General features: G+C 41.9%; 10 protein-coding genes across 10 annotated transcripts; 4 read left to right on the plus strand and 6 right to left on the minus strand.

Annotated features, from left to right (window-relative positions):
* Nucleotides 1-5,283: 5,283 nt before the first annotated feature.
* LOC117443172 (myosin light chain kinase, smooth muscle-like) lies at nucleotides 5,284-20,928 on the plus strand (the record flags this gene model as incomplete). The annotated part of the gene is made up of 8 exons (XM_034079123.1): nucleotides 5,284-5,521; nucleotides 5,692-5,815; nucleotides 6,210-6,362; nucleotides 6,534-6,657; nucleotides 6,754-6,844; nucleotides 10,296-10,424; nucleotides 11,969-12,081; nucleotides 18,603-20,928. Coding segments are annotated over 8 exons (1,107 nt in total), but the record flags the coding sequence as incomplete, so codon positions are not given.
* Nucleotides 20,929-30,609: 9,681 nt separating this feature from the next.
* On the minus strand, nucleotides 30,610-31,521 carry LOC117443161 (olfactory receptor 6N2-like). Its single transcript, XM_034079112.1, has one exon. The coding sequence runs from the start codon at nucleotides 31,519-31,521 to the stop codon at nucleotides 30,610-30,612; it is 912 nt and encodes a 303-aa protein (XP_033935003.1).
* Nucleotides 31,522-44,535: 13,014 nt separating this feature from the next.
* Nucleotides 44,536-45,447, minus strand: LOC117443162 (olfactory receptor 6N2-like). Its single transcript, XM_034079113.1, has one exon. It carries the CDS (start codon nucleotides 45,445-45,447, stop codon nucleotides 44,536-44,538), a length of 912 nt encoding a protein of 303 aa, XP_033935004.1.
* A 12,942-nt stretch (nucleotides 45,448-58,389) lies between these two features.
* On the plus strand, nucleotides 58,390-59,337 carry LOC117443163 (olfactory receptor 6N2-like). The gene has a single exon (XM_034079114.1). It carries the CDS (start codon nucleotides 58,390-58,392, stop codon nucleotides 59,335-59,337), a length of 948 nt encoding a protein of 315 aa, XP_033935005.1.
* Nucleotides 59,338-70,415: 11,078 nt separating this feature from the next.
* On the minus strand, nucleotides 70,416-71,366 carry LOC117443164 (olfactory receptor 2AG2-like). The gene has a single exon (XM_034079115.1). It carries the CDS (start codon nucleotides 71,364-71,366, stop codon nucleotides 70,416-70,418), a length of 951 nt encoding a protein of 316 aa, XP_033935006.1.
* Nucleotides 71,367-88,240: 16,874 nt separating this feature from the next.
* Nucleotides 88,241-89,188, minus strand: LOC117443165 (olfactory receptor 6N2-like). Its single transcript, XM_034079116.1, has one exon. It carries the CDS (start codon nucleotides 89,186-89,188, stop codon nucleotides 88,241-88,243), a length of 948 nt encoding a protein of 315 aa, XP_033935007.1.
* A 12,835-nt stretch (nucleotides 89,189-102,023) lies between these two features.
* Nucleotides 102,024-102,974, plus strand: LOC117443166 (olfactory receptor 6N2-like). Its single transcript, XM_034079117.1, has one exon. The coding sequence runs from the start codon at nucleotides 102,024-102,026 to the stop codon at nucleotides 102,972-102,974; it is 951 nt and encodes a 316-aa protein (XP_033935008.1).
* A 6,603-nt stretch (nucleotides 102,975-109,577) lies between these two features.
* LOC117443167 (olfactory receptor 6N2-like) lies at nucleotides 109,578-110,492 on the minus strand. The gene has a single exon (XM_034079118.1). It carries the CDS (start codon nucleotides 110,490-110,492, stop codon nucleotides 109,578-109,580), a length of 915 nt encoding a protein of 304 aa, XP_033935009.1.
* A 13,638-nt stretch (nucleotides 110,493-124,130) lies between these two features.
* On the plus strand, nucleotides 124,131-125,081 carry LOC117443169 (olfactory receptor 6N1-like). The gene has a single exon (XM_034079119.1). The coding sequence runs from the start codon at nucleotides 124,131-124,133 to the stop codon at nucleotides 125,079-125,081; it is 951 nt and encodes a 316-aa protein (XP_033935010.1).
* An 11,296-nt stretch (nucleotides 125,082-136,377) lies between these two features.
* Nucleotides 136,378-137,325, minus strand: LOC117443170 (olfactory receptor 6N2-like). The gene has a single exon (XM_034079120.1). It carries the CDS (start codon nucleotides 137,323-137,325, stop codon nucleotides 136,378-136,380), a length of 948 nt encoding a protein of 315 aa, XP_033935011.1.
* Between the last annotated feature and the right edge of the window lie 6,854 nt (nucleotides 137,326-144,179).

The raw sequence follows: 144,179 nt of genomic DNA on the forward strand, positions 1-144,179 counted from the left end.
CTGAGCTCCTCCAACAATGCAACATATATAATAAAATACAAATTAAAAAGTAGTGCAAAAAGTCTACAGATGTAGCACTCCACACAGATAGGACTCCACCCAACAGATTCCAACCAAAAACCCAGTGGATCCCAGTGGCTGGGGGCGTTGCCAAATGTCCCCATTTGTTCAATTACAGGATTTAACCATGAGATGGCGCTTCATTCAGAAATACACAAAGACAACTGGGTGTTGTAGAACTTAGTCTGTTTGCAATGTTGCAGCTCTGCAGTTGTGTTTGTATACTGTAGCATTTAATCACTTATTTGTTATAGCTACTATAACGAAAAAACATCAATATTTTAGATCAAATAAAGTATATCTAATCTTATTATCTTAATTGTAATTCAATAATATATAGTCTTTATATATTAAATAATCATAATAATAATGTAAATGTTTACACTTGTTTCTTTTTGATGCTCATACATGTACCTTTACAATAGTTTGCTTTAATTTGCAGTATATATTTTGTAATATTGTTGTGGTGTACACAGTACAGTAGATCGAAGTACATCAACACATACATTATCACGTATTATACAGTAATGTGTATTATTAAGTAATATCATAAATTAACCCCATTATAGCAGATGCCACATTGAATGGATGAACACATTTATGCATCAATAATTACAACGGAGTATTTCTAAATATAAGTTGTACAAATGATATGTATTTAATACTAATAACATAATTATTCATTTTACTTTCAGATGATAATACTTTTCACTTGGGCTATTGACAATTTTGAATGCAGGACATTTACTTCTAACATGTATTTTTACCTAGGTAAATAATCTGAATACTTCTTCCACCTCTGATTTTAACCTGTCACTGTTTTTAAAACTTTAATCAAATGTTTGATATTTCCAGAGACCCTTTCAGACCGGCAATGCTGCCCTGCATGTAAGAAATGTCCCATCCCCCTTGGGAGACTTCCTCCACACGTTCCGATGGGCAATTCGTTTTAAACAAAGAGTCCGCAACGTAGGCTACTACAGTATCTTTTGTTAACATAGGGGGGATGGTGGGCTTTGACACACCGTTTCAGGGATAGTGGATAGGAGAATTCAAAAGGATTTAGGAAAAGAGACTGCAGTGCTTTGAGAATCCGACTGCACTTTCACTATTGACGTATTTATGATGCGCCAGCGGACGTCATGAATGTGCGTCTGCTGCTGTGGGGAAACTACAGTTCTCTATACAGCGGACTACATGATGTAGGCTATAATAAACATTATGAAACATATCTCAATAAATGTGTGCAGAATATGATTATATCCGTGGGAATCAAAAATGATATGCTACAGTATAGTAATGCAAGAAACACTCCAGTCTTTTATTTAAACTTGTTTAAAACATATCTAAATAAATATGTGTGTCCATGAATGTAAGTATGCTGTCAGATAAAGCCACGGCATCCCAATTCCCGTATAGAGTGGCAAAGTCACGCCCATCTGCTTCCGGTCCATGGGACCTTATTTCGGAAAAATAATGTATTGAAGTCAATGGAGAGAGAAAACATATCTTTCGATCCCGTTTGAATTGTGCCACGAATTACACATATGATGTTTGTCAATCTTAACAAATCATTTTTAAAGTTTAATACTTTTTGCCTCATTCTGAAAGAAAGAAGTGAAATGTTCCAACGTGACGGCCGTCTTGGTGTGTGGTGCGAGACGGGAGATGTAGTTCATTGAGCGTTTCACAGTTTTACGACACATTTTAATTGCAAAATGATCTTTTAAATTGACAAACATCATATGTGTAATTCGTGGCACAATTCAAACGGGATCGAAAGATAATCTTTCTCTCTCCATTTACTTCAATACATCATGTCTGCGGGAGAGAGGAAGAGACAGGTCACTCGTAAATATGCAGACCTACAGTTAACTTAACTGCTGGAGAAGAAAGATCAGCGGGGGAGCTGTGGCTGACGGGCCATCAGGCGTGTAAAAACACACAGCTGATCCCCTGACACACACAACAATGAATCAATGTGTGATTGTTATAGCGGGCTACTAAACACTACTAATACAGTAAACTATTAACAATCGTATAATATTAGAGCCCGTTTGCCCGTGGGGAGATGACGAGGCTTCACTAAAAATAAACCTCTTTTTAGTGAATTACTGAGTTTAGGCACGTTAATAACGTTTTAATGAAGTTGACGACAGTATATTCATATTTGTCAGTGATTTCGTGTCAATTCGGCGACATAAACATAAATGATCGTGAAGATGATGATTAAATTAGGATTAAAAATCGGTAGTGAGAGCCGTGCTGCATTTCCTCCGGTCGGATGTGATATCAAAACAAACCGATTATTTTTGTAGTTGTAAACTCAAGTGGATGAAACCACATTTATTAGTGCTTTCATGTCAACTCGCGAACATATGATACATTACATGATCGTGAGGACGACAACTCGTTTGTTTGAGCCGGACTGCATTTCCTGATGAGAAAACAAACCGATGCTTTTTGTACGCCAACGTGGATTAAACATGATTTTGTAAAATAAAAGAATGGTGATGTTTTGTAAATGATTACATGTCTCTTATTTAGCACAGAATATGATCCTACCCGCGACATCAGATACCTGTAGACCCATCAGCTGTTGAGTGTGGCAGCTTTTTAATCACGGCGCCCCCTGGTGGATCCATGATCCATTGCAGCTGCTTTCATTATAACTACATTTATTTATCAAGGGGGCGTATCAAGTCCTGCGGGGGGTTTTCCTTTCAGCGAGGGCCCACCCCGTGCAGATCACGGACCCGCACGGGTAGGCGTCCGAAATGAGGGTTACCCTACATCTGTATACCCATGAATAAAACAACCATCCTTCAGGAGCAGCTGGTTAGAAACCTGGAAACAAGTTAATTTAGTTCTTCCGTCTGATTCACCAGCTCTTACTGTGATGTGCTTTCAGTGAATTATCTGCACTTTCCTTGTTGTTCGGAAAGTGCTTGTTGTTGAATACACAGACTCGACACAGATGCTGTGAGAAACCAATGAGAGTTTGGAACATTGAACAATGTGAATCTATTCTAGTCGACTCAGCGATGGAACTATGATCAGTGGAAATGTCCGTGGGAGCTTTAACAAAATAGTGCCGGTGAAAGAAACAGAATCTAAGGTTAAATATTGTCCAGTGAAATGCGATGAAATACTGTTTGATCCAGTGATAACTATTAAGATAATACATGAAATACATTCTGACATTCTTTGTGGAGCAACTGGTGTCGTGAGGTTTATGTCTGGAGGCTCCAGTTGATATGAAAGCTAGCAGCCGGTTAGCATCGAGATATTAACGAGTATGTTGCTTCTTAACATTATACTTTTAAAGCAGTCTTGAAGCAAAGAGATCCATGTGATCCCTGAAAACCTTAAGATAGCCGTCAAAGGGAAGGTGAAGAAATCTACCTTTCAGCTTTTGTCACTGTCACTGATAATAATGTTGTCTTCATCCATCTTGCTTTAGTGTGGGAATATAAAACCCCGCAGCAGACGAGACGTTTCTGTTTCTGAGAATGTCGGAACATAATGTAGGGCCGAGCGTGAGAGGAATGTGAGCAGCTGTTTCCCGTCTGCTAAATATAGATCTGCTCTGAACAAAAACAAGGCTCTATCTGCGTTTACTGTGAAAACATCATATTTGCTTTATTTGCAGACTAAATGGAAAGAACTGCTCACATTTAAACCGGTTGGAAGAAACATCATCTGCTAAATAAACAGGGAGAGCTCGCACAGGAAGTGGGTCGTTAACATTCAGTACATACATAACAATAATCTGAAGCTTCAGCACTGATTAAAGATCACATCGTTGAAAAAGGACATTTGACTTTAATATCTGTGAACAGCAGCTCATGTTTGATTTGGAGATGTTTCTTTTAGCCTCCAGCGAACGGCTATAAATGAGAAGTTTCCGTAAGACTCAGGAACATTATTATATATTTATATATATATATATTAGGGCTGTCAAACGATTAACATTTGTAATCAGATTAATCACCATTCGAACTATGTCCAAAATCTGCCATTTCCTGATGTATATTGTTGGGAATGGAAAGATAAATGAAAGCAGGCGGATATATCCATTTAACACAGTATCTATGTTTATTATAACATGTTTCTGCATGTCAAAATGAAAGACAACCCACTCACCTATCAATCATCAAACCGTGGGGTCTGAATTCATTACGTGTTGATTTCTATCAACGGGGAGTACTTCAGGAAAGTCGACAGAGGGGGGGGGGGGGGCTAGTGGAGTACTTCGTGACCACAGAGTGTGAACGTTGTGATCAGCTGTTTCAGCGCAGTTCTCCAGTGAGGGGGGGAGTCTCCCTCCGCAGCCGGGTGGCGTAGTTTTGGCTCAGTTCCGTTGTACAGACCGACGTTAACAGCAGCCTGTCTGTGCACACGGAGACCGACTCTGTCGTCCGGGGATCGAACCGCCTTCTGGAAAAGCTTCACAAGTACGTCGGTACGCAAATGCGCTTTGTGACACAAGTGACGGTACGCATTTCAGATTACGCACATCACCTGCGTACCAGTTATGTGCACCCCTGCACTACAGCAAGAGTATTCTCCGTCGGGACTTCCTGCAACAACACCACGCCGTTATCAAAGATGTTCTATTGAGAAGACGATCACTACGTGACAAAAGTTTTCAAAACCGTGGCTACTGAAATCAGTCTGACTAACTGCTGTCTGTGTTTTACTCCTCGAGTTGGCAGACTTTATTTTGCTTACTCTAACATCGTGTCTCATGGTGGGGCTCAGCCATTTCTTGGTATGGGTGCAGCTACCCCAGCCATACCCCAGCGCTGCCACTGGTGGCACGTATGGGGCGGGCCATTCTGCACATGCGTTAAATGCGTTAAATATTTTAACGCAATTAATTCAAAAAATTAATTACCGCCGTTAACGCGATAATTTTGACAGCACTAATATATATATATATATATATATATATATTGTTGCTTTTATTGCTTTTAAAGTGTCTTTTGTTTTTGTTCTTGACGAAAGAAAGTCAAATTCTGAGAAAAAGGTCAAATCCAGAAATTCTGAAAAAAGTACTTTTGTGGTTTTAAATAAATAAAACTGTATAACAGAACAAGTTGTTATCTGTGAACAGCAGCTCATGTTTGATGTGGAGATGTTTCCGTTCAGGATCCAGGGATCGGTTATAAATGAGAAGTTTCCGTAAGACTCAGGAACATTATTATATATTTCTAACAGCAGGAGTTGCTTCTGTTCAGGATCTCTGGCGGCGAGCTGTTTGAGCGGATCATCGATGAAGACTTTGAGCTGACGGAGAGAGAGGTGATTAAATACATGCTGCAGATCATCGACGGGGTGAACTTCATCCACAAGCAGGGCATCGTGCACCTGGACCTGAAGCCAGAGAACATCATGTGTGTGGGGAAGACCGGCAGCAAAATCAAGCTCATCGACTTCGGCCTCGCCAGGCGACTAGGTCAGTTTAATATCTAACAAATTATCTCATTCTGAGAAAAAAGTCAAGCTCTGAGGAAAAGTCGACTTTATGATGTTTGAAGTCAAATGCTAACGTTGGGCTATAAAGGAACTACAGCTTAAAGCTACCAGGTTTTTTAACCGTAACATGTTGGTTCTGTTCTCTGACAGAAAGCGCCGGGACTCTGAAGGTTCTGTTCGGGACTCCAGAGTTTGTGGCTCCTGAAGTGATCAACTATGAAGCCATCAGTTATCCCACCGACATGTGGAGTATAGGAGTCATCTGTTATATACTGTGAGTCAAGCTAACGAGCTACTGTGAGTCTGTTTAACCCAACAAAGCTTTCCTGTTGTTTTAATTTCACTCAGTTTTCTTTATTTCAAAGTCAGAAGGTAAAGTGTATTTGTGTTGATTTTGTTCCCTTCAACACTGTTATCTTTAGCTTAGCGTCACTTAGCTCAGTTTCATTTTATATCACGTTGGGTTATTTTCCCTCATTTAAATAACTAACATAACTTATCATTTGTCAAATGTGATGGTTCAACTGGTTATAACTTTAGCAATTCTACACTTTAGGTTAACTTTTATTTTAATTAATATCCCTCAGCTCTTCTGAAGTGAAATCATGTGTCTGTAGTTCTGAGGTGACGTTTTGGTTGTAATGAACGTCTCTGTGTTCGGGTCTCAGGCTAAGCGGTCTGTCTCCCTTTATGGGCGACAATGACAACGAGACTCTGTCCAACGTGACCTCGGCCTCCTGGGACTTTGAGGACGATGCCTTCGACGAAATCTCAGAAGACGCCAAAGACTTTATCACCAACCTGCTGAAGAAAGACATGAAGTAAGAAAACTCACAACGTGTTCGGACAGCAAGTAGAGCAAGGGCAGACATGACCTTTAAAACTGACTGTGTGTGTGTGTGTGTGTGTGTGTGTGTGTGTGTGTGTGTGTGTGTGTGTGTGTGTGTGTGTGTGTGTGTGTGTGTGTGTGTGTGTGTGTGTGTGTGTGTCAGGAAGCGCCTCACCTGTGCTCATTGCTACGATCACAAATGGCTGAAACAGGACACCAACACTATGACGGCCAAGAAACTCTCCAAAGAGAGGATGAAGAAGTACATCCTCAGGAGGAAATGGCAGGTAAACAACAACAACAACATGAGAACAATACAGAAAATATACAGCATGACGCAGCATATTTACGATAGGATGTAACGGTCTCTTCTTCTGTGGCAGAAAACGGGCCACGCCGTCCGGGCCATCGGGCGCCTCTCCTCCATGGCCATGATGGCCGGAGTCAGTGCCAAGAAGGGGTCGACCACCGAAGGTAGAGAGTTATTCTGACGTCTGTTGAGAGTGTGTTTTCTGCAGAGTGGGAAGTAGTGGAGTACAAATACTTCCTTCCTGTACTTAAGTACATGTTTCTGGTATCAGTACTTTACTCCACTACTTATTTTTCTGACGACTTTTCACTTTGACTTCTTACATGTTGAACTCAAATACCTGTACTTTCTACTTCTCTCATGTTGAACTCAAATACCTGTACTTTCTACTTCTCTCATGTTGAACCCAAATACCTGTACTTTCTACTTCTTACATGTTGAACTCAAATACCTGTACTTTCTACTTCTCTCATGTTGAACTCAAATACCTGTACTTTCTACTTCTCTCATGTTGAACTCAAATACCTGTACTTTCTACTTCTTACATGTTGAACTCAAATACCTGTACTTTCTACTTCTCACATGTTGAACACAAATACCTGTACTTTGTACTTCTCACATGTTGAACACAAATACCTGTACTTTCTACTTCTCTCATGTTGAACTCAAATACCTGTACTTTCTACTTCTCTCATGTTGAACCCAAATACCTGTACTTTCTACTTCTTACATGTTGAACACAAATACCTGTACTTTCTACTTCTTACATGTTGAACTCAAATACCTGTACTTTCTACTTCTTACATGTTGAACACAAATACCTGCACTTTCTACTTATTACATGTTGAACCCAAATACCTGTACTTTCTACTTCTCTCATGTTGAACTCAAATACCTGTACTTTCTACTTCTCTCATGTTGAGCCCAAATACCTGTACTTTCTACTTCTCTCATGTTGAACCAAAATACCTGTACTTTCTACTTCTTACATGTTGAACACAAATACCTGTACTTTCTACTTCTCTCATGTTGAACCCAAATACCTGTACTTTCTACTTCTTACATGTTGAACACAAATACCTGTACTTTCTACTTCTCTCATGTTGAACTCAAATACCTGTACTTTCTACTTCTTACATGTTGAACAGAAATACCTGTACTTTCTACTTCTCACATGTTGAACTCAAATACCTGTACTTTCTACTTCTCACATGTTGAACTCAAATACCTGTACTTTCTACTTCTCACATGTTGAACACAAATACCTGTACTTTCTACTTCTCTCATGTTAAACTCAAATACCTGTACTTTCTACTTCTCACATGTTGAACTCAAATACCTGTACTTTCTACTTATCTCATGTTAAACTCAAATACCTGTACTTTCTACTTCTCTCATGTTGAACACAAATACCTGTACTTTCTACTTCTTACATGTTGAACCCAAATACCTGTACTTTCTACTTCTTACATGTTGAACACAAATACCTGTACTTTCTACTTCTCACATGTTGAACCCAAATACCTGTACTTTCTACTTCTCTCATGTTGAACCAAAATACCTGTACTTTCTACTTCTTACATGTTGAACCCAAATACCTGTACTTTCTACTTCTCTCATGTTGAACCCAAATACCTGTACTTTCTACTTCTTACATGTTGAACACAAATACCTGTACTTTCTACTTCTCACATGTTGAACCCAAATACCTGTACTTTCTACTTCTCTCATGTTGAACTCAAATACCTGTACTTTCTACTTCTCACATGTTGAACTCAAATACCTGTACTTTCTACTTCTCTCATGTTAAACTCAAATACCTGTACTTTCTACTTCTTACATGTTGAACTCAAATACCTGTACTTTCTACTTCTCTCATGTTGAACACAAATACCTGTACTTTCTACTTCTTACATGTTGAACACAAATACCTATACTTTCTACTTCTCTCATGTTGAACCCAAATACCTGTACTTTCTACTTCTTACATGTTGAACCCAAATACCTGTACTTTCTACTTCTTACATGTTGAACACAAATACCTGTACTTTCTACTTCTCACATGTTGAACCCAAATACCTGTACTTTCTACTTCTTACATGTTGAACACAAATACCTATACTTTCTACTTCTCTCATGTTGAACCCAAATACCTGTACTTTCTACTTCTCTCATGTTGAACCCAAATACCTATACTTTCTACTTCTCACATGTTGAACCCAAATACCTGTACTTTCTATTTCTTACATGTTGAACACAAATACCTGTACTTTCTACTTCTCTCATGTTGAACACAAATACCTGTACTTTCTACTTCTCACATGTTGAACTCAAATACCTGTACTTTCTACTTCTCTCATGTTGAACACAAATACCTGTACTTTCTACTTCTCTCATGTTGAACCCAAATACCTGTACTTTCTACTTCTTACATGTTGAACCCAAATACCTGTACTTTCTACTTCTTACATGTTGAACCCAAATACCTGTACTTTCTACTTCTCTCATGTTGAACTCAAATACCTGTACTTTCTACTTCTCTCATGTTGAACCCAAATACCTGTACTTTCTACTTCTCTCATGTTGAACCCAAATACCTGTACTTTCTACTTCTCTCATGTTGAACACAAATACCTGTACTTTCTACTTCTCACATGTTGAACTCAAATACCTGTACTTTCTACTTCTCTCATGTTGAACACAAATACCTGTACTTTCTACTTCTTACAAGTTGAACACAAATACCTGTACTTTCTACTTCTTACATGTTGAACTCAAATACCTGTACTTTCTACTTCTCTCATGTTGAACTCAAATACCTGTACTTTCTACTTCTCTCATGTTGAACCCAAATACCTGTACTTTCTACTTCTTACATGTTGAACCCAAATACCTGTACTTTCTACTTCTCTCATGTTGAACCCAAATACCTGTACTTTCTACTTCTCTCATGTTGAACCCAAATACCTGTACTTTCTACTTCTCTCATGTTGAACCCAAATACCTGTACTTTCTACTTCTTACATGTTGAACTCAAATACCTGTACTTTCTACTTCTCTCATTTCCCAAACAGCTGGTTCCTTTAGTCTGAATGTGTGTTGGTGCGTGGTCATTATTCTTTAGAGTCATTGCGTGCCTATTGGTTGGAACACGATCCGTGTATCCATCACTTCCTGGTCTTCTCTAAAGAAGAGGGACCAATGGAAACGTTGTCATGTTGCCGTTGGTCACCATGGAAACATTCATTAGCTAACAATGACATTATTATTCTATTAATATAAAGGGAGGTCAGGTACTCTTTAAAACAGCTGCTAGTTATGGGTACTTTCTACTGAAGCACACTTCAAAGCCTCTTTACTTTCACTTGAGTAAAGAAGTTTAGTCAGTACTTCTACTTTTAGTATTTTTAAACACGAGTATCTGAACTTCTACCCGAGTAAAGGATGTGTGTACTTTTGCCATCTCTGGTTATCTGGTATTGTGACTGTGTGTGTGTGTGTGTGTGTGTGTGTGTGTGTGTGTGTGTGTGTGTGTGTGTGTGTGTGTGTGTGTGTGTGTGTGTGTGTGTGTGTGTGTGTGTGTGTGTGTGTGTGTGTGTGTGTGTGTGTTTTCAGACGATAACCAGTTCCTGGAGTGTTTGGAGAACGAGCAGAAGACGGAGTGTAAGCCGACCTTCAGCTCAGTCATTAAAGACGTTGAAGTGGTCGAAGGCAGCGCCGCTCGCTTCGACTGCAAGATCGAAGGTACGAGACAAACAGACCGATTGTTAGAATCATCTCCCTGGTCCCCGGCTCGAGCTTCAGCCTCAGGATCCATGTGATCCTCTCCAGAAGGGAAGGAGTCATCACATACAGAGACTAGTTCCTGAGCAGTGTCCTTCACATGCTGATATCCAAGAGAGGGAGTCACACAGTCACAAGATGGAGGGATAGAAAGCAGTATTCAATGTTTACTTCAGATTAGCTCCACGTCAGAAATGAGCATGCTTGATGTCTCTCTCCATAGAGGCTGAGTCATCATGTTCATCACATAGCTATCATCTGCCTCAAGCAGTCCTGATGCTCTTCTAGGTCATCACACATCCTGTCATGTTCACAGCTACAGATGATACCTTTGTTAGCATGCTACTCTCATGTTCACAGCTACAGTTGATACCTTTGTTAGCATGTTGCTCTCATGTTCACAGCTACAGTTGATACCTTTGTTAGCATGCTGCTCTCATGTTCACAGCTACAGTTGATACCTTTGTTAGCATGCTGCTCTCATGTTCACAGCTACAGCTGATACCTGTGTTAGCATGTTGCTCTCATGTTCACAGCTACAGCTGGGATACCTTTGTTAGCATGTTGCTCTCATGTTCACAGCTACAGTTGATATACCTTTGTTAGCATGCTGCTCTCAGGTTCACAGCTACAGCTGATACCTGTGTTAGCATGTTGCTCTCATGTTCACAGCTACAGCTGGGATACCTTTGTTAGCATGTTGCTCTCATGTTCACAGCTACAGTTGATATACCTTTGTTAGCATGCTGCTCTCATGTTCACAGCTACAGTTGATACCTTTGTTAGCATGTTGCTCTCAGGTTCACAGCTACAGTTGGGATACCTTTGTTAGCATGCTGCTCTCATGTTCACAGCTACAGTTGATATACCTTTGTTAGCATGCTGCTCTCATGTTCACAGCTACAGTTGATACCGTTGTTAGCATGTTGCTCTCAGGTTCACAGCTACAGTTGGGATACCTTTGTTAGCATGTTGCTCTCATGTTCACAGCTGCAGTTGATACCTTTGTTAGCATGTTGCTCTCAGGTTCACAGCTACAGCTGGGATACCTTTGTTAGCATGTTGCTCTCATGTTCACAGCTACAGTTGATACCTTTGTTAGCATGCTGCTCTCATGTTCACAGCTACAGTTGATACCTTTGTTAGCATGTTGCTCTCATGTTCACAGCTACAGTTGGGATACCTTTGTTAGCATGTTGCTCTCATGTTCACAGCTACAGTTGATACCTTTGTTAGCATGTTGCTCTCATGTTCACAGCTACAGTTGATACCTTTGTTAGCATGTTGCTCTCATGTTCACAGCTACAGCTGGGATACCTTTGTTAGCATGTTGCTCTCGTGTTCACAGCTGCAGTTGATACCTTTGTTAGCATGCTGCTCTCATGTTCACAGCTACAGTTGATACCTTTGTTAGCATGCTGCTCTCAGGTTGGACGTTCAGGATTTTCCCACACGGATTAGTAAAAAACTGAGGACATGCAATATAAAGCTAAATGTTTCTCCAGGTTACCCCGACCCAGAGGTGGTGTGGTACAAAGACGAGAAGCCCATCAAAGAGACCCGCCACTTCCAGATCGACTACGACGAAGAAGGGACCTGCAGCCTGGTCATTTCAGAGGTCAGAGGTCACATCATCAGACTTACAGGCTTCACTCACAATTTAAATTCAAACGTAGATAAATGTCTCTCAGTCAGTGCTACTCTCTTTTCTACAGGACTCACCTTTCTGAATATACTGCTTAAAAGTGCTGACAATGCATCTCATTGACTCCCATCTTAAGAACTTTCCATTTGAAATTAACAATAGACCGACACGTTTTTAATCAGCGTTCCTATTGCTGCAATACACCAGCCTAAGTCAGGACGTTGAATGTACTCTGAGCTTCAGAATCAGAGTTCCTTCATTACAGCGGGGACATTGTTACGTGAGTTAGCTAACTAATTAAATATAGGAGAGACAAGCACACATTAGTGATGGAATCAAAGACACATAAATAATGAGTAGCAGCTATTTCAAAGAAAACAAGTTACATATATTATTCGGTGTGGAGACGTTACATCCAGGGGTTACTCAGATGAGCACCAGGAGACAGCGTTTGGTCCTCACCCCACACGAAGCGTGGTCCTCCTCAGTGTCTCCTTCACTGTCCTCTATTCACACTGCTTGCATGCTAGATGATGAAGATGATGAAGATGCACCTCCCCGTCTCTTTTTAAGCCTCCGATTTGCTTTCTCCAAAACTTGTTGCCAAAACGGTGAAGTCCTTGCATTTCCTGAGGCCAAGTGGAATGATCACATGACTTGAAGTCATATCTGATTTCAGATGTGGGAAGTTACGAAGTACACTTCTTCAAGTACTCTACTTCAGTACAATTTTGAGATATTTGTACTTTACTTGACTTTGATGCTACTGTGTACTTCTACTGCACTACAGTTCAGAGGTACATGGTGTACTTCTACTCACTACAGTTCAGAGGTACATGGTGTACTTCTACTCCACTACAGTTCAGAGGTACATGGTGTACTTCTACTGCACTACAGTTCAGAGGTACATGGTGTACTTCTACTCACTACAGTTCAGAGGTACATGGTGTACTTCTACTCACTACAGTTCAGAGGTACATGATGTACTTCTACTGCACTACAGTTCAGAGGTACATGGTGTACTTGTACTCCACTACATGTATTTAATACCTTTAGTTACTTCACAGATGTGGATGAATGATGTGAAATCTAATCAAGTGTTAAATCAGACTTTAGTTCCACCTGGAGTAAATCCACCAGCTACCCTGCAGTCTACAAAGTACTTCAGACTAGCTGCACCTCCACCAGCTACCCTGCAGTCTACAAAGTACTTCAGACTAGCTGCACCTCTACCAGCTACCCTGCAGTCTACAAAGTACTTCAGACTAGCTGCACCTCCACCAGCTACCCTGCAGTCTACAAAGTACTTCAGACTAGCTGCACCTCCACCAGCTACCCTGCAGTCTACAAAGTACTTCAAACTAGCTGCACCTTCACCAGCTACCCTGCAGTCTACAAAGTACTTCAAACTAGCTGCACCTTCACCAGCTACCCTGCAGTCTACAAAGTACTTCAGACTAGCTGCACCTTCACCAGCTACCCTGCAGTCTACAAAGTACTTCAGACTAGCTGCACCTTCACCAGCTACCCTGCAGTCTACAAAGTACTTCAGACTAGCTGCACCTTCACCAGCTACCCTGCAGTCTACAAAGTACTTCAGACTAGCTGCACCTTCACCAGCTACCCTGCAGTCTACAAAGTACTTCAGACTAGCTGCACCTTCACCAGCTACCCTGCAGTCTACAAAGTACTTCAGACTAGCTGCACCTCCACCAGCTACCCTGCAGTCTACAAAGTACTTCAGACTAGCTGCACCTTCACCAGCTACCCTGCAGTCTACAAAGTACTTCAGACTAGCTGCACCTCCACCAGCTACCCTGCAGTCTACAAAGTACTTCAGACTAGCTGCACCTCCACCAGCTACCCTGCAGTCTACAAAGTACTTCAGACTAGCTGCACCTCCACCAGCTACCCTGCAGTCTACAAAGTACTTCAGACTAGCTGCACCTTCACCAGCTACCCTGCAGTCTACAAAGTACTTCAGACTAGCTGCACCTTCACCAGCTACCCTGCAGTCTACAAAGTACTTCAGACTAGCTGCACCTTCACCAGCTACCCTGCAGTCTACAAAGTACTTCAGACTAGCTGCTCCTCCACCAGCTACCCTGCAGTCTACAAAGTACTTCAGACTAGCTGCACCTCCACCAGCTACCCTGCAGTCTACAAAGTACTTCAGACTAGCTGCACCTTCACCAGCTACCCTGCAGTCTACAAAGTACTTCAGACTAGCTGCACCTTCACCAGCTACCCTGCAGTCTACAAAGTACTTCAGACTAGCTGCACCTTCACCAGCTACCCTGCAGTCTACAAAGTACTTCAGACTAGCTGCACCTTCACCAGCTCTGAGAACACTTTTATGATCAATCATTATAAAACATATCAGATATATTATTCTGAAATGGACCAATCTGCACAACGACTACTTTCACTGTCTGTCACTATATTTAGATGAGAATACTTTCTACTTTCACTTGAGGAACATTTTGAATGCAGGACTTTTACTGAAACAGAGTATTCCTACACTCTGGTACTTCTACTTTTACTCAAGTACAAGATCTGAGTACTTCTACTTTCACTCAAGAACAAGATCTGAGTGCTTCTACTTTTACTCAAGTACCAGATCTGAGTGCTTCTACTTTTACTCAAGAACAAGATCTGAGTGCTTCTACTTTCACTCAAGTACAAGATCTGAGTACTTCTACTTTTACTCAAGAACAAGATCTGAGTACTTCTACTTTCACTCAAGTACCAGATCTGAGTACTTCTACTTTTACTCAAGTACAAGATCTGAGTACTTCTACTTTCACTCAAGTACAAGATCTGAGTACTTCTACTTTTACTCAAGAACAAGATCTGAGTGCTTCTACTTTTACTCAAGTACCAGATCTGAGTACTTCTACTTTTACTCAAGTACAAGACCAGAGTACTTCTACTTTTACTCAAGTACCAGATCTGAGTACTTCTACTTTTACTCAAGTACAAGACCTGAGTACTTCTACTTTTACTCAAGTACAAGATCTGAGTACTTCTACTTTTACTCAAGTACAAGATCTGAGTAGTTCTACTTTTACTCAAGTACAAGACCAGAGTACTTCTACATTTACTCAAGTACAAGACCAGAGTATTTCTACTTTTACTCAAGAACAAGATCTGAGTACTTCTACTTTTACTCAAGTACAAGACCAGAGTACTTCTACTTTTACTCAAGAACAAGATCTGAGTACTTCTACTTTTACTCAAGAACAAGATCTGAGTACTTCTACTTTTACTCAAGAACAAGATCTGAGTACTTCTACTTTTACACAAGTACCAGATCTGAGTACTTCTACTTTTACACAAGTACCAGATCTGAGTACTTCTACTTTTACACAAGTACCAGATCTGAGTACTTCTACTTTTAGGCTCCGGCCACACGAGGACGAAAACGGCTAAACGCATAGGATTAACGCAATCGCAAACAAGCTTCCGTCCACATGCAATATTCACCGGATAGTGTCTGTCCGCACGAGACCGCTCCGTTTAGCTCCAACCGCTGGAGAAGCTGCAGTACATATGCAGGAGCCTGTAGGTGGCGCTGTAACTTCCTCCACAAAAGCAGCGAAGAAGCATGGTTGTCATGGTTGCCCTTCTGTTTATTCTCCGCGGTGGGGGCCGAGGGAACCGGGCAGCGTTTTTCGCCAGTCAGCGTGTTTTAAAGTTTAAATCTTCCGGTCAAAGGTCTTCTTTGTTATTTATTGAGCTTTAAAACAAATGAATAACGACTCTATATAATATAATGATAAAATACACAGAGCCTCTCTTCCCTCCCTCTCTTCGGACAGCGTCAGCGTCTGTCTCATGCAGCAGCTGATCCAGTAACGAGTGGCCCGGCCGACAGTAAGAATAAACATATTTATAACTAGTTTAGTTTGAGAGGTATTAAAATAGCTAAGGGCGATGATCTGACTTGAAGTGTGTGTTGCTGCAGCGGGAGGAGCTGCAGGGGAGCAGAGCTGCGTGTCTCCGTCCTGTCGGATTAGACTTCACTCGCGTTTAGGTCCATATCGAGAGAAAGATAAATAATCTGAATTCAGGGTGCAGTTTACTTTGACGGGGGTGAGCAGCAGAGGTGGGGAGAGGTGGGGCTATTGCCTCATCATTATCAGAAAATGATCGTATAGGGCGCACACACGGAGCCGTTTGACCCCCCAGAGAGTTGCGTATGCCGTTCTATCCACCTTGGGACCCGTTATCGTTTCCTCAGTCGTTTAGTGCCGTATTCGGTCGTCCTCGTGTGGCCGAACGGTCTATACGACACTAAACAGTAACGCAAACGACCGTTTTCGTCCTCGTGTGGCCGCAGCCAACAAGATCTGAGTACTTCTACTTTTACTCAAGTACAAGATCTGAGTACTTCTACTTTTACTCAAGAACAAGGTCTGAGTACTTCTACTTTCACTCAAGTACAAGATCTGAGTACTTCTACTTTTACTCAAGTACAAGATCTGAGTACTTCTACTTTTACTCAAGTACAAGATCTGAGTACTTCTACTTTTACTCAAGAACAAGATCTGAGTACTTCTACTTTTACTCAAGTACAAGATCTGAGTACTTCTACTTTTACTCAAGTACAAGATCTGAGTACTTCTACTTTTACTCAAGAACAAGGTCTGAGTACTTCTACTTTTACTCAAGTACAAGATCTGAGTACTTCTACTTTTACTCAAGTACAAGATCTGAGTACTTCTACTTTTACTCAAGAACAAGGTCTGAGTACTTCTACTTTTACTCAAGAACAAGGTCTGAGTACTTCTACTTTTACTCAAGAACAAGGTCTGAGTACTTCTACTTTTACTCAAGAACAAGGTCTGAGTACTTCTACTTTTACTCAAGTACAAGATCTGAGTACTTCTACTTTTACTCAAGTACAAGACCTGAGTACTTCTACTTTTACTCAAGAACAAGGTCTGAGTACTTCTACTTTTACTCAAGAACAAGGTCTGAGTACTTCTACTTTTACTCAAGAACAAGGTCTGAGTACTTCTACTTTTACCCAAGAACAAGGTCTGAGTACTTCTACTTTTACTCAAGAACAAGGTCTGAGTACTTCTACTTTTACTCAAGAACAAGGTCTGAGTACTTCTACTTTTACTCAAGAACAAGGTCTGAGTACTTCTACTTTTACTCAAGTACAAGACCTGAGTACTTCTACTTTTACTCAAGAACAAGGTCTGAGTACTTCTACTTTTACTCAAGAACAAGGTCTGAGTACTTCTACTTTTACTCAAGAACAAGGTCTGAGTACTTCTACTTTTACTCAAGAACAAGGTCTGAGTACTTCTACTTTTACTCAAGAACAAGGTCTGAGTACTTCTTCCACCTCTGTCTGTGTGTTTCACTTTGTTGTAAGTCAAACTGCAGCAGCTTGACCACAGAGCGTGCACGTGGTGATCAGCTGATGTTGCGCAGTGCTCCAGTGTGTGCGCGGGGCACAGAGCGTGCACGTGGTGATCAGCTGATGTTGCGCAGTGCTCCAGTGTGTGCGCGGGGCACAGAGCGTGCACGTGGTGATCAGCTGATGTTGCGCAGTGCTCCAGTGTGTGCGCGGGGCACAGAGCGTGCACGTGGTGATCAGCTGATGTTGCGCAGTGCTCCAGTGTGTGCGCGGGGCACAGAGCGTGCACGTGGTGATCAGCTGATGTTGCGCAGTGCAAAGGCGCCGCGCATGCTACCAGTATGTGCACCCTGGCTATAAAGTCTCGCAGGTTGTATCGCTTGTTCCTCCAGCTTTTGTCTGGAGCCGCAACTCATTCGATAGCTTGTGAAGCCGTATATATTGTTACAGACAAAAACTACAGTTTGTTCGGATGTATTATTTATTACATTATAAAACTGGTAACCTCTAATAATAAACAAAGAAAAGACACAGGCCTACTTTAAAGTAAATCACAGCACTTGGAAGAAAAGGAATATAATTCAAATGGGCCGACTTTGAAATAAATAAAACATATAGCTGCACCCTAAACAGAGTCAGGTTGTTCGCCGCAGGAGAAGGCGCTGGCCGAGCAGGATGTGACGCATATTTGAGTTGACCTAATTAAAACCGTTTTGTTTATGTATGTGTCACAGTATCAAAATACAAGATACGAAACATTATAGTCCTACAAATACTTGTATTTGATTTCCTTCTTAGTTTAGTGTAAGCTCAAGGGAGCAGCGCAGAGGCTTGGCGGCCCGCGGGCTGCAGACCCCTGCCCCAGCTGACAACCTGCACCTCATAGAAAGTGACGCTTTGTCAGAATCTACATCTGTTCCAGCAGAAAAGAGCCAGGCAGCTGCATGAGAGAATTTAGAGAGGAACTAGTTGGTGAGCCTAACATCTGAACAGAGCTGGTTATGTCAGGCAGGCTTTAGGCTCGACAAACCGCTGCCTCTGATCTGGGTTGAATAAACGATGAACCTGTCCTGAACGCCAGCGGGACTTAACGCTGATTTGTTCTGTTTTCAATCTGCAGGTGTCGGGAGACGACGACGCTAAATACACGGTGAAGGCCGTGAACAGTCTGGGGGAGGCGACATGTACCGCTGAGCTGCTGGTGGAGGTGATGGCTGGAGAGGAGGAGGAGGAGGAGGAGGAGGAGGAGGAATAGACTCCAACAGGAAGAGGTGCTGCTCCTCGTCAGCCTGTCAGACCTGAGCAGGAGAAACAAACCCACACATAACAGATTGTGATTGGAGGAGCAGGAGCATCAATGCCGCAACAAATGCAAAATCAAACCCAAAAACATGTATCGTAATGTAATCTTCTAAGCCCCGCCCACCTGGACACAGCCGCAAAGCTAACATCAGAACCATTACAACTTTAATGTTGAGTCATATTTCTAGCGAAGGGCCTCTGGCTCTCGAACATTAGTTGAAGAGAGTTCAGAAACAAACAGCTGCCGGCTCGTTTTCAGTCTCATTTGAGTATTTTCATTGTTAGCGTTCTTGAGGATAGCCTCGGATAAAAGGTTTAGTATTTTACAAACAGGAAGCAGTCTAAGTAACTTGCAACACGTAGAGGTTAAGCTAACTTAACCACATAGGGTTTCTGGGTAATGGAGTCCTCCAAATTAAAACAGTGTTGTGTCCTGTCCACTTTGAGCTGTGTAACATCCAAGTGCCTTACTTACAAAGCGCCTGGGATGAGAACCAGCACGTGATGAGAAGTCATCCCCCTTAGCATGTGAGAAGAGTGGTGTGTCTTCTCTTCTGTGTGAGCACTTTTCTTATCTTTGTATTTTTGACTTCGACATCACCTCTGCCTTAAACCTAGGTCGCCTTAGAGCCACTCCGGAGGACACTTAGAACCACCGTCCGGTGATTCTAACAGTTTCTACCACGCGTGTGTGACATCGAGGGACTGCATTGGTTAAACACGATGTCCTCAACTCCGAACATGTTGTATTCTGAACTTCACAACGTCCGCGATTAGTTTAGAAGCAGCAATAAAAACGCCTGGAGGAACGTTTTGAAAATCAACTGTGCGGAGGAACCACGTGTATTTCTAGAAACATCTTCTTACACTTTAAGTCTGTATGTTGAGCCCGTGTGCAGGGTGGGGGACCCTGCAGTCACCTGTTCAGACCCTTTCCACACACTTTAAGACCTCATCTCCACTTGGAGATTTAACCGGTTACCATGGCGACACACTTCACCTCACATTGACTATGTACACAGTATGGATCGTCCTTCCTCCTTATCTTCCAACCGTTTGGACGCAGACTTGCATTTCCCCATAACCATGTTGCTTAGCAACCGGCGTAAACGGACCTTCGTGCGCTATCGAGCAGAGAGCGTGCGACGCCCAACGGGATGCCATCAGTACACTCCACAGAACCACACTGCACGCCTACGCCGTGACTACATCAGGCAGACTGCAGAACACGACCTCTCCGGACCCTTCTGACAACAAGATACACCTTGGGGAATGCCCTTTAAGACCCGTTTACAAATCCAATATATTATTATTATTAATTATTGCATCTTGCTATCTATTTCTTATTTTGTAGTGTTGGAAAAAAGATCCAAATTAAAGAATAAATGTGTTGACGTTATTCAAATGAGTCCGACACAGATCTCTCCAGAATTTCATGCAAATCACAAAAGGAATATTATATTTATTAAACGTTAAAGGATCTCTTGATTTACTTTCTCACCAAGAAAATACCGTATATTTATGATTGACTAAATCCGTACCTTATGGATATTCTCCTTTTACAAATATCGTTTTCTTGAAGTACGGATTCTTCTCGATGATAGTTTCTGATTCGTCTCAACGTGATGCACGCGGTTAGACGTGGTAGAAAACGGGATGAGTAGAATCTGCGTCCGGAGTTCACACTCGCCGTGTTTCCGCTGATGTCGAAGTCGTACCTTTGATTATTTCTAGTTTGCCACATTCCAGCCGTTTGTTTGTGAAACATGTATTTAAAGGTTTCAGGGCTGACCCGCCAGGAGAGCTCACAGGTGTGTGTGTGTGTGTGTGTGTGTGTGTGTGTGTGTGTGTGTGTGTGTGTGTGTGTGTGTGTGTGATCCATCTAACGACCTGTTGTGTGTTTGCCAGTGTTTTTATTTTTAGACGTATTTAATGCACAGATTCATAATTCTATTATTATCGTTTGAGCGTCCGTCTTCTCGCAGCACTTCATTTGTCACCGTGGACTCACTCCCAGACCGGGTTGTTTCTGTATTAGATGTAGATTATACTTCCCTGTTATAAATATATATCAGATGACATGTATGAGAACACTACGACTGTAGTAGCTCACAGAAATCTAATAAATCTCTCACCAAACCAAAGTGCTGCTGTGGTGTGTTCATTACGGCCCCGTGTGATGCTGAAGGATCACCCTCTGTTTTACGGGTTACTAAAGTATATCCCATGACCACGAGGGTTTGTGTTCACATAAGCATAGGGTGTAGCCGTGGCCGGTATGGGTGACGAGTGTCGTTCCATAATGACGTATGAACATCATTTACAGCACTTTATGTTTTAATGTTACGGAGCGGCTCAAATCCCTCGTTCATCCGGTTAGAGAATCCTTTATTGACAGAATGGCGCCATGCATACGGATCTGATCTGAGACACATCATATAGACAGCGAAAGACCTTCCATGCATGAGGTACAGAAGTCCTTATTTAAGGTATCGTGTTGGGTTGGCACCTATCCTTTGTGTCTATTGATGATCATTATATTTACAGCTTGGCCGTTCAGAATATGTGCCGCACTCACTGGAGCCCCGACAGTGCATTATTCTGCCCTATGAACCCAAGCTGACTGGTTTTTATACTTTATTTTTCATTTGTAGACAATGCAGAGGAAAAAAACAAACAAGTAACATACATCATCAACATGTTCTCATGGGAAGATCTCCCTCACAACGGGTTCACAACCAATCTGTGTGCAACATACAGAAGCAGAGTTATGCACGAAGTATAGACTATTGTACCAAAAGGAGTAAAGCAGTATCAAATAAATATCTCTTCATGTGCAAACCCATTTGGACCAGTAGTTGTCACATTTTTCACTACAGAGTCTTAGAGAAAAAGCCTCCATGCGAAACAAGTCATTTACAATGTGTATCCATTCTCCCTTTGTTGGTGGAATTTCACAAGCCATTGTTTGCCTTTTTGCTGGCTGTCAGTAATATGTTAAGAAGATACTTGTCCCGAACACTAGATTCCACGGGTATATTAGCTAAATAAATCCCCTCAAAACGGTTTGGAATCTCAAAGCCAAGAATTGAATTTATTTCCGTTATTATAGATAGCCAATAGGGTTTGATCCCTGGACAGTTCCAGAATACGTGGAAATGATCAGCCATTATATTACTTCACTGCCTCCAGGGTCCAGATTCTGGTCTGTCATTCTGATGGTATTTTATTCTTAGAGTTAGAAAAAATCGAATGATATTCTTCCATGAGAATTCTCTCCAAAGGCCAGAGCTGGAGGCGGTGGATTGCATTTTACATATGTTAGACCAATCCTCTTCTGTAATAGTAATATTAGCTTCTACTTCCCATTTGGCTTTCGCACATAGGGTTGAGTGGTTCTTGGCAGATTGTAGACAGGAGTATATTCTAGAAACCCTTGTATGCGCCCACACAAATGTCAATCAGGTCAAATTCGGTGTTCCCTTTCATTCTAATATTCCTATCAAAGTGATGCCTGCGCTGTAAGTACCTGTAGAAATCCTGGGGCTCCTTCAGTGTGTTTTGATACAAAGTATTTTAAAAAGGACTAAATAAATAGCGCCAAAGCTTTGACGTTACTTCTTTACAGATGCACTCTTTAACCTTTCGCCACCTTCGTAGCAAAAATGTACACGCCCCAAAAAACTGCTATTTAATCAATCAATATTTTTTTCTACATGAATCACTGAAACAACTTCTAAGTACTCAGAACTACCAAACACTCCATCATTGTCAGAATGTTAACCCTTTAAACGCCGGTTTAATTATTTGAATTATTTCATTCCTCTGAAAAATGCCTCATTGACTTCCATTCAAACCACATTTGTTGATCTCACTGCCATTGCAGTATAATGTGCTGACCGTCTCATTTCGTACACCGCTCGGTTCGCTGGTCCTTCACTTTATTTTTAGTTTTATATACATTTATTTTGGACGAAAACTTAGCGTGAGGAAAGTGTGGCGTGAGATATGGGTTAATTGCGTGAGTGTTGGCAGCCCTGTCTAAATTACGCCATATAAACATTGATTTTAATTTCTTACCATGTTTACAGCAGCACAATGTAAGGAAGCAAACAGGTCAGTGTGTTGATGAGGTCACCTGAGAGCAGCTCGTTAACAGCTCTCATTAAGGCCGGAGCTCGTTAGTCCACAGAGTCCACGCTGCAGCTCATTAACCACAAACATCATTTCATCATCTGCAGGATGTTTTACCGCCCTGACCTCTGCCCTGCAGGCTTCTCACTTGATGTGAGTGACATCTCAGTACTTTTGTATCTACGTGTACTGTCTGGGAGCATGAGGGCCAATATGTAGTATGTTAAAATGCCCTCTACGGGATGGTGCATCATACCGGTCAAACTTAAGGCGAGACTTCCATTTTTTAACTTAAATGTATCAGCTAGACATTTCTCCAGTTAATTACTTACAATAAGGCAATTGGTTTTTGTATTATAAGTTTTCTGAAATAGTTTAATGTTTAAATATGCAAATTACTCATTATCTTATTAAATATGCACATATTTTAACACATTTCAGGAACACAAATCTGAACTTTGGATAAAGCCAGGTTCAAAATGCTAGTTTCATTTTGTAGTCATATTAGAATCTAAGGCTTTTACAGAAGGGATTTAGATATCTCTCTTTATCACTCCATACATCAGAAGATACTGTCAACAGCCCTAAAATATCCATTTTCACCATGTTTTTAGGTGTACAATGTTGTATAATTCAGGCTGTGAATGATATATGAACAAACCCTTCAGCAAAAACCTTCAGAATATTGATAGGAATATAACTGGAAGGTTTGGTGCATGTAAGTGCTACTGACGTGGACATTTCTCACTCATCCAGAATGTAGCGGCTCGTCTGCTCTTCAACCTTCCTACATGTTCCCACCCCACGCCGCTCCTCCGCTCCCTCCACTGGCTTCCGGTAACTGCTAGAATCCACTTCAAGACCCTGGTGCTTGGTACCATGCTGCGAATGGATCTGGCCCTTCCTACATCCAGGACATGGTTAAACCGTACACCCCAGCACGTGCACTCCGCTCTGCATCAGCCAGACGACTCGCTGCACCCTCGCTGCGAGGGGGACCCGAGTTCCCATCAGCAGAAACACGTGGGTTTGTATCCTTAGCTTTGTTCGTTATTCTCGCGTCCAGGAGAGAAGCTCAGGATAAATGAGACCAATGGAGTCTCTCGAATAAGGTTCAAATGGGTACTTTAATTGAAATGGCGCGGTAATGTTTCAAGCAGAGATATGGTGCCGAGAGAGGAAACCGCTGTGGCGCCTCGAGAGCGAAGGGTCGAGGAACACATCAACCGTTTAAATATCCTCCTTGTGTGCCGGTTTGCGCTGCTGGGGGTCCTCCGATCTTCAATGTTCGTTGTTGCGCATAAGACAGGACTCAGACATTGTCCGTTCAATATATAACTAAACACGCCTTTCCTCCTCATATTGTCTTTCATCACTTTTCATTTATTGTATTTTAAACGCTGTAATTCAATACTTTAAAATCACTGGAAATACTTTACGACAGGTATCATTTCCGGTAGTCCCGGATGTTGTCTCATGCTACCCACGTCTGTAAACAAAACGTATTAAAATAAACTGTACCTTCACTTAATATTCAGCAATAATAATATCTCGGCGTCTATAGTTGTAATGTTATAATCAGTAGGTTTCGGTGTGCAACACTCCGTGTCTTTTCGCTTCTAAATTCACCTCTATAGGGAAAGGAATATTAGCCACATGCTAAATGCTAACCGGAGATGAAGGATTTTCAGAATAAAAAGCTTGACAACAGACATTGTGCTTTTCACCTCTGGCTTTTTCAGTATAAAACAGCATTTAAACTGACGGTATGTTTAAACTAAATTATGCCATAAAACATTCTAACACTATCCGAAACACGTAGGTTTGCTGTCCTGGCTCCAAGATGGTGGAACGAGCTCCCTGACATCAGGACAGCAGAAAGCTCACACACCTTCCAGACTGAAACTCATCTCCTTCGACTCCACTTCGAGGATAGAACTGCTAACAAAGCACTTATATACTAACAAAGGACTGGCTCCTCTAAAGCCAGCTGAGTAGCACTTGAGATGCTTGGCTCTATGAAGCCTGATGTACTTTATGATTCTGTTTTCTTCAAGGTTGTGTCTTCCTGGTCGAACGCACTTATTGTGAGTCTCTCTGGATAAAAGCCTCAGCTAAATGTGATGAGATGTAATTTTGAGAAAACGACCTTTAAAGATTGCAGCGAGGCGCTAGCTAAACCCTGCTGTTCTCTGGATGACAGCTTGCGCCTCGACGCACTCCGTGAAGGCATTTCATGTTCGGGGTCATTTGTATAACCTTGCTTCGTGCAAGTGACAATTGTCGTCTTCTCTGTGAACGTTTTTATCGCTGTTCTTTTGCCATTTTGAGATTTAAATTTCCATGGGAAAGCTAAACGAGGAAGTGTTTTAGCACACCACGTGACGAATCTGAACGAATCACGTTGTCAGAAATTGACACCAGCCAATGAGGTTTCGTTGAAGTGTCAGGGGTGAGCGAAGCAGGACCCAAACGCAGATTTCTCAGAAAAAGCACCTTTATTTCAAGGCTATAAACAAACAGAACTCTTCCCCGTGAACAACGTCAAACAACAACAAGGAACTCACAAAGACTAACAGAAAACACAGAACCTAAATGCACACATGACTAATCAAACAACCAAGAGACAGGTGAGCAGGGTAATCAGGGCGGGAACACAGACAGAAAGCAACAGGCAACACTTTTCAAGATAAACAGGAAACCAAGACAGAACAAGACAGAACACAGACAGATCGTAACATTAAGACCCTTTGGTGACGCAAACAGACAAACTATAGTAAAATAAACACCTCAATGTGTATTTTGTACGTTTTCCTTCCAAAAGCCTGAAAGAAAACATGTTATGGAATCAAAATAGCACAACATCTCAAAAATGACCAGTGCATGAAAAACTATGTGTTTGCCGTGCCTTAAGCCCAAGACCCCCGAACCCGACCTCGGTGAAAGGCGAGATCTATCTATTGCAGAATTGAGTGAAAAAGACGGCCCGGACAGAACTTTTATGACAGGCCTTTTATGTCGGCTAATTGCATCTGAATTACATCAAATCATTTGGCGCAACTTCCAATTTGATTAAACCAAGAACACAACATAACTAACAAGTCAAAAAGGATAAATATATATATTTACATCATTTTAAGTTTCCTTCATTACAATCCTAAATATAAACGTATGTTATTTTCCATTTCTTTGAGTGAATGAGTAAATTATTTTGTTGACAGCAACAACAGAGAAAGAAACAACATCTTGCAGTGAGCAGATAACTTCAAGGGCCATTTTAACTGTGAGGCTTATCCACTGCAGCTTCATGCAAGGGCCGAAACTACAACATCTGCAAGCAAACAGCATCTGAGGGCTTCTTAAGATGTAATAAACTATGAATGTTTCATATCCATGTAACGGGAAGAAACTCAGCTAACTGATCTTTTTTTTTTTTTAAACCACAAAGCTAACGCTGAGCCTCTAGATTAGCCACGAGCGAAAACATGCTAACTACGGTTTGCACAGCAAACACGGTATAACCAGTGTTGGGAAAGTTCACTTTCTACATGAACTAGTTCAGTTCACAGTTCACACATTTTAAAATGAACTAGTTCAGTTCATAGTTCATAATTCAAAATGTTGAACTAAAGTTCATGGTTTCAAAAAATGAACTAATTTATAGTTCATAGTTCTTTTTTCAATAAGTTGCTGCGAGCTATTATTTGTCTCCTGTACGATGTTAATGGGCCATTTCAATTTTTACAATATCCTCAGAGGGCCGTACAAGTTATTGACCTCTGCTTAAAAAAACTAAAATCACAGCTCATTCATTTCATTCTGTGCAAAGAAAAAGCAACCTCTGAATCCAGATATCTCACCATGACTCGCGTATGCATGCACGTGCACGGTGTGGCGTGACCACCAACACAGAAAGATATGGACACAAGATGTGTGCAAATGTATTTAGTTTCCTATCCATGTGAACATGATTTAAGTGGGGGGGGGACCTAACCTCCTCTAGAGGGGTCCGGGGGGCATGCTCCCCCGGGAAGATTTTTTTTTAAATGTTGAAGTTGAAAGCATCAATCTGGTGCACTTTGAGAGCAACATTAGGAGATCTATGGACACATCGCTCAACACCCAAACACAACTGTAAGCAGATTTTCTTTTAATTTATGGATATTTGACAAATCACTCCCCTTTCAAACTGTATTCTTCTTTATTAATAACTGTCATATAGTATTTTATACCTGTTTACTTTATTCTCTTGTTTTTTTTATAACTATAATGATCATATAAAGATGTGCCTTTACCTCACTGGTTGTAGACAAAGCTTCTTATATTCGTTAGCATAGCTAGCTAACCAGATGCTAATGATAACAACACAGTTATTGACTGTATGACAGATGAGCAGATCGCCACTGGGCTTTCAACTAAAGACACAGACACGCAGAAACTGCGGCATGTGTATGGACTTATCGGTACTGCAATTTCTGAAGCGCTGGAGTGGCGTTCTGGTGCTCTCCGTCAGAACTGCACCCCTGTCAGTCGAGACATATACCACGTGATGACACGTTAGGCTCGTGTTGTGTTCAAGGGACCCTGACCTTGGCCAGGAAAAACAGACACTCGCTTGTTTAATTTTTTTGCGGTCTAGATTTCTTTCATTTTTTATTTTTTGCGTGTGTTTATAAATTACCTCGAGAGCCGTACCAAATTGTCTCGCGGGCCGTATACGGCCCGGAGGCCGGAGGTTCCCCACCCCTGCCGTAGAGTCTCACTCTGAGCGAGTGCTGCTGCAGCTGCTCTCGGCTTCGTCCATACTTCATTCAATGCTCGCCGGTTCCGCGGTTCCACATTGTTTCTTGTGAGGAGTCTGATATATTTAGTATATTTATATTTTAGTGCGACAGCCAGGGGTGACAGGCGCGTACGCGTCACAGGCAGCTTGCTGTTGCCAGATTGGGTGGTTTTCCGCATTATTTTGAAGCCTGTTTACGGTGTGTTTTAACTGGGTTTTCGGCTGAAAGGCATATGAAATCTGGCACACTTTTGAACGCCGTTATAATACAGTGCTGAGAATGAACCGCACTTTTGAACGCCGTTATACAGTGCTGAGAATGAACGCGTTCTCAATTACGTCATCTAGCGGAAATACAGTACGTTTCAGTTCACGTTCGCCCAAAAATATGAACGCGTTCATGAACGATCGTTCATTGAACGCGTTCAGGTACATCACTGGGTATAACACCCTTATTACTTATCGTAACGGCAATATCCAACATATCGATAGCATCGTGAGAAGACACAGAATCGATAAGTATATATACATCACTCCATGATAAGAAATTGCAAACTTATTAACAAAAACCGACATCCAAAACACGTGGCGGTAGTGTCGCAAAAACGGGAATATGTCTTACCACTGTTGTCTGATCAAAAGTGGTCTTCAATGGCATTACAACGATGAAAACGCTGCTGAAGTTATCCAATGTGTCTCTTTGAAATGATTTCTGATCATCATAAGCAACAAACCTACTTTCCGTTTTCAGATTTCAGAGCGTGAGACAGGTTTTTGATTTGGGGAAACTGCATGCGCAGAGCCCCCACTTTTTTTGGGTAACGTTGCTGTGTGTGTGGAAATGCCCCTTCAATTATATTGGCTCTAACGGTCAAAAAAGAGATGTCAATCATAAAAATCGACCAATGGATTCCAGAGAAACGGCAAACAAAAAAACCGTCCATTTCCACCCAAATGGCCCCAGAGGTGGAGTTTATTTTTGCTAAACCTCTCTAAAAGGTCAAATGTCTCTTGTTACAGGGTACTTATTATATGTTAAGCTATTAGTCTACTAACCCATCATCCAAGGGTAGTTTTCACTATAAGTAAAAATATATATTTGGACGCACACTATAATTTACCATGTTCAATCTGAATTGACTTTAAAGTAAAAAACATCTATATTGATTCTGACTTTTCTACATCCAACTCACAGGTTTCATCATTACTTTGAGAAAATATTATTAATGTTCCCCTTTTAGAAGATATGGTCCTTTGTTCTGGGAATGTCATTTTCGAGCCTGAGACCTGAAAAACAGGCTCAGGGCCTAACTGGTTAAAACTGGTTATTTTAACACAATTCTTACAAATAAAAAATTCTAACAACATTCTTTATCCATGCATAAACCATTGGTGCGTTCACACCGGACGCGATGGGAATGACGCGATAGTCAATCAGTGGTGAGGATCTCAGCCTGCCGTCACTGACGTTGAATCAAAAAACAAAACATCAGCCGTTAGCTGATTGCACTCACAGCTCCTCATGTCTGTTCAGAAACTGGACAAAAGTTAAAAAGAAACAAACCACAGACTGTCTGTGTCATGGAGAACACAGTCGCTGTTGTGTCTGTATCATGTTGTTATGAGTGTGGACGGAGCATATATTATACAACGTTAGTTTAGCCTGATCGATCCGATCTCCATTTAAAAGGTTGTTCGCCTGCCGTCTGTCTGCAGACTTGTCAACTTACTAACCGGTATCAGTATGTTGTGATCAACCTGATCTCACCAGAATGCGTGACACCACCACGACTTCTTAACACCACAATGCGTGGTGGAGTCACGAACTTTGTTACATGTGCGTGTCGGCACCACGCAAACAACCCCAATGTAAAGTGAATGAGGCTCCTTTGTCGTGGTGCACACACGCATTTCTACAACGTCCTGCAGTGAGCTTTTATTCTATAAAACGTTTTTTTAAATCTACTTTATAGCTTGTAGTAACTGTTTGAAATTAAAATCAATGTTGATATGGCGTAATTTGAATTAAATACACTATTTAATTTAAATCAGTTTTTTTTGAAAAACCTGAAGTTCACTAACTATTAACTTAATACTTTTATTCTGAAAATGCTTCACTTCCAGTTAGCATTAGCATGTGGCGTAATGCTGCATTTCCAAACCGTGAATCGAAGGTGAAATGACATGTGGTGTTGTACACTGAGCACACTGGGTTTAGCACTCATGTATTGCCGCTGAATAACGTTTATTAGGGAATGTTTAAATAACCACAGACACCAGAATGATGTAATTTAACAATAGAACAAGGCAGGAATTGCATTGGACCCCGACGACGCCGGCCACTAGGAGAAGACCTCAGATGACAACAGGAAGAGCAAGCCAAGGATTGACCTCTTCCTCCTGCTGACCTGGACTGACCGGGCGGATGAGGAGAGCGCCTCCACTCGCACATTTCATTTTGTACACCACCGCATCTTTTGTGTAATTAAATGCTGTTAACTTTTATAAGCTTCCCTTGACTCTTTTCAGTCTCTCCTGCCTTCAGGGTTCTAGAATTCACTAACATAACTCACAGGAGACTTCTTTTATTTTCGTCAGAATGTAAAAATTACATTAGTTGTGCAGGAGCTTAAGTTTCACTTTCGATGGCATTTTATAGCCCAGAGCAACACCTTCATCTCACATGTTGCCACTTGTTTGTACCATTTTCAGGCGATTTGTAATCTGTTCTAGAAAAACGATGCGTTTTTTGATATTTGTGGAGTTAGGTGGTCCGCGAGTGTTTTTTTTAGTGGTTAAGTGTCCTTGGTATGAAAAAGTTTGAGAAACACTGCTCTACATGGATGTTTGTGTGGTGCAATCAAACAGTGTTGGGATCAGCTGTCTCTGCGGCAGCTCAGCAGCCTCTTCAATAAGTGAACACCTCCTTTAACTTCAGTCCGTACACCACGGGGTTCAGTACAGTAGGTAGTAGCATCAGCATGGAGGTGATGAGGGTGGAGTCAGATTCTCTGTTGCTCTGCAGGCGGCGAAGCATCAGATCTAAGCAGATGTTGATGGAATAGTTAAAGAAGCCGAGCAGGTGAGGAAGACAGGTTTGTAGAGCTTTGCTGCTGAAGCTACGTGAGCGCCGCAGGCAGATGAAGAGGATCCTAGCGTAGGAGAAGAGAATGAAGGCGGCCGGGAAGACAATAACTGCTGTGATCAGCAGAATGTATATTCCACTCAGCTGTGCTGCAGCACCACCGCAGCTCAGGCTCACAAGGCTGTAGATGTCGCAGTAGGCCCTGTTGAGCTGCGCCCTGCAGAGCGGTAAGCGGCTAGCCAGCAGCGTTGTGACTCCCACTAGAATAACAGGCAGCATCCAGCAGAGAAGCAGCATCAGCACCACCTTGGCAGGAGTTACCAGCACAGCGTAGTGCATCGGGTGGCAGATGGACAGGTAGCGGTCAAAGGCCATGGCCGACAACACGAAGAAGCTAGCTCCACCAAGAGAGGAAAGTAAGAAACCCTGGCACTGACACATAGTCCGGGACACCTGCACCAAGCCGGCGCCGGACAGCAACAGATCAGACAGAAGTTTGGGATAAAACACGGTGCTGGCTGTGAGAGAGTTCAGCAGAAATGATGCCACGAAGGCAAACATGGGCCGGTGAAGAGCTCGCTGCGAACAGATGATATAAATCACCAGAGAGTCACTGAACAACACGAAGAGGTACAGCAACAAAAACACGAAGAATAAGAGCGAGCTGTGGCCAGACATCGAGGAGAAACCGACCAGCGTCAGGGACGAGGTCACGTTAAACCCTGCTGACGTCATGAGGAGACCCCACCAAACAACACGCTGTGACCTCAGGTCAACAACAACAACAACAGAGCTAACCAACCTGTTGACATCTAAATAAAGGATATAACATTAGTTTATATCACATTGACATATACAGTAGTAATAAGGAAACTGGAATATTTAGAACACACATTTATTTAACATTCATATTTAACACGTGTATTCATAGAATATGAATTCACAGTTAATTAATCAGATACTAAAATATCTGCTTTAACATTAATGTATAGGTCAATGATAAATATCTATCACGAATCAGAAACAGGCAAAAGCATCATCGCAATGAACACGAAAAATGAGAAACATGACATTAATATATGTGAAATTAGTCATAAACCAGCAGAACAATCATCACAAGGAACACGAAACATGAGGAGAAACGGACCTGAATCCACCTGTTAAAATATTAATACATACCATTATGCATCACCACAGTGAACCATTGAATGTACGTGAACACGAAACGTGAGAAACATCAACAAATGTGTTAATACATACACAGAACATTAATAGTTATAAGATTAATCATTAAAACAGAGAAACTGACCTGAGACCAGCTGGTGAAACATTAATGTAGATATGATGAAGCACGTACAGACAGAGACAGCATCTCAGTGAACATGAGGAGAAAATGACCTGAGACCAGCTGGTGAAACATTAATGTAGATATGATGAAGCACGTACAGACAGAGGCAGCATCTCAGTGAACAAGAGGAGAAACTGACCTGAGACCAGCTGGTGAAACATTAATGTAGATATGATGAAGCACGTACAGACAGAGACAGCATCTCAGTGAACATGAGGAGAAACTGACCTGAGACCAGCTGGTGAAACATTAATGTAGATATGATGAAGCACGTACAGACAGAGGCAGCATCTCAGTGAACAAGAGGAGAAACTGACCTGAGACCAGCTGGTGAAACATTAATGTAGATATGATGAAGCACGTACAGACAGAGGCAGCATCTCAGTGAACAAGAGGAGAAACTGACCTGAGTCCAGCTGGTGAAACATTAATGTAGATATGATGAAGCACGTACAGACAGAGGCAGCATCTCAGTGAACATGAGGAGAAACTGACCTGAGTCCAGCTGGTGAAACATTAATGTAGATATGATGAAGCACGTACAGACAGAGGCAGCATCTCAGTGAACAAGAGGAGAAACTGACCTGAGTCAGCTGGTGAAACATTAATGTAGATATGATGAGGCACGTACAGACAGAGACAGCATCTCAGTGAACAAGAGGAGAAGCTGACCTGAGACCAGCTGGTGAACATTAATGTAGATATGATGAAGCACGTACAGACAGAGGCAGCATCTCAGTGAACATGAGGAGAAACTGACCTGAGTCCAGCTGGTGAAACATTAATATAACATTAATGTAGATATGATGAAGCACGTACAGACAGAGGCAGCATCTCAGTGAACATGAGGAGAAACTGACCTGAGTCCAGCTGGTGAAACATTAATGTAGATATGATGAAGCACGTACAGACAGAGGCAGCATCTCAGTGAACATGAGGAGAAACTGACCTGAGTCCAGCTGGTGAAACATTAATGTAGATATGATGAAGCACGTACAGACAGAGGCAGCATCTCAGTGAACATGAGGAGAAACTGACCTGAGTCCAGCTGGTGAAACATTAATATAACATTAATGTAGATATGATGAAGCACGTACAGACAGAGGCAGCATCTCAGTGAACATGAGGAGAAACTGACCTGAGTCCAGCTGGTGAAACATTAATGTAGATATGATGAAGCACGTACAGACAGAGGCAGCATCTCATGAACATGAGGAGAAACTGACCTGAGTCCAGCTGGTGAAACATTAATATAACATTAATGTAGATATGATGAAGCACGTACGACAGAGGAGCATCTCAGTGAACAAGAGGAGAAGCTGACCTGAGACCAGCTGGTGAAACATTAATGTAGATATGATGAGGCACGTACAGACAGAGACAGCATCTCAGTGAACAAGAGGAGAAACTGACCTGAGACCAGCTGGTGAAACATTAATGTAGATATGATGAAGCACGTACAGACAGAGACAGCATCTCAGTGAACAAGAGGAGAAACTGACCTGAGACCAGCTGGTGAAACATTAATGTAGATATGATGAAGCACGTACAGACAGAGACAGCATCTCAGTGAACAAGAGGAGAAACTGACCTGAGTCCAGCTGGTGAAACATTAATGTAGATATGATGAGGCACGTACAGACAGAGACAGCATCTCAGTGAACAAGAGGAGAAACTGACCTGAGACCAGCTGGTGAAACATTAATGTAGATATGATGAAGCACGTACAGACAGAGACAGCATCTCAGTGAACAAGGAGAAACTGACCTGAGACCAGCTGGTGAAACATTAATGTAGATATGATGAAGCACGTACAGACAGAGGCAGCATCTCAGTGAACAAGAAGCTGTGAAGCTGCTTTTATCACCATCCTTCTTCCTCCGAATCCAATATATTATTATTATAATAATTGCAGCATCTTGCTATCTATTTCTATATTTTGTAGTGTTGGAAAAAAGATCCAAATTAAAGAATAAATGTGTTGACGTTATTCAATGAGTCCGACACAGATCTCTCCAGAATTTCATGCAAATCACAAAAGGAATAGTTATTTATTAAACGTTAAAGGATCTCTTGATTTACTTTCTCACCAAGAAAATACCGTATATTTATGATTGACTAAATCCGTACCTTATGGATATTCTCCTTTTACAAATATCGTTTTCTTGAAGTACGGATTCTTCTCGATGATAGTTTCTGATTCGTCTCAACGTGATGCACGCGGTTAGACGTGGTAGAAAACGGGATGAGTAGAATCTGCGTCCGGAGTTCACACTCGCCGTGTTTCCGCTGATGTCGAAGTCGTACCTTTGATTATTTCTAGTTTGCCACATTCCAGCCGTTTGTTTGTGAAACATGTATTTAAAGGTTTCAGGGCTGACCCGCCAGGAGAGCTCACAGGTGTGTGTGTGTGTGTGTGTGTGTGTGTGTGTGTGTGTGTGTGTGTGTGTGTGTGTGTGTGTGATCCATCTAACGACCTGTTGTGTGTTTGCCAGTGTTTTTATTTTTAGACGTATTTAATGCACAGATTCATAATTCTATTATTATCGTTTGAGCGTCCGTCTTCTCGCAGCACTTCATTTGTCACCGTGGACTCACTCCCAGACCGGGTTGTTTCTGTATTAGATGTAGATTATACTTCCCTGTTATAAATATATATCAGATGACATGTATGAGAACACTACGACTGTAGTAGCTCACAGAAATCTAATAAATCTCTCACCAAACCAAAGTGCTGCTGTGGTGTGTTCATTACGGCCCCGTGTGATGCTGAAGGATCACCCTCTGTTTTACGGGTTACTAAAGTATATCCCATGACCACGAGGGTTTGTGTTCACATAAGCATAGGGTGTAGCCGTGGCCGGTATGGGTGACGAGTGTCGTTCCATAATGACGTATGAACATCATTTACAGCACTTTATGTTTTAATGTTACGGAGCGGCTCAAATCCCTCGTTCATCCGGTTAGAGAATCCTTTATTGACAGAATGGCGCCATGCATACGGATCTGATCTGAGACACATCATATAGACAGCGAAAGACCTTCCATGCATGAGGTACAGAAGTCCTTATTTAAGGTATCGTGTTGGGTTGGCACCTATCCTTTGTGTCTATTGATGATCATTATATTTACAGCTTGGCCGTTCAGAATATGTGCCGCACTCACTGGAGCCCCGACAGTGCATTATTCTGCCCTATGAACCCAAGCTGACTGGTTTTTATACTTTATTTTTCATTTGTAGACAATGCAGAGGAAAAAACAAACAAGTAACATACATCATCAACATGTTCTCATGGGAAGATCTCCCTCACAACGGGTTCACAACCAATCTGTGTGCAACATACAGAAGCAGAGTTATGCACGAAGTATAGACTATTGTACCAAAAGGAGTAAAGCAGTATCAAATAAATATCTCTTCATGTGCAAACCCATTTGGACCAGTAGTTGTCACATTTTTCACTACAGAGTCTTAGAGAAAAAGCCTCCATGCGAAACAAGTCATTTACAATGTGTATCCATTCTCCCTTTGTTGGTGGAATTTCACAAGCCATTGTTTGCCTTTTTGCTGGCTGTCAGTAATATGTTAAGAAGATACTTGTCCCGAACACTAGATTCCACGGGTATATTAGCTAATAAATCCCCTCAAACGGTTTTGGAATCTCAAAGCCAAGAATTGAATTTATTTCCGTTATTATAGATAGCCAATAGGGTTTGATCCCTGGACAGTTCCAGAATACGTGGAAATGATCAGCCATTATATTACTACACTGCCTCCAGGGTCCAGATTCTGGTCTGTCATTCTGATGGTATTTTATTCTTAGAGTTAGAAAAAATCGAATGATATTCTTCCATGAGAATTCTCTCCAAAGGCCAGAGCTGGAGGCGGTGGATTGCATTTTACATATGTTAGACCAATCCTCTTCTGTAATAGTAATATTAGCTTCTACTTCCCATTTGGCTTTCGCACATAGGGTTGAGTGGTTCTTGGCAGATTGTAGACAGGAGTATATTCTAGAAACCCTTGTATGCGCCCACACAAATGTCAATCAGGTCAAATTCGGTGTTCCCTTTCATTCTAATATTCCTATCAAAGTGATGCCTGCGCTGTAAGTACCTGTAGAAATCCTGGGGCTCCTTCAGTGTGTTTTGATACAAAGTATTTTAAAAAGGACTAAATAAATAGCGCCAAAGCTTTGACGTTACTTCTTTACAGATGCACTCTTTAACCTTTCGCCACCTTCGTAGCAAAAATGTACACGCCCCAAAAAACTGCTATTTAATCAATCAATATTTTTTTCTACATGAATCACTGAAACAACTTCTAAGTACTCAGAACTACCAAACACTCCATCATTGTCAGAATGTTAACCCTTTAAACGCCGGTTTAATTATTTGAATTATTTCATTCCTCTGAAAAATGCCTCATTGACTTCCATTCAAACCACATTTGTTGATCTCACTGCCATTGCAGTATAATGTGCTGACCGTCTCATTTCGTACACCGCTCGGTTCGCTGGTCCTTCACTTTATTTTTAGTTTTATATACATTTATTTTGGACGAAAACTTAGCGTGAGGAAAGTGTGGCGTGAGATATGGGTTAATTGCGTGAGTGTTGGCAGCCCTGTCTAAATTACGCCATATAAACATTGATTTTAATTTCTTACCATGTTTACAGCAGCACAATGTAAGGAAGCAAACAGGTCAGTGTGTGATGAGGTCACCTGAGAGCAGCTCGTTAACAGCTCTCATTAAGGCCGGAGCTCGTTAGTCCACAGAGTCCACGCTGCAGCTCATTAACCACAAACATCATTTCATCATCTGCAGGATGTTTTACCGCCCTGACCTCTGCCCTGCAGGCTTCTCACTTGATGTGAGTGACATCTCAGTACTTTTGTATCTACGTGTACTGTCTGGGAGCATGAGGGCCAATATGTAGTATGTTAAAATGCCCTCTACGGGATGGTGCATCATACCGGTCAAACTTAAGGCGAGACTTCCATTTTTTAACTTAAATGTATCAGCTAGACATTTCTCCAGTTAATTACTTACAATAAGGCAATTGGTTTTTGTATTATAAGTTTTCTGAAATAGTTTAATGTTTAAATATGCAAATTACTCATTATCTTATTAAATATGCACATATTTTAACACATTTCAGGAACACAAATCTGAACTTTGGATAAAGCCAGGTTCAAAATGCTAGTTTCATTTTGTAGTCATATTAGAATCTAAGGCTTTTACAGAAGGGATTTTAGATATCTCTCTTTATCACTCCATACATCAGAAGATACTGTCAACAGCCCTAAAATATCCATTTTCACCATGTTTTTAGGTGTACAATGTTGTATAATTCAGGCTGTGAATGATATATGAACAAACCCTTCAGCAAAAACCTTCAGAATATTGATAGGAATATAACTGGAAGGTTTGGTGCATGTAAGTGCTACTGACGTGGACATTTCTCACTCATCCAGAATGTAGCGGCTCGTCTGCTCTTCAACCTTCCTACATGTTCCCACCCCACGCCGCTCCTCCGCTCCCTCCACTGGCTTCCGGTAACTGCTAGAATCCACTTCAAGACCCTGGTGCTTGGTACCATGCTGCGAATGGATCTGGCCCTTCCTACATCCAGGACATGGTTAAACCGTACACCCCAGCACGTGCACTCCGCTCTGCATCAGCCAGACGACTCGCTGCACCCTCGCTGCGAGGGGGACCCGAGTTCCCATCAGCAGAAACACGTGGGTTTGTATCCTTAGCTTTGTTCGTTATTCTCGCGTCCAGGAGAGAAGCTCAGGATAAATGAGACCAATGGAGTCTCTCGAATAAGGTTCAAATGGGTACTTTAATTGAAATGGCGCGGTAATGTTTCAAGCAGAGATATGGTGCCGAGAGAGGAAACCGCTGTGGCGCCTCGAGAGCGAAGGGTCGAGGAACACATCAACCGTTTAAATATCCTCCTTGTGTGCCGGTTTGCGCTGCTGGGGGTCCTCCGATCTTCAATGTTCGTTGTTGCGCATAAGACAGGACTCAGACATTGTCCGTTCAATATATAACTAAACACGCCTTTCCTCCTCATATTGTCTTTCATCACTTTTCATTTATTGTATTTTAAACGCTGTAATTCAATACTTTAAAATCACTGGAAATACTTTACGACAGGTATCATTTCCGGTAGTCCCGGATGTTGTCACATGCTACCCACGTCTGTAAACAAAACGTATTAAAATAAACTGTACCTTCACTTAATATTCAGCAATAATAATATCTCGGCGTCTATAGTTGTAATGTTATAATCAGTAGGTTTCGGTGTGCAACACTCCGTGTCTTTTCGCTTCTAAATTCACCTCTATAGGGAAAGGAATATTAGCCACATGCTAAATGCTAACCGGAGATGAAGGATTTTCAGAATAAAAGCTTGACAACAGACATTGTGCTTTTCACCTCTGGCTTTTCAGTATAAAACAGCATTTAAACTGACGGTATGTTTAAACTAAATTATGCCATAAAACATTCTAACACTATCCGAAACACGTAGGTTTGCTGTCCTGGCTCCAAGATGGTGGAACGAGCTCCCACTGACATCAGGACAGCAGAAAGCTCACACACCTTCCAGACTGAAGCTCATCTCCTTCGACTCCACTTCGAGGATAGAACTGCTAACAAAGCACTTATATACTAACAAAGGACTGGCTCCTCTAAAGCCAGCTGAGTAGCACTTGAGATGCTTGGCTCTATGAAGCCTGATGTACTTTATGATTCTGTTTTCTTCAAGGTTGTGTCTTCCTGGTCGAACGCACTTATTGTGAGTCTCTTTGGGTAAAAGCCTCAGCTAAATGTGATGAGATGTAATTTTGAGAAAACGACCTTTAAAGATTGCAGCGAGGCGCTAGCTAAACCCTGCTGTTCTCTGGATGACAGCTTGCGCCTCGACGCACTCCGTGAAGGCATTTCATGTTCGGGGTCATTTGTATAACCTTGCTTCGTGCAAGTGACAATTGTCGTCTTCTCTGTGAACGTTTTTATCGCTGTTCTTTTGCCATTTTGAGATTTAAATTTCCATGGGAAAGCTAAACGAGGAAGTGTTTTAGCACACCACGTGACGAATCTGAACGAATCACGTTGTCAGAAATTGACACCAGCCAATGAGGTTTCGTTGAAGTGTCAGGGGTGAGCGAAGCAGGACCCAAACGCAGATTTCTCAGAAAAAGCACCTTTATTTCAAGGCTATAAACAAACAGAACTCTTCCCCGTGAACAACGTCAAACAACAACAAGGAACTCACAAAGACTAACAGAAAACACAGAACCTAAATGCACACATGACTAATCAAACAACCAAGAGACAGGTGAGCAGGGTAATCAGGGCGGGAACACAGACAGAAAGCAACAGGCAACACTTTTCAAGATAAAACAGGAAACCAAAGACAGAACAAGACAGAACACAGACAGATCGTAACATTAAGACCCTTTGGTGACGCAAACAGACAAACTATAGTAAAATAAACACCTCAATGTGTATTTTGTACGTTTTCCTTCCAAAAGCCTGAAAGAAAACATGTTATGGAATCAAAATAGCACAACATCTCAAAAATGACCAGTGCATGAAAAACTATGTGTTTGCCGTGCCTTAAGCCCAAGACCCCCGAACCCGACCTCGGTGAAAGGCGAGATCTATCTATTGCAGAATTGAGTGAAAAAGACGGCCCGGACAGGCCTTTTATGACAGGCCTTTTATGTCGGCTAATTGCATCTGAATTACATCAAATCATTTGGCGCAACTTCCAATTTGATTAAACCAAGAACACAACATAACTAACAAGTCAAAAAGGATAAATATATATATTTACATCATTTTAAGTTTCCTTCATTACAATCCTAAATATAAACGTATGTTATTTTCCATTTCTTTGAGTGAATGAGTAAATTATTTTGTTGACAGCAACAACAGAGAAAGAAACAACATCTTGCAGTGAGCAGATAACTTCAAGGGCCATTTTAACTGTGAGGCTTATCCACTGCAGCTTCATGCAAGGGCCGAAACTACAACATCTGCAAGCAACAGCATCTGAGGGCTTCTTAAGATGTAATAAACTATGAATGTTTCATATCCATGTAACGGGAAGAAACTCAGCTAACTGATCTTTTTTTTTTTTTAAACCACAAAGCTAACGCTGAGCCTCTAGATTAGCCACGAGCGAAAACATGCTAACTACGGTTGCACAGCAAACACGGTATAACCAGTGTTGGGAAAGTTCACTTTCTACATGAACTAGTTCAGTTCACAGTTCACACATTTTAAAATGAACTAGTTCAGTTCATAGTTCATAATTCAAAATGTTGAACTAAAGTTCATGGTTTCAAAAATGAACTAATTTATAGTTCATAGTTCTTTTTTCAATAAGTTGCTGCGAGCTATTATTTGTCTCCTGTACGATGTTAATGGGCCATTTCAATTTTTACAATATCCTCAGAGGGCCGTACAAGTTATTGACCTCTGCTTAAAAAAACTAAAATCACAGCTCATTCATTTCATTCTGTGCAAAGAAAAAGCAGCCTCTGAATCCAGATATCTCACCATGACTCGCGTATGCATGCACGTGCACGGTGTGGCGTGACCACCAACACAGAAAGATATGGACACAAGATGTGTGCAAATGTATTTAGTTTCCTATCCATGTGAACATGCTTTAAGTGGGGGGGGGACCTAACCTCCTCTAGAGGGGTCCGGGGGGCATGCTCCCCCGGGAAGATTTTTTTTTAAATGTTGAAGTTGAAAGCATCAATCTGGTGCACTTTGAGAGCAACATTAGGAGATCTATGGACACATCGCTCAACACCCAAACACAACTGGAAGCAGATTTTCTTTTAATTTATGGATATTTGACAAATCACTCCCCTTTCAAACTGTATTCTTCTTTATTAATAACTGTCATATAGTATTTTATACCTGTTTACTTTATTCTCTTGTTTTTTTTATAACTATAATGATCATATAAAGATGTGCCTTTACCTCACTGGTTGTAGACAAAGCTTCTTATATTCGTTAGCATAGCTAGCTAACCAGATGCTAATGATAACAACACAGTTATTGACTGTATGACAGATGAGCAGATCGCCACTGGGCTTTCAACTAAAGACACAGACACGCAGAAACTGCGGCATGTGTATGGACTTATCGGTACTGCAATTTCTGAAGTGCTGGAGTGGCGTTCTGGTGCTCTCCGTCAGAACTGCACCCCTGTCAGTCGAGACATATACCACGTGATGACACGTTAGGCTCGTGTTGTGTTCAAGGACCCTGACCTTGGCCAGGAAAAACAGACACTCGCTTGTTTAATTTTTTTGCGGTCTAGATTTCTTTCATTTTTTATTTTTTGCGTGTGTTTATAAATTACCTCGAGAGCCGTACCAAATTGTCTCGCGGGCCGTATACGGCCCGGAGGCCGGAGGTTCCCCACCCCTGCCGTAGAGTCTCACTCTGAGCGAGTGCTGCTGCAGCTGCTCTCGGCTTCGTCCATACTTCATTCAATGCTCGCCGGTTCCGCGGTTCCACATTGTTTCTTGTGAGGAGTCTGATATATTTAGTATATTTATATTTTAGTGCGACAGCCAGGGGTGACAGGCGCGTACGCGTCACAGGCAGCTTGCTGTTGCCAGATTGGGTGGTTTTCCGCATTATTTTGAAGCCTGTTTACGGTGTGTTTTAACTGGGTTTTCGGCTGAAAGGCATATGAAATCTGGCACACTTTTGAACGCCGTTATAATACAGTGCTGAGAATGAACGCACTTTTGAACGCCGTTATACAGTGCTGAGAATGAACGCGTTCTCAATTACGTTCATCTAGCGGAAATACAGTACGTTCAGTTCACGTTCGCCCAAAATATGAACGCGTTCATGAACGATCGTTCATTGAACGCGTTCAGGTACATCACTGGGTATAACACCCTTATTACTTATCGTAACGGCATATCCAACATATCGATTAGCATCGTGAGAAGACACAGAATCGATAAGTATATATATCATCACTCCATGATAAGAAATTGCAAACTTATTAACAAAAACAGACATCAAAACACGTGGCGGTAGGTCGCAAAAACGGGAATATGTCTTACCACTGTTGTCTGATCAAAAGTGGTCTTCAATGGCATTACAACGATGAAAACGCTGCTGAAGTTAATCCAATGTGTCTCTTTGAAATGATTTCTGATCATCCATAAGCAACAAACCTACTTTTCCGTTTTCAGATTTCAGAGCGTGAGACAGGTTTTGATTTGGGGAAACTGCATGCGCAGAGCCCCCACTTTTTTTGGGTAACGTTGCTGTGTGTGTGGAAATGCCCCTTCAATTATATTGGCTCTAACGGTCAAAAAGAGATGTCAATCATAAAAATCGACCAATGGATTCCAGAGAAACGGCAAAAACGTCCATTTCCACCCAAATGGCCCCAGAGGTGGAGTTTATTTTGCTAAACCTCTCTAAAAAGGTCAAATGTCTCTTGTTACAGGGTACTTATTATATGTTAAGCTATTAGTCTACTAACCCATCATCCAAGGGTAGTTTTCACTATAAGTAAAAATATATATTTGGACGCACACTATAATTTACCATGTTCAATCTGAATTGACTTTAAAGTAAAAAACATCTATATTGATTCTGACTTTTCTACATCCAACTCACAGGTTTATCATTACTTTGAGAAAATATTATTAATGTTCCCCTTTTAGAAGATATGGTCCTTTGTTCTGGGAATGTCATTTTCGAGCCTGAGACCTGAAAAACAGGCTCAGGGCCTAACTGGTTAAAACTGGTTATTTTAACACAATTCTTACAAATAAAAAATTCTAACAACATTCTTTATCCATGCATAAACCATTGGTGCGTTCACACCGGACGCGATGGGAATGACGCGATAGTCAATCAGTGGTGAGGATCTCAGCCTGCCGTCACTGACGTTGAATCAAAAAACAAAACATCAGCCGTTAGCTGATTGCACTCACAGCTCCTCATGTCTGTTCAGAAACTGGACAAAAGTTAAACAAGAACAAACCACAGACTGTCTGTGTCATGGAGAACACAGTCGCTGTTGTGTCTGTATCATGTTGTTATGAGTGTGGACGGAGCATATATTATACAACGTTAGTTTAGCCTGATCGATCCGATCTCCATTTAAAAGGTTGTTCGCCTGCCGTCTGTCTGCAGACTTGTCAACTTACTAACCGGTATCAGTATGTTGTGATCAACCTGATCTCACCAGAATGCGTGACACCACCACGACTTCTTAACACCACAATGCGTGGTGGAGTCACGAACTTTGTTACATGTGCGTGTCGGCACCACGCAAACAACCCCAATGTAAAGTGAATGAGGCTCCTTTGTCGTGGTGCACACACGCATTTCTACAACGTCCTGCAGTGAGCTTTTATTCTATAAAACGTTTTTTTAAATCTACTTTATAGCTTGTAGTAACTGTTTGAAATTAAAATCAATGTTGATATGGCGTAATTTGAATTAAATACACTATTTAATTTAAATCAGTTTTATTTTGAAAAACCTGAAGTTCACTAACTATTAACTTAATACTTTTATTCTGAAAATGCTTCACTTCCAGTTAGCATTAGCATGTGGCGTAATGCTGCATTTCCAAACCGTGAATCGAAGGTGAAATGACATGTGGTGTTGTACACTGAGCACACTGGGTTTAGCACTCATGTATTGCCGCTGAATAACGTTTATTAGGGAATGTTTAAATAACCACAGACACCAGAATGATGTAATTTAACAATAGAACAAGGCAGGAATTGCATTGGACCCCGACGACGCCGGCCACTAGGAGAAGACCTCAGATGACAACAGGAAGAGCAAGCCAAGGATTGACCTCTTCCTCCTGCTGACCTGGACTGACCGGGCGGATGAGGAGAGCGCCTCCACTCGCACATTTCATTTTGTACACCACCGCATCTTTTGTGTAATTAAATGCTGTTAACTTTTATAAGCTTCCCTTGACTCTTTTCAGTCTCTCCTGCCTTCAGGGTTCTAGAATTCACTAACATAACTCACAGGAGACTTCTTTTATTTTTCGTCAGAATGTAAAAATTACATTAGTTGTGCAGGAGCTTAAGTTTCACTTTCGATGGCATTTTATAGCCCAGAGCAACACCTTCATCTCACATGTTGCCACTTGTTTGTACCATTTTCAGGCGATTTGTAATCTGTTCTAGAAAAACGATGCGTTTTTTGATATTTGTGGAGTTAGGTGGTCCGCGAGTGTTTTTTTTTAGTGGTTAAGTGTCCTTGGTATGAAAAAGTTTGAGAAACACTGCTCTACATGGATGTTTGTGTGGTGCAATCAAACAGTGTTGGGATCAGCTGTCTCTGCGGCAGCTCAGCAGCCTCTTCAATAAGTGAACACCTCCTTTAACTTCAGTCCGTACACCACGGGGTTCAGTACAGTAGGTAGTAGCATCAGCATGGAGGTGATGAGGGTGGAGTCAGATTCTCTGTTGCTCTGCAGGCGGCGAAGCATCAGATCTAAGCAGATGTTGATGGAATAGTTAAAGAAGCCGAGCAGGTGAGGAAGACAGGTTTGTAGAGCTTTGCTGCTGAAGCTACGTGAGCGCCGCAGGCAGATGAAGAGGATCCTAGCGTAGGAGAAGAGAATGAAGGCGGCCGGGAAGACAATAACTGCTGTGATCAGCAGAATGTATATTCCACTCAGCTGTGCTGCAGCACCACCGCAGCTCAGGCTCACAAGGCTGTAGATGTCGCAGTAGGCCCTGTTGAGCTGCGCCCTGCAGATCGGTAAGCGGCTAGCCAGCAGCGTTGTGACTCCCACTAGAATAACAGGCAGCATCCAGCAGAGAAGCAGCATCAGCACCACCTTGGCAGGAGTTACCAGCACAGCGTAGTGCATCGGGTGGCAGATGGACAGGTAGCGGTCAAAGGCCATGGCCGACAACACGAAGAAGCTAGCTCCACCAAGAGAGGAAAGTAAGAAACCCTGGCACAGACACATAGTCCGGGACACCTGCACCAAGCCGGCGCCGGACAGCAACAGATCAGACAGAAGTTTGGGATAAAACACGGTGCTGGCTGTGAGAGAGTTCAGCAGAAATGATGCCACGAAGGCAAACATGGGCCGGTGAAGAGCTCGCTGCGAACAGATGATATAAATCACCAGAGAGTCACTGAACAACACGAAGAGGTACAGCAACAAAAACACGAAGAATAAGAGCGAGCTGTGGCCAGACATCGAGGAGAAACCGACCAGCGTCAGGGACGAGGTCACGTTAAACCCTGCTGACGTCATGAGGAGACCCCACCAAACAACACGCTGTGACCTCAGGTCAACAACAACAACAACAGAGCTAACCAACCTGTTGACATCTAAATAAAGGATATAACATTAGTTTATATCACATTGACATATACAGTAGTAATAAGGAAACTGGAATATTTAGAACACACATTTATTTAACATTCATATTTAACACGTGTATTCATAGAATATGAATTCACAGTTAATTAATCAGATACTAAAATATCTGCTTTAACATTAATGTATAGGTCAATGATAAATATCTATCACGAATCAGAAACAGGCAAAAGCATCATCGCAAGGAACACGAAAAATGAGAAACATGACATTAATATATGTGAAATTAGTCATAAACCAGCAGAACAATCATCACAAGGAACACGAAACATGAGGAGAAACGGACCTGAATCCACCTGTTTAAATATTAATACATACCATTATGCATCACCACAGTGAACCATTGAATGTACGTGAACACGAAACGTGAGAAACATCAACAAATGTGTTAATACATACACAGAACATTAATAGTTATAAGATTAATCATTAAAACAGAGAAACTGACCTGAGACCAGCTGGTGAAACATTAATGTAGATATGATGAAGCACGTACAGACAGAGACAGCATCTCAGTGAACATGAGGAGAAACTGACCTGAGACCAGCTGGTGAAACATTAATGTAGATATGATGAAGCACGTACAGACAGAGGCAGCATCTCAGTGAACAAGAGGAGAAACTGACCTGAGACCAGCTGGTGAAACATTAATGTAGATATGATGAAGCACGTACAGACAGAGACAGCATCTCAGTGAACATGAGGAGAAACTGACCTGAGACCAGCTGGTGAAACATTAATGTAGATATGATGAAGCACGTACAGACAGAGGCAGCATCTCAGTGAACAAGAGGAGAAACTGACCTGAGACCAGCTGGTGAAACATTAATGTAGATATGATGAAGCACGTACAGACAGAGGCAGCATCTCAGTGAACAAGAGGAGAAACTGACCTGAGTCCAGCTGGTGAAACATTAATGTAGATATGATGAAGCACGTACAGACAGAGGCAGCATCTCAGTGAACATGAGGAGAAACTGACCTGAGTCCAGCTGGTGAAACATTAATGTAGATATGATGAAGCACGTACAGACAGAGGCAGCATCTCAGTGAACAAGAGGAGAAACTGACCTGAGTCCAGCTGGTGAAACATTAATGTAGATATGATGAGGCACGTACAGACAGAGACAGCATCTCAGTGAACAAGAGGAGAAACTGACCTGAGTCCAGCTGGTGAAACATTAATGTAGATATGATGAAGCACGTACAGACAGAGGCAGCATCTCAGTGAACATGAGGAGAAACTGACCTGAGTCCAGCTGGTGAAACATTAATATAACATTAATGTAGATATGATGAAGCACGTACAGACAGAGGCAGCATCTCAGTGAACATGAGGAGAAACTGACCTGAGTCCAGCTGGTGAAACATTAATGTAGATATGATGAAGCACGTACAGACAGAGGCAGCATCTCAGTGAACATGAGGAGAAACTGACCTGAGTCCAGCTGGTGAAACATTAATGTAGATATGATGAAGCACGTACAGACAGAGGCAGCATCTCAGTGAACATGAGGAGAAACTGACCTGAGTCCAGCTGGTGAAACATTAATATAACATTAATGTAGATATGATGAAGCACGTACAGACAGAGGCAGCATCTCAGTGAACATGAGGAGAAACTGACCTGAGTCCAGCTGGTGAAACATTAATGTAGATATGATGAAGCACGTACAGACAGAGGCAGCATCTCAGTGAACATGAGGAGAAACTGACCTGAGTCCAGCTGGTGAAACATTAATATAACATTAATGTAGATATGATGAAGCACGTACAGACAGAGGCAGCATCTCAGTGAACAAGAGGAGAAGCTGACCTGAGACCAGCTGGTGAAACATTAATGTAGATATGATGAGGCACGTACAGACAGAGACAGCATCTCAGTGAACAAGAGGAGAAACTGACCTGAGACCAGCTGGTGAAACATTAATGTAGATATGATGAAGCACGTACAGACAGAGACAGCATCTCAGTGAACAAGAGGAGAAACTGACCTGAGACCAGCTGGTGAAACATTAATGTAGATATGATGAAGCACGTACAGACAGAGACAGCATCTCAGTGAACAAGAGGAGAAACTGACCTGAGTCCAGCTGGTGAAACATTAATGTAGATATGATGAAGCACGTACAGACAGAGGACAGCATCTCAGGGAACAAGAGGAGAAACTGACCTGAGACCAGCTGGTGAAACATTAATGTAGATATGATGAAGCACGTACAGACAGAGACAGCATCTCAGTGAACAAGAGGAGAAACTGACCTGAGACCAGCTGGTGAAACATTAATGTAGATATGATGAAGCACGTACAGACAGAGGCAGCATCTCAGTGAACAAGAAGCTGTGAAGCTGCTTTTATCACCATCCTTCTTCCTCCGTGGAGATCATTGTATATTCATTAAAGGTCATCTGCCAATCACAAATATCTTGTTGTTTGGAATGGCAGGTTCTGAGAAGGCAATGTCAAGTTAATGTAAAACAGACATAAACATCTTCAAATAGTAAAAACTACTCATATGCTAAAACCTCTCGTTCTTAACACAGACTATATTCAGGGTCGATATGGGTTGAACTGAGATTCCCACACACACACTTTAAGATGTTCTGATACGCCCGACCGATACAAAGCACGGCTTTGAAGGAAAGGATGAAGTCACTAATCATGTAGTTGCTTTGAACTGTTCTTTGGTAAGTGTGCAGAGCAATGGTGATTTGAAGGTTGAATATTTGTGTATATATTAATGATTAATGTAAATTAATTCCAGTTAAATGTAACTATTAGGAAGACGGTTCTGTTTGTAATTCTTTCTGTTTTCATTGTGTTATTTGGTGGCATCAATGTGTGCATGTGATACAGGAGCAGTGTCTTTCGGGCCTCGTAGCCCTTAAGGTCAGAATAAAGAGATCCTCGACCACGCACCGCATAGAAAGGTTCAACCTGTCTGGGAATGGATGCAAAACATCTGTTGTCTCATTATCATCTATTTGCTGAGGTTTGGTTTTGAGTCCAAACGTGTTAAAGCAGGAACACGTGCAGCGCTGTGGGCCGCCGGTTAGCATCTGTTCCCTTCATGAGCACATCCAGTGTGACTGACATCCAATTAACATTCATGGCAGAGCACACATTTAATTAACCAGAAAAACCCAATCTTTCACTTATTCGGGATGGACATGATCCTCAGAGACGTTTAATTATATTTCAATCATCCGTCTTTCTTGGTCATTGTGCAATATTACTCATTATGAATAAAACACACCAGGACACAGCTCTTCGGGTCCCGCGGGGAAATACCCGTTGTGTCCTCGTTACGGCCTCTAATGTAATCTGACTGGCAGCTCAACGCCCTCTCTCAATCACTGTGCTGGACAAAGACGACAACTCCACTCATTTACTACAAAAAGCCAACGTTAGACAGCTAGAAATGCTTTTGATCAAAGCATATGCAGGACCCCAGTGAGCTCCAGAGTAGGTGCATAGTTTTAGGGAACCATATTAATGATAAAATAAATCACTTGAATACAAAAGTAATGATTATAAATCATTTTTAGTGAGAAGCAAGCTGCAGCACCTCACTTTCTAACCCAGGAAAAGTGCTTTAAACCTGGGGGAAAGTCTTCTGAATGTGGGGGAAAGTGTTTTAAAAATAGGAGGAGAGTCACTAACTGTTACCCAGAGAACAGGCTGCAGTGTGTCAAATATTAGGAACCATCCCATGGTTGGTGTGCCAATAAGGGGGAACTTTCCCTTACTAATGTTCCCTATCAAACGTTCAATAGCTAGCTTACATTAGCTTTCTAAAAACACGAACATTTTGGAGGACCGCCTCAGCCCAGCTGTATTCGAGGTGTTATTGAGGTGTTAATATGAGGAGATTATCCCGCTGAACTAAACGTATAAGAATCATAAACATTTGTTTAACCATCCCGTTGTCCCTCGGGTCAGGGGGACCCTCCGTGTAGCGTAGCTCTCCACGTCGCCCCTCCGCAGCCCTCGGGGTCCGAGCGACCCTCCTAATCCTGCTCTTCCTCGTTCTCCTCGTCCTCCTCCCCCATCATCCTTCGCCAACCGGTCCGCAGCCCTCTGGGTCCGAGCGACCCACCCCTTCGTCCTCAGCCTCCAGTCCCTTCTAACCCTCCGCCTCCCCGCCGCCCTCCGGGTCCGAGCGACCCTCCTCCCTCCTTCACCGCCACCAGCACCACCGCCGCATCCACCACCACCCCGTCTAGCCTGGCTCTCCGCAGCTTCCCTCCGCAGCCCCACAGGTCCGAGCGACCCTCCTCCCTCCTTCACCGCCACCAGCACCACCGCCGCATCCACCACCACCCCGTCTAGCCTGGCTCTCCGCAGCTTCCCTCCGCAGCCCCACGGGTCCGAGCGACCCCCGGGTCAGAGCGACCCTCCTCCCACCGCCACCCCGTCCCGTCTGGCCTAGCTCTCCCCGCAGCTTCCCTCCGCAGCCCCACGGGTCCGAGCGACCCTCCTCCCTCCTTCGCCGCCACCCCGTCCCGTCTAGCCTAGCTCTCCCCGCAGCTTCCCTCCCACGGGTCCGAGCGACCCTCCTCCCTCCTTCGCCGAGCAGCAGCAGCACCGCGGCCAACCCCGGGTCAGAGCGACCCTCCTCCCTCCTTCGCCGCCACCCCGTCCCATCTAGCCTAGAAGGGCAGGAACGTGGTTCTCTTGAGCACGCGGCACACGGGGCCCCCCGAGATCAGCGAGCGCGCCGACTACAACCGCAACGTGGAAAACCTGGACAAGGTGATCGGCGCCTGCAGCTGCAGGAGGATGACCGCGCGCTGGCCCCTGGTGGTCTTCCACAACATCCTGGACGTGTCCTGCTACAACGCCTTTGTCGTGTGGCGAGAGCTCAACCCCGGGTGGATGCCCGGGAAGCGCAACAAGAGGAGGGTGTTCCTGGAGCGGCTGGGCAAGCGCTGGTGGCTCCGTTCATCGAGAGGAGGAAGCGTCTCCCTCGCACCTCGGCCGCGGTCGTGAAAGCCGTCCGCGCGGAAGGAGCTCGCGAACGGGCCAGCTGTGGCGGCGGCGGAGAAGGTGGTAACGGTGACGCAGGCACGGACTCTGCGCGCACGGACTCCCCGCGCACGGACTCCCCGTTCTCCTCCTCCTCCGCGTCCCGGCCCCGTGCCCAGGCGAGCAAGAGGTGTCAGATCTGCCCGTCCAAAAAGGACCGTAAGACGCACGCGGTGTGCTGCGGAAGCGGCAGATACGTCTGCAAAAGCTGCGCGCTCGCCTACAGCCCCGCGGGTTGCCCCTCGCGCGGCGATCCGTGAGCGCGGTGCGGTTTCGCAGTTTGACCCGGTGAAAGGGAGGACACGGGGCGTGTAGGGGATCGGAGGACAACACGAGGGTTAATGCATTTTAACGTGAAACCGGAAGTCGTCATTGTTGTCGTCTCTCAATACAGCTTTTCAAAGTAAACTTTAACCGGAACTGTATTCAGAATAAAATAGTTTTAAAATTACTGTATGTTTAAAACTATATTACATCATTAAACATTGATTTTAATTTCTTACAGTAACACAGTCAGGAGACCTTTACAAACGGCCCGCCCCCTCGCACACAGACGGGAGAGAGATCTCTCTCATCTGGATTGGAAAGATCGAAAATACATCAGACGCATGTTGTAGTCTTTTTGCGTATTAGAAACGGAGTTGGCGAAAATAAAACTGCGATATAATGTTTATGTAGCAATAATACAGAAGACGTATATTTTTTAAATGTCTTCAGTACCATAACGTCGGAGCTTAACGGTACCACGTTCTTTCCTAATTCCGGCCCGGGGCCCGTTTGATACCGGGGCTCGGTACCCATCCCTACATGGGGAGAGGCGCAGCATATTGCTAAGGACTGAATGAGATGGAGAGTTCTCATTATTCACGGGCCAGAAATGTGCGGGCCGCTGGCTGTCGGTATACGTACTGTGTGTGTGTGTGTGTGTGTGTGTGTGTGTGTGTGTTGTGTGTGTGTGTGTGTGTGTGTGTGTGTGTGTGTGTTGCTAAATGTTTTGTGCGTGTGTGTTTATGTTGACAAGGAGGTTTAATAACTGTGTGCTACACAACACTTGCAGTCAGTTTCCTTTTCATCGCCGTTCGTAGTAGAGTTAGCAGGGTATTTTTATTTTAACTCTCGTCCCAACATTTTTTTTTATCCTCCCCGACCCTATTTTTTTTGGCTCCGGGACGACCTTAAGCTCGAGCCCTGTATAGATGTCCTTATTTCAAGCTGTTGGAGGTCTAGGTGCCGTTTTGCTTCTCTTGTGTTGGTTTGGCACTTATCCTTTTTGTGTCTATTGATGATCATTATATTTACAGCTTGGGCCCGTTTATGTGCCGCACTAACACTCACTGGAGCACCTCAAGTGGATTATTCTGCCCCTATGAACCCAAGCTGACCATTTCCTTCAGTGTGTTTTGATAAAAAGTATTTTAAAATGACAATAAATAGCACCAAAAAATAGCTTTGACGTTATTTTCTTTACATATTGACTCTTTAATTTGCTTTGATTATTGCTTTGTCTTGTTTGTGCAGGTTTAGCCTCTGGGTGATTACAGCAGCACAATGTAAGGAAGCAAACAGGTCAGTGTGTTGATGAGGTCACCTGAGAGCAGCTCGTTAACAGCTCTCATTAAGGCCGGAGCTCGTTAGTCCACAGAGTCCACGCTGCAGCTCATTAACCACAAACATCATTTCATCATCTGCAGGATGTTTTACCGCCCTGACCTCTGCCCTGCAGGCTTCTCACTTTATGTGAGTGACATCTCAGTACTTTTGTATGTACGTGTACTGTCTGGGAGCATGAGGGCCAATATGTAGTATGTTAAAATGCACTCTCAGTACTGGATGGTGCATCATACCGGTCAAACAGTTGAGAGTAAACGGCAGACACATCTCACCATCAACAGCATCTCGGCTACGACACTGAAGCTACGCAACAAAGTGTGATTGCGGATCCTCTCGTGAACCCTGCACCACACAAAGCTATACATGTGGGGTGGTTTCTATATTCAAATACTGTTAGAAATTAAAATCAATGTTTTATGGCATAATTTAGTTTAAACTAAAGAGTATTGCACACCAAAGCCGACTGACTTTAACACTACATCTATAGACATCGAGATATTACTATTGCTGAATATTAACCCTCCTGTTGTCTTCGGGTCAAAGCTGACCGATTTACTACTTCCATCAATCATAATTATTTTGTTTTACATTCGAGTGCATTAAGGCTTTATGATATCCTTCACAGTAGACGTTTGAACATATACAATTGCTGATCACCACTTTTCATTGCATTTTGGATGATTTAGTCAACTTTGTAACACCCATGGTGTTACCGCTCAAAAATGCCGCCATAAATTAAAGGAACGAGTAACCATCCGGATCAGATAAAACACCCACACACACACCCATACTCTAGACGTGTTCCCCCCCTCCTTATGTGCCCATCCCCCCATGTGAATCACACCTGGCACTCACAAACACACAGAACAATTTGACACATTTCCCGCTCTTATGTGCCCATCCCCCCATGTGAATCACACCTGGCACACGCAATACATGTTCAGTGTCTATTATTTGTATATTTACTGCAGTTTTTCATGTATACAAGTAGTCTGATACAATATGTACAGTTTGAAAGGGTGTTAAATGAAATTTGGTGATGATTAATGGTTTTTGTGCTAATGTAATAGTTAAAACAGGACCGGTCACATTTGACCGCGAACACCAAAGTAAGGGGAAACGAAGACAACAGGAGGGTTTTTAAATGAAGGTACAGTTATTTTAATACGTTTTGTTTACAGACGTGAGTTGGTATGACAACATCCGGAACTACCGTAAATGATAACTGCCGTAAAGTATTTCCAGTATTATTAAAGTAATGAATTACAGCCGTTAAAATGCAATAAATAAAAAGTTATGAAAGCGATAAGGAGGAGAAAAGGCGTGTGGATGTAAGCAATGAATGTAAAATGTCTAAATCCTCTGTTTAACGCGATCTCGGACATTGAAGACTAAGGCGGGGCCCCCTTCTTCAGCACGAGAGAGGATATAAGGCGGCGGGTGAGCACAACTCTGCCCTTCCTTCTTCGCAGCTGCCACCACCGAGACAACACCGGCATTTGTCTCTTCTTTACCTTCTGCTTGTCCCATGACCACGTTACTTAATTAAAGTACCCGTTTGAACCTTCTCAGAGACTCCACTTTATTTTAAGTTTCTCTCCTGGGAGCGAGAGGAGCGTCACAGTTTTCTTCAATACTCAGTGTTTCTGTTAGCCGGTATTTGACTGTAAAAATGGTAGAATATAAATCTCTCCGGTCATGTTGTACAGTAAAAATAATTGGCTGTAAGCACAATTGAAAGTGTATCAAAAATACTTTTAATAGACAAGTCAGCACCTACGCACCAGGTTTGTTAAAGAGCAACTTGCAGGTTTTGAGCCACCACTGCTACCTTTCTCTCCGATGGCCGTTATTTCTTCTAATCCTTGGCTGCTCCTGGTCTCGTAGACGCCTAGCAGTCTCAGAATTATATGGTTGTGGTCCGTCATATGCATTCAAATATACATTTCCAACCTCTTCCGTGTCAAAACTTCTATTGTGATCCATGTTTATTCATACGTTAGACCGTCCGCTCTCCCTGATGTGACGTCACACGCGGGAGGTCACGCGGGTGGTCTTTTTTTATGCGGAAGTAAAAATGTCGCCAGAAGTCACTGTGGAGTATATTTTTTGGAAAATCTAGTGTATCCATCATTTTCCTACACATTTATTATCACAGTAGGGCCTGGCTCATTTCGTGGCATCTGCAGGCAGTGGCAAGTACTTCCGGCATCTGCCACAGAGGCCACATCTTGCCGCTACTCAACGGGAGTTGCCACAAGATGGCAGAGTAAGAGAAGCTTTACTGTAGCTGCCACTCGCCTTCTGTGGCAAATGCTGCTATTTAAACCCGTATTTATCGTGTAAAATGTTGTTGGTTAGGCATGACTTTATCGAACTGATCTGTACACAGGACTGATGTGCGATCTCTAATTTTCAAAAAGATTATACATCATCATTTCTATTCAATTTTACTTGGAGCATGGTTTGCTACAATAAACAAACGTGCTATATTTATGATGAAATATTGGCGAGTGAGGGTTGCAACGCCCTTGGCAATTGTCGCTTCTTGAGGGTAGTTTCCACTGCTTGCTACGATAAACCAGGTGTATTATTACTAGTAAAGACAAATAATTAACAAATAAATATCTGTATGGTCACAGCAACGTGTACACTGGTGTTATTAGACTTGGCTACAGACTTAGGGCAGCTGTAACTGATTGCAGTTGCCACTGCTAGTGAGATGCTAAGGTTTACTTTATAAATTAGGCAAAGGACAGTTATATTTGCCCCATGCCTTCAGCAGCAGCAGGCCATTCACTTTGATTTTATCCCGTTATGAAATGTCATCATTTCGACAATAAAGAAATGCTACATAAACATTATCTTGCACTTTTATCGAACCATCTCCGTTTCTAACTTTCAATATATTTTTAAAGAGATCTCTCTCTCACTGCGTGCGGGGGCGGGGCCTCTCAGACATGCTGCTGCACTGTGCACACAGCTCTGCCGGTAATGAATATTACATTTTGTGAGGAAACTTTTCCACCAATAATTCCAATAAGTATTCCAAAATGTATTCACTTCAGGTTTACAAAAGTAACTGTAATCAGATTCAATCAAATGTAACGCGAGCTGAATACAGTTAGGCTACTTGATTTTTATACTCTGATTACGTAACGCCGTTACATGTATTCCGTTTCAACCCAACCCTGTGTACAGATCATCAGTCCTGTGTACAGATCAGTTCGATAAAGTCATGCATAAACAGCGACATTTTACACGATAAATACGGGTTTAAATAGCAGCATTGGCCACGGAAGGCGAGTGGCAGCTACAGTAAACCTTCTCTTACTCTGGCATCTTGTGGCAACTCCCGTTGAGCAGCGGCAGATGCCTCGGTAAGTTGTGGCATATGCCGGAAGTACTTGCCACTGCCTGCAGATGCCACGAAATGCGCTTGCTGTCTCTCTTTATTCACTGGGGTCTCTAACCTGCAAGTTGCTCTTTAAACAAATGTTTATGATTCTTATACGTTTAGTTCAGCGGGATAATCTCCACATATTAACACCTCTTAATGATTTCTAAAGTAAAAAGCTTATTAAATGAGTGGAGTTGTCGTCTTTGTCCAGCACAGTGATTGAGAGAGGGCGTTGAGCTGCCAGTCAGATTACATTAGAGGCCGTAACGAGGACACAACGGGTATTTCCCCGCGGGACCCGAAGAGCTGTCTCCTGGTGTGTTTTATTCATAATGAGTAATATTGCACAATGACCAAGAAAGACGGATGATTGAAATATAATTAAACGTCTCTGAGGATCATGTCCATCCCGAATAAGTGAAAGATTGGGTTTTTCTGGTTAATTAAATGTGTGCTCTGCCATGAATGTTAATTGGATGTCAGTCACACTGGATGTGCTCATGAAGGGAACAGATGCTAACCGGCGGCCCACAGCGCTGCACGTGTTCCTGCTTTAACACGTTTGGACTCAAAACCAAACCTCAGCAAATAGATGATAATGAGACAACAGATGTTTTGCATCCATTCCCAGACAGGTTGAACCTTTCTATGCGGTGCGTGGTCGAGGATCTCTTTATTCTGACCTTAAGGGCTACGAGGCCCGAAAGACACTGCTCCTGTATCACATGCACACATTGATGCCACCAAATAACACAATGAAAATAGAAAGTATTACAAACAGAACCGTCTTCCTAATAGTTACATTTAACTGGAATTAATTTACATTAATCATTAATATATACACAAATATTCAACCTTTAAATCACCATTGCTCTGCACACTTACCAAAGAACAGTTCAAAGCAACTACATGATTAGTGACTTCATCCTTTCCTTCAAAGCCGTGCTTTGTATCGGTCGGGCGTATCGGAACATCTTAAAGTGTGTGTGTGGGAATCTCAGTTCAACCCATATCGACCCTGAATATAGTCTGTGTTAAGAACGAGAGGTTTTAGCATACAAGTAGTTTTTACTATTTGAAGATGTTTATGTCTGTTTTACATTAACTTGACATTGCCTTCTCAGAACCTGCCATTCCAAACAACAAGATATTTGTGATTGGCAGATGACCTTTAATGAATATACAATGATCTCCACGGAGGAAGAAGGATGGTGATAAAAGCAGCTTCACAGCTTCTTGTTCACTGAGATGCTGCCTCTGTCTGTACGTGCTTCATCATATCTACATTAATGTTTCACCAGCTGGTCTCAGGTCAGTTTCTCTTCTTGTTCACTGAGATGCTGTCTCTGTCTGTACGTGCTTCATCATATCTACATTAATGTTATATTAATGTTTCACCAGCTGGATTCAGGTCTGCTTCTCCTCATGTTCACTGAGATTATGTTTCTCTGTTTTCATGATTAATCATAATTAACATTCTTTAAATGAATGTTATAACTATTAATGTTGTGTGTATGTATTAACATAAATGTTTCACCAGCTGGATTCAGGTCCGTTTCTCCTCATGTTTCGTGTTCACGGTAATAATCTTTCTGCCTTTTCCTGATTCATTATGAAACTAAATATGTACTTTATATTAATGCTGTATATATTAATGTTATATACATTGAAGTTAATGTTTAAACAGGTGGATTCAGGTCAGTTTCTCCTCACGTTTCGTGTTCCTTGTGCTAATCTTAGTTTAATATCTCACTTATAAATGTTATTTTGAAGTCATATGTATAAATGTTTCTTACATTATTGTTATATATTCACGTTAATGTTTTAACAGGTGGATTCAGGTCTGCTTCTCCTCTTGTTTACTGAGATTATGTTTCTCTGTTTTCATGATTAATCATATATTAACATTCTTTAAATTAATCTTATAACTATTAATGTTGTGTGTATGTATTAACATAAATGTTTAAACAGGTGGATTCAGGTCCGTTTCTCCTCATGTTCCGTGTTCACGGTAATAATCTTTCTGCCTTTTCCTGATTCATTATGAAACTAAATATGTACTTTATATTAATGCTGTATATATTAATGTTATATAAATTCACGTTAATATTTAACCAGGTGGATTCAGGTCAGTTTCTCCTCATGTTTACTGAGATTATGTTTCTCTGTTTTCATGATTAATCATATATTAACATTCTTTAAATTAATCTTATAACTATTAATGTTCTGTGTATGTATTAACACAATTGTTGAAACAGGTGGAGTCAGGTCTCTTTCTGATGTTTCTCACGTTTCGTGTTCACGTACATTCAATGGTTCACTGTGGTGATGCATAATGTTATGTATTAATATTTTAACAGGTGGATTCAGGTCCGTTTCTCCTCATGTTTCGTGTTCCTTGTGATGATTGTTCTGCTGGTTTATGACTAATTTCACATATATTAATGTCATGTTTCTCATTTTTCGTGTTCATTGCGATGATGCTTTTGCCTGTTTCTGATTCGTGATAGATATTTATCATTGACCTATACATTAATGTTAAAGCAGATATTTTAGTATCTGATTAATTAACTGTGAATTCATATTCTATGAATACACGTGTTAAATATGAATGTTAAATAAATGTGTGTTCTAAATACTCCAGTTTCCTTATTACTACTGTATATGTCAATGTGATATAAACTAATGTTATATCCTTTATTTAGATGTTAACAGGTTGGTTAGCTCTGTTGTTGTTGACCTGAGGTCACAGCGTGTTGTTTGGTGGGGTCTCCTCATGACGTCAGCAGGGTTTAACGTGACCTCGTCCCTGACGCTGGTCGGTTTCTCCTCGATGTCTGGCCACAGCTCGCTCTTATTCTTCGTGTTTTTGTTGCTGTACCTCTTCGTGTTGTTCAGTGACTCTCTGGTGATTTATATCATCTGTTCGCAGCGAGCTCTTCACCGGCCCATGTTTGCCTTCGTGGCATCATTTCTGCTGAACTCTCTCACAGCCAGCACCGTGTTTTATCCCAAACTTCTGTCTGATCTGTTGCTGTCCGGCGCCGGCTTGGTGCAGGTGTCCCGGACTATGTGTCAGTGCCAGGGTTTCTTACTTTCCTCTCTTGGTGGAGCTAGCTTCTTCCTGTTGTCGGCCATGGCCTTTGACCGCTACCTGTCCATCTGCCACCCGATGCACTACGCTGTGCTGGTAACTCCTGCCAAGGTGGTGCTGATGCTGCTTCTCTGCTGGATGCTGCCTGCTATTCTAGTGGGAGTCTTAACGCTGCTGGTTAGCCGCTTACCGCTCTGCAGGGCGCAGCTCAACAGGGCCTACTGCGACATCAACAGCTATTTCACCCTGAGCTGCGGTGGTGCTGAAGCGCAGCTGATTGGACTATACATTCTGCTGATCGTCACAGCCAACGTCTTCCTGCCTGCCGCCTTCATTCTCTTCTCCTACGCTAGGATCCTCTTCATCTGCCTGCGGCGCTCACGTAGCTTCAGCAGCAAAGCTCTACAAACCTGTCTTCCTCACCTGCTCGTCTTCTTTAACTATTCCATCAGCGTCTACTTAGATCTGATGCATCGCCGCCTGCAGAGCAACAGAGAATCTGACTCCACCCTCATCACCTCCATGCTGATTCTACTACCTACTGTACTGAACCCTGTGGTGTACGGACTGAAGTTAAAGGAGGTGTTCACGCATGTGAAGAGGCTGCTGAGCTGCCGCAGAGACAGCTGATCCCAACACTGTTTGATTGCCCCACACAAAGATCCATGTAGACAGAAGCATTTGCTGCACATCAGGAGAAACAGTGCGGCCCATATTCTGTTGATCACCACAATCATACCTGAGAGCGGGAAACATTTTCTAGGCCTCTTTCTCGGCTCCCCGTCACCATGGGCCATCACCAAGAGGGTCCCGTCTCCGTCCCCCCCAAGAGGGTCCTGTCAACTTCTATATCTGATAAAATATGAATAGGTGACATAAAAGAAAATAACCAAAATGTATGAACAAATACAAAAACTAGAAAATAACAAACAAAATTAAGAATACCGTCAATACCGTTCCGGTGCATAATATATATAATATCAGAGCGGCTTTTATTCCAAGTATTTCCTCGTTCCCAAACGGGGAGGGAACGGGATTCAGCCTATACTAGATTTGAGGGCTCTGAACAAATATCTCAAAAGATACAAATTCAGAATGCTCACTCACACCTCTCTGTTGCGTCTCGTGCGCCAAAACGATTGGTTCACATCAGTCGACCTGAAAGACGCGTATTTCCACATCCCAGTATATTATCCACACGGGAAATATCTGAGGTTCGCCTTTCAGGGTGTCTGTTACTGTACGAACCATTTTTACCGAAACAAAACACAAGTCTCACAAGAAGGGTGTTACTTTTATGAATTCATAATCACACTGTAGTTACTAACATTCAGAAGTGTACAGTCACTTTGGATAATAACACGGCGGGTTTAATGAGCGGAGCCTCTCTCTCCTGACAGCCCGTCTGTGTCTCATGCAGCTCGCTGATCCAGTAATGAGTGACCCGACATGACGGTAAATAATAAACATTTATAACCAGTTTAGCTAGTTCCAGGGGTAGATAAGATGGTCTAACTTTTAACATTTTAAAAATCTCAAGTCACTGGAGGGATTTCCACCGCAGGTTTATATTTGCGTAACATCTGCGCGACTTGTCCACATGCAGCTGTCTCAGGGGTTGAGCTGCAGACTGAGACATCAACAGCTATAACTTTCGAGGGGTGGAGGTATGCCCATTATTTTTAATTTGTAAGAAGAAAGGACAGGAATGTGACGGTAAGGTGCACTGCTGCAAACACAACATCAATCCTCTCCAAGCACCTGCAGAGGCAACATGCTAACACCAAGCTAGTAGCTAAAGACCCCCGAACCCACAGTGATGATGTTGAGTGAGTGCCGACTCCGAACATGCAGCAAACACTAGAATGTTCACCGTTATTAACTTGTGTTATGTCTTCCTTATTGCAATAGTAATCGTTATGTGTGCACGTATAACAAAGTACTGGACCAGAAACCTAACCGCTCCCATCACTGTACCATCCTCAACAAGCAAACATCCTGAGTTGGGAAGATTTAATAAAGTATAGGAACATCGTTCTGGTTTACAAAGTCCTGCACAATACAGCCCCTCCCCCTCTTAGCTCATTGGGTACTCAACGTAACAACACCAGACGGACCACGAGAAGCTCCACACGTGGCGACCTATCAGTCCCATTCAGGAAGAGTGCTTTTGGTCAGTCATCATTCTCGGTCACAGCAATACAACACTGGAACTCTCTACCCACTCAAATCAAAGACATACAGACACAGCTCACTTCAAAACATGGTTCACTGAGAACTAACCCTGCACACACTAGTCTGTGTTGAGTATGGCGTGAGTGTTACATGTTGTGATCATGGATGTTGCCCCTCGTTTCTGTTGTGTGAAGTGCTCTATGTGACATGTACTGTATGTAGTAACGTGTGTTGTTTATTGTTCTCTTTTATCCTCACACCGGTATCTACTTGTCTTTCCTCCTTTTTATTTTATATATTTTCTTATAACTAATGCTGTTGATATATTGTGATTTTAAGGGTGTCTATTAGGGCTGAACGATATACCGTGTCATGGCGATAACCGCGGTATGCGCATGCGCGGTATTCACACCGTTTTATTCATTGAAAAAAAATGCTAACACACTTTAGCACAGAATTCAAAATAAAGATACCCTTATTACTTATCGAAACTGCACATACAAGATATCCGATTAAAGCTGAGACTCAACAGATTATTTAAGTATAGTATCTGAGCGATCCGATCTCGCAACAGGGGAAGCAAACAGACATCACAACCACGTACCTTTTACGGGAGATCGTCTCACCGTAGCTGTCAATCTGATCAAAAGACGTGTTCAATGGCATTAAAACAAGAAAGAAAAAACGCAGTTGATCCATAGGTTGATAATGTATCTGTGGCTTTGAATCAATTGTTTATAATCCATAATTCCATTTTTATGTAAAAATCGGAGCACAACAGTTAGCTGCTAATGGTAGCCACCAGAGTGTATGCAGCTTCCGGTTTTGGCTACGCGTCACTCTCACTCCTTATTTGGTAATGTGTGTATGTGTTGGACTGCCGCATAGCCAAGACTGGAAGCAGCAGCCACTCTGGTGGCTACCATTAGCAGCTAACTTTTGCTCTGCGATTTTTACATAAAAATGGAATTATGGATTACAAATTAAATAATTTTTTTATACAGAGACGTTAAAAACCTATGGATTAACCGATTCAGCCGCGTTTTTTCTTTCTCGTTTTAATGCCATTGAACACGTCTTTTAATCAGATTGACAGCTACGGTGAGACATCTCCCCTAGAAGCTACGTAAAGGTACGTGTTGTGATGTCTGTGTTTGCTTCCCCTGTCCGAGTTCAGATCACTCAGTGATGATACTATATACCTAAATAAGCTGTGGAGTCTCAGCTTTAATCGGATATATTGTAAGTGCAGCTACGATAAGTAATAAGGGTACTTTTATCTTGAGTTCTGTGCCAAAGTGCGTTAGCATTTTTCGCTAAGGGGTCATTTCGATGCTTCTTATGAGACTTGTGTTTTGTTTTGGTAAAAATGGTTTGTATCGTCAGTTAGCTAAGATTATTTCCATTAATCTGGTATAACACATTAATAGGTTCTTAAATATTACGATCCCATGAGACACTGTCGTGAAAAAAAAAAGTAAAGTACCCGCCGGGACTGTCTATTACCATCTGGCCGTGTCGGCTAAAGCCGCACCATTTACTGTTTTTGTGACAGTTTTTGTTCATCGATGGGGACTGTCCACGACACTATAAATAAATAAACCAGGCTGCTGCTCCACGGTGTTTCAGAGAGGGATACCACAGCTCCTTCAGTGAGGCTGCTGCTCCACGGTGTTTCAGAGAGAGATATGTTAGGAGATATAAATGATAACTTGGCCGCATTTCCAAATCTCCCCGCGTCCCTACACAAGCTGTTATCTTACATGAAGGCAATCCAGAGCATACACTTAACCGTTAAACAATAATCCACTTTAATGGTAATATACAATGCAATACAATCAAATACATTACCATACACAACCATATCGTATCATATGTGTAATGTCAGGAGTTTGGCCTACTCCTGGCTCCTGCCCACAGGCCGCCACGACCTCCCAGTCCCAGCGGCACGAGGAGAGAGAGAGAGAACAGCAAGCCGGATAGGCTTTCATACCAAATGATACAGGAGGGGGTGGAGTTTGAGGACAACTGGTCCAGTCATCTCAAACAAACATCTCTGACCCTCACTGTCTCCTATTTCTGCAGCCTCTGCAGCATCCACACATCCCCCCATCACATTCCAGAGACCACAGCGGGGTCTTGTTCCAGCTCCCCCACAGCAATAAAACCCTTACCAGCCCTTCACAGATTGCATGAATACATACAAATATTTCCTTACAATTCCCTCTTTTGCACTCTTAAAAAAAGAGTGCAATTTACACAAGGCACTTGCAAAAAACTGCATCCTTGTCTGCTGAGTCTCCATACTTTTTATTCTCAGTGTCCACAGTGAAGGGCACTCCGTCCAGGCTCTCGTTGCAGATGACGCAGCGGAAGCAACCGGGGCGGTAAGACATCCCCAGGGCCTGCCGGCCTGCATGTCCATGATTAGATGTCCACCTGCGTTGCACTTGTCTGCAGACTGCTGGAACCCAGAGTACAGAAAGTCCTCTTCACAGAAAACCCTTCCTGCGTCATAGTAGAACGCCTTCCCTACTACAGGCGCTGCAGGTGAAGCAGCTGTCATGGTAGAGGCTGCCCATAGCTTGGCAGGCCTGGCTGGCTCCATACACCGTCTTGTTGCACTTAACACACACTCCTGTTTCAGCGGAGAGTGGAGTCCCCTGTGATCCGCTGACGGCGGCTTCTGGGCTGCCTGCTAGAGAGATGTCTTCCTTCTCCTCCGGCTTGCTGATGGCGGCTTCCGAGTCGATGCTGAATAGATGTCCTCCCGATCTTCCTTCTCCGGTCCGATGATGATGCCTCCTGGGACGACATACGACTGCTGGATGGATGTCCTCGAGGTCCTTCTCCTCCAGTCCGCTGATGACCGCATCCGAGTCGACCTCCATGATGAGAGCCCGATCCGTCCTGATGTCGTCTAGGGTCCTCGCAGGTGTACCAGTTGTCCCCCTTTCCTTGTAGGCGGACGTCATTGGATGTCCTCTGGGTCACTCGGTCGGGGCCGGAGAGCCTGGGGTTGACAGTCAGCCTCCTGCGTCTCGGGTCCCCCCTTTTGGCATCCACAACCTGTGTGGAGAAATCTGATACAAATCCCTCAAGCCTACGCTCCGGGCTCTGGGGCCCTCGGCTGTTTGACCCACCAGTGCGTGGCAACTTGGAGCCTGTTGGTGAAAAAACAACAGACGTCTGAGCACAGGTTTTCTAAATTAATTGTGCAGCTTCAGAATCTTAATACTTGGACTGTGCCCACTAAATAAGAACCACAACATCTTTAGGTAAACTAAATAACATATTTCAATAGCTCTGAATTTCTGACAAGCATCTGTGTTTATTTAAATGAAATCCCTCAGATCCCATTAAAAATCTAAAAATATGATTTGAACTGCTAATGTTTCTGGTAAAGAAACACACTAATCTTATGGATTCAAAAACAACCAAAATCACAATACTAACAAAGTGAATGGCTTCCTGGTGATACTGCTTCTACCCGTCAGTTCTTAGATATTATCCTACTAAAAAAAATGAATACAGAATTCCCACAAACTGTCATCAAATGTCTTTCTATTATAAATGTAGATGAAATGTATATCCCCCATAATGACCTAAACAACAAAGTCTATGGCTTTTACTTCTTTACCAGGCTAGTTACATGATGTTGTCTGTTGAAACATTACTCACCGGTCAGCCTCTCCAGTATTTCATTCTGGACTTACATCTCTCTGGTAGCCCCTTGGCCCCTGATTCTTTATCTGTGTTACCTGCTATAACTCAACCAATACTAGAGACATGTCAACATTCATCAAACAGCCTCTTATCCCCAAATATGGAGCAGGTCAATTCTAAAACTGTCAATCAATGGTCAGATTGAACAATGGAGTTGTGCCAGCCGGTTCCTTTCAGTCCCTAAATGAAAAATGTACATTGTAAAGTTTACACTCCCCCTTTTTTACACATTATCTCATGTGTAAACAAAAACCTGTATGGGAAGAAAACCTTCAGGTCATAATGGATTATAAGACAATACCAAACATTTTTCCCAAATGTACATCCATCATTCCCCCAGTAAACACTTGAGAGTGTTTCTCTCCATCATTCAGTCCTAAAAGAAACAGAATTCCAAATGTTTTAGTTTGAGTTTCACATTCTTCAAACCGCCACGTCCTGTGGGAGTGAAATATCAAGTAGGTTAGAAACGGTTTCCCCTTTTGTGCAATGTTAGGAAACCTCTCATTTCACACATTATTATCACACAGAAATAATGTGTTAGTCCAAAACATGCTTGATTAGTCATCGTTTTAAATCATGCAGTTGCACTGATCAGGTGCAGACATACACTCACTCACACTCACACTGTCAGGTTTGGTCAGGTTCACCGCAGAGTCAGTCATTGACAGTGCCTTCCCAAGTTACCCTGTCGGTCAGTTGGTCTCAGTCTTTTTGGCCATGTGTCTTGCTCTGCAGAGACTTTGATGTTCCAGCACAGGCCAGCATCCTCCGTCTATACAAATCTGTATATATGGAGCGCCATCATTTATTAATTCACAATTACAACTATAATGTTCAAGATATCTCCAACCCCTCCTTGCTGTTTCCCACATTCCCTGAAAAGTGTCTAGCCAAAAAAATGTCACTTCCTTATTGTACTATTACTATTACTGTAATTCATTTACACCTAATTAGTATTAAAATGACCAATAGATCTATTTCAGAAACATGTGTACATCACTATCTTGTGTCAAAACATTACTAGGATCTGTAAAGATCTGCTATGTATTCCATAACTCATTCCATCAATTTATCTTCAATTCTGGTGCACTTAAAGAACAATGTTACCCTCTTTAACAGTGCGTGGAACTCTGGGTGTCTGAACATGAAACCAGTACCTCAAATTGAAATACTATATTTTGTTTAGAACCAGCTTTCCCTTCAACATGACCTATATAAATAAATATTTATCTGATCTTATAGAGCTGTTACTAAAACTCTCCCTTTGAACTGATCAATACTGTAATAAATTAAAACACTACCAAATTCACACACGAATAAAAAGTCCAGTGCATACTTCCTTCATGCCCCCCCCCCTTTTTTTATCAGTGTGTATTAGACTGATTTTCCACTTCACTTGAATAGTTCTCCTCTTTTCCGCTATTTTTATTTACCAATTGACTAATTTATGGTCAATACATCTTCTTATATTTATCTTTTGTTCACGATAACAATGGTATAACAACCACATGTCATCAATTCTGGTCCACCTAAAAACCAATGTTAAACTCTTTAGCAGTGTGTGGAACCCTGGATGTCCGAACATGCAACAATAACTTCCTCCTTTATCAAGGATTTAAAACAGAAGTCATTTCATATTTCCCATGGTAATAACTATGCTACAATGGTGAAAACAATTATTTAGATTGGAATACGATATCTGGCTTGGCACCAGCTCTCCCTTTAACATTATCAATACAGATAAAGATTTGTCTTATAGAGTGGTTCCTAAAACTATCCCACTACCTTATTCACACGTGAACAAAAAATGTCAAAGAATATCTTGTTAACATGATGAAAAGATTGAAGAATATGGTTGTACTCTGAACCCTCAGTGTGTTCTCATTTTACTCTAATAGTTTACTGCTATTTTTAATTTAATAAATCTTTCTGTCTTTACGTATTTATGCTTTAAATGTGCGTTTATGTGTAAACTCACTCATTCCCGTTCTCCTTTTCTCCTCCTCTGGTTTTCTCAAGCCGTGACCCCGGCCTCCTCACTTCTAATCGACCATGCCAACTCCTCTGATTCTGTGTTCTCTTCAGTCCATCAGCTGTAACTTCATCCGCTGTCAGCCATTGGCCCAGTTACATCTGCATGCCCCATCATGCCAATGTTCTTGCACTGCTTTGCATTTCATCTCCTCCTTTACAGTCTCCCTGCTGTTTTATGGAGGGCGGATTTTGCTCTCATGTCCCACACTTTGCTCTTGTGCTCAGCTTGGAACTTCATGGTCCCGTCTGAGGGACTGATGAGCGTAGATCTCTGCCCGTCAGCATGCTGTTTGGTTCTGGATGCCACAGGTGGAGATAGTTCTGGCTGCAGTCTTGTTGTTGTTGTTTCAGCTCTGGTTCTCTGTCTGATCGATGGAGAAGGAGGAGTCTCCCGTTGGGTTAGGTCTTTTGTCTGCTTGGAGGGTCGGGATCGTAGCCTTTTCTAACTCAGAGGGGGAGTCCAGGTCTCGGGACGCATTACCTATAAAAATCTAGCACACTGAGGTTAAATAAATCCAACCCTTTCCACTCTGACTCTTTGTAATCATACTATCTGTCTTAATTGTTAAATGCCATCTAAACAACCTAATTGATGTCTACAAATGATATTACAAAAACTCACTCTAAAAATTGTTTCATCCATTGCTACATATTTACCCAACATAACTCTTTCAGGAAACCATTTTCTCCTATACATTGAAAAACGTACATGTTTCCAGCATCACATATTCCACACACTACGAAAGAACATCTACATATTTTCTCCAATATTTTAAGCTAGTTTCTATAGCAAGATTATCATGTGTGACATAATAATCAGATGTCTTGTTTGCTAACCAAGAATATTAAACTTTAAAATGTCTTTTGACCAGTTGAAGTCCTGCTTACTTCATCCTTAAACTCTTCTTTAATTTGAAACCAAAAAAAGGTCTTCCTTCTCCACCATGATCCTATCTCTATATCAAAGTCCAGACAAACTGATGATTTATCTCTATAAACCATGAGGAATGACTCATAAAACACTATTCTCCCTTACTTCAGTTCTAAATCAAATGAGCCAGACAGGAAACCCCCTCTAACCACTTGAAATTGTTTATCTAAGTTGTGTTACAAGCAGGTTAGATCTGTAATGAATTAAAATCAATATTTAAGGACGTAATATAAGTTAAATATATTGTTAAGCAAATTGCTGTTTTATTGTGAAGGCCTCTCTGGCGAACAGCGGCCTTTGGCTTTTATTTTGAAAGGCCGTTCCGGAACAGCGACAATCGTTCTAATGCATTAACTATAGTCGTGAAAGAGACAAGGAGGGGGAAGGCGTGTGGAAGCAAGCAATGAACTGAAAATGCCACCAATCCTGTTTTAACGTGATGGCGCACATTGAAAACCGAAGCGCCTGTCATAACTGACAAGCGTTCAAAAACCTTTCTGCTAATCCCTTAGGCCACTACTTTTTGTTTTATTCATAACCTAAAAATACAATTGTGATGAATAGCTTGCTTTTGTATCATTACATTTACCAATGACAACCTACAGACAGCTCATTTATTTAAATATACGCAATATATTGACTTCGCTTTTATTTATCTGACTTAATTAACGTGCTTCCCCCCCTTTCAGCCACTAGATGGCAGCAGCAGAGCACAAATGAGCTTCACTCTTCTGAGCGAACGTCTGATTTCCACAGACAATGCTCACACAGGTTATTCAGGTAAAAATCACACAGATTTATTCCCCGTACAGTTTGTCTAGCTTGATAACGTGCCTCATATGTCGTCACGCAGGACTCTCTGCCTACCTTGCGATCAACGTTATGTTTACGTCAGCCTTTCAAATTAATTTTTACAGACAAGGGAAACGGGAGCCGGTCTCGTCACAATGTAGGTGACGTTAGCGCTCTCTCCCAAGGATTTAACAGATAAAAGTCCGCTGACACTTTCGCTTATTTGGTCTTGGACTCTTATTTACCCCCAGTTTTAAACGGCGGATCGATCTGAAATATCGATCATCCAGGTTCCGTCGTATGGGACTTACACCCACATCCCACGAACTGCACCGCTCCTACGCCACTTCAGGACTAAAATACCTGAGATCCACGCTAACTGCTTTTATTTCTCGTCACGCAGGACTCTCTATACCTTGCGATCAACGTTCACGTGTTATATATAACTTTCCTAACATGGTAAAAAATATGCATTGTATACTCCATTCAAACTTCAAAAACACTCTGAAACGCCTACAGACAATCCTACAGGGCCCTGCTATTGTCCGAGGCGTCTAAAAGTGCTTGTTCCCGACCCAGTGTGGTCGTCTGAATCCTTCCACAGCTCATGTTTATTCAGAAACGTCGGAGATCACCATTTGTTAGGAGATTTAAATGATAACTTGGCCGCATTTCCAAATCCCCCCGCGTCCCTAAACATAGCTGTTATCTTACATGGAGGAAACCCAGAACATACAAGTAACCGTTAAACAATAATCCACAATGCAATACAATCAAATACATTACCATACACAACCATATCGTATCATATGTGTAATGTCAGGAGTTTGGCCTACTCCTGGCTCCTGCCCACAGGCCGCCACGACCTCCCAGTCCCAGCGGCACGAGGAGAGAGAGAGAGAACAGCAAGCCGGATAGGCTTTCATACCAAATGATACAGGAGGGGGTGGAGTTTGAGGACAACTGGTCCAGTCATCTCAAACAAACACCTCTGACCCTCACTGTCTCCTATTTCTGCAGCCTCTGCAGCATCCACACATCCCCCCATCACATTCCAGAGACCACAGCGGGGTCTTGTTCCAGCTCCCCCAAGCAATAAAACCCTTACCAGCCCTCACAGATTGCATGAATACATACAAATATGTCCTTACAATTACCACAGCTCCTTCAGTGAGGCTGCTGCTCCACGGTGTTTCAGAGAGAGATACCACAGCTCCTTCAGTGAGGCTGCTGCTCCACGGTGTTTCAGAGATACCACAGCTCCTTCAGTGAGGCTGCTGCTCCACGGTGTTTCAGAGAGAGATACCACAGCTCCTTCAGTGAGGCTGCTGCTCCACGGTGTTTCAGAGAGAGATACCACAGCTCCTTCAGTGAGGCTGCTGCTCCACGGTGTTTCAGAGAGATATACCACAGCTCCTTCAGTGAGGCTGCTGCTCCACGGTGTTTCAGAGAGAGATACCACAGCTCCTTCAGTGAGGCTGCTGCTCCACGGTGTTTCAGAGATACCACAGCTCCTTCAGTGAGGCTGCTGCTCCACGGTGTTTCACGGAGAGATACCACAGCTCCTTCCTTCCTGCAGCGGTCAGGCTGTACAACCACCACGGCCCCTAGTAGACCACCTCACACGCTGGAATACTAAATATGTTCCTTTCCTTAGAAATGCAAACCTCAAATATACGTTTAACATAAGTAAACAATCTTCTAGTACCTTAAACATATTATGCACTGGAACGGTATTGACGGTATTCTTAATATTTTGTTTGTTATTCTCTATTTTCTAGTTTTTGTTCATACATTTTGGTTATTTTCTTTTATGTCACCTATTCATATTTTATTAGATATAGAAGTTGACAGGACCCTCTTGGGGAGGACGGAGACGGGACCCTCTTGGTGACGGGGAGCCGAGAAGGAGGCCTAGAAAATGTTTCCCGCTCTCAGGTATGATTGTGGTGATCAACTGAATATGGGCCGCACTGTTTCTCCTGATGTGCAGCAAATGCTTCCGTCTACATGGATCTTTGTGTGGGGCAATCAAACAGTGTTGGGATCAGCTGTCTCTGCGGCAGCTCAGCAGCCTCTTCACATGCGTGAACACCTCCTTTAACTTCAGTCCGTACACCACGGGGTTCAGTACAGTAGGTACTAGCATCATCAGGATGGAGGTGATGAGGGTGGAGTCAGATTCTCTGTTGCTCTGCAGGCGGCGAAGCATCAGATCTAAGTAGACGCTGATGGAATAGTTAAAGAAGACAAGCAGGTGAGGAAGACAGGTTTGTAGAGCTTTGCTGCTGAAGCTACGTGAGCGCCGCAGGCAGATGAAGAGGATCCTAGCGTAGGAGAAGAGCATGAAGGCTGCAGGCAGGAAGACTGTGGCTGTGACGATCAGCAGAATGTATATTCCACTCAGCTGTGCTGCAGCACCACCACAGCTCAGGCTCACAAGGCTGTAGATGTCGCAGTAGGCCCTGTCGAGCTGCGCCCTGCAGAGCGGTAAGCGGCTAGCCAGCAGCGTTGAGACTCCCACTAGAATAGCAGGCAGCATCCAGCAGAAAAGCAGCATCAGCACCACCTTGGCAGGAGTTACCAGCACAGCGTAGTGCATCGGGTGGCAGATGGACAGGTAGCGGTCAAAGGCCATGGCCGACAACAGCAAGAAGCTAGCTCCACCAAGAGAGGAAAGTAAGAAACCCTGGCACTGACACAAAGTCCGGGACACCTGCACCAAGCCGGCGCCGGACAGCAACAGATCAGACAGAAGTTTAGGATAAACCAGTGTGCTGCCTGTGAGAGAGTTCAGCAGAAATGATGCCACGAAGGCAAACATGGGCCGGTGAAGAGCTCGCTGCGAACAGATGATATAAATCACCAGAGAGTCACTGAACAACACGAAGAGGTACAGCAACAAAAACACGAAGAATAAGAGCGAGCTGTGGCCAGACATCGAGGAGAAACCGACCAGCGTCAGGGACGAGGTCACGTTAAACCCTGCTGACGTCATGAGGAGACCCCACCAAACAACACGCTGTGACCTCAGGTCAACAACAACAACAACAGAGCTAACCAACCTGTTGACATCTAAATAAAGGATATAACATTAGTTTATATCACATTGACATATACAGTAGTAATAAGGAAACTGGAATATTTAGAACACACATTTATTTAACATTCATATTTAACACGTGTATTCATAGAATATGAATTCACAGTTAATTAATCAGATACTAAAATATCTGCTTTAACATTAATGTATAGGTCAATGATAAATATCTATCACGAATCAGAAACAGGCAAAAGCATCATCGCAATGAACACGAAAAATGAGAAACATGACATTAATATATGTGAAATTAGTCATAAACCAGCAGAACAATCATCACAAGGAACACGAAACATGAGGAGAAACTGACCTGAATCCACCTGTTTAAACATTAACTTCAATTTATATAACATTAATATATACAGAATTAATATAAAGTACATATTTAGTTTCATAATGAATCAGGAAAAGGCAGAAAGATTATTACCGTGAACACGAAACATGAGGAGAAACGGACCTGAATCCACCTGTTAAAATATTAATACATACCATTATGCATCACCACCGTGAACCATTCAATGTACGTGAACACGAAACGTGAGAAACATCAGAAAGAGACCTGACTCCACCTGGTTCAACAAATGTGTTAATACATACACAGAACATTAATAGATATAAGATTAATTTAAAGAATGTTAATATATGATTAGTCATGAAAACAGAGAAACATAATATCAGTAAACATGAGGAGAAACTGACCTGAATCCACCTGGTTAAACATTAATATATACAGCATTAATATAAAGTACATATTTAGTTTCATAATGAATCAGGAAAAGGCAGAAAGATTATTACCGTGAACACGAAACATGAGGAGAAACTAACCTGAATCCACCTGTTTAAACATTTATGTTAATACATACACACAACATTAATAGTTATAACATTCATTTAAAGAATGTTAATATATGATTAATCATGAAAACAGAGAAACATAATCTCAGTAAACATGAGGAGAAGCAGACCTGAATCCACCTGTTAAAACATTAATGTGAATATATAACAATAATGTAAGAAACATTTATACATAGGACTTCAAAATAACATTTATAAGTGAGATATTAAACTAAGATTAGCACAAGGAACACGAAACGTGAGGAGAAACGGACCTGAATCCACCTGTTTAAACATTAACTTCAATTTATATAACATTAATATATACAGCATTAATATAAAGTACATATTTAGTTTCATAATGAATCAGGAAAAGGCAGAAAGATTATTACCGTGAACACGAAACATGAGGAGAAACTAACCTGAATCCACCTGTTTAAACATTTGTTAATACATACACACAACATTAATAGTTATAACATTCATTTAAAGAATGTTAATTATGATTAATCATGAAAACAGAGAAACATAATCTCAGTGAACAAGAGGAGAAGCAGACCTGAATCCAGCTGGTGAAACATTAATATAACATTAATGTAGATATGATGAAGCACGTACAGACAGAGGCAGCATCTCAGTGAACAAGAGGAGAAACTGACCTGAGTCCAGCTGGTGAAACATTAATGTAGATATGATGAAGCACGTACAGACAGAGGCAGCATCTCAGTGAACAAGAAGCTGTGAAGCTGCTTTTATCACCATCCTTCTTCCTCCGTGGAGATCATTGTATATTCATTAAAGGTCATCTGCCAATCACAAATATCTTGTTGTTTGGAATGGCAGGTTCTGAGAAGGCAATGTCAAGTTAATGTAAAACAGACATAAACATCTTCAAATAGTAAAAACTACTTGTATGCTAAAACCGTTCTTAACACAGACTATATTCAGGGTCGATATGGGTTGAACTGAGATTCCCACACACACTTTAAGATGTTCTGATACGCCCGACCGATACAAAGCACGGCTTTGAAGGAAAGGATGAAGTCACTAATCATGTAGTTGCTTTGAACTGTTCTTTGGTAAGTGTGCAGAGCAATGGTGATTTGAAGGTTGAATATTTGTGTATATATTAATGATTAATGTAAATTAATTCCAGTTAAATGTAACTATTAGGAAGACGGTTCTGTTTGTAATACTTTCTATTTTCATTGTGTTATTTGGTGGCATCAATGTGTGCATGTGATACAGGAGCAGTGTCTTTCGGGCCTCGTAGCCCTTCAGGTCAGAATAAAGAGATCCTCGACCACGCACCGCATAGAAAGGTTCAACCTGTCTGGGAATGGATGCAAAACATCTGTTGTCTCATTATCATCTATTTGCTGAGGTTTGGTTTTGAGTCCAAACGTGTTAAAGCAGGAACACGTGCAGCGCTGTGGGCCGCTGGTTAGCATCTGTTCCCTTCATGAGCACATCCAGTGTGACTGACATCCAATTAACATTCATGGCAGAGCACACATTTAATTAACCAGAAAAACCCAATCTTTCACTTATTCGGGATGGACATGATCCTCAGAGACGTTTAATTATATTTCAATCATCCGTCTTTCTTGGTCATTGTGCAATATTACTCATTATGAATAAAACACACCAGGAGACAGCTCTTCGGGTCCCGCGGGGAAATACCCGTTGTGTCCTCGTTACGGCCTCTAATGTAATCTGACTGGCAGCTCAACGCCCTCTCTCAATCACTGTGCTGGACAAAGACGACAACTCCACTCATTTAATAAGCTTTTTACTTTAGAAATCATAAAGAGGTGTTAATATGTGGAGATTATCCCGCTGAACTAAACGTATAAGAATCATAAACATTTGTTTAAAGAGCAACTTGCAGGTTAGAGACCCCAGTGAATAAAGAGAGACAGCAAGCGCATTTCGTGGCATCTGCAGGCAGTGGCAAGTACTTCCGGCATATGCCACAACTTACCGAGGCATCTGCCGCTGCTCAACGGGAGTTGCCACAAGATGCCAGAGTAAGAGAAGGTTTACTGTAGCTGCCACTCGCCTTCCGTGGCCAATGCTGCTATTTAAACCCGTATTTATCGTGTAAAATGTCGCTGTTTATGCATGACTTTATCGAACTGATCTGTACACAGGACTGATGATCTGTACACAGGGTTGGGTTGAAACGGAATACATGTAACGGCGTTACGTAATCAGAGTATACAAATCAAGTAGCCTAACTGTATTCAGCTCGCGTCACATTTGATTGAATCTGATTACAGTTACTTTCGTAAACCTGAAGTGAATACATTTTGGAATACTTATTGGAATTATTGGTGGAAAAGTTTCCTCACAAAATGTAATATTCATTACCGGCAGAGCTGTGTGCACAGTGCAGCAGCATGTCTGTGAGGCCCCGCCCCCGCACGCAGTGAGAGAGAGAGAGAGAGATCTCTTTTCAAATATATTGAAAGTTAGAAACGGATATGGTTCGATAAAAGTGCAAGATAATGTTTATGTAGCATTTCTTTATTGTCGAAATTATGACATTTCATAACGGGATAAAATCAAAGTGAATGGCCTGCTGCTGCTGAAGGCAAGGAGCAAATATAACTGTCCTTTGCCTAATTTATAAAGTAAACCTTAGCATCTCACTAGCAGTGGCAACTGCAATCAGTTACAGCTGCCCTAAGTCTTGAAGATTATTATCATCTGATATTTAAGAAGTGTGTTACATTTGAAATGGCAGAAAGTCTTGTTGCAATTTCCAGATATTAAAAGAGGTCCCTTGAGTTTCTCTGGTAATTATCAATAGTAGCAGTTAAGTGAATACTGTTCAAACAATACCTGTGTTTGTGTTTTATATTGATTTCTCTGTTTCATCCTTTCAGAAAGGTGAGGACTAAAATGGCTATAAACAAGGGCTGGTTAGAGTAAACAGGGTTTTATTGCTCTGTGGGGGAGGTGTAGGTATGCAGGACAGGGGGCTGGGTGGATGAGAGTATATTCTGCTTAAGATCTCTAGCATGTCATGTTTCAGGGAAGTCTACATATCTTGAATAGTATATGTGTGGGTTTAATTACTTTGTATTAATAATAAGCTGTCTGTGTAACCAGAAGTTGGAGATATGAGAGATGAAATCTTTGTGAGCAAGGGAATATCCTTTATTCACCACTGAGGTCTCTGGAACGTGGGGGATGTGTGTGTGTGTGTGTGTGTGTGTGTGTGTGTGTGTGTGTGTGTGTGTGTGTTGCAGAGTATTATCATCTGATATTTAAGAAGTGTGTTACATTTGAAATGGCAGAAAGTCCAGACACTAAAAGCGGTCCCCTGAGTTTCTCTGGTAATTATCAATAGTAGCAGTTTAGTGAATACTGTTCAAACAATACCTGTGTTTGTGTTTCATATTGATTTCTCTGTTTCATCCTTTCAGAAAGGTGAGGACTCAAATGGCTCTGAACAAGGGCTGGTTAGAGTAAACAGGGTTTTATTGCTCTGTGGGGGAGGTGTAGGTATGCAGGACAGGGGGCTGGGTGGATGAGAGTATATTCTGCTTAAGATCTCTAGCATGTCATGTTTCAGGGAAGTCTACATATCTTGAATAGTATATGTGTGGGTTTAATTACTTTGTATTAATAATAAGCTGTCTGTGTAACCAGAAGTTGGAGATATGAGAGATGAAATCTTTGTGTTATCTTTGTGAGCAAGGGAATATCCTTTATTCACCACTGAGGTCTCTGGAATGTGGGGGGATGTGTGTGTGGAGGCTGCAGAAATATGAGACAGTGAATGCCAGAGGTGTTTGTTTTTGCTTCAAACTGAAACTGTTTGGTTCTCTGCGGATTCACGTTTGCATCTCCCAATGAGAGGACCGGAAAAGACGACCAGTTAAACTCCACCCCTTCCTGTTTGAGTTGGTATTGAGAGCCTGTTCATCCTTTTGTTCTGTCTCTTCTCGCGCTGCTCAGACCGGAGGGTCTTGCAGCACGTGAACTAGGGCAGGGGTAGGCATACTCCTAACATTACGGATATGATATGGCTTTGTATGGTAATGTATTATATTGTATTGCATTATTACCTTTTATAATTAAAACAGATTGTTGTTTAACCCTCATCCTGGTTGTTTTGAGTGTTCCTTCTTTTGAAGCAAACTCATGGGATCGGCGCGGAGAAGTCAAACCTTCTCCTTCAGTCTGTAGCCAAGTCTAATAACACCAGTGTACACGTTGCTGTGTCCATACAGATATGTATTTGTTAATTATTTGTCTTTACTAGTAATAATACACCTGGTTTATCGTAGCAAGCAGTGGAAACTACCCTCACTCGCCAATATTTCATCATAAATATAGCACGTTTGTTTATTTTAGCAAACCATGCTCCAAGTAAAATTGAATAGAAATGATGATGTATAATCTTTTTGAAAAATAGAGATCGCACATCAGTCCTGTGTACAGATCAGTTCGATAAAGTCATGCCTAACCAACAACATTTTACACGATAAATACGGGTTTAAATAGCAGCATTTGCCACAGAAGGCGAGTGGCAGCTACAGTAAAGCTTCTCTTACTCTGCCATCTTGTGGCAACTCCCGTTGAGTAGCGGCAGATGCCTCGGCAAGTTGTGGCATCGGTGGCATATGCCGGAAGTACTTGCCACAGATGCCACGGAGTAGTGGCCTCTGTGGCAGATGCCGGAAGTAATGCCACTGCCTGCAGATGCCACGAAATGAGCCAGGCCCTACTGTGAATAAATGTGTAGGAAAATGATGTATACACTAGATTTTCCAAAAAATATACAGAAATATATTCTACAGTGACATCTGGCGTCGTTTTTGCAAGACATTTTTACTTCCGCATAAAAAAAGACCACCCGCGTGACCTCCCGCGTGTGACGTCACATCAGGGAGAGCGGACGGTCTAACGTATGAATAAACATGGATCACAATAGAAGTTTTGACACGAAGAGCTTGAAAATGTATATTTGAATGCATATGACGGACCACAACCATATCATTCTGAGACTGCTATCAATCAATCAATCAATCAATCAATGTTTATTTATATAGCCCAATATCACAAATGTTACATTTGTCTCAGTGGTCTTCACAGTGTGTACAGAATATCAGTATGACAATACGACACCCTCTGTCCTTAGACCCTCACATCGTACAAGGAAAAACTTCCAAAGAAAACCCAGTTTAAAGGGAAAAATGGGAGAAACCTCAGGGAGAGCAACAGAGGAGGGATCCCTCTCCCAGGACGGACAGACGTGCAATAGATGCCGTGTGTAAATTGAAAAGATAATACATTTGCAACATAGGTAGTCCAAATGTTTGGAAATGCATGTGTGTATAATAGGAAGATGAATCCACGAGGATATCCATCGAGGACCTATGATCCAGGACCACAGCCACGACTCAAGATCCAGCGCTCGCGATCCAGGACACAGGACCGCAGGATCATCCATGACTCCGGATCCCAGCGTATATAGACACCAAAAAGAAAGACATTTGGGGAAGCTGGGTTAATCGGAACATGAGAGTACACGGGTACAGACAGAGAAGGAAGAAGTAAGATGTCCCCCGACAAACTAAGCCTATATCAGCAAAACTAGGGGCTGAATCTAATCAGCCCTAACTATAAGCTTTATCAAAAAGGAAGGTCTTCAGCGCACTCTTAAAAACGGATAGGGTGTCTGCCGCCCGAACACAAACTGGAAGCTGATTCCACAAATGTGGAGCTTGATAAGAAAAGGCTCTGGCTCCCATTGTACTTTTAAAGATTCTAGGAACAACCAACAACCCTGCATTCTTGGAACGCAATGCCCTAGTAGGACAGTAGGGTATAATGAGTTCTTTAAGGTAAGATGGCGCCTGCCCATTAAGGGCTTTGTAGGCGAGAAGAAGAATTTTAAATTCTATCCTGGTGTTCTATAGGGAGCCAGTGTAAGGCAGCCAGAACAGGAGTAATGTGGTCCCTTTTCCTAACTCTGGTTAGTACACGAGCCGCAGCATTTTGAATCAGCTGAAGCGACTTGACTGACTTCTTGGTACTCCCTGATAATAAAGAGTTACAATAATCCAGCCTAGAAGTAACAAATGCATGGACTAGTTTCTCTGCATCGTTTTGAGGCAAGATATGCCTGATTTTTGCAATGTTACGTAGATGGAAGTAGGCGGTCCTTGAAATTGATTTATGTGGGCGTTAAAGGATAAATCCTGATCAAATATAACACCAAGATTCCTTACAGTCTCACTGGAGGCCAAATTAATGCCATCCATAGTTAGTATGTCTTTAGATAATTTGTTTCGTAGATTCTTCGGGCCAAGTACAATAACTTCAGTTTTGGTCGTGTTTAACATCAAAAAGTTTAAGGTCATCCACGTTTTTAAGTCCTTAAGGCAGTCTTGAATTTTATTTAGATGATTAATTTCATCAGGCTTGATTGATAAATATAGTTGAGTATCATCCGCATAACAATGAAAGTTTACAGAATGATTCCTTATAATATTGCCTAACGGAAGCATATATAATGTGAACAGAATAGGTCCGAGCACTGAGCCCTGTGGCACTCCATGGCTAACTTTGGTTTGCGTGGAAGATTCATCGTTAACACGTACAAACTGAGAGCGTTCAGATAGATAGGACCTAAACCAGCCTAAAGCAGTTCCCTGTATGCCAACTAAGTGCTCTAGTCTTTGCAATAGGATATCATGGTCGATAGTATCAAATGCAGCACTGAGATCGAACAAAACAAGAATAGAGACAAGTCCCTTGTCTGAGGCTATTAGAATGTCATTTGTGACTTTAACCAGAGCTGTCTCTGTGCTATGATGTGTTCTAAAGCCAGACTGAAAATCTTCAGATAAATCATTGTTTTTTAAGTAATCACACAACTGTTTTGCGACCGCTTTCTCAAGAATCTCTGAGAGGAACGGAAGATTAGAAATAGGTCTATAGTTGGCTAAAACCTCTGGATCGAGGTTGTGCTTTTTAAGAAGCGGTTTTATCACTGCTACTTTGAATGATTGTGGAACATAGCCTGATAATAAAGACATATTCATAATATTTAATAAAGAAGTGCTAATTAATGGAAAAACTTCCTTCAACTGCTTAGTTGGAATTGGGTCTAACATGCACGTTGATGGTTTAGAAGAGAGAATCATTGAATGTAATTGTTCAAGGTTAATGGCTGAAAAGCATTCTAGTTTACTATCTAGTGTAATATTAGAACTTACGATTCCGGGAGCTGTTGATAACACTATACTGGTCGAAGGCAAGAGGTCATAATTTTGTTTCTAAGAGTAACAATTTTATCGTTAAAAAAGCACATAAAATCATTACTACTGAGTGCTATGGGAATAGAAGGCTCAATGGAGCTGTGGCTCTCTGTCAGCCTGGCTACAGTGCTGAAAAGAAATCTTGCATTATTCTTATTCTCATCTATTAATGAAGAGTAGTAGGCTGCTCTCGCTTTACGCAGTGCTTTCTTATATTCATTGAGAGTAATATGCCAAATTAAACGAGATTCTTCAAGTTTAGTGGAACGCCATATCCTTTCAAGTTGTCTAGACTTTTGCTTTATTTTGCGGGTTTCGGCATTATGCCATGGAGCTAATCTATGTTGTTTTATTTTCTTCTTTTTCAAAGGAGCAACAGAGTCTAATTTTATTCGCAGCGCATCTATAGCACTATCAACAACATGATCAATTTGGGGTGGTGTACATTTTGTATAAGTTTCCTCCCCTACATGCAGATGCTAGGCGTCTACGAGACCAGGAGCAGCCAAGGATTAGAAGAAATAACGGCCATCGGAGAGAAATGTAGCAGTGGTGGCTCAACCTGCAAGTTGCTCTTTAACAAACTTGGTGCGTAGGTGCTGACTTGTCTATTAAAAGTATTTTTGATACACTTTCAATTGTGCTTACAGCCAATTATTTTTACTGTACAACATGACCGGAGAGATTTATATTCTACCATTTTTACAGTCAAATACAAAGTAACGTGGTCATGGGACAAGCAGAAGGTAAAGAAGAGACAAATGCCGGTGTTGTCTCGGTGGTGGCAGCTGCGAAGAAGGAAGGGCAGAGTTGTGCTCACCCGCCGCCTTATATCCTCTCTCGTGCTGAAGAAGGGGGCCCCGCCTTAGTCTTCAATGTCCAAGATCGCGTTAAACAGAGGATTTCGACATTTTACATTCATTGCTTACATCCACACGCCTTTTCTCCTCCTTGTCGCTTTCATAACTTTTTATTTATTGCATTTTAACGGCTGTAATTCATTACTTTAATAATACTGGAAATACTTTACGGCAGTTATCATTTACGGTAGTTCCGGATGTTGTCATACCAACTCAAGTCTGTAAACAAAACTTATTAAAATCACTGTACCTTCATTCATTTAATATTCAGCAATAGTAATATCTCGATGTCTATAGATGTAGTGTTAACGTCAGTAGGCTTTGGTGTGCAATACTCCACGGAGTATTTGAACTTTACATTCACAACTCAGGGTTCGTACGGGTGCTTGAAATCCTTGAAAATGCTTGAAATTTGACGTGGTGTTTTCAAGGTTGCTTGAATTTGGGATAAAGTGCTTGAAAATGTAAATGCTTTACTTCGCTTTTTAGATTAAAAGAAAATAAAGAAGTCGGAGCGCGCTTAATTGCTTCGCTTTTACATAAAACAGCTCCGCTCTATGCGCGCGACCTGCAAGTGTTTTTGTTACGTGTGTAACCGACATGGGCATTCTGATGAGAGTGATAGATGACTGTGTGCCAGGAGGTTGGCTAGCAGAAGACAAATACTAAATAGGGCGGTTTTGGCGCAGTGGTTAGAGCGTTGGTCATCAAATCAAGGGGCGTTGGTGAACTCCAGTTCGAATCCCGCCTCGGCCGCCACTGCGTCAGGCTGTTGTGTCCTTGGGCAAGACACTTAACCCGCTCCTGTGGGTAATGTCCGCAGTAATGACTCGTACATGTCTAATATGTGTAATGTGTACTTGTAAAGCGCTCTAATAAATAATGTAATGTATTATTATTATTATTAAATATGGCGCTGACAAATACAAGCCGGGGGCCAAGCCCACGAGTAGCCTCCTGCAAAGTTTGCGCTGACGAGCCACATGAAAGGTACGCATTTTACATTAGACTAACGTTGCATGTTACGTTTGTTTAAAGGGATAGTGGAAATTGAACCCCAAATAGTTTCGTTTTAACTTATATACAAGCATAATTACGTACCAAAACAATCACACCTGATTAAAAAAATATAATAATTGCCTTACGCATGTTAGAAGCACTTTATTGCAGCTTCCCCGAACTTTTTTAGAAACGAAATGATCGAGTCAGCCAAACCGGAAGTGAGGAAAACTCAGGAAGACGAAACGATAACAAACCATGGCGTCCATGCAGAATGAACGTGGAAGGGCAAATATACCAGACAAAGAAGAAGGATTGTACGAGGTATCCAGTGATGATAGCGAGTCAGAAACATCCTCTCGGCTTTCCTGCGAAAATGTAGTTTTAGGAACTGAATCTGAATCCGGTTCAGTAAGCGACGATGGTGAGAATATTGAGCCAGACGATGGACCATTACGTCCTTATTTGTTCGAGCCCGAGGTGATGGAGTTAGTTCACGGCATGGGCAATGGCGAGGATGACCAGGACCAGGCGCCAGATGATGCACCCCTACGCACAAATAATCTTGACTGGTAGGTCCCTAAGCATAGCTCACGCTCGGCGCTATATTATATATTGCAAAAGTTGGCATGCATGCACTGTAGACCTATGGCTATGCCCGAGGATGACTGCATGTAGGGTACATTTCATAACATACCAGGGTCAGGTTCACATAAATTATCTTGTCACATGTATTATTGTATATGTAACAGCCTTATGGGCATTAATTACATGAATAAATGTAAATGAATTGTATACTAGCATGATATACAGCTAGAGCCAAACGGTCTTTTGACGTAGTATGGTCCTAATCCTAGGCTAGCCAGGCTGCCTGTCAAGTGTAGGCTGTACTCACAGTACTGTTAGTCTATCATGTCTATATGATGACTGTAGTGTACACATTCGACAGTGTGTACCGGATTATCGGATGACGAGGCCTCCGGTCGCCTAATCGACAGGCAATAAATGGCGTTGTACACAATGGTACAGGCTAATGATGCATTAAATCAGCCAGAAAACATAATAAAATACTCGTGCCTCGTCCAATGTTTGTGCCCGTCTTCCTTTGTTTTCGTCATCACCCGAAGATTCCCGAAGTATTTCGTTTCATTGAGAGGGCGTGGTCGGGAGCAGTAAAATTGAAAATAAAATGAAACTAGGCGCATGAAATTAAAAAAAATTGTTTATTATGCTTATTTTTAATAAAAATACATAAGTTAAACCCAAAATTCGCGGATTTCCACTATCCCTTTAAGCTAACGTTAGCGAGCTGAATAGCGAACTCCATGAGGGATAATAATTGCAGGGGACAATCATTTATGTGCGTTACAGCCGCCATTCTGTGGTGTTCAGAGGATGAAGCACTCACTTGTAATTCAACCCAGTAATTCTCACGGCATTTCGTGTTATAGTCAGGAAATATAATCTATTGATTCGACACAGAACGATTTTAAAAGCAATGTATTTCTACTGGTAGTATGTTTCGAGCCTAAACCAAATGTGACTTGCTCTATCAAAATCTGTCACATTGACCCGAAGACACATTTTCATTTGTATTACTGGTCTGGGGCAAGCTCGCGAGCGTGTGTGTGTTTGTGTATTTTTGCGTTTGTGTACCGGGGAAACACTCACAAGAAACACCGGCTGTTGTTACGCTTGCTGTGACGTTAAATTACTCCTTTCTCCGCTTGTAATTATGCCTTTACAAGCTTCAAAGTTGTATTTATCATCTGAATTTGCCGAAACAAGTTTAATATTCTGTTGATCGCACAGGGATGAAACGTATACCAATAGAATCTGTGGACTCTCAGCTTTTCATATGATATACAGGGCTCGACATTATAAATGGCCCGCTGGCCCGGAAGCACTATTTAGACACACCCCGGCCAGCATAACGTAATTTCAACTTGCCTGCTCGGGCCACTAAAAATATTGCTTAAAAAAAAAAATGGTTCTGTGGTATTGGTATTTTGACAAGCAATTTTGTAAAATTGTTGCGTTTATTAACACTACAACATAGCGTTTCGTGAGGCGGTGTTCACGACGCGCTCCTTCACTACAGACTGTCGCTATCAATATATATATATAACTCTCTCTGTGTGGCTACAATTCAGGCTAATACGCTACCAGAGGTGGAATAAGTACTCAGATATTGTACTTGAGTAAAAGTAGAAGTACTCAGATTCTGTCTCGCTACTAGACAAGAAGGCTATATCTATAATACCCTCCGAACAGAGTCAGAGCGGCTTTTATTCCAAGTATTTCCTCGTTCCCAAACGGGGAGGGAACGGGATTCGGCCTATACTAGATTTGAGGGCTCTGAACAAATATCTCAAAAGATACAAATTCAGAATGCTCACTCACACATCTCTGTTGCGTCTCGTGCGCCAAAACAATTGGTTCACATCAGTCGACCTGAAAGACGCGTATTTCCACATCCCAGTATATTATCCACACGGGAAATATCTGAGGTTCGCCTTTCAGGGTGTCTGTTACGAGTACAGAGTACTTTCCTTCGATCTGTCTCTCAGCCCACGAGTGTTTGTACGGTGTACGGAAGCCGCGATAGCCCCGTTAAGACAACAGGGTATTCGCCTGGCAACTTATCTGGACGATTGGCTCCTTCTCGCGCAGTCGGAGCAAGAGGCTATTACGCAGACGAATGTCCTCGTGAAATACCTGCTCGACCTGGGTTTCGTAATAAACACAGAAAAGAGCATGTTGTCCCCAGCCCAGACTGTACTCTTCCTGGGCCTACGCCTGAATTCGGTGCCCTTTTATAGCCCGCCTGTCAACGGAGAGAGTGAAAGCCTTCAGGGCTTGCCTCGCTCATTTCCAGCCACGCAAATATGTTCTCTTCAGATCATGTCTGCGGTTACTGTGGCTCATGGCGTCAGCCATCCTGGTGTTACGACTGGGACGCTTACACATGAGGGAGTTTCAGCGCTGGGTAGCTGCCCTCAGACTGGACCCCGTGCGTCATGGCGCGCAGAGAGTGATGGTCACTATGAAATGCGTAATGGCACTGCGCCACTGGCTGCACCCGATCTAGTACGGGGCGTGCCTATAGGTGCTGTTCTATCGCGGACGCATGTCTGACGGGCTGGGGGGGCATACAAAGGTCGACCTGTGAGGGGTCTCTGGAGCAGAGACGTCCAACGGTCACGCATAAATTATCTGGAGCTTTTAGCGGTGTTCCTCACCCTGAAACGCTTTCTGCCTTTTCTCGGAGGACATCATGTCCTCGTGAGGACAGACAACACGACCACAATATCGTATATAAACCGCCAAGGGGGTTTGCGTTCTCTCAAGTTACACATGCTGGCACGCAAACTGATCTTATGGAGCTGCGGACGTCTCCTCTCTCTGAGAGCGACGCACGTACCAGGAGTAGGGTTGGGTACCGAGAACCGGTTCCGGTTCGGAACTGGTTCCAACATTTCGATTCCAACGGCATCATTTAGAAATGTGAATTTCGGTTCCGCTTTTCGATGCCTGAGGAAATGTTTCTCGCCGCTCTCCGTAGCCTAGTGTATGACTGCGGCGAGGCGGGAAATGTAGCGTTGTACCTACACTTCCTACAGCGTAACCTGAGACCAGGGCCGGCCATGGATGTATAATAAGGGCCGGCCCGTTGCTAGCTGCTCTAACGGAAGAAGTAGATGTTTCTACAATGATGTGGAGGGAGAGTCCTCTCCAGTCAGACTGAGGCTGATAACTACAGCTCAGTGAGGTGAAGGACTCGGAGTGTTTAGATCAGGGGTCTCCAACACGTCGATCGGACAGCTTTTCAGTAGCTCGCCGCTCGATTATCGATTATAGCGTAGTAAGGTTGCTTCTTGATTTTTCGGCCGCGGCCGGACAATAAAGTTTTTTTATTTTAGAATTGTTTCTGTCACACGAATATAAAATTGGTCGGTGACGCAGAGATCAAGGAACAGACGTGACAGCGGCACAGCGACACCACACACGGAGCAGTCTGCTTTCTCCAGCAGCACCAGTCAGAACCAACGGCAGAATGACAGAGAATGTAATTGTGCACCCACATGCAGTATTTTTGTTTTTATAATGCTGTTGTAAATACTCCTGTTGTCTGCTTTGTTCAGACTCAAGTCATGTGTGTGATGCCACATGCAGGACATTCAGTGTCCTTTTTTAACAGAAGACCGTTGCTTGAAGCTGCAGCTAGACTGCAGAAGTATTTGCTTTTTGTTTTTGAGGATGGAAAAATGTCACACACAGATATAGGGAGGCTAGACCTATACAATTGATTTATTATGGCTTATAATTTCATGTCAACACGAAGAAGAGTCAATCCTGTGGAGATGGAGATTATAAATCTCCAAAATCATGTTCAGCTTAAGTCTCAGCAAAACTCACAACATTTCTGGAGCCTTGTAGACCCAGAAAACTATAAGAACATCACCAAGCAGCACTGAACACGTCTGCTTTATGTGGTTCTGTTCTACAGACCTTTGTGAAGCAGATTTGTCTGGCATGAATGAAATCTAAATACAGAACAAGACCGACTGATGAACATTTAAATGACTATTAGAGTGAACCTAAATGGGTCCAGCATACACCTGTATGGTGGACCCATGCAGCGCCATTCATCTCACTAACTGTGAAAAAGAGTGAATGCACTTATTTTACACACGTGCCATAAGATGCTTGCAAGGTGGTGATTAAGGCGATGTATTTACTATGTGGGCCATAAGAAGAAGTGCAAACATTGTAATTTGCTCTTGGACATGTATGTGAATCTTCAGTGAAGTACTTACTATGTTGTCCATATTAATACGTGATAAATTGTCGTTTTCTTGGACCTTGATGTGAAGTTAAGATTTTAGATAAGCTTTAGGTATTGATTTCACACAAAAGTAGCTTAATTCAACTGATGAGTGCTATGTGAATACATGTAAGCGATGCGATGCAAGTAGCTCTTGGCCACTTTCATTTTTTCAAAGTAGCTCTCAGGTGGAGAAAGGTTGGAGACCCCTGGTTTAGATAGTTCACTTTAGTCTAAGTTATCTCAGTGGGTCTCAAACGTTTTAATCACAATTTATGTAAACACATATTTCCAAGGCTCTCCTTTAAAATTATTGGGATAAAACAGGTTTGAAATCATTCCAATGTAAACTATAGGACAGTAAACCAGACATATCGTTTTAAACTGGAGAGATGCACAAATAAAATAGTAAAATATGTTACATGTATTTGTTATGGGTTATTGGTTATGCTCACATACTTATTTAATTATTTAACTATAGGTTACTTAAGTAACCCCAGTGCTCAGAGTAACATGAAGTGAGATGACTCACCAGACGGCCCTTCTTGCTAAGGCGAAGCGAGAAGAGGTGCTTATTTTGAATGACGCTGCGACGTAGGGCAAGCTACTTAAAGGGTGGGTGGATTCGCGTTGAGGCGCATCCCATAGTGAGACATCTCACTTCATGTTACTCTGAGTACTGGGGTTACGTAAGTAACTTATAGTTTCACGGAGAGATACCACAGCTCCTTCAGTGAGGCTGCTGCTCCACGGTGTTTCAGAGAGATACCACAGCTCCTTCAGTGAGGCTGCTGCTCCACGGTGTTTCAGAGATACCACAGCTCCTTCAGTGAGGCTGCTGCTCCACGGTGTTTCAGAGATACCACAGCTCCTTCAGTGAGGCTGCTGCTCCACGGTGTTTCAGAGAGAGATACCACAGCTCCTTCAGTGAGGCTGCTGCTCCACGGTGTTTCAGAGAGAGATACCACAGCTCCTTCAGTGAGGCTGCTGCTCCACGGTGTTTCAGAGAGAGATACCACAGCTCCTTCAGTGAGGCTGCTGCTCCACGTTGTTTCAGAGAGAGATACCACAGCTCCTTCAGTGAGGCTGCTGCTCCACGGTCTTTCAGAGAGAGATACCACAGCTCCTTCAGTGAGGCTGCTGCTCCACGGTGTTTCAGAGAGATACCACAGCTCCTTCAGTGAGGCTGCTGCTCCACGGTGTTTCAGAGAGATACCACATCTCCTTCAGTGAGGCTGCTGCTCCACGGTCTTTCAGAGAGAGATACCACAGCTCCTTCAGTGAGGCTGCTGCTCCACGGTGTTTCAGAGAGAGACCACAGCTCCTTCAGTGAGGCTGCTGCTCCACGGTGTTTCAGAGAGAGATACCACAGCTCCTTCAGTGAGGCTGCTGCTCCACGGTGTTTCAGAGAGATACCACAGCTCCTTCAGTGAGGCTGCTGCTCCACGGTGTTTCAGAGAGAGATACCACAGCTCCTTCCTTCCTGCAGTGGTCAGGCTGTACAACCACCACGGCCCCTAGTAGACCACCTCACACGCTGGAATACTAAATATGTTTGAAGAATTCTGGGAACCTTTTCCTTAGAAATGCAAACCTCAAATATACGTTTAACATAAGTAAACAATCTTCTAGTACCTTAAACATATTATGCACCGGAACGGTATTCTTAATATTTTGTTTGTTATTCTCTATTTTCTAGTTTTTGTATTTGTTCATACATTTTGGTTATTTTCTTTTATGTCACCTATTCATATTTTATTAGATATAGAAGTTGACAGGACCCTCTTGGGGAGGACGGAGACGGGACCCTCTTGGTGACGGGGAGCCGAGAAGGAGGCCTAGAAAATGTTTCCCGCTCTCAGGTATGATTGTGGTGATCAACTGAATATGGGCCGCACTGTTTCTCCTGATGTGCAGCAAATGCTTCCGTCTACATGGATCTTTGTGTGGGGCAATCAAACAGTGTTGGGATCAGCTGTCTCTGCGGCAGCTCAGCAGCCTCTTCACATGCGTGAACACCTCCTTTAACTTCAGTCCGTACACCACGGGGTTCAGTAGAGTAGGTACTAGAATCAGCATGGAGGTGATGAGAGTGGAGTCAGATTCTCTGTTGCTCTGCAGGCGGCGAAGCATCAGATCTAAGTAGACGCCGATGGAATAGTTAAAGAAGACGAGCAGGTGAGGAAGACAGGTTTGTAGAGCTTTGTTGCTGAAGCTACGTGAGCGCCGCAGACAGATGAAGAGGATCCTAGCGTAGGAGAAGAGCATGAAGGCTGCAGGCAGGAAGACTGTGGCTGTGACGATCAGCAGAATGTATATTCCACTCAGCTGTGCTGCAGCACCACCGCAGCTCAGGGTCATAATGCTGTTGATTTCGCAGTAGGCCCTGTCGAGCTGCGCCCTGCAGATCGGTAAGCGGCTAGCCAGCAGCGTTGAGACTCCCACTAGAATAGCAGGCAGCATCCAGCAGAGAAGCAGCATCAGCACCACCTTGGCAGGAGTTACCAGCACAGCGTAGTGCATCGGGTGGCAGATGGACAGGTAGCGGTCAAAGGCCATGGCCGACAACAGGAAGAAGCTAGCTCCACCAAGAGAGGAAACAAAGAAACCCTGGCACAGACACAAAGTCCGGGACACCTGCACCAAGCCGGCGCCGGACAGCAACAGATCAGACAGAAGTTTAGGATAAATCAGTGTGCTGGCTGTGAGAGAGTTCAGCAGAAATGATGCCACGAAGGCAAACATGGGCCGGTGAAGAGCTCGCTGCGAACAGATGATATAAATCACCAGAGAGTCACTGAACAACACGAAGAGGTACAGCAACAAAAACACGAAGAATAAGAGCGAGCTGTGGCCAGACAGCGAGGAGAAACCGACCAGCGTCAGGGACGAGGTCACGTTAAACCCTGCTGACGTCATGAGGAGACCCCACCAAACAACACGCTGTGACCTCAGGTCAACAACAACAGAGCTAACCAACCTGTTGACATCTAAATAAAGGATATAACATTAGTTTATATCACATTGACATATACAGTAGTAATAAGGAAACTGGAATATTTAGAACACACATTTATTTAACATTCATATTTAACACGTGTATTCATAGAATATGAATTCACAGTTAATTAATCAGATACTAAAATATCTGCTTTAACATTAATGTAGAGGTCAATGATAAATATCTATCACGAATCAGAAACAGGCAAAAGCATCATCGCAATGAACACGAAAAATGAGAAACATGACATTAATATATGTGAAATTAGTCATAAACCAGCAGAACAATCATCACAAGGAACACGAAACGTGAGGAGAAACGGACCTGAATCCACCTGTTAAAATATTAATACATACCATTATGCATCACCACAGTGAACCATTCAATGTACGTGAACACGAAACGTGAGAAACATGAGAAAGAGACCTGACTCCACCTGTTTCAACAATTGTGTTAATACATACACAGAACATTAATAGATATAAGATTCATTTAAAGAATGTTAATATATGATTAATCATGAAAACAGAGAAACATAATATCAGTAAACATGAGGAGAAACTGACCTGAATCCAGCTAGTTAAACATTAACGTGAATATATAACAATAATGTAAGAAACATTTATACATAGGACTTCAAAATAACATTTATAAGTGAGATATTAAACTAAGATTATCACAAGGAACACGAAACGTGAGGAGAGACTGACCTGAATCCACCTGTTTAAACATTAACTTCAATTTATATAACATTAATATATACAGCATTAATATAAAGTACATATTTAGTTTCATAATGAATCAGGAAAAGGCAGAAAGATTATTACCGTGAACACGAAACATGAGGAGAAACTGACCTGAATCCACCTGTTAAAATATTAATACATAACATTATGCTTCACCACCGTGAACCATTGAATGTACGTGAACACGAAACGTGAGAAACATGAGCAAGAGACCTGACTCCACCTGTTTCAACATTTATGTTATATACACACAACATTAATAGTTATAACATAAATTTAAAGAATGTTAATATGATTAATCATGAAAACAGAGAAACATAATCTCAGTGAACAAGAGGAGAAACGGACCTGAATCCAGCTGGTGAAACATTAATGTAGATATGATGAAGCACGTACAGACAGAGGCAGCATCTCAGTGAACATGAGGAGAAACTGACCTGAGTCCAGCTGGTGAAACATTAATGTAGATATGATGAAGCACGTACAGACAGAGACAGCATCTCAGTGAACAAGAAGAGAAACTGACCTGAGTCCAGCTGGTGAAACATTAATACAACATTAATGTAGATATGATGAAGCACGTACAGACAGAGACAGCATCTCAGTGAACAAGAGGAGAAAACTGAACCTGAGTCCAGCTGGTGAAACATTAATGTAGATATGATGAAGCACGTACAGACAGAGGCAGCATCTCAGTGAACATGAGGAGAAACTGACCTGAGTCCAGCTGGTGAAACATTAATGTAGATATGATGAAGCACGTACAGACAGAGGCAGCATCTCAGTGAACAAGAAGCTGTGAAGCTGCTTTTATCACCATCCTTCTTCCTCCGTGGAGATCATTGTATATTCATTAAAGGTCATCTGCCAATCACAAATATCTTGTTGTTTGGAATGGCAGGTTCTGAGAAGGCAATGTCAAGTTAATGTAAAACAGACATCTTCAAATAGTAAAAACTACTCATATGCTAAAACCTTTCTCGTTCTTAACACAGACTATATTCAGGGTCGATATGGGTTGAACTGAGATTCCCACACACATTTTAAGATGTTCTGATACGCCCGACCGATACAAAGCACGGCTTTGAAGGAAAGGATGAAGTCACTAATCATGTAGTTGCTTTGAACTGTTCTTTGGTAAGTGTGCAGAGCAATGGTGATTTAAAATGGTGATTTGAAGGTTGAATATTTGTGTATATATTAATGATTAATGTAAATTAATTCCAGTTAAATGTAACTATTAGGAAGACGGTTCTGTTTGTAATACTCTCTATTTTCATTGTGTTATTTGGTGGCATCAATGTGTGCATGTGATACAGGAGCAGTGTCTTTCGGGCCTCGTAGCCCTTCAGGTCAGAATAAAGAGATCCTCGACCACGCACCGCATAGAAAGGTTCAACCTGTCTGGGAATGGATGCAAAACATCTGTTGTCTCATTATCATCTATTTGCTGAGGTTTGGTTTTGAGTCCAAACGTGTTAAAGCAGGAACACGTGCAGCGCTGTGGGCCGCTGGTTAGCATCTGTTCCCTTCATGAGCACATCCAGTGTGACTGACATCCAATTAACATTCATGACAGAGCACACATTTAATTAACCAGAAAAACCCAATCTTTCACTTATTCGGGATGGACATGATCCTCAGAGACGTTTAATTATATTTCAATCATCCGTCTTTCTTGGTCATTGTGCAATATTACTCATTATGAATAAAACACACCAGGACACAGCTCTTCGGGTCCCGCGGGGAAATACCCGTTGTGTCCTCGTTACTGCCTCTAATGTAATCTGACTGGCAGCTCAACGCCCTCTCTCAATCACTGTGCTGGACAAAGACGACAACTCCACTCATTTAATAAGCTTTTTACTTTAGAAATCATAAAGAGGTGTTAATATGTGGAGATTATCCTGCTGAACTAAACGTATAAGAATCATAAACATTTGTTTAAAGAGCAACTTGCAGGTTAGAGACCCCAGTGAATAAATGTGTAGGAAAATGATGTATAAACTAGATTTTCCAAAAAATATACAGAAATATATTCTAGTGACTTCTGGCTTCTGGCGTCGACATTTTTACTTCCGCATAAAAAAAGACCACCCGCGTGACCTCCCGCGTGTGACGTCACATCAGGGAGAGCGGACGGTCTAACGTATGAATAAACATGGATCACAATAGAAGTTTTGACACGGAAGAGGTTGGAAATGTATATTTGAATGCATATGACGGACCACAACCATATAATTCTGAGACTGCTAGGCGTCTAAGAGACCAGGAGCAGCCAAGGATTAGAAGAAATAACGGCCATCGGAGAGAAAGGTAGCAGTGGTGGCTCAAAACCTGCAAGTTGCTCTTTAACAAACCTGGTGCGTAGGTGCTGACTTGTCTATTAAAAGTATTTTTGATACACTTTCAGTTGTGCTTACAGCCAATTATTTTTACTGTACAACATGACCGGAGAGATTTATATTCTACCATTTTTACAGTGAAATACCGGCTAACAGAAACACTGAGTATTGAAGAAAACTGTGACGCTCCTCTCGCTCCCAGGAGAGAAACTTAAAATAAAGTGGAGTCTCTGAGAAGGTTCAAACGGGTACTTTAATTAAGTAACGTGGTCATGGGACAAGCAGAAGGTAAAGAAGAGACAAATGCCGGTGTTGTCTCGGTGGTGGCAGCTGCGAAGAAGCAAGGGCAGAGTTGTGCTCACCCGCCGCCTTATATCCTCTCTCGTGCTGAAGAAGGGGGCCCCCGCCTTAGTCTTCAATGTCCGAGATCGCGTTAAACAGAGGATTTCGACATTTTACATTCATTGCTTACATCCACACGCCTTTTCTCCTCCTTATCGCTTTCATAACTTTTTATTTATTGCATTTTAACGGCTGTAATTCATTACTTTAATAATACTGGAAATACTTTACGGCAGTTATCATTTACGGTAGTTCCGGATGTTGTCGTACCTTCATTTAAAAACCCTCCTGTTGTCTTCGTTTCCCCTTACTTTGGTGTTCGCGGTCAAATGTGACCGGTCTAGGGATGGGAACGATCAATCGAATATTCGAAATGATTCAGATATTCGAATAATTATTCATGTATTCGAATATGAGTTATGATTATTTTTATTATTTTTTTAAAAAAAAATTTTGGGAGGGATGCCTAAGTTGATTAATTCAATGTATACGACAGTGCCATAGCTAAATGTGTTAGGTGACGTCAAAAGGTGTGTTTTGCTCCTCACAGCGGGCAGAGCTGCAGGTGCTGATCTCTCTCTCGTGTCCGGTTATACTTCACTCGCGTTTATGTCCAAATCCATCAGATCTAGCTAGTTCTAGCCAATGACATGGCTGCTGCCCCTCCCTACACGCAGATCACGCAGACTCAAACCTCATCTTAGGCCCAAATGAGCTCCGCAGCTGTTGCGAGGTTCCGGCGCTAACAGCTCATGAGCGTGCTCCCCCGCTCCCTGTCAACACTCGCGACACATGGCCAGCCTAAACAACAATAAGCGCTGCTTGGCAACCGTGTGTGGCGGCAAAGTATATAGACATTTTGACAGGAGAGATTTAGTTTTGCCGGTATTCAACATATTTTACCAGTCATAGTCCAGTAATTATTTACACTCTAAGAAGAGTCCTACACAACAGACATGGCGTCAAAAGGACTAATGTGTGGAAATATTTCGACCAGGTTAGTGAGTGCGGTGTAGAGGTCAAACTATGCCAAATTAAACTTATAACATGCTATACCTTGCTATACCCGCAACCTCCGTTCCAGCTGAGAGGGTCTTCTCTACAGCTGGCCTGATTGTGAATCGCCTCCACACATGAAAGCTGTAGGTTTATAGCTGTCAAACTGTGATCACTAGTTCAATACATTTGACAAATTCGACTTGGTTTCTACACTTATTTAAAAAAAAATTTGGTAAACAAAAAATTCAGAATTTTTTTTTTTATAGGATGTTTCGGTTAACCGGTTAACCGTTTTTGGGGGGGTCGAATATTCGAATATACATTTGCTTTCAAATTCCCATCCCTAGACCGGTCCTGTTTTAATTGCTATTACATTAACACAAAAACCATTAATCATCACCACATTTCATTTAACCAACTTTCAAACTGTAAATATTGTATCAGACTACTTGTATACATGAAAAACTGCAGTAAATATACAAAGAATAGACACTGAACATGTATTGCGTGTGCCATGTGTGATTCACATGGGGGGATGGGCACATAAGAGCGGGAAATGTGTCAAATTGTTCTGTGTGTTTGTGAGTGCCAGGTGTGATTCACATGGGGGGATGGGCACATAAGGAGGGGGGGAACACGTCTAGAGTATGGGTGTGTGTGTGGGTGTTTTATCTGATCCGGATGGTTACTCGTTCCTTTAATTTATGGCGGCATTTTTGAGCGGTAACACCATGGGTGTTACAAAGTTGACTAAATCATCCAAAATTCAATGAAAAGTGGTGATCAGCAATTGTATATGTTCAAACGTCTACTGTGAAGGATATCATAAAGCCTTAATGCACTCGAATGTAAAACAAAATAATTATGATTGATGGAAGTAGTAAATCGGTCAGCTTTGACCCGAAGACAACAGGAGGGTTAATATTCAGCAATAGTAATATCTCGATGTCTATAGATGTAGTGTTAAAGTCAGTCGGCTTTGGTGTGCAATACTCTTTAGTTTAAACTAAATTATGCCATAAAACATTGATTTTAATTTCTAACAGTATTTGAATATAGAAACCACCCCACATGTATAGCTTTGTGTGGTGCAGGGTTCACGAGAGGATCCGCAATCACACTTTGTTGCGTAGCTTCAGTGTCGTAGCCGAGATGCTGTTGATGGTGAGATGTGTCTGCCGTTTACTCTCAACTGTTTGACCGGTATGATGCACCATCCAGTACTGAGAGTGCATTTGAACATACTACATATTGGCCCTCATGCTCCCAGACAGGACACGTACATACAAAAGTACTGAGATGTCACTCACATAAAGTGAGAAGCCTGCAGGGCAGAGGTCAGGGCGGTAAAACATCCTGCAGATGATGAAATGATGTTTGTGGTTAATGAGCTGCAGCGTGGACTCTGTGGACTAACGAGCTCCGGCCTTAATGAGAGCTGTTAACGAGCTGCTCTCAGGTGACCTCATCAACACACTGACCTGTTTGCTTCCTTACATTGTGCTGCTGTAATCACCCAGAGGCTAAACCTGCACAAACAAGACAAAGCAATAATCAAAGCAAATTAAAGAGTCAATATGTAAAGAAAATAACGTCAAAGCTCTTTTTTGGTGCTATTTATTGTCATTTTAAAATACTTTTTATCAAAACACACTGAAGGAAATGGTCAGCTTGGGTTCATAGGGGCAGAATAATCCACTTGAGGTGCTCCAGTGAGTGTTAGTGCGGCACATAAACGGGCCCAAGCTGTAAATATAATGATCATCAATAGACACAAAAAGGATAAGTGCCAAACCAACACAAGAGAAGCAAAACGGCACCTAGACCGCCAACAGCTTGAAATAAGGACATCTATACAGGGCTCGAGCTTAAGGTCGTCCCGGAGACAAAAAAAATAGGGTCGGGAAGGATAAAAAAAAATGTTGGGACGAGAGTTAAAATAAAAATACCCTGCTAACTCTACTACGAACGGCGATGAAAATGAAACTGACTGCAAGTTTTGTGTAGCACACAGTTATTAAACCTCCTTGTCAACATAAACACACACGCACAAAACATTTAGCAACCCTCGACACACACACACACACACACACACACACACACACACACACACAGACTACGTATACCGACAGCCAGCGGCACAGCTGCCTGCACATTTCTGGCCCGTGAATAATGAGAACTCTCCATCGCATTCAGTCCTTAGCAATATGCTGCGCACCGAGCCCCGGTATCAAACGGGACCCGGGCCGGAATTAGGAAAGAACGTGGTCCCGTTAAGCTCCGACGTTATGGTACTGGAGACATTTAAAAAATATACGTCTTCTGTATTATTGCTACATAAACATTATATCGCAGTTTTATTTTCGCCAACTCCGTTTCTAATACGCAAAAAGACTACAACATGCGTCTGATGTATTTTCGATCTTTCCAATCCAGACGAGAGAGATCTCTCTCCCGTCTGTGTGCGAGGGGGCGGGCCGTTTGTAAAGGTCTCCTGACTGTGTTACTGTAAGAAATTATCAATCAATCAATCAATCAATGTTTATTTATATAGCCCAATATCACAAATGTTACATTTGTCTCAGTGGTCTTCACAGTGTGTACAGAATATCAGTATGACAATACGACACCCTCTGTCCTTAGACCCTCACATCGTACAAGGAAAAACTTCCAAAGAAAACCCAGTTTAAAGGGAAAAATGGGAGAAACCTCAGGGAGAGCAACAGAGGAGGGATCCCTCTCCCAGGACGGACAGACGTGCAATAGATGCCGTGTGTAAATTAAAATCAATGTTCAATGATGTAATATAGTTTAAACATACAGTCATTTTAAAACTATTTTATACTGAAAACAGTTCCGGTTAAAGTTTACTTTGAAAAGCTGTATTGAGAGACGACAACAATGACGACTTCCGGTTCCACGTTAATAACGATTACAGCCGTTAAAATGCATTAAATAAAAAGTCATGAAAGAGTGTATGAGGAGAAAAAGGCGTGTGGAAGTTATACAATGACCACACAACGTTTAAATCCTCTGTTATGTGCGATATCGGACATTGGAGAAAGAGTTGGGAGAACGACGTCACCAGCCGCCATTGAAGGAGGAGCGCTGGATCGATACAGACGGAGGACAACGCGACCTCAGGCACTTCTCTTTGTTTCATTGCCACGCCATTTAATTAAAGTACTCCATTAGTCTCATTGTTTGAAGCTTCTCTCCTGGACGCGTGAACAACGAATACTCTAACATTACAGACTGTCATCCTGTTAGTGGTTACTCTGGGTTCTGTCTTCAGGACAGAGTTGGATTTTTTTGTTAGTTGGATGGGACTCGATTGGATTCAATATTAGAGCAACTTTTTCCTGTGTGTGTTTTTTAAAAATATATTTGGCCTTTGTTTCTGTGTTTGACTGATTTTCTCAAATAAAAAGGTTGATGAATTATTTATGTTAAAGGTCACTTTGAATGATTTGAACTAATGATAATGTAGAAAAACTAATATTTTAAATTCGGGACGGTCCACATTAATTGCGGGACGGCTTAGATTGTATTTCGGGATGGTTCCGGGAGGATGGTGAATAAAGTTAGACGAGAGCCCTGCATCTATATCTCATATATAACGCACATGAAAGGTCTTTCGTTGTCTGCTGTTTATATAATGTGTCTCAGATCAGCTCGGTATGCATGGTACCATTTTGTCAATAAAGGATATTCTAACCTGATGTATGAGGGACCAGAAATCAAAGTCATTTGAGCCACGATATAACGGGATCTCACAGCTCCGTAATATTAAGACATAAATTGTTGTTTTAAATGATGGATGTTACTACCTCATTATGGAACTCCAACTCGTTATACATACCAGCCATAACTACATCGTATGCTTATTTGAACACAAACCCTCGTGGTTGTGTTTGAGGTGGTTATAGAGAGGCGAAGTCCCCCTTCCGGGGGAGCTCCATGGGACCTTAATTCGGAAAAATTATGTATTGAAGTCAATGGAGAGAGAATGATTATCTTTCGATCCCGTTTGAATTGTGCCACAAATTACACATATGATGTTTGTCAATTTTAAAAGACAATTTTGCAAGAAAAATAAATAAAATGTGTCGTAAAACTGTGAAGTAACACTTTTGTTTGTGTGAAACGCTGAATGAACTACATCTCTGGTCTCTCACAACAACACACGTCACCAAGATGGCCGTCACTACTGTCTTGTCAACAAAATGATTGCCGACCCTCACTATCACCCTCTTACCCTCACTATCACCACAATGAAACACGTCCAGAAGAACGTCATGCAGAGCTGCCTTCCTTTGATTCTCTGTGAACTGCCTGGTCTTTTTAATGTTTAATGTCAACCATTTGTGCAGATAGCGTGAAGTAGAACAGATCGCAGATGCTAATGTAGCGTTAGCATTTCTCCCCCGGGCTTAAATGGTGTATTATAGAATGATCACACCGGAGTGACAGTACTCTTCAAAGGGTTCACGAAATATGACTACTACTCTTACTGTTTAACATGTTGGGTTACTTGATACTTCATTTTAAGGCTAATAAAAATGACACGGCTGTAATCCTAACTAACGTGCTAGCTACTAGCTAGGTAGCTAACTTGATCCAGCCACTCCTGGTCCTTTCATCAGACGGGAAGCGAAAGAACGAGCAAGACCCATTGCTGGTATGATAACAACCTGGTACTAAGCACACAGGCATCTTGTTAAAGTTATCTTATCTATCTCTTATGTAGTGGACGGAAATAAATAAAGTTAGACATCAGTTATGACATCACTTACGCGACTCTGGGATTTGTAGTCTTTCTAGTTGCATATTTTTCATAGTCTTATATTTCAACAGTTTTACGACAAACTGTGACTTTTTTGACGTGGAAATAATTTTTTAAGATTGACAAACATCATATGTGTAATTCATGGCACAATTCAAACGGGATCGAAAGATAATCTTTCTCTCTCCATTGACTTCAATACATCATTTTTCAGAAATAAGGTCCCATGGGTCGGAAGTAGATGGGCGTGACTTCGCCACACTATAGGATACGATATACTTATAAAACCCGTTAAGGAAGTTTGTTTTGATCCTGCAGCAACATGGCTTTTCAGCTCTTAGAGGCGAATACAGCTGGGCTGAGGCGGTCCTCCAAAATGTTCGTGTTTTTAGAAAGCTAATGTAAGCTAGCTATTGAACGTTTGATAGGGAACATTAGTAAGGGAAAGTTCCCCCTTATTGGCACACCAACCATGGGATGGTTCCTAATATTTGACACACTGCAGCCTGTTCTCTGGGTAACAGTTAGTGACTCTCCTCCTATTTTTAAAACACTTTCCCCCACATTCAGAAGACTTTCCCCCAGGTTTAAAGCACTTTTCCTGGGTTAGAAAGTGAGGTGCTGCAGCTTGCTTCTCACTAAAAATGATTTATAATCATTACTTTTGTATTCAAGTGATTTATTTTATCATTAATATGGTTCCCTAAAACTATGCACCTACTCTGGAGCTCACTGGGGTCCTGCATATGCTTTGATCAAAAGCATTTCTCGCTGTCTAACGTTGGCTTTTTGTAGTAAATGAGTGGAGTTGTCGTCTTTGTCCAGCACAGTGATTGAGAGAGGGCGTTGAGCTGCCAGTCAGATTACATTAGAGGCCGTAACGAGGACACAACGGGTATTTCCCCGCGGGACCCGAAGAGCTGTGTCCTGGTGTGTTTTATTCATAATGAGTAATATTGCACAATGACCAAGAAAGACGGATGATTGAAATATAATTAAACGTCTCTGAGGATCATGTCCATCCGAATAAGTGAAAGATTGGGTTTTTCTGGTTAATTAAATGTGTGCTCTGCCATGAATGTTAATTGGATGTCAGTCACACTGGATGTGCTCATGAAGGGAACAGATGCTAACCAGCGGCCCACAGCGCTGCACGTGTTCCTGCTTTAACACGTTTGGACTCAAAACCAAACCTCAGCAAATAGATGATAATGAGACAATAGATGTTTTGCATCCATTCCCAGACAGGTTGAACCTTTCTATGCGGTGCGTGGTCGAGGATCTCTTTATTCTGACCTGAAGGGCTACGAGGCCCGAAAGACACTGCTCCTGTATCACATGCACACATTGATGCCACCAAATAACACAATGAAAATAGAAAGAATTACAAACAGAACCGTCTTCCTAATAGTTACATTTAACTGGAATTAATTTACATTAATCATTAATATATACACAAATATTCAACCTTTAAATCACCATTTTAAATCACCATTGCTCTGCACACTTACCAAAGAACAGTTCAAAGCAACTACATGATTAGTGACTTCATCCTTTCCTTCAAAGCCGTGCTTTGTATCGGTCGGGCGTATCAGAACATCTTAAAGTGTGTGTGTGGGAATCTCAGTTCAACCCATATCGACCCTGAATATAGTCTGTGTTAAGAACGAGAGGTTTTAGCATATGAGTAGTTTTTACTATTTGAAGATGTCTGTTTTACATTAACTTGACATTGCCTTCTCAGAACCTGCCATTCCAAACAACAAGATATTTGTGATTGGCAGATGACCTTTAATGAATATACAATGATCTCCACGGAGGAAGAAGGATGGTGATAAAAGCAGCTTCACAGCTTCTTGTTCACTGAGATGCTGCCTCTGTCTGTACGTGCTTCATCATATCTACATTAATGTTTCACCAGCTGGACTCAGGTCAGTTTCTCCTCATGTTCACTGAGATGCTGCCTCTGTCTGTACGTGCTTCATCATATCTACATTAATGTTTCACCAGCTGGACTCAGGTCAGTTTCTCCTCTTGTTCACTGAGATGCTGTCTCTGTCTGTACGTGCTTCATCATATCTACATTAATGTTGTATTAATGTTTCACCAGCTGGACTCAGGTCAGTTTCTCCTCTTGTTCACTGAGATGCTGCCTCTGTCTGTACGTGCTTCATCATATCTACATTAATGTTTCACCAGCTGGACTCAGGTCAGTTTCTCCTCTTGTTCACTGAGATGCTGCCTCTGTCTGTACGTGCTTCATCATATCTACATTAATGTTTCACCAGCTGGACTCAGGTCAGTTTCTCCTCATGTTCACTGAGATGCTGTCTCTGTCTGTACGTGCTTCATCATATCTACATTCATGTTATATTAATGTTTCACCAGCTGGACTCAGGTCAGTTTCTCCTCTTGTTCACTGAGATGCTGTCTCTGTCTGTACGTGCTTCATCATATCTACATTAATGTTTCACCAGCTGGACTCAGGTCAGTTTCTCCTCTTGTTCACTGAGATTATGTTTCTCTGTTTTCATGATTAATCATATTAACATTCTTTAAATGAATGTTATAACTATTAATGTTGTGTGTATGTATTAACATAAATGTTTAAACAGGTGGATTCAGGTCCGTTTCTCCTCATGTTTCGTGTTCACGGTAATAATCTTTCTGCCTTTTCCTGATTCATTATGAAACTAAATATGTACTTTATATTAATGCTGTATATATTAATGTTATATATATTGAAGTTAATATTTTAACAGGTGGACTCAGGTCAGTTTCTCAGTTTTCATGACTAATCATATATTAACATTCTTTAAATTAATCTTATAACTATTAATGTTCTGTGTATGTTGAAACAGGTGGAGTCAGGTCTCTTTCTGATGTTTCTCACGTTTCGTGTTCACGTACATTCAATGGTTCACGGTGGTGATGCATAATGGTATATATTAATGTTTCACCAGCTGGATTCAGGTCAGTTTCTCCTCATGTTTCGTGTTCACGGTAATAATCTTTCTGCCTTTTCCTGATTCATTATGAAACTAAATATGTACTTTATATTAATTCTGTATATATTAATGTTATATAAATTGAAGTTAATGTTTAAACAGGTGGATTCAGGTCAGTTTCTCCTCATGTTTCGTGTTCCTTGTGATGATTGTTCTGCTGGTTTATGACTAATTTCACATATATTAATGTCATGTTTCTCATTTTTCGTGTTCATTGCGATGATGCTTTTGCCTGTTTCTGATTCGTGATAGATATTTATCATTGACCTATACATTAATGTTAAAGCAGATATTTTAGTATCTGATTAATTAACTGTGAATTCATATTCTATGAATACACGTTTTAAATATGAATGTTAAATAAATGTGTGTTCTAAATATTCCAGTTTCCTTATTACTACTGTATATGTCAATGTGATATAAACTAATGTTATATCCTTTATTTAGATGTCAACAGGTTGGTTAGCTCTGTTGTTGTTGTTGTTGTTGACCTGAGGTCACAGCGTGTTGTTTGGTGGGGTCTCCTCATGACGTCAGCAGGGTTTAACGTGACCTCGTCCCTGACGCTGGTCGGTTTCTCCTCGATGTCTGGCCACAGCTCGCTCTTATTCTTCGTGTTTTTGTTGCTGTACCTCTTCGTGTTGTTCAGTGACTCTCTGGTGATTTATATCATCTGTTCGCAGCGAGCTCTTCACCGGCCCATGTTTGCTTTCGTGGCATCACTTCTGCTGAACTCTCTCACAGCCAGCACCGTGTTTTATCCCAAACTTCTGTCTGATCTGTTGCTGTCCGGCGCCGGCTTGGTGCAGGTGTCCCGGACTTTGTGTCTGTGCCAGGGTTTCTTTGTTTCCTCTCTTGGTGGAGCTAGCTTCTTGCTGTTGTCGGCCATGGCCTTTGACCGCTACCTGTCCATCTGCCACCCGATGCACTACGCTGTGCTGGTAACTCCTGCCAAGGTGGTGCTGATGCTGCTTCTCTGCTGGATGCTGCCTGCTATTCTAGGGGGAGTCTCAACGCTGCTGGCTAGCCGCTTACCGCTCTGCAGGGCGCATCTCGACAGGGCCTACTGCGACATCTACAGCATTGTGAGCCTGAGCTGCGGTGGTGCTGCAGCACAGCTGAGTGGAATATCCAGTCTGCTGAACACAGCAGTTATCATATTCCTGCCTGCCGCCTTCATTCTCTTCTCCTACGCTAGGATCCTCTTCATCTGCCTGCGGCGCTCACGTAGCTTCAGCAGCAAAGCTCTAGAAACCTGTCTTCCTCACCTGCTCGTCTTCTTTAACTATTCCATCGGCGTCTACTTAGATCTGATGCTTCGCCGCCTGCAGAGCAACCTAGAATCTGACACCACTCACATCACCTCCATTGTGATCCTGATAATACCCACTGTGCTGGACCCGGTGGTGTACGGACTGAAGTTAAAGGAGGTGTTCACGCATGTGAAGAGGCTGCTGAGCTGCCGCAGAGACAGCTGATCCCAACACTGTTTGATTGCCCCACACAAAGATCCATGTAGACAGAAGCATTTGCTGCACATCAGGAGAAACAGTGCGGCCCATATTCAGTTGATCACCACAATCATACCTGAGAGCGGGAAACATTTTCTAGGCCTCCTTCTCGGCTCCACGTCCCCATGGGCCATCCCCAAGAGGGTCCTGTCAACTTCTATATCTAATACAATATGAATAGGTGACATAAAAGAAAAGAACCAAAATGTATGAACAAATACAAAAACTAGAAAATAGAGAATAACAAACAAAATATTAGGAATACCGTCAATACCGTTTCGGTGCATAATATGTTTAAGGTACTAGAAGATTGTTTACTTATGTTAAACGTATATTTGAGTTTTGCATTTCTAAGGAAAAGGTTCCCAGAATTCTTCAAACATATTTAGTATTCCAGCGTGTGAGGTGGTCTACTAGGGGCCGTGGTGGTTGTACAGCCTGACCGCTGCAGGAAGGAAGGAGCTGTGGTATCTCTCTGAAACACCGTGGAGCAGCAGCCTCACTGAAGGAGCTGTGGTATCTCTCTGAAACACCGTGGAGCAGCAGCCTCACTGAAGGAGCTGTGGTATCTCTCTGAAACACCGTGGAGCAGCAGCCTCACTGAAGGAGCTGTGGTATCTCTCTGAAACACCGTGGAGCAGCAGCCTCACTGAAGGAGCTGTGGTATCTCTCTCTGAAACACCGTGAGCAGCAGCCTCACTGAAGGAGCTGTGGTATCTCTCCGTGAAACACCGTGGTTCAGCAGCCTCACTGAAGGAGCTGTGGTATTGTTAGTGAATTCTAGAACCCTGAAGGCAGGAGAGACTGAAAAGAGTCAAGGGAAGCTTATAAAAGTTAACAGCATTTAATTACACAAAAGATGCGGTGGTCTACAAAATGAAATGTGCGAGTGGAGGCGCTCTCCTCATCCGCCCGGTCAGTCTGAAGTCGAATAGTCCATTTAGCTTAGGAACCTTCCTAAAGGAGTGAAATGACCCGGAAGTCCCTCAGTGGCAGCCATGATAAGTGCCGTTCGAATTCTCTAGAATGATGAGAATGATAGGAAAGGAGGTTTCAAACTTCCTTTATAGCCTCCTTTAGCTTGGGAACCACTGGACCTCCCTAACCGACAGGAGAAGCGAAAATGCTGCCCCACAATGCCTTGCAGCCGCAGCATTTGCCGTCACTCGAGTCTCGGCCGTTCACGGAAGCAACCGATTATGACCGAGAAATGATATCATGAAAGTTACGGTGCTTATTAAGCATTTTAAAACAGAGGTGGTAAGTTGCCAAAGTGCTTTGTTTTGAACGTTCATCAGTATTATAATCAAAAAGAGAAATATGAACGTTAGTTTTCACTGAAATGATCAAATAAAGTCAACATTTCAGTCTTTACTGAGCTGTGTGGGGTTTGTTCAACTTTTAAAAGATGTTTGAATGGTGATATACACAGTGATAGATGTTAAGGACTAATGTTTATAATAAATACATCTGTATTGATTTTAAGATCTTTAGTTCATACAATCATACGTATTGGGATCATTTGTATTAATGTGGACCGGAGGGAGAGGGTGACGAGCATAAGTTTCACTTTCCTTTTTTATTTCAATTCCAACTTTGGTCATGAAGAATATGTTTCTCTGTTGTCCCCGTTCATAAAGCAAAGCAGCAGCATCAGAGCACGGAGCAGAGTCTCTAGATGAGTTTACAGTAGTCCATCGTTCTTATTAAACATCCATGTTTGTAGTCCGCTGTATAGAAAACTGTGGTTTCCATAGTTTCCCCACAGCAGCAGACGCACACAATGACGTCCGCTAGCGCATCATAAACACGTCGGATAGTGAAAGTGCATTCGGATTCTCTAAAGTACCGCAGTCTCTTCTCCTAAGTCCTTTTGAATTCTCCTATCCACTATCCCTTAACCCCGTGACGTTTCACTCAGAGGTCAAGGAATAGGCGATAGGGTTAGAATTTAGGAGCTGATTTTTAAACTATCCGACTGCAGCCTCTGTGTCCGCTGCGGCATGTCTGTTAGGCCCCGCCCCCCGCACACAGAGAGACACAGGGAGATCGCTCTTCTGGAGTGAAGAGAGCGGAAATAATGATATTGCAAGTTAGAAACGTAAGATGCATTTTGACAGACAAGATGGACTCTTGGGGGAAAATATGCTGCATTTTGAATGTCCGATAGTCCACCATTAACACCTTAGTCCCGTGTCGTCAACGAAAACTAAATATACATTTCGTCATAGTTTTCGTTATCAAGAATCTATTTTTAGCTCGTCATCGTCTCGTCTTAGTCATGTAAAAAAGGTTGTTGACGAACATTTTTCGTCATAGTTTTCGTTGACGAAATTAACACTGGCATATTTAAGCTGTCGCACTTTCTGTTGTTTCTGTCGCGCATTGCCGGTACGAAAGGGTCTGTGCCGGAAATATCAAACATTTAATAAAAGTGAAAAACAATGAACAAGACTTTACGTATTCATCATAATTAATTATATTTATTCCGTTTGGATGTAGGATTTTTGACTTTGTTTAGAGCAGTGATCTTCTCTGCAGCAGAGAGCTAAGCGCTGTCAGACCGGACCTAACCCTGAAAAGTATTATCATCTGAAATTAATCATTATGTTATTAATATTAAATACACAAGTATTTTTACAACTTGTATTTAGAAATACTCTGTTGTAATTATTGATGCATAAATGTGTTCATCCATTCAATGTGGCATCTGCTATAATGGGGTTAATGTATGATATTACTTAATAATACAATACATTATAATATATGATATGATAATTATATTTTAGTTTTATTCATTTCTTATTACATAGTTTCTCATTATTATTATTTTTATTGCTCATCTTATTTTTGATTGTATTAATCTGTGCTGTCCTGTTTTTCACTCTCACCCTGTTGCTGTTTGAACTACGGGATTAATAAAAGTCCATCTTATCTTAATGTATAAGTTGATTTACTTCAATCTACTGTACTGTGTAAAAACACCCCAACAATATTACAAGAAATATACTGCATAAAGCAAACTATATACTTTATTTGATCTAAAACATTGATGTTTTTTCATTATAGTAGCTTGTGAAAACCATAACAAATAAGTGATTAAATGCTACAGTATACAAACACAACTGCAGAGCTGCAAACATTGCACACAGACTAAGTTCTACAACACCCAGTTGTCTTTGTGTATTTGTGAATGAAGCGCCATCTCATGGTTAAATCCTGTAATTGAACAAATGGCAACACCCCCAGCCACTGGGATCCGCGGGGCTTTTGACTGGGACACACCCATGTGAGTCCTATCTGTATGCTACCCACGTCTGTAAACAAAACGTATTAAAATAAACTGTGCCTTCATTTTAATATTCAGCAATAATAATATCTCGGCGTCTATAGTTGTAATGTTATAATCAGTAGGTTTCGGTGTGCAACACTCCGTGTCTTTTCGCTTCTAAATTCACCTCTATAGGGAAAGGAATATTAGCCACATGCTAAATGCTAACCGGAGATGAAGGATTTTCAGAATAAAAGCTTGACAACAGACATTGTGCGCGAGAACCTCTGGCTTTTCAGTATAAAACAGCATTTAAACTGACGGTATGTTTAAACTCAATTATGCCATAAAACATTGATTTTAATTTCTAACAGTGTGCACATGTAGGCCTACGTTTTTTGTCTTGGCTAGGCTGTTGCTGAGTAACGCAAAAGTAATGTAAGGAGTAACGAGTTACTTTATGTAGAGAGTAACGAAGTAAAGTACTTTTTTAGAGTAACGACCCCATCTCTGCCTAGGGCCCCCACCGACTCTAGGATCGCCACTGAACATTTCTACAGTAGAAAAGACAATATCACAAATAATACACTTTTAAAAAATCGGGGAAAATGTAAATGTTGTATAAAAGACATTTATTGTTTATGTACTCTTTACATGTGGAACCTTTGTCCTTTGTTAGGCGGGTTAACTGAATCCTGGCTCCACTTTACTGTCTCTCCACAGGCCAGGACGTGATGTTACCGTGTGTAGGCATGGTGCTATGTTCAAGGTTCAAGGCTTTTATTAGTCATGCGTACATAGCTACTGTAGTGATGATGATCTGAGGTCACAGGCTCCTCCAACAGAGCAACACAATAAAACAGATACACAGAAAAAATAGTGCAAGTAAATACAAAAAGTAAAATAGTGCAATAAGAGTTTATATACAAGTGATTGGAATATGATATATTAGATAAATAATTTCTAAGTTGCAGCCAGATTAATGTTATGGATGTTGTTTCAAAGTGCAGGTGTTTAAAGGGAGGCAATCCTCATGACACGCATTTTGAAATAATTATCATCCGATAAAACAGACCAGTCTTTTTAAAAAAAATGTATCCGATGACGTTATCAGTGATTTTAAGCTGATTAATTACCTACATAACATCAACCCTGTGGGCGGCGCCATTTTGACGAGTCACATGACTTATTTTACCGGAAGTGACGTGAACTATGCGTTTGGTGTCGAGGACAAATTGACGTATGTGCTTTGTTCATGTACTCTAGTTACTCTCACAGTTCTATTGAAATATGCCTCATTGTATCGCGAAACATTGCCACAATTCGGATAGGAACAATCCACGGAATGCTCGGTTCCATCTATTGCCAACGGGTAAGCGTAGGAAGTATGTTCGGAGGCAGTGGCTAGCGAAATGTGCTCGGCCCGAACCGAGAGATCCACAGGCGCATGTATGCAGCGAACATTTCAAGTTTCCGGACGACTACTTTGAGAGTATGATGAAACATAAAATGGGATTTATTAATCAACCATTACTTAATGGGGATGCAGTGCACTGCCAATGCCAGCCAGCGTAAGCACATTACGCAGCAGACTTTACTTATTGTTTACTACGTAAGGAAGCAGGAATTGCAGGACCCAGAGCGCACGGAGCACAGAGCGGACAGCAGATAACGGAATTGCAGTTTTATTGCTTATAGATTATCAGAACATTTCAAAGGGGACACAGCCCCATTGGATATTAACCTATGGATTAACTACATCATCGTTTTTATCGTTGTAATGCCATTGAAGACCAGTTTAGAGCAGACAATGAGGAAGGTAAGCCATGTTAGCCTAGCGCATGTTGGTACCTAGCGCCACTTGTTTTGATGTACGTTTTTGTTGATAACGTCACAAGTTTGTATCTTTCAGTGTTGAGGTGGGCACCGTTAGATTCTGTGTCTTTACGATCATAAACGATGTGTTGGATGTGCAGCTAGGATAAGTAATAAGGGAGCTAGGAGTGATTTTCGGTGCAGTAATAGGTTAGCATTTTTCACTCGAGGCTAATTCAGAAGCTCACTGTTAGCATTGTGTTTTTTTTGAAGAAAAAAATGAAAAAGATCAGTTAAATTAGTTTTTCCCCGTTATATGGATATAAATTAAATATTAATATTAAGGTTCCTTAGACGTTGTTTCCTGCAAATGACGCGATTTCAGCCCCGGAACCGGGTCCGTGGGGCCTAAGAGGATAACAGAGTATGTTCTTTACAGTTGTATTTGGATGGAATGAATACCTATAGTGATAATTCAAAGTAAGTCCGCCTGGACTTTATTTTTCTAAACTTCTTCCTCGGCTGACGAGTCCGAACTCAAATACTCCGCCATGTTTTCGTCGTGTGTTTACAAAGTGAACGCATAGATGACATCACGACCTAGTTTTTCGGATCATGTGACTTCTGGAAATGGCAGCTGCCTGACGGAATATACAGGTTTTGATCAAAAAGAGCTATAAAATCATTATTTACTGGGGAATATCACTGATTTCTTCAGGGTATGGTTTAAACATAATGTTTCACTAAATACTGAAGTTTTGATTAACTATCTAATGACTGGAGCCTTCCTTTAACAGTCTTATGGCCTGTGGGATGAAACTGTCCCTGAGTCTGGAGGTTTCAGTTGGACATGTTTTAGAGAGTTTCAGTAAGTTTGGAGCATTTTTTACATTTACATGAGGAGAGATAGTACATTAGCTCCATGAAGATGACTTTGCACTTCAGTTGCAGTGAGATATAAACTCAAACAATCTGAATTTGATAAAGAAACGATGAATGCAGCTGCACTTCCTAATATGAGATGTTATAGTCATATGTCCTCCTGCAGTCACTAACAGAGGATGCTATAAAACCATCCGATCACCTCAGTGTAGCTGTGAATGATCGCTAATACAACTCACTATTTACAAAGCTGCTAGTGCTAAGCCAGAAGAACTATCACATCACCCTGTCTGCACAGAGACCGCACCGCAACGGATTGACGGTATTCGTATACTTTCTATTTTCTAGTTTTTGTTAATACATTTTGGTTCTTTTCTTTTATGTCACCTATTCATATTTGATCAGATATAGAAGTTGACGGGACCCTCTTGGGGATGGCCCATGGTGACGGGGAGCCGAGAAGGAGGCCTAGAAAATGTTTCCCGCTCTCAGGTATGATTGTGGTGATCAACTGAATATGGGCCGCATTGTTTCTCCTGATGTGCAGCAAATGCTTCTGTCTACATGGATCTTTGTGTGGGGCAATCAAACAGTGTTGGGGATCAGCTGTCTCTGCGGCAGCTCAGCAGCCTCTTCACATGCGTGAACACCTCCTTTAACTTCAGTCCGTACACCACGGGGTTCAGTACAGTAGGTAATAGCATCATCAGGATGGAGGTGATGAGAGTGGTGTCAGATTCTCTGTTGCTCTGCAGGCGGCGAAGCATCAGATCTAAGTAGACGCTGATGGAATAGTTAAAGAAGACGAGCAGGTGAGGAAGACAGGTTTGTAGAGCTTTGCTGCTGAAGCTACGTGAGCGCCGCAGGCAGATGAAGAGGATCCTAGCGTAGGAGAAGAGAATGAAGGCGGCAGGCAGGAAGACGATAACGGCTGTGAACAGCAGAAGTAAAAGTCCACTCAGCTGCGCTGCAGCACCAGCGCAGCTCAGGGTCACAAGGCTGTAGATGTCGCAGTAGGCCCTGTCGACCTGCGCCCTGCAGATCGGTAAGCGGCTAGCCAGCAGCGTTGTGACTCCCCCTAAAATAGCAGGCAGCATCCAGCAGAGAAGCAGCATCAGCACCACCTTGGCAGGAGTTACCAGCACAGCGTAGTGCATCGGGTGGCAGATGGACAGGTAGCGGTCAAAGGCCATGGCCGACAACAGCATGAAGCTAGCTCCACCAAGAGAGGAAACAAAGAAACCCTGGCACAGACACAAAGTCCGGGACACCTGCACCAAGCCGGCGCCGGACAGCAACAGATCAGACAGAAGTTTAGGATAAATCAGTGTGCTGGCTGTGAGAGAGTTCAGCAGAAATGATGCCACGAAGGCAAACATGGGCCGGTGAAGAGCTTGCTGCGAACAGATGATATAAATCACCAGAGAGTCACTGAACAACACGAAGAGGTACAGCAACAAAAACACGAAGAATAAGAGCGAGCTGTGGCCAGACAGCGAGGAGAAACCGACCAGCATCAGGGACGAGGTCACGTTAAACCCTGCTGACGTCATGAGGAGACCCCACCAAACAACACGCTGTGACCTCAGGTCAACAACAACAACAACAGAGCTAACCAACCTGTTAACATCTAAATAAAGGATATAACATTAGTTTATATCACATTGACATATACAGTAGTAATAAGGAAACTGGAATATTTAGAACACACATTTATTTAACATTCATATTTAAAACGTGTATTCATAGAATATGAATTCACAGTTAATTAATCAGATACTAAAATATCTGCTTTGACATTAATGTATAGGTCAATGATAAATATCTATCACGAATCAGAAACAGGCAAAAGCATCATCGCAATGAACACGAAAAATGAGAAACATGACATTAATATATGTGAAATTAGTCATAAACCAGCAGAACAATCATCACAAGGAACACGAAACATGAGGAGAAACGGACCTGAATCCACCTGTTAAAATATTAATACATACCATTATGCATCACCACAGTGAACCATTGAATGTACGTGAACACGAAACGTGAGAAACATGAGAAAGAGACCTGACTCCACCTGTTTCAACAAATGTGTTAATACATACACAGAACATTAATAGTTATAAGATTAATTTAAAGAATGTTAATATATGATTAGTCATGAAAACAGAGAAACATAATATATATTTATATAACATTAATATATACAGCATTAATATAAAGTACATATTTAGTTTCATAATGAATCAGGAAAAGGCAGAAAGATTATTACCGTGAACACGAAACATGAGGAGAAACTGACCTGAATCCAGCTGGTGAAACATTTATGTTAATACATACACACAACATTAATAGTTATAACATTCATTTAAAGAATGTTAATATGATTAATCATGAAAACAGAGAAACATAATCTCAGTAAACATGAGGAGAAGCAGACCTGAATCCACCTGGTTAAATATTAACGTGAATATATAACAATAATGTAAGAAACATTTATACATAGGACTTCAAAATAACATTTATAAGTGAGATATTAAACTAAGATTAGCACAAGGAACACGAAACGTGAGGAGAAACTGACCTGAATCCACCTGTTTAAACATTAACTTCAATTTATATAACATTAATATATACAGCATTAATATAAAGTACATATTTAGTTTCATAATGAATCAGGAAAAGGCAGAAAGATTATTACCGTGAACACGAAACATGAGGAGAAACTGACCTGAGTCCAGCTGGTGAAACATTTATGTTAATACATACACACAACATTAATAGTTATAACATTCATTTAAAGAATGTTAATATATGATTAATCATGAAAACAGAGAAACATAATATCAGTAAACATGAGGAGAAACTGATCTGAATCCACCTGTTAAAACATTAACGTGAATATATAACAATAATGTAAGAAACATTTATACATAGGACTTCAAAATAACATTTATAAGTGAGATATTAAACTAAGATTAGCACAAGGAACACGAAACGTGAGGAGAAACGGACCTGAATCCACCTGTTTAAACATTAACTTCAATTTATATAACATTAATATATACAGAATTAATATAAAGTACATATTTAGTTTCATAATGAATCAGGAAAAGGCAGAAAGATTATTACCGTGAACACGAAACATGAGGAGAAACTGACCTGAATCCACCTGTTTAAACATTAATATATACAGCATTAATATAAAGTACATATTTAGTTTCATAATGAATCAGGAAAAGGCAGAAAGATTATTACCGTGAACACGAAACATGAGGAGAAACGGACCTGAATCCACCTGTTTAAACATTTATGTTAATACATACACACAACATTAATAGTTATAACATTCATTTAAAGAATGTTAATATGATTAATCATGAAAACAGAGAAACATAATCTCAGTGAACAAGAGGAGAAGCAGACCTGAATCCACCTGTTTAAACATTAACTTCAATTTATATAACATTAATATATACAGAATTAATATAAAGTACATATTTAGTTTCATAATGAATCAGGAAAAGGCAGAAAGAATATTACCGTGAACACGAAACATGAGGAGAAACTGACCTGAGACCAGCTGGTGAAACATTAATGTAGATATGATGAAGCACGTACAGACAGAGGCAGCATCTCAGTGAACAAGAAGCTGTGAAGCTGCTTTTATCACCATCCTTCTTCCTCCGTGGAGATCATTGTATATTCATTAAAGGTCATCTGCCAATCACAAATATCTTGTTGTTTGGAATGGCAGGTTCTGAGAAGGCAATGTCAAGTTAATGTAAAACAGACATAAACATCTTCAAATAGTAAAAACTACTTATATGCTAAAACCTCTCGTTCTTAACACAGACTATATTCAGGGTCGATATGGGTTGAACTGAGATTCCCACACACATTTTAAGATGTTCTGATACGCCCGACCGATACAAAGCACGGCTTTGAAGGAAAGGATGAAGTCACTAATCATGTAGTTGCTTTGAACTGTTCTTTGGTAAGTGTGCAGAGCAATGGTGATTTGAAGGTTGAATATTTGTGTATATATTAATGATTAATGTAAATTAATTCCAGTTAAATGTAACTATTAGGAAGACGGTTCTGTTTGTAATTCTTTCTGTTTTCATTGTGTTATTTGGTGGCATCAATGTGTGCATGTGATACAGGAGCAGTGTCTTTCGGGCCTCGTAGCCCTTAAGGTCAGAATAAAGAGATCCTCGACCACGCACCGCATAGAAAGGTTCAACCTGTCTGGGAATGGATGCAAAACATCTGTTGTCTCATTATCATCTATTTGCTGAGGTTTGGTTTTGAGTCCAAACGTGTTAAAGCAGGAACACGTGCAGCGCTGTGGGCCGCTGGTTAGCATCTGTTCCCTTCATGAGCACATCCAGTGTGACTGACATCCAATTAACATTCATGGCAGAGCACACATTTAATTAACCAGAAAAACCCAATCTTTCAGTTATTCGGGATGGACATGATCCTCAGAGACGTTTAATTATATTTCAATCATCCGTCTTTCTTGGTCATTGTGCAATATTACTCATTATGAATAAAACACACCAGGACACAGCTCTTCGGGTCCCGCGGGGAAATACCCGTTGTGTCCTCGTTACGGCCTCTAATGTAATCTGACTGGCAGCTCAACGCCCTCTCTCAATCACTGTGCTGGACAAAGACGACAACTCCACTCATTTAATAAGCTTTTTTCTTTAGAAATCATAAAGAGGTGTTAATATGTGGAGATTATCCCGCTGAACTAAACGTATAAGAATCATAAACATTTGTTTAAAGAGCAACTTGCAGGTTAGAGACCCCAGTGAATAAATGTGTAGGAAAATGATGTATAAACTAGATTTTCCAAAAAATATACAGAAATATATTCTAGTGACTTCTGGCTTCTGGCGTCGACATTTTTACTTCCGCATAAAAAAAGACCACCCGCGTGACCTGCCGCGTGTGACGTCACATCAGGGAGAGCGGACGGTCTAACGTATGAATAAACATGGATCACAATAGAAGTTTTGACACGGAAGAGGTTGGAAATGTATATTTGAATGCATATGATGGACCACAACCATATAATTCTGAGACTGCTAGGCGTCTACGAGACCAGGAGCAGCCAAGGATTAGAAGAAATAACGGCCATCGGAGAGAAATGTAGCAGTGGTGGCTCAAAACCTGCAAGTTGCTCTTTAACAAACCTGGTGCGTCGGTGCTGACTTGTCTATTAAAAGTATTTTTGATACACTTTCAACTGTGCTTACAGCCAATTATCTTTACTGTACAACATGACCGGAGAGATTTATATTCTACCATTTTTACAGAAACACTGAGTATTGAAGAAAACTGTGACGCTCCTCTCGCTCCCAGGAGAGAAACTTAAAATAAAGTGGAGTCTCTGAGAAGGTTCAAACGGGTACTTTAATTAAGTAACGTGGTCATGGGACAAGCAGAAGGTAAAGAAGAGACAAATGCCGGTGTTGTCTCGGTGGTGGCAGCTGCGAAGAAGCAAGGGCAGAGTTGTGCTCACCCGCCGCCTTATATCCTCTCTCGTGCTGAAGAAGGGGGCCCCGCCTTAGTCTTCAATGTCCGAGATCGCGTTAAACAGAGGATTTCGACATTTTACATTCATTGCTTACATCCACACGCCTTTTCTCCTCCTTATCGCTTTCATAACTTTTTATTTATTGCATTTTAACGGCTGTAATTCATTACTTTAATAATACTGGAAATACTTTACGGCAGTTATCATTTACGGTAGTTCCGGATGTTGTCGTACCTTCATTTAAAAACCCTCCTGTTGTCTTCGTTTCCCCTTACTTTGGTGTTCGCGGTCAAATGTGACCGGTCTAGGGATGGGAACGATCAATCGAATATTCGAAATGATTCAGATATTCGAATAATTATTCATGTATTCGAATATGAGTTATGATTATTTTTAAAAAAAAATTTTTGGGAGGGATGCCTAAGTTGATTAATTCAATGTATACGACAGTGCCATAGCTAAATGTGTTAGGTGACGTCAAAAGGTGTGTTTTGCTCCTCACAGCGGGCAGAGCTGCAGGTGCTGATCTCTCTCTCGTGTCCGGTTATACTTCACTCGCGTTTATGTCCAAATCCATCAGATCTAGCTAGTTCTAGCCAATGACATGGCTGCTGCCCCTCCCTACACGCAGATCACGCAGACTCAAACCTCATCTTAGGCCCAAATGAGCTCCGCAGCTGTTGCGAGGTTCCGGCGCTAACAGCTCATGAGCGTGCTCCCCCGCTCCCTGTCAACACTCGCGACACATGGCCAGCCTAAACAACAATAAGCGCTGCTTGGCAACCGTGTGTGGCGGCAAAGTATATAGACATTTTGACAGGAGAGATTTAGTTTTGCCGGTATTCAACATATTTTACCAGTCATAGTCCAGTAATTATTTACACTCTAAGAAGAGTCCTACACAACAGACATGGCGTCAAAAAGGACTAATGTGTGGAAATATTTCGACCAGGTTAGTGAGTGCGGTGTAGAGGTCAAACTATGCCAAATTAAACTTATAACATGCTATACCTTGCTATACCCGCAACCTCCGTTCCAGCTGAGAGGGTCTTCTCTACAGCTGGCCTGATTGTGAATCGCCTCCACACATGAAAGCTGTAGGTTTATAGCTGTCAAACTGTGATCACTAGTTCAATACATTTGACAAATTCGACTTGGTTTCTACACTTATTTAAAAAAAAATTTGGTAAACAAAAAATTCTGAATTTTTTTTTTTATAGGATGTTTCGGTTAACCGGTTAACCGTTTTTGGGGGGGTCGAATATTCGAATATACATTTGCTTTCAAATTCCCATCCCTAGACCGGTCCTGTTTTAATTGCTATTACATTAACACAAAAACCATTAATCATCACCAAATTTCATTTAACCAACTTTCAAACTGTACATATTGTATCAGACTACTTGTATACATGAAAAACTGCAGTAAATATACAAAGAATAGACACTGAACATGTATTGCGTGTGCCATGTGTGATTCACATGGGGGGATGGGCACATAAGAGCGGGAAATGTGTCAAATTGTTCTGTGTGTTTGTGAGTGCCAGGTGTGATTCACATGGGGGGATGGGCACATAAGGAGGGGGGGAACACGTCTAGAGTATGGGTGTGTGTGTGTGGGTGTTTTATCTGATCCGGATGGTTACTCGTTCCTTTTCTTTATGGCGGCATTTTTGAGCGGTAACACCATGGGTGTTACAAAGTTGACTAAATCATCCAAAATTCAATGAAAAGTGGTGATCAGCAATTGTATATGTTCAAACGTCTACTGTGAAGGATATCATAAAGCGTTAATGCACTCGAATGTAAAACAAAATAATTATGATTGATGGAAGTAGTAAATCGGTCAGCTTTGACCCGAAGACAACAGGAGGGTTAATATTCAGCAATAGTAATATCTCGATGTCTATAGATGTAGTGTTAAAGTCAGTCGGCTTTGGTGTGCAATACTCTTTAGTTTAAACTAAATTATGCCATAAAACATTGATTTTAATTTCTAACAGTATTTGAATATAGAAACCACCCCACATGTATAGCTTTGTGTGGTGCAGGGTTCACGAGAGGATCCGCAATCACACTTTGTTGCGTAGCTTCAGTGTCGTAGCCAAGATGCTGTTGATAGTGAGATGTGTCTGCCGTTTACTCTCAACTGTTTGACCGGTATGATGCACCATCCAGTACTGAGAGTGCATTTGAACATACTACATATTGGCCCTCATGCTCCCAGACAGTACACGTAGATACAAAAGTACTGAGATGTCACTCACATAAAGTGAGAAGCCTGCAGGGCAGAGGTCAGGGCGGTAAAACATCCTGCAGATGATGAAATGATGTTTGTGGTTAATGAGCTGCAGCGTGGACTCTGTGGACTAACGAGCTCCGGCCTTAATGAGAGCTGTTAACGAGCTGCTCTCAGGTGACCTCATCAACACACTGACCTGTTTGCTTCCTTACATTGTGCTGCTGTAATCACCCAGAGGCTAAACCTGCACAAACAAGACAAAGCAATAATCAAAGCAAATGAAAGAGTCAATATGTAAAGAAAATAACGTCAAAGCTCTTTTTTGGTGCTATTTATTGTCATTTTAAAATACTTTTTATCAAAACACACTGAAGGAAATGGTCAGCTTGGGTTCATAGGGGCAGAATAATCCACTTGAGGTGCTCCAGTGAGTGTTAGTGCGGCACATAAACGGGCCCAAGCTGTAAATATAATGATCATCAATAGACACAAAAAGGATAAGTGCCAAACCAACACAAGAGAAGCAAAACGGCACCTAGACCGCCAACACCTTGAAATAAGGACATCTATAGCACACAGTTATTAAACCTCCTTGTCAACATAAACACACACGCACAAAACATTTAGCAACCCTCGACACACACACACACACACACACACACACACACACACACACACACACACACACACACACACACACACACACACACACACACACACACACACACACACACACACACACACAGACTACGTATACCGACAGCCAGCGGCACAGCTGCCTGCACATTTCTGGCCCGTGAATAATGAGAACTCTCCATCGCATTCAGTCCTTAGCAATATGCTGCGCACCGAGCCCCATGTAGGGATGGGTACCGAGCCCCGGTATCAAACGGGACCCGGGCCGGAATTAGGAAAGAACGTGGTCCCGTTAAGCTCCGACGTTATGGTACTGGAGACATTTAAAAAATATACGTCTTCTGTATTATTGCTACATAAACATTATATCGCAGTTTTATTTTCGCCAACTCCGTTTCTAATACGCAAAAAGACTACAACATGCGTCTGATGTATTTTCGATCTTTCCAATCCAGACGAGAGAGATCTCTCTCCCGTCTGTGTGCGAGGGGGCGGGCCGTTTGTAAAGGTCTCCTGACTGTGTTACTGTAAGAAATTATCAATCAATCAATCAATCAATGTTTATTTATATAGCCCAATATCACAAATGTTACATTTGTCTCAGTGGTCTTCACAGTGTGTACAGAATATCAGTATGACAATACGACACCCTCTGTCCTCAGACCCTCACATCGTACAAGGAAAAACTTCCAAAGAAAACCCAGTTTAAAGGGAAAAATGGGAGAAACCTCAGGGAGAGCAACAGAGGAGGGATCCCTCTCCCAGGACGGACAGACGTGCAATAGATGCCGTGTGTAAATTAAAATTAAAATCAATGATGTAATATAGTTTAAACATACAGTCATTTTAAAACTATTTTATACTGAAAACAGTTCCGGTTAAAGTTTACTTTGAAAAGCTGTATTGAGAGACGACAACAATGACGACTTCCGGTTCCACGTTAATAACGATTACAGCCATTAAAATGCATTAAATAAAAAGTCATGAAAGAGTGTATGAGGAGAAAAAGGCGTGTGGAAGTTATACAATGACCTCACAACGTTTAAATCCTCTGTTATGTGCGATATCGGACATTGGAGAAAGACTTGGGAGAACGACGTCACCAGCCGCCATTGAAGGAGGAGCGCTGGATCGATACAGACGGAGGACAACGCGACCTCAGGCACTTCTCCACGGCCGCCACTGGGAGAGGGAGCTGCAGCCTCTCTCTCCCACCAACCTCCTTCTGTTTGTTTCATTGCCACTTAATTAATTAATTTAATTAAAGTACTCCATTCGTCTCATTGTTTGAAGCTTCTCTCCTGGACGCGTGAACAACGAATACTCTAACATTACAGACTGTCATCCTGTTAGTGGTTACTCTGGGTTCTGTCTTCAGGACAGAGTTGGATTTTTTTGTTAGTTGGATGGGACTCGATTGGATTCAATATTAGAGCAACTTTTTCCTGTGTGTGTTTTTTAAAAATATATTTGGCCTTTGTTTCTGTGTTTGACTGATTTTCTCAAATAAAAAGGTTGATGAATTATTTATGTTAAAGGTCACTTTGAATGATTTGAACTAATGATAATGTAGAAAAACTAATATTTTAAATTCGGGACGGTCCACATTAATTGCGGGACGGCTTAGATTGTATTTCGGGATGGTTCCGGGAGGATGGTGAATAAAGTTAGACGAGAGCCCTGCATCTATATCTCATATATAACGCACATGAAAGGTCTTTCGTTGTCTGCTGTTTATATAATGTGTCTCAGATCAGCTCGGTATGCATGGTACCATTTTGTCAATAAAGGATATTCTAACCTGATGTATGAGGGACCAGAAATCAAAGTCATTTGAGCCACGATATAACGGGATCTCACAGCTCCGTAATATTAAGACATAAATTGTTGTTTTAAATGATGGATGTTACTACCTCATTATGGAACTCCAACTCGTTATACATACCAGCCATAACTACATCCTATGCTTATTTGAACACAAACCCTCGTGGTTGTGTTTGAGGTGGTTATAGAGAGGCGAAGTCCCTCCCCTTCCGGGGGAGCTCCATGGGACCTTAATTCGGAAAAATTATGTATTGAAGTCAATGGAGAGAGAAAGATTATCTTTCGATCCCGTTTGAATTGTTCCACAAATTACACATATGATGTTTGTCAACTTAAAAGACAATTTTGCAAGAAAAAAAAAATAAAATGTGTCGTAAAACTGTGAAGTAACACTTTTGTTTGTGTGAAACGCTGAATGAACTACATCTCTGGTCTCTCACAACAACACACGTCACCAAGATGGCCGTCACTACTGTCTTGTCAACAAAATGATTGCCTACCCTCACTATCACCCTCACTATCACCCTCACTATCACCCTCTTACCCTCACTATCACCCTCTCACCCTCACTATCACCACAATGAAACACGTCCAGAAGAACGTCATGCAGAGCTGCCTTCCTTTGATTCTCTGTGAACTGCCTGGTCTTTTTAATGTTTAATGTCAACCATTTGTGCAGATAGCGTGAAGTAGAACAGATCGCAGATGCTAATGTAGCGTTAGCATTTCTCCCCCGGGCTTAAAGGTGTATTATAGAATGATCACACCGGTGACAGTACTCTTCAAAGGGTTCACGAAATATGACTACTACTCTTACTGTTTAACATGTTGGGTTACTTGATGTTACTTCATTTTAAGGCTAATAAAAATGACAAGGCTGTAATGCTAACTAACGTGCTAGCTACTAGCTAGGTAGATCCAGCCACTCCTGGTCCTTTCATCAGACGGGAAGCGAAAGAACGAGCAAGACCCATTGCTGGTATGATAACAGCCTGGTACTAAGCACACAGGCATCTTGTTAAAGTTATCTTATCTATCTCTTATGTAGTGGACGGAAATAAATAAAGTTATAAAGTTAGACATCACTTACGCGACTCTGGGATTTGTAGTCTTTCTAGTTGCATATTTTTCATAGTCTTATATTTCAACAGTTTTACGACAAACTGTGACTTTTTTGACGTGGAAATAATTTTTTAAGATTGACAAACATCATATGTGTAATTCATGGCACAATTCAAACGGGATCGAAAGATAATCTTTCTCTCTCCATTGACTTCAATACATAATTTTTCAGAAATAAGGTCCCATGGGTCGGAAGTAGATGGGCGTGACTTCGCCACACTATAGGATACGATATACTTATAAAACCCGTTAAGGAAGTTTGTTTTGATCCTGCAGCAACATGGCTTTTCAGCTCTTAGAGGCGAATACAGCTGGGCTGAGGCGGTCCTCCAAAATGTTCGTGTTTTTAGAAAGCTAATGTAAGCTAGCTATTGAACGTTTGATAGGGAACATTAGTAAGGGAAAGTTCCCCCTTATTGGCACACCAACCATGGGATGGTTCCTAATATTTGACACACTGCAGCCTGTTCTCTGGGTAACAGTTAGTGACTCTCCTCCTATTTTTAAAACACTTTCCCCCACATTCAGAAGACTTTCCCCCAGGTTTAAAGCACTTTTCCTGGGTTAGAAAGTGAGGTGCTGCAGCTTGCTTCTCACTAAAAATGATTTATAATCATTACTTTTGTATTCAAGTGATTTATTTTATCATTAATATGGTTCCCTAAAACTATGCACCTACTCTGGAGCTCACTGGGGTCCTGCATATGCTTTGATCAAAAGCATTTCTCGCTGTCTAACGTTGGCTTTTTGTAGTAAATGAGTGGAGTTGTCGTCTTTGTCCAGCACAGTGATTGAGAGAGGGCGTTGAGCTGCCAGTCAGATTACATTAGAGGCCGTAACGAGGACACGACGGGTATTTCCCCGCGGGACCCGAAGAGCTGTGTCCTGGTGTGTTTTATTCATAATGAGTAATATTGCACAATGACCAAGAAAGACGGATGATTGAAATATAATTAAACGTCTCTGAGGATCATGTCCATCCCGAATAAGTGAAAGATTGGGTTTTTCTGGTTAATTAAATGTGTGCTCTGCCATGAATGTTAATTGGATGTCAGTCACACTGGATGTGCTCATGAAGGGAACAGATGCTAACCAGCGGCCCACAGCGCTGCACGTGTTCCTGCTTTAACACGTTTGGACTCAAAACCAAACCTCAGCAAATAGATGATAATGAGACAACAGATGTTTTGCATCCATTCCCAGACAGGTTGAACCTTTCTATGCGGTGCGTGGTCGAGGATCTCTTTATTCTGACCTTAAGGGCTACGAGGCCCGAAAGACACTGCTCCTGTATCACATGCACACATTGATGCCACCAAATAACACAATGAAAACAGAAAGAATTACAAACAGAACCGTCTTCCTAATAGTTACATTTAACTGGAATTAATTTACATTAATCATTAATATATACACAAATATTCAACCTTCAAATCACCATTGCTCTGCACACTTACCAAAGAACAGTTCAAAGCAACTACATGATTAGTGACTTCATCCTTTCCTTCAAAGCCGTGCTTTGTATCGGTCGGGCGTATCAGAACATCTTAAAGTGTGTGTGGGAATCTCAGTTCAACCCATATCGACCCTGAATATAGTCTGTGTTAAGAACGAGAGGTTTTAGCATATGAGTAGTTTTTACTATTTGAAGATGTTTATGTCTGTTTTACATTAACTTGACATTGCCTTCTCAGAACCTGCCATTCCAAACAACAAGATATTTGTGATTGGCAGATGACCTTTAATGAATATACAATGATCTCCACGGAGGAAGAAGGATGGTGATAAAAGCAGCTTCACAGCTTCTTGTTCACTGAGATGCTGCCTCTGTCTGTACGTGCTTCATCATATCTACATTAATGTTTCACCAGCTGGTCTCAGGTCAGTTTCTCCTCATGTTCACTGAGATGCTGCCTCTGTCTGTACGTGCTTCATCATATCTACATTAATGTTTCACCAGCTGGACTCAGGTCAGTTTCTCCTCTTGTTCACTGAGATGCTGCCTCTGTCTGTACGTGCTTCATCATATCTACATTAATGTTTCACCAGCTGGTCTCAGGTCAGTTTCTCCTCATGTTCACTGAGATGCTGCCTCTGTCTGTACGTGCTTCATCATATCTACATTAATGTTTCACCAGCTGGACTCAGGTCAGTTTCTCCTCTTGTTCACTGAGATGCTGCCTCTGTCTGTACGTGCTTCATCATATCTACATTAATGTTTCACCAGCTGGACTCAGGTCAGTTTCTCCTCTTGTTCACTGAGATGCTGCCTCTGTCTGTACGTGCTTCATCATATCTACATTAATGTTTCACCAGCTGGACTCAGGTCAGTTTCTCCTCTTGTTCACTGAGATGCTGCCTCTGTCTGTACGTGCTTCATCATATCTACATTAATGTTATATTAATGTTTCACCAGCTGGACTCAGGTCAGTTTCTCCTCATGTTCACTGAGATGCTGTCTCTGTCTGTACGTGCTTCATCATATCCACATTAATGTTGTATTAATGTTTCACCAGCTGGACTCAGGTCAGTTTCTCCTCATGTTCACTGAGATGCTGTCTCTGTCTGTACGTGCTTCATCATATCTACATTAATGTTATATTAATGTTTCACCAGCTGGACTCAGGTCAGCTTCTCCTCATGTTTCGTGTTCACGGTAATAATCTTTCTGCCTTTTCCTGATTCATTATGAAACTAAATATGTACTTTATATTAATGCTGTATATATTAATGTTATATACATTGAAGTTAATGTTTAAACAGGTGGATTCAGGTCAGTTTCTCCTCATGTTTCGTGTTCCTTGTGCTAATCTTAGTTTAATATCTCACTTATAAATGTTATTTTGAAGTCATATGTATAAATGTTTCTTACATTATTGTTATATATTCACATTAATATTTAACCAGGTGAATTCAGATCAGTTTCTCCTCTTGTTTACTGAGATTATGTTTCTCTGTTTTCATGATTAATCATATATTAACATTCTTTAAATGAATGTTATAACTATTAATGTTGTGTTTATGTATTAACATAAATGTTTCACCAGCTGGATTCAGGTCCGTTTCTCCTCATGTTTCGTGTTCACGGTAATAATCTTTCTGCCTTTTCCTGATTCATTATGAAACTAAATATGTACTTTATATTAATGCTGTATATATTAATGTTTAACCAGGTGGATTCAGATCAGTTTCTCTGTTTTCATGATTAATCTTATAACTATTAATGTTCTGTGTATGTATTAACACAATTGTTGAAACAGGTGGAGTCAGGTCTCTTTCTCATGTTTCTCACGTTTCGTGTTCACGTACATTGAATGGTTCACTGTGGTGAAGCATAATGGTATGTATTAATATTTTAACAGGTGGATTCAGGTCCGTTTCTCCTCACGTTTCGTGTTCCTTGTGATGATTGTTCTGCTGGTTTATGACTAATTTCACATATATTAATGTCATGTTTCTCATTTTTCGTGTTCATTGCGATGATGCTTTTGCCTGTTTCTGATTCATGATAGATATTTATCATTGACCTATACATTAATGTCAAAGCAGATATTTTAGTATCTGATTAATTAACTGTGAATTCATATTCTATGAATACACGTGTTAAATATGAATGTTAAATAAATGTGTGTTCTAAATATTCCAGTTTCCTTATTACTACTGTATATGTCAATGTGATATAAACTAATGTTATATCCTTTATTTAGATGTCAACAGGTTGGTTAGCTCTGTTGTTGTTGTTGACCTGAGGTCACAGCGTGTTGTTTGGTGGGGTCTCCTCATGACGTCAGCAGGGTTTAACGTGACCTCGTCCCTGACGCTGGTCGGTTTCTCCTCGATGTCTGGCCACAGCTCGCTCTTATTCTTCGTGTTTTTGTTGCTGTACCTCTTCGTGTTGTTCAGTGACTCTCTGGTGATTTATATCATCTGTTCGCAGCGAGCTCTTCACCGGCCCATGTTTGCCTTCGTGGCATCATTTCTGCTGAACTCTCTCACAGCCAGCACACTGATTTATCCTAAACTTCTGTCTGATCTGTTGCTGTCCGGCGCCGGCTTGGTGCAGGTGTCCCGGACTTTGTGTCTGTGCCAGGGTTTCTTTGTTTCCTCTCTTGGTGGAGCTAGCTTCATGCTGTTGTCGGCCATGGCCTTTGACCGCTACCTGTCCATCTGCCACCCGATGCACTACGCTGTGCTGGTAACTCCTGCCAAGGTGGTGCTGATGCTGCTTCTCTGCTGGATGCTGCCTGCTATTTTAGGGGGAGTCACAGCGCTGCTGATTAGCCGCTTACCGCTCTGCAGGGCGCAGCTCGACAAGGTCTACTGCGACATCAGCAGCTATTTCACCCTGAGCTGCGGTGGTGCTGAAGCGCAGCTGAGTGGACTTTTCATTCTGCTGATCATCACAGCCACAGTCTTCCTGCCTGCCGCCTTCATGCTATTCTCCTACGCTAGGATCCTCTTCATCTGCCTGCGGCGCTCACGTAGCTTCAGCAACAAAGCTCTACAAACCTGTCTTCCTCATCTGCTCGTCTTCTTTAACTATTCCATCAGCGTCTACTTAGATCTGATGCTTCGCCGCCTGCAGAGCAACAGAGAATCTGACTCCACTCTCATCACCTCCATCCTGATGATGCTAGTACCCACTTTACTGAACCCCGTGGTGTACGGACTGAAGTTAAAGGAGGTGTTCACGCATGTGAAGAGGCTGCTGAGCTGCTGCAGAGACAGCTGATCCCAACACTGTTTGATTGCCCCACACAAAGATCCATGTAGACAGAAGCATTTGCTGCACATCAGGAGAAACAGTGCGGCCCATATTCAGTTGATCACCACAATCATACCTGAGAGCGGGAAACATTTTCTAGGCTCCCCGTCACCATGGGCCATCCCCAAGAGGGTCCCGTCTCCGTCCTCCCCTGTCAACTTCTATATCTAATACAATATGAATAGGTGACATAAAAGAAAATAACCAAAATGTATGAACAAATACAAAAACTAGAAAATAGAGAATAACAAACAAAATATTAAGAATACCGTCAATACCGTTCCGGTGCATAATATGTGTAAGGTACTAGAAGATTGTTTACTTATGTTAAACGTATATTTGAGGTTTGCATTTCTAAGGAAAAGGTTCCCAGAATTCTTCAAACATATTTAGTATTCCAGCGTGTGAGGTGGTCTACTAGGGACCGTGGTGGTTGTACAGCCTGACCGCTGCAGGAAGGAAGGAGCTGTGGTATCTCTCTGAAACACCGTGGAGCAGCAGCCTCACTGAAGGAGCTGTGGTATCTCTCTGAAACACCGTGGAGCAGCAGCCTCACTGAAGGAGCTGTGGTATCTCTCTGAAACACCGTGGAGCAGCAGCCTCACTGAAGGAGCTGTGGTATCTCTCTGAAACACCGTGGAGCAGCAGCCTCACTGAAGGAGCTGTGGTATCTCTCTGAAACACCGTGGAGCAGCAGCCTCACTGAAGGAGCTGTGGTATCTCTCTCTGAAACACCGTGGAGCAGCAGCCTCACTGAAGGAGCTGTGGTATCTCTCTGTGAAACACCGTGGAGCAGCAGCCTCACTGAAGGAGCTGTGGTATCTCTCCGTGAAACTATAAGTTACTTACGTAACCCCAGTACTCAGAGTAACATGAAGTGAGATGTCTCACTATGGGATGCGCCTCAACGCGAATCCACCCACCCTTTAAGTAGCTTGCCCTACGTCGCAGCGTTATTCAAAATAAGCACCTCTTCTCGCTTCGCCTTAGCAAGAAGGGCCGTCTGGTGAGACATCTCACTTCATGTTACTCTGAGGCTGGGGTTACATAAGTAACCTATATTTCTCATTCATAACACTCTGTTATATTGAAACTCCCGTATTGCTAGACATGCTTATCTCTATAAATCACCAAAACAACCAGAACTTAACAGGTAGAACTCTGTCTCAACACGGGGCCCAGCACTGCGCGGGCCATGCTTGGAGCGGAGACATCTAGCCTGTAAAAGCGGACAAAAGTGAGCGGTGAGGACCAGCTCGCTGCTGCACAAATGTCTTGGATGGAAACACCCTTGAACAAAGCCCAGGATGTAGCCAGTCCACGAGTAGAATGAGCACGCAGGCCCGTTGGTGCCTGCAAACCCTGACTCGTATGAGCCAGAGCAATCACTTCCACAATCCAGTGGGAGAGCCGTTGCCTGGTAACGGGCTTGCCCTTATGAGGGTTAGCCTAGGATACAAAGAGTTGGTCATTGCATCGAAACTCTCTTGACCTGTCCATATAGGTGCGTAAAGCACGAACTGGACACAGCAAATTCGGCCGCTGTTCCTCAGAGGATCACAGTGACGGAGGAAATGCCTCAATGTCAATGGGGGTACATGAGCCAACCACCTTAGGTACCAAGGGTTGGGCTTCAGCAACACTCTCGTTTGCCCCGGGGAAAACTGAGTGCATGAAGGATGTACAGAGAGCGCATGAATGTCACTTGACTCGCTTGGCAGATGCCAGAGCCAGTAACAACACTGTCTTCAGTGACAGGTGCTGCCACGGCTGCCCTCACAGCAGCTGATATATCTCCGCCAGCCAGTACATTGCAGGCCAGTGTGGAGCTATTAGGATCAGTGTGTGGCGTTGATCCCTCACTCTGGCCAGAGTTGGGGGTATCAGAGCCAGGGGTGGGAACGCGTACAGAAGGACCGGAGGCCAAGCGTGTGCGAGCGCGTCCACAACTAACGGTGCGTTTAAATCGCGCATTGAAAAGAACAGCTGACATTGAGCGTTTTCTTTTGATGCGAACAGATCCACCGCGGCTCGGCCGTAACGCACCCACAGCTGACTCACAATTGTTGGATGTAGAGTCCAGTCTGCATATAGTGGTGCACCTCTGGACAGCAGATCTGCCCCGAGGTTCATCACTCCTGGTTAGGGTTGGGTATCGTTTGAATTTCCACGATTCTGATTCCGATTCCGGTTCTTAACGGTTCTAAAATCCGATTCTTTGAGGGGCAGGGTACAAAAAATGATTAAGTTCTTGTTGAGAAAAACAAGCATATCTGCCTTCTCAGGCATACCAGGAAGAAATGTTTGAACATTTTAAAGCAAAATGCTTCAATCTGGTGCACTTTAAGCAGAATTACTAGACTCGATCTAGGGGGTACAACTCTAAACATCCATTTGAATAATGAAATAAGTATGTGAGCATAACCCATAGCCAATAACAAATACATGTAACATATTTTATTTTTGTTGTTCATTCATATCTTATTTTACTATTTTATTTATGCATATTTTTGTATCTCTCCAGTTTAAAACGATATGTCTGGTTTACTGTCCTATAGTTTACATTGGAATGATTTCAAACCTGTTTTATCCCAATAATTATAAAGGAGAGCCTTGGAAATATGTGTTTACATAAATTGTGATCAAAACGTTTGAGACCCACTGAGATAACTTAGACTAAAGTGAACTATCTAAACACTCCGAGTCCTTCACCTCACTGAGCTGAAGCTATCAGCCTCAGTCTGACTGGAGAGGACTCTCCCTCCACATCATTGTAGAAACATCTACTTCTTCCGTTAGAGCAGCTAGCAACGGGCCGGCCCTTATTATACATCCATGGCCGGCCCTGGTCTCAGGTTACGCTGTAGGAAGTGTAGGTACAACGCTACATTTCCCGCCTCGCCGCAGTCATACACTAGGCTACGGAGAGCGGCGAGAAACATTTCCTCAGGCATCGAAAAGCGGAACCGAAATTCACATTTCTAAATGATGCCGTTGGAATCGAAATGTTGGTTCTCGGTACCCAACCCTACTCCTGGTACGTGCGTCGCTCTCAGAGAGAGGAGACGTCCGCAGCTCCATAAGATCAGTTTGCGTGCCAGCATGTGTAACGCAAACCCCCTTGGCGGTTTATATACGATATTGTGGTCGTGTTGTCTGTCCTCACGAGGACATGATGTCCTCCGAGAAAAGGCAGAAAGCGTTTCAGGGTGAGGAACACCGCTAAAAGCTCCAGATAATTTATGTGTGACCGTTGGACGTCTCTGCTCCAGAGGACCTTTGTATGCCCCCCCAGCCCGTCAGACATGAGTCTGTGGTGACCACCTTCCGCGATAGAACAGCACCTATAGGCACGCCCCCGTGCAGCCAGTGGCGCAGTGCCATTACGCATTTCATAGTGACCATCACTCTCCGCGCGCCATGACGCACGGGGTCCAGTCTGAGGGCAGCTACCCAGCGCTGAAACTCCCTCATGTGTAAGCGTCCCAGTCGTAACACCAGGATGGCTGACGCCATGAGCCCCAGTAACCGCAGACATGATCTGAAGAGAACATATTTGCGTGGCTGGAAATGAGCGAGGCAAGCCCTGAAGGCTTTCACTCTCTCCGTTGACAGGCGGGCTGTAAAGGGCACCGAATTCAGGCGTAGGCCCAGGAAGAGTACAGTCTGGGCTGGGGACAACATGCTCTTTTCTGTGTTTATTACGAAACCCAGGTCGAGCAGGTATTTCACGAGGACATTCGTCTGCGTAATAGCCTCTTGCTCCGACTGCGCGAGAAGGAGCCAATCGTCCAGATAAGTTGCCAGGCGAATACCCTGTTGTCTTAACGGGGCTTCCGTGGGCTGAGAGACAGATCGAAGGAAAGTACTCTGTACTCGTAACAGACACCCTGAAAGGCGAACCTCAGATATTTCCCGTGTGGATAATATACTGGGATGTGGAAATACGCGTCTTTCAGGTCGACTGATGTGAACCAATCGTTTTGGCGCACGAGACGCAACAGAGATGTGTGAGTGAGCATTCTGAATTTGTATCTTGAGATATTTGTTCAGAGCCCTCAAATCTAGTATAGGCTGAATCCCGTTCCCTCCCCGTTTGGGAACGAGGAAATACTTGGAATAAAAGCCGCTCTGACTCTGTTCGGAGGGTATTATAGATATAGCCTTCTTGTCTAGTAGCGAGACAGGATCCGAGTACTTCTACTTTTACTCAAGTACAATATCTGAGTACTTATTCCACCTCTGGTAGCGTATTAGCCTGAATTGTAGCCACACAATCACGCAGAGCTGCATAAAAATAGACTCACAATGGTAACAAGTGGGAAATAATATTTACAAATGTGTACAATGATTTGTAGGTAATTTTGACTACTCAAGACACCTGACTTATACATATTCAAAGGAAGACTGTGTTCATTCTACAACTACATGGGAATAACACTAGAACCGCCATCGGGTCAATTTGACCCACAACTGTTTTTTTATTGTATGTAACTTTTTTTCAATAAAATATTAAAGTCTCCACAGTCTGTGACTTTTCCTGAAAGTATGTTATGTAGCACCCTCTGTTGTTAAAAATGGTCAATATGAAGTCAGATTGAAGAAGCCATTTATATCTATTTCCGCCAGCTGGTCATATTGACCCCACCCCTTTTCGCGCTATTGATTTTGTGTTTAAACCATAGGTGTAAACATAAACATGACGTGTTGCTATAGCAACACCCTTTGTCTACTGCGGTTCCGTATAGATTGAGAGAGAGATATATATATATATATATATATCTATATATATAGATATATATATAGATCTATAGATATCTATATCTATATATATCTATAGAGATATATATCTATATATATATATCTATATAGATATATATCTATAGATCTATATAGATATATATCTATATAGATATATATCTATATACCGTGAAACAAAAACAAAAAAATGTACAACTCTTAGCGGTGGATCACTCGGCTCGTGCGTCGATGAAGAACGCAGCTAGCTGCGAGAACTTATATATATAGATATATCTATAGATATATCTATAGATAGATTATATTTCCTGACTATAACACGAAATGCCGTGAGAATTACTGGGTTGAATTACAAGTGAGTGCTTCATCCTCTGAACACCACAGAATGGCGACTGTAACGCACATAAATGATTGTCCCCTGCAATTATTATCCCTCATGGAGTTCGCCATTCAGCTCGCTAACGTTAGCTTAAACAAACGTAACATGCAACGTTAGCCTAATGTAAAATGCTCTACTACGGCGTACCTTTCATGTGGCTCGTCAGCGCAAACTTTGCAGGAGGCTACTCGTGGGCTTGACCCTCGGCTTGTTAAGTGTCTTGCCCAAGGACACAACGGCCTGACGCAGTGGCGGCCGAGGCGAGATTCGAACTGGAGTTCACCAACGCCCCTTGATCTGATGACCAACGCTCTAACCACACGCTCGTTGAAACTGCAACCTCCTGGCACACAGTCATCTATCACTCTCATCAGAATGCCCATGTCGGTTACACACGTAACAAAAACACTTGCAGGTCGCGCGCATAGTGCGGGAAGGCCTGAGCGGAGCTGTTTTATATAAAAGCGAAGCAATTAAGTGCGCTCCGACTTCTTTATTTTCTTTTAATCTAAAAAGCGAAGTAAAGCATTTACATTTTCAAGCACTTTATCCCATATTCAAGCAACCTTGAAAACACCACGTCAAATTTCAAGCATTTTCAAGGATTTCAAGCACCCGTACGAACCCTGAGTTGTGAATGTAAAGTTCAAATGTAGACGGAGTATTGCACACCAAAGCCTACTGACGTTAACACTACATCTATAGACATCGAGATATTACTATTGCTGAATATTAAATGAAGGTACAGTGATTTTAATAAGTTTTGTTTACAGACGTGAGTTGGTATGACAACATCCGGAACTACCGTAAATGATAACTGCCGTAAAGTATTTCCAGTATTATTAAAGTAATGAATTACAGCCGTTAAAATGCAATAAATAAAAAGTTATGAAAGATATAAGGACGAGAAAAGGCGTGTGGATGTAAGCAATGAATGTAAAATGTAGAAATCCTCTATGAGCTAATGAGCGGAGCCTCTCTCTCTCCTGACAGCCCGCCTGTGTCTCATGCAGCTCGCTGAAAAACTAGAATGTTCACCGTTATTAACTTGTGTTATGTCTTCCTTATTGCAATAGTAATCGTTATGTGTGCACGTATAACAAAGTACTGGACCAGAAACCTAACCGCTCCCATCACTGTACCATCCTCAACAAGCAAACATCCTGAGTTGGGAAGATTTAATAAAGTATAGGAACATCGTTCTGGTTTACAAAGTCCTGCACAATACAGCCCCTCCCCCTCTTAGCTCATTGGGTACTCAACGTAACAACACCAGACGGACCACGAGAAGCTCCACACGTGGCGACCTATCAGTCCCATTCAGGAAGAGTGCTTTTGGTCAGTCATCATTCTCGGTCACAGCAATACAACACTGGAACTCTCTACCCACTCAAATCAAAGACATACAGACACAGCTCACTTCAAAACATGGTTCACTGAGAACTAACCCTGCACACACTAGTCTGTGTTGAGTATGGCGTGAGTGTTACATGTTGTGATCATGGATGTTGCCCCTCGTTTCTGTTGTGTGAAGTGCTCTATGTGACATGTACAGATGTAGCGCTTCGTTTCAGACGCCTACCCGTGCGGGTCCGTGATCGGCACAGGGTGGGCCCCTGCTGATAAGGAAAACCCCCCCCGCAGGACTTGAAACGCCCCCTTGATAAATACATTTAATTATAATGAAACCAGCTGCAATGGATCATGGATCCACCAGGGGGAGCCGTGAAAAGCTGCCACACTGAAACTCATGTGAAATAAACAGCTGATCTACAGGTATCTGATATAGCGGATATTTGTTAAGATCCATATGTCACGGATAGGATCATATTCTGTGCTTAAGTAAGAGACATGTAATCATTTACTAAACATCACCATGTTTTTATTTAACAAAATAATGTTTAATTCACGTTGGCGTAAGTACAAAACCATCGCTATGTTTTTAGATCAGGAAATACATCCAGGGTCAAACAAACGATGTTCGATCGTCATCCTCGCATTCATTTAATGTATCATATGTTCGCGAGTTGAAATGAATGCACTAAATTTAATCCACGTGAGTTTACAACAACGACAATAATCGCTTTGTTTTTATATCACATCCGACCGGAGGAAAATGCAGCGGCTCTCTACCGATCACCCTAATCCCACGGGCAAACAATAATATGTACAGTGTTCATAGTTTACTGTATTATTAGTGTCTAATATTACTGCTATAATAATCACACATTGAGTTGTTGAAATCAGACCGTCGTTTTTTTTAAACGCTCTGAATGAAACGGCAGCTCTCAGGTGATCAGCTGTGTGTCTACACAATAAAATATGCATAGTGTTGAGAGCTGTATCCATAAATCTACTAATTTTGCCCTCAGTGCACCAGATTGATGCATTTAACTTCAATTTAAATAAAAACATCTTCTGTTGTAACAACAATAACATTATAAATAGTAACATAGCATGGTATTGCACATTTACTGTAGCTTTGAGTGTTACTGGCCTGAGATTTTTTTATTACATGAATGAAGGTGACTGAGGCTTTTTAATATAGACTTTTCAGTGTCCCACATTTTGCACAGAACTGTCCCACATTAGGAAAACAGATTGTCTGAGACAACTTGGCACTAAGAGTACTAATATGTCTACCATTTCTTTTATGAGTTTAATATCTGCATGTTCTCTTTTGGTTTGATTAGGACACATCCTGGGGATTTCAGAATGTTACTGGATTTTGATTTATTGTATCGGCTTCATGTCGCAATATATTCCCGAAGTCTGAAATGCAAAACATTTCCACATTAGGGCAATTCACCCTACATTTAATCATTTTGTTTATTTTTAACGAAATAAATGTGGTTTAATCCATCATGAAATTAATGTAGGCTATTTACTTAGTACATATCTGACAAACGATTAACACACTGTTCATACTGCTCACAGGCTGATATCTAGTGTATTCATACCCAATTCATTATATATTTTATTCTGTAGATTGTGAACATTACTTTTCACTTTACTGCTTGTTGCACCTGGTTAGAAGCTAAACTGCATTTCGTTGTCTCAGTACCTGTAATCTGTGCAATAACAATAAAGTTGAATCTAATCTTGAGCAGGAACTATAATGTAGGCTATTTACTTAGTACTAGGGCTGTCAGTCGATTAAAATATTTAATCGTGATTAATCGCATGATTGTCCATAGTTAATCGCAAATTAATCGCACATTTTTTATCTGTTCTAAATGTACCTGAGAGGAATATTTTTCAAGTTTTTAATACTCTTATCAACATGAGTGGACAAATATACTTTATGCTAATGTTTATTATCATTTGAACAATGACAAATATTCTCATGAATATTAAACACAACAACCTCTGAACATTACACATATTCGCCTCAATTCAACCTGGAACCTCTCATACAATACAAATGGTGTGTGTGTGTATATGTGTGTGTTGGATCGTTGGAGCTATGTGCAACTCAAGGCATATGCTCGAACGGGAGCTGCCTGGACGCTGCAATCATGAGTGTGCTGACTTCTCCTACAATGTCCCGCTGTCTGCTTCCTGCATCAAGTCAAGTGCTCGGCGCAGTTGTGGCGAAATGTCGCTCCTCTGTTTTCATTTAAACAGCTCCTTATATCCGTTAGCGCAGCTAGCTAGCACCAGATGCTAACAACAACAACAATGCACGTAAGGTCTCTCTCTCTCGCTCGCTCGGGCCACACACACACACACACCCTCCCGGTCCTCCCGATGGCCAGTCGGTGCCTGCCGGTGAGCGTGGAAGTGTGGTCTGCCACAAGCGGGCGGCAGGAGCGGGGCTGTCAGCAGATGGTATTTTAAACTCGATGCGCTCTGAAACTACGGGGAGGCCGAGGAAAAAAAATACACATGCGTTAATGGCGTTATTTTTTTTTTTTGCGTTAACGCGTTATTAACGCGTTAAATTGACAGCCCTACTTAGTACATATCTGACATTAACGATTAAACACGTTTGTGCATTCTTTATGAATAAAAACAGAGTCAACCAACCCCCCATGTGTCCTATGTATGTTGGGGACCCTTTGTTTAAAACTAATTGGCCATCGGAATGTGTGGAGTCACATTCCACAGCTCTCCCCCCATTTTGAATGTCCGATAGTCCACCATTTCCACCGGAAATATCAAACATTTAATAAAAGTGAAAAACAATGAACAAGACTTAACGTATTCATCATAATTAATTATATTTATTTCGTTTGGATGTAGGATTTTTGACTTTGTTTAGAGCAGTGATCTTCTACTATATGAACATTTTGGACCCAAAATCACAAAGAAAATATTTTATTTTTCATAACACAAACATACACAACGAAACCATTTAAAAGCTGGAAATATATACATGGGATGTGACTATGATAATGTGAAAGTTTGATTGAGGTAGCATGGGATTTCATTCTGATAAGGCAAAAGTGTTATTATAAATATAATACAAATATATATATATATATACACATTATGTACAACAATCTGTTTTTTCTGTCTTTATCTGTGCCACGCTTCAAAGTGGTTTCTGTCAACTACGACACAGACGGCAACATCACAGATTCCTCCTCCATGTCAAAAAACAAGCTTAAAGCTTGACTCACGTTCAGAGTTCTCTTCATCATAGTTGAGTCTTTAAAACTCTAAATCTATCTAACTATATCTAAATTCTCAATGTTTGTCTGTCACTTTACTTCAATCGCAGTCTCCCGCAGCCTCTCTTCGTCTCCCGCCGCCTGTCTTCGTATATCTTCGTCTCTCTCCATTTCCCGCCGTCTCTCTTCGGTTCCCGCTGTCCCTCTTCGTCTCTTTTCGTCTCGTATCACTCCGTTTAACTGATTACCTCACCCCCTCCCTGGTAAATACATCCTGTTGAGCAGAATCTACAGTTTCCAGTATTTTCCGTTTCGTAAAATGATAAAATACGGCGAAGATATTAAAATATGTGCTTCCATTATTCATACTTTTGAAATGTATCTGTATTAACTTTATATCATCATATGTCCGTGTTTATTGGGTATTTTTGCATGAAACAAAGACTGGCATATAGTTTCAAGCCAGTACTTTTGACAGAAATACACATATACATCCTGTTGAGCAGGATCTACAGTTTCAGTATTTTCCGTTTCGTAAAATGATAAAATACGGCGAAGATATTAAAATATGTGCTTCCATTATTCATACTTCTGAAATATATCTGTATTAACTTTATATCACCGTATCTCCGTGTTTACTGGGTCTTTCTGCATGAAACAAAGACTGGGATATAGTTTCAAGCCAGTACTTTCGACAGAAACACACGGAAATGTTGTCCGGACTGTTGTTTTTATGCGGCACCGGCTTGAACAGGTCATGTGATCTGATCACGCCGGCGTGACGGTTGACTCCAAAGGGTTAATATTAAATACATATAAGTATTTTTACAACTTGTATTTAGAAATACTCTGTTGTAATTATTGATGCATACATGTGTTCATCCATTCAATGTGGCATCTGCTATAATGGGGTTAATGTATGATATTACTTAATAATACAATACATTATAATATATGATATGATAATTACATTTGAGTTTTATTCATTTCTTATCTCATAGTTTCTCATTATTATTATTTGTATCGCTCATCTTATTTTTGATTTTATTAATCTGTGCTGTCCTGTTTTTCACTCTCACCCTGTTGCTGTTTGAACTACTGAATTTCCCCACGGGATTAATAAAGGTCCATCTTATTTTAATGTATAAGTTGATAATAACATATTATGCACCGGAACGGATTGACGGTATTCTTATTATTTTTTATACATATTTATACTTTCTATTTGTTGTATTTGTTAATACATTTTGGTTCTTTTTTTTTATGTAACCTATTCATATTTGATCAGATATAGAAGTTGACGGGACCCTCTTGGGGAGGACGGAGACGGGACCCTCTTGGGGATGGCCCATGGTGACGTGGAGCCGAGAAGGAGGCCTAGAAAATGTTTCCCGCTCTGAGGTATGATTGTGGTGATCAACTGAATATGGGCCGCACTGTTTCTCCTGATGTGCAGCAAATGCTTCTGTCTACATGGATCTTTGTGTGGGGCAATCAAACAGTGTTGGGATCAGCTGTCTCTGCGGCAGCTCAGCAGCCTCTTCACATGCGTGAACACCTCCTTTAACTTCAGTCCGTACACCACGGGGTTCAGTACAGTAGGTACTAGCATCAGCATGGAGGTGATGAGGGTGGTGTCAGATTCTCTGTTGCTCTGCAGGCGGCGAAGCATCAGATCTAAGCAGACGCTGATGGAATAGTTAAAGAAGACGAGCAGGTGAGGAAGACAGGTTTGTAGAGCTTTGCTGCTGAAGCTACGTGAGCGCCGCAGGCAGATGAAGAGGATCCTAGCGTAGGAGAAGAGAATGAAGGCTGCAGGCAGGAAGACGATAACGGCTGTGAACAGCAGAATGAAAAGTCCACTCAGCTGTGCTGCAGCACCAGCGCAACTCAGGCTCACAAGGCTGTTGATGTTGCAGTAGGCCCTGTCGAGCTGCACCCTGCAGATCGGTAAGCGGCTAACCAGCAGCGTTGAGACTCCCACTAGAATAGCAGGCAGCATCCAGCAGAGAAGCAGCATCAGCACCACCTTGGCAGGAGTTACCAGCACAGCGTAGTGCATCGGGTGGCAGATGGACAGGTAGCGGTCAAAGGCCATGGCCGACAACAGGAAGAAGCTAGCTCCACCAAGAGAGGAAACAAAGAAACCCTGGCACAGACACAAAGTCCGGGACACCTGCACCAAGCCGGCGCCGGACAGCAACAGATCAGACAGATGTTTAGGATAAATCAGTGTGCTGGCTGTGAGAGAGTTCAGCAGAAGTGATGCCACGAAGGCAAACATGGGCCGGTGAAGAGCTCGCTGCGAACAGATGATATAAATCACCAGAGAGTCACTGAACAACACGAAGAGGTACAGCAACAAAAACACGAAGAATAAGAGCGAGCTGTGGCCAGACAGCGAGGAGAAACCGACCAGCGTCAGGGACGAGGTCACGTTAAACCCTGATGACGTCATGAGGAGACCCCACCAAACAACACGCTGTGACCTCAGGTCAACAACAACAACAACAACAACAGAGCTAACCAACCTGTTAACATCTAAATAAAGGATATAACATTAGTTTATATCACATTGACATATACAGTAGTAATAAGGAAACTGGAATATTTAGAACACACATTTATTTAACATTCATATTTAACACGTGTATTCATAGAATATGAATTCACAGTTAATTAATCAGATACTAAAATATCTGCTTTAACATTAATGTATAGGTCAATGATAAATATCTATCACGAATCAGAAACAGGCAAAAGCATCATCGCAAGGAACACGAAACATGAGAAACATGACATTAATATATGTGAAATTAGTCATAAACCAGCAGAACAATCATCACAAGGAACACGAAACATGAGAAACATGACATTAATATATGTGAAATTAGTCATAAACAAGCAGAACAATCATCACAAGGAACACGAAACGTGAGGAGAAACGGACCTGAATCCACCTGTTTAAACATTAACTTCAATGTATATAACATTAATATATACAGCATTAATATAAAGTACATATTTAGTTTCATAATGAATCAGGAAAAGGCAGATAGATTATTACCGTGAACACGAAACATGAGGAGAAACTGACCTGAATCCAGCTGGTGAAACATTTATGTTAATACATACACACAACATTAATAGTTATAACATTAATTTAAAGAATGTTAATATGATTAATCATGAAAACAGAGAAACATAATCTCAGTAAACATGAGGAGAAACTGACCTGAATTCACCTGGTTAAATATTAACGTGAATATATAACAATAATGTAAGAAACATTTATACATATGACTTCAAAATAACATTTATAAGTGAGATATTAAACTAAGATTAGTACAAGGAACACGGAATATGAGGAGAAACTGACCTGAATCCACCTGTTTAAACATTAACTTCAATTTATATAACATTAATATATACAGAATTAATATAAAGTACATATTTAGTTTCATAATGAATCAGGAAAAGGCAGAAAGATTATTACCGTGAACACGAAACACGAGGAGAAACTGACCTGAATCCACCTGTTTAAACATTAATATATACAGCATTAATATAAAGTACATATTTAGTTTCATAATGAATCAGGAAAAGGCAGAAAGATTATTACAGTGAACACGAAACATGAGGAGAAACGGACCTGAATCCAGCTGGTGAAACATTAATACAACATTAATGTGGATATGATGAAGCACGTACAGACAGAGACAGCATCTCAGTGAACAAGAAGAGAAACTGACCTGAGTCCAGCTGGTGAAACATTAATGTAGATATGATGAAGCACGTACAGACAGAGACAGCATCTCAGTGAACAAGAAGAGAAACTGACCTGAGTCCAGCTGGTGAAACATTAATGTAGATATGATGAAGCACGTACAGACAGAGGCAGCATCTCAGTGAACATGAGGAGAAACTGACCTGAGACCAGCTGGTGAAACATTAATGTAGATATGATGAAGCACGTACAGACAGAGGCAGCATCTCAGTGAACATGAGGAGAAACTGACCTGAGTCCAGCTGGTGAAACATTAATACAACATTAATGTGGATATGATGAAGCACGTACAGACAGAGACAGCATCTCAGTGAACAAGAGGAGAAACTGACCTGAGACCAGCTGGTGAAACATTAATGTAGATATGATGAAGCACGTACAGACAGAGGCAGCATCTCAGTGAACATGAGGAGAAACTGACCTGAGTCCAGCTGGTGAAACATTAATGTAGATATGATGAAGCACGTACAGACAGAGGCAGCATCTCAGTGAACAAGAGGAGAAACTGACCTGAGTCCAGCTGGTGAAACATTAATGTAGATATGATGAAGCACGTACAGACAGAGGCAGCATCTCAGTGAACATGAGGAGAAACTGACCTGAGTCCAGCTGGTGAAACATTAATGTAGATATGATGAAGCACGTACAGACAGAGGCAGCATCTCAGTGAACAAGAGGAGAAACTGACCTGAGTCCAGCTGGTGAAACATTAATGTAGATATGATGAAGCACGTACAGACAGAGGCAGCATCTCAGTGAACAAGAGGAGAAACTGACCTGAGTCCAGCTGGTGAAACATTAATGTAGATATGATGAAGCACGTACAGACAGAGGCAGCATCTCAGTGAACAAGAAGAGAAACTGACCTGAGTCCAGCTGGTGAAACATTAATACAACATTAATGTGGATATGATGAAGCACGTACAGACAGAGACAGCATCTCAGTGAACAAGAAGAGAAACTGACCTGAGTCCAGCTGGTGAAACATTAATACAACATTAATGTGGATATGATGAAGCACGTACAGACAGAGGCAGCATCTCAGTGAACAAGAGGAGAAACTGACCTGAGACCAGCTGGTGAAACATTAATGTAGATATGATGAAGCACGTACAGACAGAGGCAGCATCTCAGTGAACAAGAGGAGAAACTGACCTGAGACCAGCTGGTGAAACATTAATGTAGATATGATGAAGCACGTACAGACAGAGGCAGCATCTCAGTGAACAAGAAGCTGTGAAGCTGCTTTTATCACCATCCCTTCTTCCTCCGTGGAGATCATTGTATATTCATTAAAGGTCATCTGCCAATCACAAATATCTTGTTGTTTGGAATGGCAGGTTCTGAGAAGGCAATGTCAAGTTAATGTAAAACAGACATAAACATCTTCAAATAGTAAAAACTACTCATATGCTAAAACCTCTCGTTCTTAACACAGACTATATTCAGGGTCGATATGGGTTGAACTGAGATTCCCACACACACTTTAAGATGTTCTGATACGCCCGACCGATACAAAGCACGGCTTTGAAGGAAAGGATGAAGTCACTAATCATGTAGTTGCTTTGAACTGTTCTTTGGTAAGTGTGCAGAGCAATGGTGATTTGAAGGTTGAATATTTGTGTATATATTAATGATTAATGTAAATTAATTCCAGTTAAATGTAACTATTAGGAAGACGGTTCTGTTTGTAATTCTTTCTGTTTTCATTGTGTTATTTGGTGGCATCAATGTGTGCATGTGATACAGGAGCAGTGTCTTTCGGGCCTCGTAGCCCTTCAGGTCAGAATAAAGAGATCCTCGACCACGCACCGCATAGAAAGGTTCAACCTGTCTGGGAATGGATGCAAAACATCTGTTGTCTCATTATCATCTATTTGCTGAGGTTTGGTTTTGAGTCCAAACGTGTTAAAGCAGGAACACGTGCAGCGCTGTGGGCCGCTGGTTAGCATCTGTTCCCTTCATGAGCACATCCAGTGTGACTGACATCCAATTAACATTCATGGCAGAGCACACATTTAATTAACCAGAAAAACCCAATCTTTCACTTATTCGGGATGGACATGATCCTCAGAGACGTTTAATTATATTTCAATCATCCGTCTTTCTTGGTCATTGTGCAATATTACTCATTATGAATAAAACACACCAGGACACAGCTCTTCGGGTCCCGCGGGGAAATACCCGTTGTGTCCTCGTTACGGCCTCTAATGTAATCTGACTGGCAGCTCAACGCCCTCTCTCAATCACTGTGCTGGACAAAGACGACAACTCCACTCATTTAATAAGCTTTTTACTTTAGAAATCATTAAGAGGTGTTAATATGTGGAGATTATCCTGCTGAACTAAACGTATAAGAATCATAAACATTTGTTTAAAGAGCAACTTGCAGGTTAGAGACCCCAGTGAATAAATGTGTAGGAAAATGATGTATACTCTAGATTTTCCAGAAATATACTCTACAGTGACTTCTGGCGTCGTTTTTGCAAGACATTTTTACTTCCGTATAAAAAAAGACCACCCGCGTGACCTCCCGCGTGTGACGTCACATCAGGGAGAGCGGACGGTCTAACGTTTTTTTGTCTTGGCTAGGCTGTTGCTGAGTAACGCAAAAGTAAGGAGTAACGAAGTAAAGTAATATATTACTTTTTTAGAGTAACGACCCCATCTCTGCCTAGGGCCCCCACCGACTCTAGGATCGCCACTGAACATTTCTACAGTAGAAAAGACGATATCACAAATAATACACTTTTAAAAAATCGGGGAAAATGTAAATGTTGTATAAAAGACATTTATTGTTTATGTACTCTTTACATGTGGAACCTTTGTCCTTTGTTAGGCGGGTTAACTGAATCCTGGCTCCACTTTACTGTCTCTCCACAGGCCAGGACGTGATGTTACCGTGTGTAGGCATGGTGCTATGTTCAAGGTTCAAGGCTTTTATTAGTCATGCGTACATACAGGGTTCTTACACCTTTTCCAAAGTCAAATTCAAGCACTTTTCAAGCATTTTCAAGGTGCATTTTCCAGCTGTTCAAGCATCTTACAGCTGTTGTAAATTACATATTTATATACACATACTCAAATGATTATTTCCTACCTCACATTAAATCAGATGTTCTTTATGCTATAAACAACCAAATGTGTGTTTCGTGATAGCCTTCTACACGAGGAGGAACAATTAAAGAAAAGAAAACTAAGTTTAATATTTCAAAATGAGTGATCTGTACGCAGACTGGGCCTCCCATATAACCTGGCTGAGCCGATATACAACAATCAGCCAAATCACTTCTCAATACATTATTGATTAATTGTTGAGGTACTTTTAGGTTGGTAGTGAACGCAAGTCAGAGGTACATGGTGTACTTCTACTCCACTGCAGTTCAGAGGTACATGGTGTACTTCTACTTCTCTACAGTTCAGAGGTACATGGTGTACTTCTACTCCTCTACAGTTCAGAGGTACATGGTGTACTTCTACTGCACAACAGTTCAGAGGTACATGGTGTACTTCTACTCCACTACAGTTCAGAGGTACATGGTGTACTTCTACTCCACTACATGTATTTAACACCTTTAGTTACTTCACAGATGTGGATGAATGATGTGAAATATAACCAAGTGTTAAATCAGACTTTAGTTCCACCTGGAGTGAATCCACCAGCTACCCTGCAGTCTACAAAGTACTTCAGACTAGCTGCACCTCCACCAGCTACCCTGCAGTCTACAAAGTACTTCAGACTAGCTGCACCTCCACCAGCTACCCTGCAGTCTACAAAGTACTTCAGACTAGCTGCACCTCCACCAGCTACCCTGCAGTCTACAAAGTACTTCAGACTAGCTGCACCTCCACCAGCTACCCTGCAGTCTACAAAGTACTTCAGACTAGCTGCACCTTCACCAGCTACCCTGCAGTCTACAAAGTACTTCAGACTAGCTGCACCTTCACCAGCTACCCTGCAGTCTACAAAGTACTTCAGACTAGCTGCACCTCCACCAGCTACCCTGCAGTCTACAAAGTACTTCAGACTAGCTGCACCTCCACCAGCTACCCTGCAGTCTACAAAGTACTTCAGACTAGCTGCACCTCCACCAGCTACCCTGCAGTCTACAAAGTACTTCAGACTAGCTGCACCTCCACCAGCTACCCTGCAGTCTACAAAGTACTTCAGACTAGCTGCACCTCCACCAGCTACCCTGCAGTCTACAAAGTACTTCAGACTAGCTGCACCTCCACCAGCTACCCTGCAGTCTACAAAGTACTTCAGACTAGCTGCACCTCCACCAGCTACCCTGCAGTCTACAAAGTACTTCAGACTAGCTGCACCTCCACCAGCTACCCTGCAGTCTACAAAGTACTTCAGACTAGCTGCACCTTCACCAGCTACCCTGCAGTCTACAAAGTACTTCAGACTAGCTGCACCTCCACCAGCTACCCTGCAGTCTACAAAGTACTTCAGACTAGCTGCACCTCCACCAGCTACCCTGCAGTCTACAAAGTACTTCAGACTAGCTGCACCTTCACCAGCTACCCTGCAGTCTACAAAGTACTTCAGACTAGCTGCACCTCCACCAGCTACCCTGCAGTCTACAAAGTACTTCAGACTAGCTGCACCTTCACCAGCTACCCTGCAGTCTACAAAGTACTTCAGACTAGCTGCACCTCCACCAGCTACCCTGCAGTCTACAAAGTACTTCAGACTAGCTGCACCTTCACCAGCTACCCTGCAGTCTACAAAGTACTTCAGACTAGCTGCACCTCCACCAGCTACCCTGCAGTCTACAAAGTACTTCAGACTAGCTGCACCTCCACCAGCTACCCTGCAGTCTACAAAGTACTTCAGACTAGCTGCACCTTCACCAGCTACCCTGCAGTCTACAAAGTACTTCAGACTAGCTGCACCTCCACCAGCTACCCTGCAGTCTACAAAGTACTTCAGACTAGCTGCACCTCCACCAGCTCTGAGAACACTTTAATGATCAATCATTATAAAATATATCATATATATTATTCTGAAATGGACCAATCTGCACAACGACTACTTTTACTGTCGCTACTTTCACTATATTTAGATGAGAATACTTTTCTATTTTCACTTGAGGAACATTTTGAATGCAGGACTTTTACTGTAACAGAGTATTCCTACACTCTGGTACTTCTACTTTTACTAAGTACAAGATCTGAGTACTTCTACTTTTACACAAGTACAAGACCTGAGTACTTCTACTTTTACTCAAGTATACACGATCTGAGTACTTCTACTTTTACTCAAGTACAAGATCTGAGTACTTCTACTTTTACTAAGTACAAGATCTGAGTACTTATAATTTCACTACAATATCTGAGTACTTCTACTTTGACTCAAGTACACGATCTGAGTACTTCTACTTTTACTCAAACAATATCTGAGTACTTGTACTTTTACTCAAGTACAATATCTGAGTACTTATTCCACCTCTGGTAGCGTATTAGCCTGAATTGTAGCCACAAAATCACGCAGAGCTGCATAAAAATAGACTCACAAT

Source organism: Pseudochaenichthys georgianus, unplaced genomic scaffold (assembly GCF_902827115.2).
Source record: "Pseudochaenichthys georgianus unplaced genomic scaffold, fPseGeo1.2 scaffold_549_arrow_ctg1, whole genome shotgun sequence".
Classification (NCBI taxonomy): Eukaryota; Metazoa; Chordata; class Actinopteri; order Perciformes; family Channichthyidae; genus Pseudochaenichthys; species Pseudochaenichthys georgianus.

Excerpts from the sequence above, each read along its gene's own strand:
- LOC117443161 (XM_034079112.1), bottom strand. The coding sequence starts at position 31,521 with ATGACGTCAGCAGGGTTTAACGTGACCTCGTCCCTGACGCTGGTCGGT.
- LOC117443162 (XM_034079113.1), bottom strand. The coding sequence starts at position 45,447 with ATGACGTCAGCAGGGTTTAACGTGACCTCGTCCCTGACGCTGGTCGGT.
- LOC117443163 (XM_034079114.1), top strand. The coding sequence starts at position 58,390 with ATGACGTCAGCAGGGTTTAACGTGACCTCGTCCCTGACGCTGGTCGGT.
- LOC117443164 (XM_034079115.1), bottom strand. The coding sequence starts at position 71,366 with ATGACGTCAGCAGGGTTTAACGTGACCTCGTCCCTGACGCTGGTCGGT.
- LOC117443165 (XM_034079116.1), bottom strand. The coding sequence starts at position 89,188 with ATGACGTCAGCAGGGTTTAACGTGACCTCGTCCCTGACGCTGGTCGGT.
- LOC117443166 (XM_034079117.1), top strand. The coding sequence starts at position 102,024 with ATGACGTCAGCAGGGTTTAACGTGACCTCGTCCCTGACGCTGGTCGGT.
- LOC117443167 (XM_034079118.1), bottom strand. The coding sequence starts at position 110,492 with ATGCTGGTCGGTTTCTCCTCGCTGTCTGGCCACAGCTCGCTCTTATTC.
- LOC117443169 (XM_034079119.1), top strand. The coding sequence starts at position 124,131 with ATGACGTCAGCAGGGTTTAACGTGACCTCGTCCCTGACGCTGGTCGGT.
- LOC117443170 (XM_034079120.1), bottom strand. The coding sequence starts at position 137,325 with ATGACGTCATCAGGGTTTAACGTGACCTCGTCCCTGACGCTGGTCGGT.